The following is a 144,179-nucleotide window of genomic DNA, read 5'->3' on the forward strand; positions in this document are numbered from 1 at the left end:
ATGTAATGTCTCTTGCAGCGGTCTCTCCACGATATTTTCAGAAATTTTATAAATTATATAACTCAGTACATATCTCGAAATACCTCTTCTTATCTTACCGATTATCAATGCAAAGTAGTTTCAAGCCCAATTATTTCTTGGAGCGTCCATTTACTCCATGGAATAGCTTCTCTGCTAACTATGTTTTCTCTTAGGAAAAAGAATAGGGGACTTCTTGCCGATTAGTCGTGAAAGAAGGATGTATATGTATGTATTGTTGAGCTAGTCGCCATCTTGATGCGATTCTGTATGAGAAGAAATTTAATACATGAACTAAACTAAAGTAAGTGTGTTCGCGTATTATTTAACGGATTATTATTATTGACAGTGTCTGCTTACTACGCTGTGTTGCACGGGATCAGTGGGGAACGTCTGATTTAACTGGACGAACCTGCCGTTTTGTATGCTCAAGATATCCAGTTACTTCAAATAAATAGGCTAACACGGTCTTACCAGCAGATCTCCGGTCTTCCCCATTTGATCACCAAAAGTTAATAATTATTACAAATGTTTCCAGGAGATCGACTGACAATTTTCGTCGCACCGAGACTTCGAAATTGCTTCACTGCCTTATGGAATTTAAGTTAAGCTCAATTTAATCAGGATAGAACAGTATTGAACTGTGTGAATGTGATAAGCCTGCTTTGTCAATGAAAATTCCCTTAATATACGTATGTTTTTTACTATCCTGATCAGTGAAGCTAAATCAGGCCGGTGTGAGAGAGGTTCTTTAAATTTTAGAAACATTAAACTATGATTAAGTTGTGCTCTGTGCAAAATCCTACCAGGCGGCTTCCTCTTTCGTTCCTTACCCCCAATCCATATTCACCTACTATGTTTCCTTCTCTCCGTTTTCCTACTGACGAATTCCAGTCACCCATGACTATTAAATTTTCGTCTCCCTCCACTATCTGAATAATTACTTTTATTTCATCATACATTTCTTCAATTTATTCGTCTATTGCAGAGCTAGTTGGCATATAAACTTGTACTACTGTGGTAGGCGTGGGCTTCGTATCTATCTTGGCCACAATAATGCGTTCACTATGCTCTTTGTAGTAGCTTACCTGCATTCCTACTTTCCTTTCATTATTAAACCTACTCCCGCATTACCCCTATTATTTTTAGTTTTTATAACCCTGTATTCACCTGACCAGAAGTCTTGTTCCTCCTGCCACCGAACTTCACTAATTCCCACTATATCCAACTTTAACCTGTCCATTTCCGTTTTTAAATTTTCTAACCGACCTGCCCGATTAAGGGATCTGACATTCCACGCTCCGATCCGTAGCACGCCGGTTTTCTTTCTCCTGATAATGACATCCTCTTGAGTAGTCCCCGCCCGGAGATCCGAATGGAGGACTATTTTACCTCCAGAATATTTTACCCAAGAGGACGCCATCATCATTTAACCATATAGTAAAGCTATATGCCCTTGGGAAAAATTACGGCTGTAGTTTCCCCTTGCTTTCAGCTGTTTGCAGTACCAGCACAGCAAGGCCGTTTTGGTTAGTGTTACAAGGGCAGATCAGTCAATCATCCAGACTGTTGCCCCTGCAACTACTGAAAAGGCTGGTGCCCCTCTTCAGGAACCACAAATTTGTCTGGCCCCTCAACAGATACCCCTCTGTTGTGGTTTCACCTATGGTACGGCTATCTGTATCGCTGAGGCGCGCAAGCCTCCCCACCAACGGCTAGGTCCATGGTTCATAGGGGGGATCCCATACATAAAAGCCGGAATTTTCGTATAAATAAGTTATGGAACACTGAAAGTAGCGGCTGTGCTACTGAATAGAAACAATTAGGTAAATGAATGTGTGTAGTTCTGATTTTTTATGTTTATTAGTAAAATAACAAACCAAACTAGTGTTTACTTGGACAAAAATCATTATTTGTTAAGAAAATACGAATATTTACGTTAGAGGAAGAACAAGAGTTACACCAGAAAGCTGAGGAAAATTGCATACAGATTTGTGAACAAACGATGTACTTAACATTAAATTTTTAAGTGTGGTAACGACATGATTATTAGAGTAGATGCACTAAATAGCTGCTTATAATAAGTAATCTTTCTTTACAAAAGACTGTTTTGGCTTTATCGCCATTTTCATGCACTTACGATTACAATTTTGGTGAGAACAGGTATGGATGTCAATGTCATTTACGTTAAACGCTCATAATATGTCATTAGAGGACTGTCTTATGATTGTTGCAGTTTTAATAAGATGGTAAATGATGTCAAGATGTTGAAAATAAAATGTTAATTACGATGTGACAGCAATTTGAAAATCCACTTTTATGACGCTATATGTTTACAAAGATTGTGCAGATGAGTAGCGATATTATTTTATTAACTAAAATTTGTTATGATTTCTGCGGTTGTAGCATATGTTACTTCTGTGTTTCCATTTTCGAATTCTAAAAGTTCAATAAAGTTTTTGAGGTACTACTTGTATCTAAATTCTGTGCATTTCTTTAATATCTCTTGTTGGTCTTTTCTCATGTACACATAGATTTCTAGTTGTTCAACCTTTTGGTATTCTGTAGAGAATCTGTAGCACATTTCGATTGTATCAACATCGTGATTTTGCTTTTTCAAATGTCGAAAGAAGCTCGACACATTATATTCCCTATCTGTAATGTGTTCTTTATATCTCACATTATAATTTGTTCCTGTTTGACTAATGTGAAAGCCATTACAGCTGCCAAATGTTTTCTTATGTATTCCAGGGTTATCATATTTCAGTGTTCTAGTGGTGGCAAAACATAATATTGTCGAATGGATTTTATTGGTTCGAAAGCTAGTCATATTTGTGACTTTAAGAAGTGCATTAATTCTTTTGGAGAGTCCACCAAGGTAGGCCACTGGTACATAACTTATTTTCTGTGTCAGTGATGTTTCTTGAGTTATGTGTATCTCACTAGGTACTGTTTTCTGCTTTGATATTTTTTTTTTTTCATTTCTAGTATAATTTTTTCATTATGTTGGGGTCGAAATCATTTGTATATGCTGTATAACGAAGTGTGTTCAGTTCTTTTTAAATTGTTGGTTTTTCTAATGGTAGGTTGTTGAACCTACAAATCATTGAACGAAAAACTTCTAGTCTATGAGGTACTGGATGACAGGAATCGGCATTTATAATATTGTCAGAAGTGGTATTCTTTCTGTAGATATGAAATGTGTGGTGATTATTATTTTTGCCAATTGTGGGGTCTAGATAGTTAATAGTACTGTATTTCTCAATTTCCATAGTGAATTTAACATTAGGGTGCAGTTGGCTGAGTTTTTGGTGAATATTTTCGATATCTGCATGGCTGCCATCTACCAACATGAGAGTATCATCTACATACATAAAACGGTATACAATTTGGTTGAGAGGAGGGCAATCTGAGTTAAAGGCTTTCTCTTCCAGAGAATTTAGGAAAACATTGGCTAATGTGCCTGCTGCACTATTACCCATGCCTACTCTACCTCCTAGAGTAAAAATTTGGTTCTTAAATTCAAAATAATTTTCTGATAGTGCTATTTAAAAAATTTTATAATTTCCAGTGTTCCAACCATGGATATTTTCCTATATTGTAACAGGTTATATTTTATTATTTGGACAATTTCCTGTACTACCCCACTGGTATATAGAGAAGTGAAATCAAATGAAATAAATTTACCATTAGGAGATATTTGTATGTCTTTTATATCTCACGCCAGATTACACAAATTATTGATTGTGTACTTTTTGCTGAAAGTATTAAGTTTTGTTTTTGGTGTATATAGTTTTTTGCTCATAAAATATGGAGGGCTATTTATGCAAATAATTACAGACTGAACTGGAACTGTCAGCTAATTGTCTGTGGTTGGATTCATAATTTTGGTGTAGTTGAACTTGGTTCGGTGTATGTTCTTTATTCATGTTAAGTGAGAATGGTATTACAGTTTTTAATGGCTTTCTTCATTTTAGTTGCAAACTGATGGTAGGGTTGTGTGAGAATTCTGTGATGTTGTTAGATTCAAAGAATGACATGACCTTATCTATGTAGTCATTTTTGTTTAGTATGACCCACTATTCCCTAAATCAGCTTTTAATGCTATAGCATCAATCAATCAGATTTTTCTGTTCTGTCTTGGGCCGGTATTTGTATGGATTCTGTTTGTTTAATTCCTTGTCTATAATGTTTGTTACATTAACTGCAGTTTCATTCTGTTTACTGTTTGAGAGATTCGCTACATCTAGAGAAACTTTAGCAGTGGCTATTAAATGGTTTAGATAATTTTTCTGCAGTTTTAGAGCTATATCATATTTCAGAGCTTGTGTAAGGATATTTGTTTCATTATCTGTAAATTATACATTTGTGAAATTTTCTAAACGTGGATAAATTTGAAAATAAGATTCATATTCATGTGTAGATTGTCATATGTGATGCTGGAAGTGTAAAACTTCTGTTAGTTTCTTGTTATAGGTATGTCGAATATATCTACTTGTGTTCCATATATATCTATGTACAATATGTGCAGTATAATCAAAAGTTAAATGTGTAACAGTGTTACTTAACTTTAGATGCGCTACATAGAGTTCTTCATTCACTATTTCATTTCGAAGTAATTTGTTCTGTATTTCTTGTCTTATCCAAAATCTTGGTGCATAGTTCTTGATTTGAGGTGCAAGATGTAAGTCTTACTGTCACTTTTATTTAGGTATATGTAGGAATGACACTATATCAGATACAAGGATTATTATATTTGATGCATTGTGCTATCTTCACCAATTTGACATTTAAGCAAATAAAACCCAGAATGGTAACGACATGATTATTTGAGCGGATGCACCAAATAGCTGCTTATAGTAAGCAGTCTTCATTTACGATAGACTGTTACAGATTAATCGCCATTTTGAAGTAACTGCGATTACAGCTTTGGTGAGAATGGGTATGGATGTCAGAATCATTTACATTAAAGTAGCTGTACTGAACTCATGTCTAGTTTGATGTGATGCACATATTACGTCGTTAATGGACTGCCTTATAAGTGACACTGTTTTATAAGATGGTAAATGATGTCAAGACGTTGAAAATAAAATGTTAATTACGATATGGCAGTAGTTTGGCAGTTCCACTTTTACAAAGCTATATGTTTACAAAGACTGTGCAGATGAGCAGCTATACTATTTTATTAAGTAAAATTTTGTACGATTTTCTTTTGTTGCTGCACATGTTATTTATGATTTATCTATTTTCGGGTTCTAAAAGTTCAATAAAGTTTTGAGGCAGTACTACTGTCTAATGTCCGTATGTTCGTTTTATATTTCTTGCAGGTATTCTCTCATGTACATACAGATTTATAATTGTTCAAGAATGTTCATTATAATAGCTTTTGGTATTCTGTACAGAATATGTAGCGAATTTTCGATTGTATCAATAGTGTGGTTTTGATTTGTCAAGTGTAGAAAGAAGCTTGATTGATTTTGATGTGCAATATAAAGAACAAATTAGAGAGAATACAGAACCAGCCAGCAATTGCAGCTCCGTTCATCACCACATTATACACCACAGTCCATAGCTCGCCAGCACACCTCACTGCAAAGGAGCAGTATAATTGCAGCAGAGTAGTAGGCATAGATAATGTTATGTGTTTGCAGCAGTCTCATTGAGTGTTTGTAATACACTTATCTTGTTAGATGCAGAGATGGAGCAGGAAAGCTAAACATCACCTAGTGATTTTAAATCCATGACTAGTGTGGATTTGCCGGTTAAAGAACAGTTACAGGAAGAAATAGGTGGAGCTGATACAGCAATGTTGATTGAAATCTTTAGAGTAATTGAAAGCCTCAACAATAAAGTGGAAAATTGGTAAGAGAATTAAACAAGGGGAATTGAATTAGACAAAATGGAATCTGCTTCAGTGGAAATCAGTGATGTGCAGAAACAGAATATGAGTTTTGTGTACTTGTGGCTGGAGATGTACAAGAAGTTGCATTCTCCAGTAATACGTTCGAGATTAATCACCAACAGGCAGTGATTCATGTATAAGATGTTTCAGTGCTTACCTGGTGGTTCCTGTATCTGATATTTTTGAAGTGAACAGATGTTGAATGGGGATGAAATGTTTTTGGCGGTCAGGTAGTGGTTCCTGTATGACATGTCTTTTGGTGGTCAGGTGGTGTTTCACACATCAGTTGTTTTTGAGTGTAAACAGGCAGTGGATCATCTATTAGGAGATTTTGTTGATTGTAATTGCTTTGCCCAGAATATAGTTAAAAATAATGCAGTTTTTGTGGGAGAAACTGAATAGTAGGCTGGACATTAATACTTTATTGCAATTAATAGGTAATATAGCCAGATGAATAATAAAATAAGTAATTGACAATTGTGTTGTGTGTCTACAAATGTGGAGTGGCCTGTGATGCAAGCAGCCACAGGTAAAACTTTCACACATGTAATCAAATGACATGGAGTAAATTTCTGTGAGACATGCATGAAGATAGCACAAAAGTAGTGACCATTTGTTCGTGCTACAACAATGTATATAAAAACTGTGTGTTTTGGTGTGATGTTAGGAGCAGGCATGGCTGAAGTGGAATGAGTTTTGACAGCCAGGAGGGTCCGCCAACTGAAAAAATTGGGGCTCAGTAGCTGCACAAACGTTTTGATGTTATCGGTAAATGGGGGTACCCTTTGAGGTGCACTAATGCACAGAGGCTCTGAGTATGAGAATTTTAGAGAACAAGTCACGTAAATGCAAGCTCTGATGGAATGATTGGGAAAATATGGCCACTGACCTGAAATGTGGAGGGATAATCACTATGGCTGAACTGACAAACCAGAACAAATATCAAATAAGAATGAGCCATAAAAGCTGAATCAAAATAGTTATTGAGGCGCCAGTAACATGACGACAAAGACGAGTGCTTGGATGGAGACGCTCCCTCAATATGAGGTGTAGCTATTAAGAGCATCTGGAATGACCTATCCAGAAAATGTTGAATTTAGTGATTTGGTTTCCCTGTAATTCAGGAACCACTGTAGACAGTGACATGAAACTTTTACACGACATTAGACTGTATGTTCTGTGTCTACTGAACTACAATAATTGCATTTCAGCCACTGCTTCCGGAAATATAATTTCTGATCACACAGTTAAAATTTTGTATACTTTTTTGTACGTTATTCTAAATAGTTCTGATTATACATGACATTATGTTCTTCTTTTAGTTCAGTAGACTCACGATATGTATGTTATTACTCCATGAAAATTTGAACACTGTACTCGAAGTGGATTCTGAGATTTAGGGAAGAATGCAACAGAAAATGTAAATTTTCAGGAAAGGCTTCTAAAGTTTCTAAAGACTTTAACTTACTTAATGTATGCTTAATATTTTTATTTTTAATCACTCACAAGCACCTTGCATCATACCGTAAATCGTTTCCATATCTTTTTCCAAGTTTTTTTCTTCTTTTCTTGTTTCATAGCTCCTTAGTGGCCAACTGAGCTGCATACTCTGCTTTATCAATGTGAACCTTGTGCATCTGTTCAAGTTCTCTGATGCATTTTGCTCCAGGATTAATTTCCATATTCTATAGCACTTTCAGTCTACCAATGTTGTCATCATTAAAAGCAATAACAGCATCACTGACCCCCCCCCCCCCCAACTTTAGCGTGTCCATTCCAACAATAACATTTTTTGGTAAGCGAGTCCATACGAGATTATTGAACGACTCATAGGGTATTGAGTCTGACCATTCAGACACTTCTTCAGTAATTCAGGATACAGGATTTGCCAAGTCTCTGTAAATAGGTTTTATGATATCCATGACTGCTGGTGGTATGGAATGTTTATGGCTGTATGAACTGTTTGAGTACTCGACAATTCAGTAATTGCACCATAAATCAGGTTCAGGACGGAAGAGGTGGTGTACTGGTTTTTTCATCAGTTCGCAGTCTGTGGAAGAAGGTTGCTCATACTGCCTGCTTCATTTTCAACAAATCCTCGGTGTTATTTATAATGGCCATTCCATAATACTGCTGTAGTTCATCAATTATTTTATCTGTCAGCCTGTCTCTTATGGTTTTACTATCAGAAAGTTTCTTGTCTCTCAAACTTTGTTTCAACTTCCTCAACCTGGTGTCCATCCTCTTATGGACATGATCAAGACATTACAGTTTCGTTATAATCTTCTCACCATAAGGCTGAGCCGCTAATACACTGTTATATGCTTTTGAGTCTCCATCACCTTAGTGTAACACATTCCCCTTTCATTCACAAATCGACTGCAGGGGGCTCCATATCACAACTTTTTTGTCTCACATATGCCCTTCTTCATTCCCTCATTTACATTTATAACAATGTTTGGTTAAAATCTGGAAATCTATTACCTATCCAGTATCCACACTGGTCACTGTAGCAACAGAATTCTTAGAACTGTAGCTGTGCTTCTGGCAAGCGCCATCAAAAGCTCCTCGTATGCCAGTCATACCACCATTTATTTCAACAGCATCGTTTGCAGCACCCTTCATTTATTCACATGCAACAGATTCCACAGCAGCTCCAATAAATTCTGCATGCCTGTCGATTTTACAAGGTGGGTGTGGCATATTCATTGAGGCACACATTATTTCTGCTGCAGTGTGTCCTTCGCCAATAGCTCGCAATCTGTAAAACTACCTAACATTTGCTTCAAGAAAGTCATCTTTACATTTATGAGAAATACAAAATGAGTAAGTATATTTACAACTATTTACATGATAAGTTTCCTGGCTAGTCCATTTGATACCTCACTGTCTTCATGTAAACTAACTGGCCTTCCAAATATTTTACAGGACACACATTTACCTAACACCCTTGTTTGTATCTGCAAATCTATCAGAGTATACTATACCATTTACATCACTTTCGTTTTGAGGAAACTGTGTATCACAAGGTTTTATTTTAATCTTCAAAGCGCTAATGGGTGTTACTCTACATACTGAGGAGTTTGCCTGTATTTCATTGTCTGTAACTCACACGCCACATGTTGGATACAATGTTTCTCTTTATTCGAAAATGTATTACCATAAAACCCACGTTTCCTAAAAACACTTTGTTTTGGCGTCATATTTTACGTTTGGAGAGATTTACCAATCTATTCGTCACTTTTACTCAGAAAAACGTTTGCACCTCGAAATACAACGCTTGTTTATACTATGAAACGATACTATACTGTTTTTGACAGTGCTACCAGTCCAAACACATAGTATAACCTATATAACACAGCAATCCACAGCCTTCTATACAAAAAATTTCCGGGTTAATTAGATCTTGAAGTAATGCACGTAAAAATTTTAACAATTTCAGCTGGTGTAGATTATATTTAAAAAAATAAAATAAAATATTTCTCATGTGAGTTTATAAATGATATGTATATCAATTTAATTAAATTGCAAATTTTATAATAAAAAAAATACGAAAATGTGAAAAAGTTATTCCATTCTAACTCCCCTAAAGTTATTTCATGTCAAATATTTTGTTTACACAATAAACTTCAAAAATTAGTATGTCGCCAACGCTTTAAGCGACTTTTACAACCAAATGGTCTATGGACAGTCCTCATTGAGCAAAACTGGTCTATCATAGCAGACTTTTTCAAAAACATTACCTACATTGGATTACAGGCCAGAAAATAGATTCTCTGAATTCACATAAATAAGACATGAAACATTGAAAGTAGCCAGAAAATTACTGAGTAGATCTAATTAGGAATGTATGAATGTAGATACAGCCTATTTTTTTTGTTCATTAGTAACATATCAGTGGGAAGTAGGGTTTACTTGGAGAAAACCATTATTTGTTAAAATATTTGCGATAGTTTGTGTGGTAGTTGGATTTGAGATCTGGAACAGACAGTGCATATGTGCTGCATTAGATCACATTTCGAGTATAGTGAGATTTTTCTAATGTGGACTTAATGACTTGTAACATTGGTATGTGTCAGTAGCGGAAACTGAAATATTTTCAGCTTGGCGTCTTAGAATATTTTTGTGGCATGCAAACGGTTAAGTTGTGGATTTCTGATATTAATGTGTGTTACTGACAAATGCTCTAAAACATGTGCAACTTGCAGACTCCGAGTAATTTGCATAGGCAAATCTGAACTCCAAGAACTTTACTGGAATTATATTTACGAGTGAACTTAACTTGGAAGGTAATTAGTTCGCTACTGAGGAACTTGATAACTCAACTTGCACTCAGTGAAGATGGTGATTTTTTGGAACTTGACGACGAAGCGAGATACTGTTCTTTTTCGTTTAGTTCCTCACTCACATGATTATTATGTTAGTGATGAAGATTGATCAATTGTGATCAGTGTTACTTTATTTAATATAAACTCAGTTGTGTCAAAATTTAAAATCCTGTGAATAGTGAGCTTTAGCTTCACTGCAAATTCCTTCTTGTGCTTATTCGAGCTTGTGACTAATTTTTTTGTGGGTTAGTGCGACAAATGCGTTGGTTGTCCTATAGACTATTGTGTAGCCCAAACTTAAAATTCCAATCACAATTTGTCTGATGTCCTATAAATAGTCACTTTTTGATATACAATTTGTTATCCACAAAGCTGCTTATGGCACCTCAGTAGCTATTGGTAGAACAATTATTTTGTTGACACAATAAGTTTTAGCTCATCATTTCATCATTTATTATCTACATTACATGGTTGGTTTGATTTGAGAATAGTCTTATGCAATTAATTTATCCGTGATGACACAACATGTTGATGGTAATGATGAATAAAATACCTGTGCATCCACAAGATTATGACTAAAAAGCTAATCAAATTTAGCACCCAGACACCTTAAAAGGTAATTAAAATATCACTGAAGACACTGTTTTAAAATATAATTAAAATAATCAAACAACCAGACATTCTGTAGCTCTAGTATTGTTATGATGTAAAAGTTAGTAACCAAGAAGTTTACAACAAGTTAACAACAATAAACGTACTGACGATAGTGCACAAAAACATTAACATTTTGATAATGATATTAAAAATGCTTCTAACATACCTAAAATACTTACAGCAAACTACAGTGCCCCTGTGATTGTCTATTTATTTTATGATGCTCAATGTGTCTTTTGTTGTCAGGAGTTAATAAAAACTTTTAACCATTTTTCATAGTTCCAAACCTCTCAGTTTCACCTAAGGACACCCCAAAATGACTTTATCTCTCTCACACACTTTTCCCATCACCAATCCTTTGTGAAATTTCTTCTTTTTCATTCGAAATCGAAGCCCAGGTCCACTATGTTGACCTAATATACAAGGCATCTGATGTTAGCTGTTGTTGATGATTTTATCATCACATTTAAATGAGGAGTCAGTGCTGCAACAGTAGCACCATGATGAGTGATGTACCATGTACCTCCGTTCTGAGGCGTACCCCACAATCCAGTACTGAGGCACCACCAGGAGTGACTGAAAATGCTTGCAGTGTGCTTATACACAGACCAGCCAGAGGATTATAACCGCCAATCTACTGTTGATAGAAATCCATCCAGGAGATAGCTGCATCACTAGCAGCGAATGACTGCTAGTAAGACACAAACGCGGTGCATGTTGTATCCGTAAGCATACTGTCCCTGTGTAGAATAGGTAAGGCGAGATCTATCTGAGTTTGACTGAGGGCAGATTTTGGTGGCCCAGAGGCTCTACACGAGCTTTTCGGAGACTGGACGACTTGTCTGGTGTTGGAGTGCTGTGTTGAGTGTCTTCAACACGTGGCGAAACCAAGGTGAAACCATGTCCAGACGTCTTGAGGTTAGGCGGCAACCCCTTGTTACGGATGTCACACACCATCAGTTGGGTAGATTGGTAAAGCAGGACAAGGGGCGAACTGTGGCGGAACTAACAGCAGAGTGCAAGTGCGTCTGAACACACAGTGCACCAAACACTCCTAATGGTGGGAGTCCACAGACGACCCACGCTTATGCCACTGTTAACATAACTACATCAGCAACTAAGACTGAAATTGACATTTGACCATCGGCATTGGACGTTGGTGCAGTGGCAGACCGTTGCATGATCTGATGATTACCATTACCTTCTTCGTCACACCGATGGCAGGGCAAGAATCCGTTGTCTTCCAGGGGGACAGCTCCTTGACATCCGTATTTTGTGACAGAGACACGCTGCGGCGGCTCCATTATGCTTTGTGGAACATTTATGTGGGCATCCATGGGTCCAGTGGAGCTCATGAAAGGCAACATGACAGCCAAGGAGTATCGTACACTGGCTACAGACCACGTGCACCTCTTCATGACGATCATGTTTCATGGTAGTTTTCAACAAGGTAATCCGCCATGTCGAGAGGCCAGGAGTGTGATGGAGTGGTTTGAGGAACACAGTGGCGAGTTCCAACTGATGTGCTGGCAGCCCAACTCGTCAGATCTGAACCTGATGAAACACAACTGGGATGTGACTGAACGTGATGTCAGAGCTCATCGCCCTCTCCCCAGAATTTACAGGAATTAGGTGATGTGGGTGCTCCCTCCAACGATCTACCAAGGCCTCATTGCTTCCATGCCACGACGCATCGTCGCTGTTATCTGTGTCAAAGGTGGCCATACCAGTTATTAGGTAGGTGGCCATAATTTTCTGGCTGATCCTAAACAAAATATACACATGTTTGAGGTCAAATAACTCCACACAAAATATTTTACTTTCAACCATTAGCTCTAATTACGTTAAACCTTCAACGCTTCTCCATTTACTCGAATGTAGTGTTAACTGCTTCTCTTTTTTGTGAAACAAATTCGTATTTCGTAGCTTCTTAGGTAGATGTTACAGTAAATTCCCGTTTATGGGTTCACAGCTACATGGGTCACTCAGTTTGTATTTCATAGATTCTCAGCTAGACAGCAATGTACTACTTCAACCCCTAACACTAATTCAGCAATTAGTTGCTGTAGTAATGTACCAGACTGCCTTACTATTTCAGAAGCACAGTATTATTTATGCATTCTTCCTCATTAAGTAAACTGTTATAAATGAAATGATGGATGTTAAGAACGCTATCCTGACTGATATACACGATTTATCTGAATATAAAGCACATGAATTTAGTCAGATTGTGCGAAGTGGTGTAGGGATGGCAATCAATTTTATTACTACTGTACTTGAAATGCAGCCTGTATAACAAACCAGAAAGTAAAACGGAAGTGCACAACACACAATAAAATATCAATTTGTGACAACGACTTTTAGAAATCAAATATTGTAACCTAATACAAAACAAAATGAATTTGTTGATTACATGGAATCTTAGCGCAAGGCTTCTGCAGAGTCTGTTACTTCTGGTGAGTTAACACAAGATAATGTGGATAGGTAATACAAAATAAACTAACCCTTTACTAACAGTGTTTTCTCTTCTTAATTTGTTAAATCGTGCAATGAGTGTATCAATCATTTCTTGTATTTTCCATTTTATTGTTTATATATAATTAAAAATTCTCACTGAGTACTCTACACTGTGCACCACACACGAATTTTTTTCCTTCCATACATAGGTACATAGGAAAGTGTATTAGTTTTATGTTAGCTTTCAATGTAACACATAACTTCATTATTGTTTCTCACGTAGTCACTGTCTTTTTTCTACACTTTGCGTTTGTAACATATACAGCATAGTTTGTTGTGAAGATATGTGGACTGATGTTGACATCATCTTTTAGTTGTGTAACTTTTTCTCTCTGTCATGCCAAGAATCGTAAGCTGTGAGACAGTTAACTGGTGGCTCCACATTCATCTCCTGTGGAAATACTTCATTTCAGCCATTCTTCTCGTAGAGGTTACATGAAGATCGTACAATGATGAATCAGTCATGTCGTCATTCTTACAGTTTGTCTGAAATACGACAAATATAAAAATTGGCATATCAGACTCATTTGATTTATAGTACTAAACCACCTAAGACGAAGATGTCCTAGATTCCCACTCCAAATAAAACATGCAGTACCATCACACTCCCACATTACTTCCTAAAAATCTAAGTATCCCACAGGCATTCCCAGTAAGTGAAGTACATCAGCTTTGTTACTTCCTATTTTACCACTATTAATGATATGACCTTATGAAGATATTTGTGTGTCCCGTCATGTCCATCCTTTGGTTACGATTACAAAGTTAAGTAGCTTTGCAATGTAATTATTAATACATTGTGGATTCTCCATCACTAGTACGTCTATCAAAATTTCTGTACAACACATCATGTTTAGTATGGGTCCATTGATTTTCATTATGATGTCTTTGACCTTGCTAGGGATACTCAGGTAGTTTTTAGCCTCCTCATTCACAGGGAAAGGCTGAGATAGACAGCTTTCTGTCTTGTTCAGTTATAAAGAATAGAATCAACATTTTATCATAGTAATAATTGTTACAATGGTCTCATTAAGATCAGTTAAGTTACCATTTTTGTTAGTTACAGTTACAAAAAGCTTTTGAATTTAATCAAGCACATGAACAAACAGTGGGTGGAATGCTCCATAATGTACAGGTATACCAAACTGAGCACAGGCTGTCAATAAAGCAAAGATAGTTTTCTCACTGTGAAAGCGATCGTGGTCTTTACAAGCATACTCTCAGCTAAATTATAGCTTAAGTTAACGAGTTGAAATGTCATAACATTAGGAACGTCATTAGAAGCAGTCTCGTCCTTAGCTGCAACAGTTTGACTACTGAACCATAACAGGCTTCCAATGCCAGCCTTTATATCCATATACACTTTACGTCATATCAACATTTAATTTATGGTAAGTAACTTCGTTTAACATGTATCTTACCTATATCTGTTTGATGAAATGTTTTTAAGGTTTACACAGTATATTTACGAACAGTACTTACTAAACTAAACTAAACTCCACGCAAACAGGCCTTGAACGCGCAAGGGTACCAGTCGGCCACCATGTCATCCTCAGCCTACAAGCGTCTCTGGCTGTGGACACGGAGGGGCAAGTGGTGAGCATACCGCTCTCCAGGTCGTATGCCACTTTGCAAGACCGGAGCCGCCACTTCTCAGTCAAGTAGCTCCTCAGTTTGCCTCACAAGGTGTGAATGCAACCTGCTTGCCAACAGCGTTCGGCAGACTGGATGGTCACCCATCCAAGTGATAGCTCAGGCAGATAGCCTGATCTGACGGGAACAGGTGTAACAAGTGCACCAAGGCCGTTGACAACAGTAATCACTACTGTTTCTCAATCACAACACAGTTTGTTACCTAAATGTGACATTTGAAATGAAACACTTCGTATAAAAACCAATCAATGCTGCACTATTACAGCTATGAATACTCACTTAACTAATGAATTCTCATTTAACTGAAGTGACCTACTCATTTATTAGTAATTAAATGGAGGTAAATTGGGAACCGACTTTCAGAAAAGCAGCCAAAAAATGAGAATGGTAAATTTTCAACTAACCCAATTCGATGTTCAACAATAGGGTCAAGTGGATGTGGAAGAACTACATTAGTAATTCATAACTATCTTCTAACTCCTGATTCACTGAACTACAGTAAAATAAATCATACATATATTTTCCAAAAGTTATACAAATCGAAACACCAAAAGTTTATAAAGCAACATAAAAAGACTGAAGAACCACCAGGTGTGTCATTAGTATCGTTTATTAGTACCCATGTAGACATTACGTCTGTGGATGAAGTCTAGATAACTGACTTGTCATGTTCTCTGATTTATATTTCAGATTCAAGATATTGTAAGAAAGTATTTTAATGGGTGTACTAAACTCTTTTTAACTAGCCCAAACGTACTCAAAAACAGCTAAGCAATTGTTCAGTAGCAACCACTGCTTTTTAAATATCTTTCAGAAAAATGAATCAGATGTATATCGCATTTACTGTGAATTTGTGGTTGGTAATATGACGTTTGATACATTCAAAGAACTATGCACAGCTGGCGTAATGACGACTCCGCTGTACATACTGTCGATGTGACACGTCATGAACGTAATGGAAAGTATGGAAATAGAATAGTCAATTATAAAACACAGATACACACACACACACACACACACACACACACACACACACACAGACACACACACACACACCAAGCCAAAGGTAGTTGGCACTTACGGTCAAGTATCTGCTACTTCAGTAGTGTAATTTATGCTCTATCCATTAATCAAAATGAGCCGTTTTCAACAAAACTTTAGGCCATTTTTCGAGCTTTGTCATCGAAATTTGTCGAGATCTGTTTTTGTCAATAAAAATCGCTTGACAATAACAAACTTACATTGTCTCCACAACCCGTTATCTGGTCACTAGTGTAGTTCCTCAGGTATCTGACATGCATGGCCGGCGGTCACGGAATATGAAAACACATGCATAGAATAAAGTGGAAAACAAGATCCCACCTCTCAAATGTAGTTTAGGTGAAGCGATAAACGAAACAGATAACTTTTAGATTCCCTGCAAACATTAATTCCATTAGTGTGAACAGTCACGTAATCCCAGTAATCAGTCAGTTGCCACGTTTACTGATACCACATCATGTGCTAGAAATCTTAGCAGTACTGAAAGCTATAATATCATAACAGAAAATAGCTAGATTTTAAGGTCATATAATCAGTTCAGAACATGTTGTTTCACGTAAGTGTGACTGATCGTTGTTACGTCATTAATAAGTGGAGCATGGAGGAAGGTGCTTAGAAGTAGAGTGTAACTTTATAAATTCTTCTACTGCTCGAAACATTGGTACTGATTTGTCCTGCAGAACTACTGACGTGACTGCAGTTTCGCGAGGCGTGAGAGGAACCGGCTACAAGCGTATCGAAGTATGATATCAGGAAGACTGTACCCATCAGCAGAAGCGTCAAGTTGTGGAAACAGTCACCCCTGTCAGCCGTAAGGTTTGGTATGATCATAATTCAAAACAGGAAGCCCAAAGTTTAGGATCTAACAAACAATTTAACGTTAAAAACAAATCTCCTTTGAGGATCCACTAAAACTAAAATGAATTTGAAGAGGTAACTTTCAAGTTAATAAGGTATATTGTATGTATTAAAAAACTAGAAACCCCCCTCGATTGCGAAAAAAGCATCTAGTGTTAACCTAGGTTTCGGCGTAGTTTATGGCATACACCATTAAGTTAAGTAGTGGTTTTGACTTTGTACATATGTACTGTTTATGTTTTCCTTTTTTCGTTTATAAATGTATAGCTATGGTGTTATTTTAATCATTGACAAAGGTCTTCTTAGGCAGTTGTGGGTTTTATTGTTCTGAAGAAGGTGTAGTTATCTACGCCGAAACCTTGGTTAACACTAGGTGCTTTTTTCGCAATCGAGGCGGGTTTCTAGTTTTTTAATATATTAACCAACGATTGCTGACGTGCTGCGAAGTTGAAGGTTCTTTATAGTACGTAACTAGGACGACACTTTTACCGGGAGGCAGATGAGAACAGTTTCTCCACACAGTGAACTAAAAGACTCCAACTAAGCTATTTGGTAATCCGTAACACGTTTTAGCAATAACATCTACCTCCCCGTATTATCGATAAGCTTCTTCCTCTCAGCATTCGGTAACGCAGAGCTCCATCCAGCACGTGGCGCACCTGGTCTGCATTATGAAGTCACAGCTTTGGCGAGACTCCGCTTACGTCCAGTTAAGCCAGCCGCGGGTCCGTACCTCGTTTCCCCGTTCCCGCTTCGCACTACTTCGACATTAGCGTAAATCAAAAGAGAGAGGGTATTATTTAAAATCCATAACGGCCTCCGCAAGGTAACACCGGAGGCTGTATTTGGTAAGCAGTGCAGGCGGCTACCTGCCGCCGGCCGGCGGGGATTAGTCCTGTGTAGCGAGTCGCCGCCCGCGGTAACGAGACATTGTGTTATGACCAGATTACGGCCCGGCCGAGCCCTACTTGTTACTGTGCGAACCGCTGACCGGCAGATTAAAAGCTGTCGCTAATTTATGGCCCCGGCGGCCACGGCGTTTAGCCGGCCAGCCGCCGGCTGATAAATCCGTTTAATTGCGCAGCTGTGTCCCGCGATCGATGCGCCGCCGCGTCTGGAGCGGAGCCTGACGGAAACGTTGCATCGCGAGGATCGTGATAGGTGGTAGGGGTAGGGGGGGGGGGGCGGGGGAGGGAGAAGGGGCGCTGACCGGGGGTTCCCCGGAATCTGCCTTCTCGTGGCAGACCGGCCAGGCATGCACCACTTAGTTCGCAGCCCTTGACTCGTTTGCCGAGCAATCCGGCTTTTGGCTGGCTATGCTAACGACATGCAACCTTTGGACTGACCCAACAGACAGTTAACAGTTTGTAATTGTTTTTCTTTCTTTTCTACAAAAATTATCAGCCTCACGGTTACGACATAATTAAAAAACGGAGAACAAGCTCAATAGTGACGCGTCTAGCCGGCCGATGTGGCCGAGCGGTTCTAGGCGCTTCAGTCTGGAACCGCGCGACCGCTACGGTCGCAGGTTCGAATCCTGCCTCGGACATGGATGTGTATGATGTCCTTAGGTTAGTTAGGTTTAAGTAGTTCCAGGTCCTAGGGGACTGATGACCTTAGCTGTTAAGTCCCATAGTGCTCAGAGCCATTTGAACCATTTGACGCGTCTATTTGACAGAATCATTCACTCCTATGGGTAAGTTTTAGGGACAAGACTACTGCGATATACCAATTTCTCCGGTCGAACCTTACTCTGATTCGAATAAAAGCATTTTGAGCCATCAGCTGTACAAGATCTGTTCAAAAAATACTAGAACTTTGTGCACAAAATTTTTCTGCGCTTACCTCTTATTACCGTGTACGGTCTCCTCCGAAAACCTCTCCTCCACAGTTGATACACCGCTCCCAAAGCCGTTTGCACATCCAGAATCAGTCTTGCTACGCCTCTTGATTGATCGCTCGTAGTGCTGACAGACTTTTCCTTTATATCGTCTGTTGTTGCAAATTTTCGTCCTTTGAACGGGGTTTTCAACTTTGGAAATAAGAAAAATGTCCGCAGGTACCTGATCGGACGATGAGACAGCTGAGTAATTTCGTTTTTTGTGCGAAAGTAACAAACCAACAGGGTTGATTTTGCAGGAGCGCTATAGTGATGCAAGAGCCATGAGTTGTCTCGCCACGTTTCAGGCCGTTTCTCTCTCACATTTTCTCACAGGCTCCACAACACGTCCCGAAAGTAACATCGATTAACAGTTTGTCCCTGTGGCATGAATTCGTGATGAACTAATCCTCCAAAGTCTGAGAAAACTATCAGCATGGCTTTTACATTTGACCTGGCCTGACAACCTTTTTTGTCTTAGACAACCTTTCTCAACCAATTGTGAAGATTGAACCTTGGTCTCAACATCACAACAGTACTCCCACGTCTCATCACAAGCTATGATTCTCTTAAGGAACATCTTGTTCTCATTTTCGCGATCCAACACCTCTTAACAGACTGTGATGCGAAGGTCTTTCTTGTCTTGACTCATGCACGAACTTGGCGGCAACACGATGAATTACAAGTAGCTGTGTCAGGGTTTCAGGACGTGACCCAACTGAAATGTTACGTTGTTCTGCAATCTCTCGGACAGTCAGTCTTCGATTGGCATACACATTTTCTTGACGTTCCTGCCATGGGTATCGTCGGTAGACGTCGAAGGACGTCCTGAAAGAGGGACATCTCTAATTTCCGTTCAAATGGTTCAAATGGCTCTGAGCACTATGGGACGTCATCAGTCCCCAGAACTTAGAACTGTTTAAACTTAACTGACCTAAGGACATAACACACATCCATGCCCGAGGTAGGATTCGAACTTGCGACCGTAGCGGTGCGTGATTCCAGACTGAAGCGCCTAGAACCACTCGACCACTGCGGCCGGCCTAACTTCCGTCCGGCCATTTTTAATCCGTGTGAACCACTCGTAACACCGATTACGGCTTATGAACTCATCACCGCATGCTTCCTGCATGATTTGGTGCGTCTCTGTAGATTTAATGCAGACGCGTTGCTCCTCTAACTCTGCCATTTCGAAATTCACAAAGTATGCGAACAAAGTTCTACTCAATACAGCAATGAACAATAACTATCAGACGTATAACAATGAAACTTCCGGCAGTTGCACGTTAAACGCAGGCGTGTGAAGGTAGGTCAACTGCAATCTGCTCCTACACACTGTTGGTGTGAAATTACGAATGGCCCGGAATTTTTTGAACAGACTTCGCATGAAAACTATGCTGGTTTGTACTCAACCGTTTCCAGTTTTAGCAAGTGTCATCAAGGAGGAAACTTTGTACATCGATGGATCAAAAGTACATTAAATTCAAACAGGATATAGCTGCATTTCCAGTACAAACGTGTGCCATAATTGCATGCATAAACTCAGTAACCTTCAATACACTAAGGGCCATGAAAGTACAATAGCGTATACTAGCGGCCTCTTAGTTGTTGACACTTTGTGTCAGGACTTGGTGGAAAATGAGTGGTAGTCTGACTTTCTTCGCCTCCAGAATCTGAACGTTGATATTAGCTACATTTATGGACATATACTGGTAATGCTGCCTAATAATCCCCTGTTGTTTTCATACTGATTGCCATCCTTGAAATTTCTGAAAAGAAGTAGTTTCTTGTTCGTCACGAGTACACACACACACACACACACACACACACACACACACACATATATATATATATATATATATATATATATATATATATATATATATATATATATATATATATATATATACACTCTCTTTCAAAGTCTGAAGGTGGCAGGGGTAAAATACTGGGAGCGAAAGTCAAGGGGCATGAAAGGGAAGCAGTGGTTGGGAAGGAAGTGAGACAGGGTTGTAGCTTATCCCCGATGTTAATCTATATATTGAGCAAGCAGTAAAGGAAACAGAAGAAAAATTCGGAGTAGGAATTAAAATCCACGGAGAAGAAATAAAAACTTTGAGGTTCGCTGATGACATTGTAGTTCTGTCAGAGACAGCAAAGGACCTGGAAGAGCAGCTGAACGAAATGGACAGTGTCTTGAAAGAAGGATATAAGATGAACATCAACAAAACAAAACGAGGATAATGGAATGTAGTCGAATTAAATCGGGTGATGCTGCGGTAATTAGATTAGAAAATGAGATGCTTAAAGTAGTAAATGAGTTTTGCTATTTGGGGAGCAAAATAACTGATGATGGTCGATGTAGAGAGGATATAAAAAGTAGACTGGCAATGGGAAGGAAAGCGTTTCTGAAGAAGAGAAATTTGTTAATATCGAGTATAGATTTAAGTGTGAGGAAGTCGTTTCTGAAAGTATTTGTATTGAGTGTAGCCATGAATGGAAGTGAAACGTAAACGATGAATAGTTTAGACAAGAAGAGAATATAAGCTTTCGAAATGCGGTGCTACAGAAGAATGCTGAAGATTAGGTGGGTATATCACATAACTGATGAGGAGGTATTGAATAGAATTCGGGAGAAGAGGAATTTGTGGCACAACTTGACTAGAACAAGGGATCGGTTGGTAGGACATATTCTGAGGCATCAAGGGATCACCAATTTAGTATTGAACGATAGAGTGGAGGGTAAAAATCGTAGAGGGAGACCAATAGATGAATCCACTAAACAGGTTCAGAAGGATGTAGGTTGCAGTAGGTACTGGGAGATGGAGAAGCTTGCACAGGATCGAGTAGCATGGAGAGCTGCATCAAACCAGTCTCTGGACTGAAGACCACAACAACAGCATGGTTCCGTCACCAGCGAACATTATCAGAAACGCAACTACCGTTGCCGCCTTGGAATCTGGCAAGCAGTTCTCCCCACAAAGCGATACTGATCTCCTTTCTCGTATCTGTTAAAGAAGAATCGAACAGTATTTTGGACATGACCGCCGAAGCGGTGTGAAATAACACCCACATTTCCTCTAATATCAATCTGTGGTTTTGCAGCCGATTTTCTGTGCTGTAGCAATCTCTCCTTCCGTCACTGCAGCCAGCGGACGCTCACATCTGTTCCTCACCTGCCAATGTAGTTGCGCCTCTTTAAAATTCGGATAGCCATCGAAGCACTGTCAGATGACAAGAGAAAGCACAGTGCATTCATCCAAGAATATAACACTAGCTTAATCCCCATGTCTTTCTTCAGGTTGCCAAAGATGTGAAAACCACACGGAGAAAGATCCGAACTATACGTAAGATGCTGCTGTCTTTCCCAACCAAACTGCTGAAGCGCAGTCTTCGCCCGATTGGCAGTGTGGGGCCATGCGTTACGGCGCTACAGGGATATCCATACGCAGGGACCAGACAGTGTGGGTGTCACATGCTTGCGAGTATTCATTCCTACCCTTACGAAAGCACTGGGCATTATACGTGCAAGCGAGACAACGCTCTACCAAGTGTATCTTCTGCAAAATTGCTACCTCTGCTTCTGACAACAACACCGTCGTCGATTATCTTTGATTGTGCTAGCAGATAATAATAACAGATGGGACATAATAACAGATGGGACACGCAGCTGCACATCTTTGTCAGTAATCGTTAACCAGTCTTACAACCAGAATCATCTCCTCGTTACATTCGACGTTACCTGTTGCACAAGGAACACCTCGCAAGGAAGTTTTACTAACGGTATACAGCAACCGAGAGGCCAAGATGATTTCAGAAGCAGCAGCTACCTACACGGTGTCGGCGATGCGTTTCGAAGGATCGTTGATCACAAACGACAAATGGTCATTGTAAAGTCGCTGTGGGGTATTTGCCTCGGAGGCGATGCCCCTGAAGCAGACAACCCAGGAGAACATGAACGAATGCAGCGGCGGGGAGGGGGGAAACAGCGCTTCGCGTCACTCCATTCCACACCGCGGCTGTGAACAGTCTGTGAAGTTGGCCGTGCGAAAAATATTACGTTGCCAGCAGACTTCATTGCCATCTTTGCGACTCTTTGTTCAGAGCTAATGCTCCGAAGTTTCCTTTCTTTCTTGCGTACAACACCAGCACCAAACGAGAAAATTCTCGTGAAACGTGCCTGTATTCACCACAGCCATATAAAAGCAAGATATCACAGACAAAGTTTTAACTGAATAAAGCGAAACGTATACCCCGACGAAGGACCACATTTCTAATGTAGTGTTCACAGTACCAGTATTAAGAAATAACTCATGCAACAGGTACAGATGCCATGTACTCGCAAAAGGAAAATCTGTCCGATATGACAGTGCCTGAAGCACCCAGGCGTAGAGGAGGAAAAATACGGAACTTCACAGGTCGAGAGTGTGTGTGATGTTTTGTCAGTGATAACAAAATCGAATCAATATGGCTATGAAGTTTTTCACTGCGGAGTCCTTGCGTAAAAATTTGTCGGTTCACATGACGCGCCAAATTCGTATAAAATTCCAAGCTTTCACGACTGTCCATCATCATCTGCGCCAGAGACTGAACTTGATTGTCCTGAACTTGCAAGATTCCTTCTTTATACCCACAACGGCATCCGATTGGCTGGATGACGTCATGGTGGCACGGACAGAGGTGGCGCGGTCTTCGTCCATAGATTGTACTTGCGCTATCTAGCGTTGCTTGCTGCGCCATCCGTAGCATCAGGGGGTAAACTGTGAGAAGTATTCTTCTCGTGCTTTTTTTTTTTTTTGCTTGCCTAGCGCCTGCTTCCATGCATAGCTAAGTACAGTTACCTGTGTCTCTGTTGAAGTTGTTTTCGCAAAGTCCGATTTCAACAGCTTTGATCACAGAGTCCCAATAGTTCGCAGTGTGAGCAGTTACTCTTGTTCGTTCAAACAAAATCTGCTGTTTGAACAAACGAGAATAAGTGCTCACATTTCGCATTCTTTGGACACTGTGATCAAATCAGCTCTTGAAATCAGAAGCTCGGTATTTCATCCGAATATGACACGGCAAGTGACCCAAGAAATTTGTATGCAAAATCGATTCAAATTTACAAATAATTTGACAATATTAGTCCACTTATCGGTTATACGTTGCACCCTCTCTGGCCTGTGTGCGTGCACTGATTCGGTTGGAGAAGGTGTCATAAAGTCGTAGCATACTCTCCTCTAGAGAGCTAACCAACAGCTGTTGTAACTGGTCCTTGACATCCTGGATACTAGCATTGGGACAGTTTACGTCCGGGCTGACATGCAATATTGGGGGCAGATCTAGGGCTACTGATAGTCACATTAGTAACTCAACATCATGCAGACATTTTATAGAGACACGTGTCATGTGTGTACGTGCATTGTCCTGTTGAAAAATTGATTGTGTCACATGAAGATGCAGGATGTCCGTGACGCACTGTTCTGTCGTCAGAGGCTTGAAGACATCTCCGATAGCTCCCCACATCATGACGCCATGAATAACACAGCTGCGACTCTCCATACCATTGCAAAAACCGGACCTCAAAAAACGTCGCTGCCCTATCCGCCGACGGTGATTACTGGGATACTGCAGAAACGCGAGTCATCACTAAATACAATGCGATACCATTCATCAGCTTTCATGGTTCCTTCTCGCGCCACCATCCAAACGCAGATGTGTGCGTAGTGGTGTTCACGGCAGCCTACGCATGGGACGGTAATTCCACAGTCCGGCTGCTCCTAGTCTCCTACCAATGGGGCAAGATGACACAGGATGTTGCAGGACAGTCCATGGCGGGCGCAGATGTCGAGGGGTTACAATGTTCTTGAGTCACAGACGGTCGAATGGAACTATGACGACGAGTATACCTGCCTTCACTTTCCTATGCAGTCCATCTCCGGGCACCGGAGCAGTGTCTCATATTAACGCCCCTCAAAAATGGATACTCCATGACTCGACCACCCTACCAGTAAGAGATCCATGATGAGACTGCTTTCAAACTCCGCCGGATACTGATAATGCTGTTTCACACAAGTGCGCGGCATCTCCGTGTACTTCACAGTGATCTTTCAACATCTGACGTTCTTCACGCTCCTTCTATACCCTACCAGTCCCCTTAAGTAATAACACTGAAGGAAAACAACACTAACGCCCTCTGGTGGCTAATCTCTTACAATAAATTGCAACTGTAATCCTTTACATACCCACCGATGTCGTGCACATTTAGGAAGTTACAACAATATAGGATATAATGTGTGCTCCAAAACTAGCTGCAATAAAGTAACATATTTATATATATACTCGGTCATAACCGGTACCAAGCCAGCAAGGAGGAGTCATACCTCGTAAAGAAACCTTGGTTCACCTGGCCCAGGTGGTAGTACCTCTGAGGGCCCCTTGCCAGCGTAGGTCAAGACCTCAACGGCAGTGAAGACGGAGACGAAGATCATCAGTACGGCGCACCTGGTGGTCGTTCAAAAATGGTTCAAATGGCTCTGAGCACTATGGGACTTAACTTCTGACGCCATCAGTGCCCTATAACTTAGAACTACTTAAACATGACTAACCTAAGGACAACACACACATCCATGTCCAAGGCAGGATTCGAACCTGCGACCGTAGCAGTCGCGAGGTTCCAGACTGTAGCGCCTAGAACCGCTAGGTCACACCGGCCGACCTGGCGTTCGTGCTTTTAGGGTTAATATAAGACATAACGATAGCAAATCCAGACTCGTCTGAGCCCACAATGGGCGGCTTTCTGACCAGTGTCTGTTCCCCATGTTAGGGGCGACTGCAATAATTGCTCCAGGAACTGTTTCTAATAACCCTGTGGAAACATGGGACAAACAGTTATAAGCTATCATGATTCGTGGCAGTAATAACAACATCATCTCAGGTGGTACTCAGTCGACCCGCCAACAAGCGGCAACCGGGTCTTCGGAGTCTATGGGAGATGGACAGTCACGAACAAAGCGAAAGTCTGAGTTCTCTGGCAGACTTCCATACAAAGCTATCACTTATATAGGCGCGTTTAATATCAACACTCTAATTCAACCGGGAAAATTACACAGATTAATACAGGAGTTACATTGACAAAAAAATACAGATTTTAGCCCTTCAAGAAACACGATTCACAGATGAAGCCACAGTAGATCATGGAAATTACCGTATCTTTAAGTATAAAACAGAAAAACGTGTTACTAAAGGTGTTCCGCTTCTGGGAATGGCTGCTGTCATAATAAAAAATAACAGACCTCATAAGAGATGTGTGCCCCATAAGCAACCGCTAACAAGAAATATACCTTCATTAATGTTCTTGCCCCCACCAACATAGCTAACAAAAAGGATCCACGGACTGTGGAGAAATTCTGGACCGATCTTGAGAAGGTGATGGCTAAAATTCCAAAGCAGAACATTAAAATCTTATTGGGTGATTTCAGTGCTCAGATAGGCAAAAAAAAAAAAAAAAACAATACTGGAAAACTGTAGGAAAATATCCCGCCCATAAATTGACCAACAAAAATGGAAAAAGGTTTATCGAACGATGGCAATAAAATAATTTTAAAATCATGTCAACATCAATGAGGAGGAATCCCCGAAGACTAAAGACCTCGAGATCCCCAATAAAAGAGCTCGGTGAATATCGGATTTATCATGTTGCCATTTCGTATACTCTACAGAAGGAAATTCCTGACATAAAAGTCCGTAGAGATGCAACCGTAGATTTAGATCACTATCTAACACGGATAAAAATGAAATTCACCCCAAAGAGAGTTCACGGCAAGAAAGTGCACCAGCAGAAATTTGACACCAGAGGAATAAAAGAAACTAAGCTTGGAGAAGAACGGAAAAGTCCAAGCAGATACTTGGGAAAAATTTCCCAGTAAAATAATACAGAAGACTAAACATTTAGCCACCCAGGAGAAAAACACAAAACATCCACGATGAGATACAGAGAGTGATGAAGCTTTGGAAAAAAGGAAAAGGTTTTTCTTAACTGTAACAGAAAGAAATCACCGGAAAACCTTCAATACTTTTATGAAACTAGAAAACAAATGGCGAAAACCATTAGGCACACCAAAAGAAAACACCTGAAAAACCAACTGAACTTAATCGAAGAAAACTTCCGCAACTACAATACACAAGATTTTTATAGGACTCTTGCAGAAAAAATTAGCGGATACAGCCCACAAAATTTATTTTTCAAGATATCTGATGGAAAACTTGCACTCACTAACTACGAAACACTCCATAATTGTCTGGAACCACGTTCGAGGTTCCCTAAAGAAAGACCTACTTACACGCACGCTGAATGATCCCCACCAACACAAGAAGAAATTCACAAACACATTAAATTAAAAAAAAAAAACAATAGAACATCTGGTGAAGATGGGATTATTACTGAGCTACTGAAAACTCTAGAGCCAAGTTCTCTGAGAGTTAACACAAATAATTGCAGATATTCGAGAGACAGGCAAATTATCCCAGGGATGGAAATGTGCGCTTATTCATCCACTACACAAAAAAAGGAGACAAATCAGATGTAAATAATTATCGAGGCATATCCGTACTTAAGATCGCATACAAAGTTCTATCAGCCTGTCTTCTTCAAAGAGCAGAAGAGCAATTGGAAAACAAAGTTGGTGAATACCAAGGTGGCTTTCGATCCAGTACATAGTGCACAGAAAAAAATTTTCAATCTAAAGTCAGAAACAGCCCAATAATTTGCACGTTTGTTGACGTGGAAAAGGTATACGACTCAGTTGATCAACAAGCACTTTTTGATATCCTTGAAGAAGAAGGGTTAGGTCCAAAAACCAGCAACCTCATCAAAGAAACATTGACCGATATTACCCAAGGTGAAATTTATGGGTGAAATTTCCGAGCTCTTCCTGATCAAAACTGGCGTCCAACAACGTGATGGTCTGTCTCCTCTCCTATTCAAACTTGTGCTGGACAAGGTCATCGGCGAATGGGAAAAGGAATTGAAGGATAAAAACTGCTGAAAACCTTTACAGATGGAACGTGTCAAGGATCACATAAGAATTTCATGTTTAGCTTTCGCTGACGACTTACCCTTACTGGTGGATGATGAGATAGCAGCAATCGAACAGTTTGATGCCCTTAAAGAGTGTGCGGAGAAACCTGGTCTGCAAATATCTTTCATAAAATCTGAGTTCACCATCATATAAACTGACACCCAAAAGTTGACTACAAAATACGGTCGTATCAATAGAGTCTCATATTTCAAATACTTAGGTGAAGTCGTTGAGCCTACGGGGCGAGAGAAAGCAGCACATACGCCTACAAAAACTAAAGAGAGCCTATGGAAGAACCTACAAGGCGTACAATAAAAAGTTCTTGTCGAAAAACGTTAAAATTGGCACTAAAATAGGCTATGTGATCAAATGGCTGAAAATTACTTACAAGTTCGTGGAACCGTCCATTGGTAATGCTGAAATTCAATATGATGATGGTCACTCTTAGCCTTGATGACAGCTTCCACTCCCGCAGGCAACCGTTCAATCAGGTGGTGCAAAGTTTCTTCGGGAACGGCAGCCCATTCTTCACGGAGTGCTGCACTGAGGAGAGGTATCGATGTCGGTCGGTGAGGCCTGGAACGAATTCAGCGTTCCAAACCATCCCAAACGTGTACTATAGGATTCAAGTCAGAATTCTGTGCAGACCAGTTCATTACAGGGATGTTATCGTCGTGTAACCACTCCGCCACATGCCGGGCATTATGAACAGTAATGAACGGGTGCTCGATCGTGTTGAAAGATGCAATCGCCATCCCCGCATTGCTCTTTAGCAGTGGGAAGTAAGAAGGTGCTTAAATCATCATTGTACGCCTGTGATGTGATAGTTCCAAGCTAAACAACAAGGGGTCAAACCCCCTCCATGAAAAACGCGACCGCACCGTAACACCACCGTCTTCGAATTTTACTGTTGGCAATACACACGCTGGCAGATGACGTTCACCGGGCATTCGCCATGCCCACGCCATGCCATCGGATCGCTACATTGGGTACCGTGATTTGTTACTCCACACAACGTTTTTCCACTGTTCAATCCTCCTATGTTTACGCTCCTTACACCAAGCTTTGTTTGGCATTTACCGGCATGATGTGTGGCTTATGAGCAGCCGCTCGACCATGAAATCCAAGTTTTCTCACCTCCCACCTATCTGTCATAGTACTTGCAGTGCATCCTGATGCACTTTGGAATTCGTGTGAGATGGTCTGGATAGATGTCTTCCTATTACACAGTACGACCCTTTTCAATTGTTGTCGGTCTCTATCAGTCAACAGACGAGGTCGGCCTGTACGCTTTTATGCTGTACGTGTCCCTTCACGTTTCCACTTCACTATCACATCGGAAATAGTGGACCTAGGGATGTTTAGGAGTGTGGAAATGTCGCGTACAGACGTACGACACAAGTGACTCCCAATCACCTCACCACGTTCGAAGTCCGTGAGTTCCTCTGAGCTCCCAATTCTGCTCTCTTACGATGTGTAATGAGTACTGAGGTCGCTGATACGGAGTACCTGGCAGTCGGTGGTAGCACAATGCACCTAATATGAAAAACGTATGTTTCTGGGGGTTGTCCGGATACTTTTGATAACATAGTGTACAGTAGTAAAACCTGAAGTACTGTATGCCAGTGAAACCCTGGCAGTTCACATGAAAGATGACATAGAAAACTTATTAAAGGAAGAAGTAAAATCACCAGAAAGATACTAGGGCCAAAGAAAACAGAAGAGGGCTATAAACTACAATCTCGTCAAACACCTAAGAAATTGTCCAACCTTGCAGCAGACATTAGAAAAAGACTATTAAAATTTTATGGGCACGTCTCTAGGCTTCGCAAACTTTCCCTGTTCGCTGACGCAATTTGCAACCCTCTGCCGGGAGAGGGCTCCGAATTGTAGCTGGCAAAGTGGCGGTGTGCAACGTAGCTATGTCGGTGCTTGCGAAACAGCATGCTGTAATAGAGTTTCTTACAGCAAAGAACGTGCCTCCATACGAAACCCATAAAGGAGTGAAAGCTGAGTACGGTGACGATTTTATCGATACCAGTAATGTGCGTCGTTGGGTTGTTAGTGGTCTTAATCAAGGAAACGGTGATGCTAACCTCAAGTGTGTGTGACAGAGATCGGACTGGACGACCACGTACAACAACCGAAAAGACTGATTGGAATCGGATTGATGAGCGTATAAGAAAAATTCGTTGGATAACACAGAGACAGCTCTAAGGTAAGTGTGGCATATGGCGAAAGCGTGTACAGGCCATCACTGGAGAACTGCGGTACAGAAAAGTGTGCACGAAGGGTGCCTCGAATGATCGCTCCTGACACACCAATCATCAGGAAAGGCTGTGGGAGCTATCCACTAAATTACGAGCCGATGTCATTAACGTCAATATACAGCAGGATTTTGCAACATTTATTATGTACGAACATTATGAATTACTTCGAAGAGAACGATCTATTGACACAAAGTCAACACGGATTTAGAAAACATCGTTCTTGTGAAATACAACTAACTATTTAGTGACACGAAGTGTTGAGTGGTACTGACAAAGGATTTCAAATTGATTCCACATGACTAGATTTCCAGAACGGTTTTAGCAGTACCTCACAAACGGTTTGTTATCAAATTGTGTTATTATGGAATATCCTCTCAGCAATGCGACTGGATTCGTGATTCCCTGTCAGAGAGATTACAGTTCGTAGTAAGTGATAGAAAGGTACCGAGTAAAACAGAAGTGATTTCTGGCGTTCCCCAAGGTCGTGTTAAAGGCCCTCTGTTGTTCCTTATCTATACAAACGATTTAGGAGACAATTAGAGCAGCCATGGTAGGTTGTTTGCAGATGATGCTGTCATTCATCATCTAGTAAAGTCATCAGAAGATCAAAACCAACTGCTAAACGATTTAGATAAGATATCTGTGAAGTGCGAAATTTTACCCCAAATAATGAAAAGTCACCTACATGAGTCCTAAAAGGAATCCGTTAAACTTCGGTTACACGATAAATGAATCAAATACAAAGGCCGTAAATTCAACTAAGTACCTAGGAATTACAGTTACAAACAACATGAACTAAAAAGAGCACACAGAAAATGTTGTGGGGAAGGTGAACCAAAGACGGCGATTTATTGGCAGAACACTTAGAAGATGCAACAGTTCTACTAAATATACTGCCTATACTACCGTTGTGCGTCCTCTTTTGGAGTACTGCTGCGCTGTGCGGCATCACTACCAGATAGGACTAACGGAGTACATACGGAAATTTCAAGCAAGACTAACACGTTTTGTACTACCGAGAATAGGGGAGAGAGTGTCACGGACGTGATACACGATTTGGGGTGGACATAATTAACACAAAGGCGTTTCTCGTTGCGAGGTGATCTTCTCACGAAATTTCAATCACCAGCTTTCTCTTTCGAATGCGAAGATGTTTTGTTGACATCGACATACACAGAGGGAAAGGATCATCTTAATAAAATAAGAGAAATCAGAGCTCGCATGTAAAGAAGTAAGTGGTCGTTTTTTCCGCGCTCTCTTCGAGACTGGAATAAAAGAGATTTATTGTGAGGGTGGTTCAATGAATCCTCTGCCAGGCACTTAAGCATGATTTGCAGAATGTGCAATTAGATGTAGATGTACAGGAAACAGGCCAGACTGGACATCTGCCGACAATTTATTTTGGATTTTATGCATGAAGGTGATGAGTTTCTTAACAATATTATAACAGGAACGCGATGTGACGGGAACGCCGTTGAGAGAAGCGTGACTTTCCCAGTGATAGTAACACTTGCCATTCCAAAAATACTTCCATGAAGGGCGTGCTATAAAGTAATGCCTCCGATGTTTATGTGAAAACTCATAAGGCTTTTTAAACGAAACAAATTTTATTAGCTTCCTGCATCTTTATTCTCCATGTTTACATATTTATTTCTAAACGTATTAAACCTGGCGATGAACACATTTCTCCCAACGAGAGACCTGTTTGTTGATAATGTCACTGTAGAATGTTTGATTTCGTTGGCGCGGTCACAACTTCGCCTCTGGTCACAACGTATCGTCACTATCATTGATAAGTCCTCGAAGGCGTTCTTTAAGTTTTGCAAACACCTGAAAATCGGATGAGGCCAAGTTGGGATTGTATGGAGGCTGATCGATGTCATGCAGTTTTTTTACGCTGCAGAGGGGGACAAGAAAGGAGCTACCAAGAGAGCATTCTCGAAGTGGTAAAACAGAAAACTGATCAGAGAATGCCGGTGGCCCCTGCAAACGCTGTCTAAACGTCGAGGGAATTACAAAGAACAAGCAAGACATTTTATCGACACTCAACGCATGAATGGGACGTATTAAGCTCTCAAGAAACTCACAGAGGCCAGGAAGGAAAAACCACCCAAAATACAAAGATAAAAATTAGCTGTGGCAACACCAAACCCCAAACGCGGCCGCGCCATATTCACTGTCCAGACACGATCGTGACCTATGTCGATAAAACTGCAAATAATTGCATTGAAATATGTGGAAACTTCACAGTCATATCCGTGTAGAAACGTACTCAAGAAATATTCACTTTCTCACAATTAAAAAATTTTAACAACCAAAATACCAAATTCATAGTAGTTGATTTCAATTGCCACAACATCAGCTGGAACTACAACGAAACAGATGAGAACGGATGCATGTCACTCTATGCAAATTTGGCTAGAACACTGATAACTGTATCACCAGCTCTAAAGTACAAGACTGCTGTATTTAAATGGTATATCAACCCATTCCCCAGCATAGACCAGTTGGGATACGGATGTATGATGCGCTTAAGACCAGTACTGTGCCCGATAAAGCCATTTTGGGCCTTACCCCTACATCGTAAAATTGCTATGAATTTGTAAAAATATTGCAAAGAATTTCGAAACAACACATACCATAGGGCTGCAGACACATTCATTAGATCTCTCGTACAGATCTAAGCAACTCCCTGCGAAATATGATAAACTACACAAAAAGACCATTTTATTGAAGCAACCATAGTATGCAGCATAGTACTGAAGGAAAGGCTAAGTGAAGCGAGGCAAATTTGATGGATCGAGATTTTGCAGACGATGGACATGTCACATAGCAGCAAAATAGCGTGGAATTATATCGAAAACCTCAGCAGTGATTCAACAGGCACCCAGACAGTCTGCTGAGGCAGCACCCAACCAAATGGCCCACCAACTGCTCTTGACTGGATTAGTCCAATGCAAAACACCAAAAAGTAAATATCATTGGGTCTTCCAATAGGAGACTCATAACACAGGCCAAAGATGGAAAAACTTCTTTGCTGAAAATACATTATTCTCATGTTTTTTAGGGTGGGAAATCCAAACATGATACTTAAAAAACTGTATCAGCCACCATTTCTTCACATTTTACAATTTAATTTATTAAATTAAGCGCTTTTTAAAGAATGTAAAAGCTTATATATAGTTAAAATAATTTGAAAATGAGGTGTAATGAATATAGATGACGTTGTTAGCACTGCTGTAAAACATTTAATGGCAAAAAGAGTTCGATCCTATTTTTGCATTACCAGATGCTGTTTTGTTTACTGTCAACCTAACCTCACTTCCTCGTTTCCTGTTCAGGTTCTCAGTACAAGATAATCGTGGTTGTAAAAACTCTGCTGACAGTTTTTGCTATATTTGTGGTGAATTTGTGATTAAAAAACACCAAAGAAACTTTAAAGACTTTGTGAAAATGGTTTATCTATCATACTTTCTATCTAACTTTGCTGATCAAGATAAATCTTGGGCGCCGCATAAGGTACGTTATGTGTGTGGTGAAGACCAGAGAAAATGGTCCAAAAAGAAGAAAAAGGCCTTTAGATTTATTGTTCCTGTGATATGGAGGGAGCTAAGAAATCATTCCAATGATTGGTACTTTTGCATTGTTGATATTACTGGTCATGATTAGAAAAACAAGAAGGTAATAAACTACCCTAACCTTCCGTCCGCCACCCGACTAGTAGCGCATGATGTAGATTTTCCGGTTCCTGAACCACCAGATGATTTAAATTCTACTCCAACAGAAGTATTTTCTGATGTACAATCTGATTTAGATGAACCAGATGATGATGAATTCCATTGTAATACAGAAAGTCTGTAGCCCGAACTGTTTGCTCAGATCAAGCTTAAGGATTTGATTATGGATCTGGGCTTAACGAAAGAAAAAGCTGAAATGCTTCGCTCTAGATTAAAAGAAAAGAACTCATTGGCAGGACATTCTGTACATGTGAAAAAAAGCTATGAAAACCTAGGAACAATGTTAAATAAAATAAGCTATTCTGCTTATGGGTGAATGACATGTGTCAATCAAAAAGTAACATGCATGCTCCTTGGTCAGCAAGGTGGCTTTACCAACTTTCCATGTTTCTTGTGTGAATGGGACAGTAGGGCTAGGGATCAACACTGGTGCAGAAAGAACTGGCCTATAAGGGCGTCTTTAAAAGCTGGTGAGAATAACATTCAACACATAACATTGTAGATCCAAAAAACGTACTCCTACTACCTCTACATATAAAGTTAGGCTTAATGAAACAGTTTGTAAAGGCTTTTCCTGAAGATGCGCCGTGTTTTAAGTATTTATGCCAAAAGTTTACACACCTTTCAGAAAGCAAACTAAAAGAAGGCGTCTTTGTCGGACCTGACATTAGAAAATTGATGTTAACTTTGAATCCACAATGACCTTAAATGAGAAAGTAGCATGGTTATCATTTAAGCACGTCGTTCCAAATTTCTTAGGACATGAAAAAAAGCTACAATGTCAAAGAAGTTTAAAACTTTAGGATCTTTAATGAGCCTGAAAGTTCACTTTTTGAACAGTCACCTTGATTACTTCCCGGACAATATGGGAGTTTTCACGAGAACATTAAAGTGATGGAAAAACGCTACCAAGGCCGCTGGAACACCAACATGATGGGGGACTGTTGTTTGTCACTTCACCGAGAAGTTCAGCAAGCGACTCATCTTAGAAAAAGCTACACAAGAAGCTTCCAAGAAACCAATTCCAGTTGACAAGTGAAACCTCTATTAACACATTTCATTGTTTTAAGTAGCTTACTGTTAATACAAACCATGCTTATGTTGCAACATAGCGTTTCATTAATTTCCCCATTTACCGTATAGCATAGGATTTTTATACTATATTAGCGTATTGCTCGAAAAATTTGGGTAATACAAAAAAAAACTAAGACTATATTTGGATTCAGCTCATAAAAATCTATAAAGATCAGCTTTCAGATTAATAAAAGTTTTTCAAAAAATTTTTTTCGTTGGCCTATGTAATTTCTCAGTGACTTAAAATTCAGCCAGGGACAGAATGACATGAAAAACGGTAAGGTGGCTGCGGGGGGATGATACGTGCACGGAGCAGATCAAACATTTTATCCTGAACGCCAAAATGTGGATCCCGCCGCTCTTCAACCATTGCCGTGAAAGATCCCGAAGATGTGAAGAAAGGCGAGAATCGCAGCGCTGCTGAAGACTAGGAAAGAACCAGACTCACCAAAGAACTATCGACCTGTATCACCTCTTGGTCAACCGTGCAAATCATGTGATTTATTTTGAACCTAATGACAGTTTCTATCGTTCTGAAACTTACAACTCAACAAGCTGATTTTAGACCTGGCAAAATATGCACCAGTCAAATTCTGGCCCTGTCAGAACACATAGAAACAACTTACGAGGGTAAAAATATTGTACTGGTCGATCTCAGCTCTGCATAAGATACAATCAACCATTGGTTGCTCTTACAGAAATTCTATAAGTAAGTGAAAGTTTATCATTTTCTTACGATTAAGGAGTCTCTCATATAAACTAGACGTTTTACGTCGTTCTCGATGGAAAGAAGGGCTGACGGAGAAACGATGAAAATGGACTGGCCGAGGGAGCCTTTCCAGTCCACTTTGTTTTCAATCTAAACGATAACGACCAGCCAACAACAAATCATTATAAGTACACTACTGGCCATTAAAATTGCTGCACCAAGAACAAATGCAGATAAACGGGTATTCATTGGACAAATACATTATACTAGAACTGACATGTGATTACATATTCACGCAATTTGGGTGCATAGATCCTGAGAAATCAGTACACAGGACAACCACCTCTGGAGGTAATAACGGCCTTGGTACGCCTGGGCATTGAGTCAAACAGAGCTTGGATGGCGTGTACAGGTACAGCTGCCCATGCAGCTTCAACACCATACCACAGTTCATCAAGAGTGGCGTACTGTGACGAGCCAGTTGCTCGGCCACCATTGACCAGACGTTTTCAGTTGGTGAGAGATCTGGAGGATGTGCTGGCCAGGGCAGCATTCGAACATTTTCTGTATCCAGAAAGGCCCGTACAGGACCTGCATCATGCGGTCGTGCATTATCCTGCTGAAATGTAGGGTTTCGCAGAGGCACGGGTCGTAACACATTTGAAATGTAACGTCCGCTGTTTAAAGTGCCGTCAATGTGAACAAGAGGTGACCGAGACGTGTAACCGATGGCACATCATACCATCACGCCGGGTGATACGCCAGTATGGCGATGACGAATACACACTTCCAATGTGCGTTCACCGCGATGTCGCCAAACACGTATGCGACCATCATGATGCTGTAAACAGAACCTGGATTCATCCGAAAAAATGACGATTTACATTCGTGCACCCAGATTCATCGTTGAGTACACCATCGCAGGCACTGCTGTCGGTGATGCAGCGTCAAGGGTAACCGCAGCCATGGTCTCCGAGCTGATAGTCCATGCTGCTGTTCGTGCAGATTGTTGTTGTCTTGCAAACGTCCCCATATGTTGACTCAGGGATCGAGATGTGGCTGCAAGATCCGCTACAGCCATGCGGATACGATGCCTGTCACCTCGACTGCTAGTGATACGAGGCCGTTGGAATCTAGCACGGCGTTCCGTATTACCCTCCCGAACCCACCGATTCCTTATTCTGCTAACAGTCATTGGATCTCGACCAACGCGAGCAGCAGTTTCGTGATTCGATAAACCGCAATCGCGATAGGCTGTAATCCGAACGTAATCAAAGTAGGAATCGTGATGGTACCCATTTCTCCTCCTTACACGAGGCATCGCAACAACGTTTCACCAGGCAATACCGGTCAAGTGCTTTTTGTGTATGAGAAATCGGTTGGAAACTTTCCTCATGTCAGCACGTTATAGGTGTCGCCACCGGCGCCAACTTTGTGTGAATGCTCTGTAAAGCTAATCATGTGCATATCACAGCATCTTCTTCCTGTCGGTTAAATCTCGCGTCTGTAGCACGTCATCTTCGTGGTGTAGCAATTTTAATGGCCAATAGTGTATTTCCTATATGCAGATGGCTCTCCAGTCAAATCCTAGGGGGAGACTTTCGAGGAAGTAGAGCAGAAGCTGGAGAGAGCACTCAGAGTCTTGCCAGAACGCTATCAAAGTAACTTCCTTAAACCAAATCCTTTGAAGTCTCAAAAAAGGGAGAAAAAAGCTCTTTCCACCGATCTCGGTAAGGAAAGCCATAGCTCGCTGTTTACTGGAGTAATACCACACTGGAGCACACAGATAAACTAACCGGTCGGATGTGACGTTGAATAGATCTTTGACACAGTCACCACTATGAAAAGACCCGTCAGAAGGTGGCTTCCAGAAATAATATTTTGCGGAAACATGTACGCAGTAAATGGGGAGCAAAACCTACGGTCCTGAGAACCACCATCCAAGCACTATGCTTCTCCACCGTTAGATACTCCTGCCTGACCGGTGTGGACATGATCGATCCACGCGAAGAATCTTGAACTACAACAGAGTATATGAAACTCACGTCCTACCAAAGCTGATCTTGCGAATCCCGGCTGCCGAAAACTATCTCACGAATTCACAGAGACGCTCAGACAAACCATCGATGGTCGACATCGTCTTTTTGACACTGAGTGCGCGCCTGGTCCACAGAGGTCCCATAGAGGATTCTTAATCACAGACATTGAATAACCACCGCCTGGCTATCCACCAGCGCAGGTAGTACCTGGCTGCTCCACAGCAAACTGGAAAACATGGATATCCCTCAAACGCGTCAGAACAGGGGTGGCCTCAGTGAAAAGAAACATGATCCAGCTGCAGTCATGGTAAAGTGGATGACAAGTGCGATTGTGGCGCTGCGCGAGACATGGAACACGTCACGTCCTGTCCAAACTGCCCCCACAGATGCAACCTCAACGGCTTGTGACCGGAAAAGAATGCCAACCCAGACATGAGCCAATACGGATCTGAAAGACTAGGATTTTCGGCCACGAAAAAATTAAGTAGGCTTCAGACGGTATTGAAGCTCAGAACGAGGTGCACTTTACACCCATCCAAGAAATGGCGTTATGGAAGGAATAAAGATGATTCAGTAACATTGTTTATTTTAAATGCAAATCCCATTGCACAGGGAAAATATGCTTGGAGGGATTCCTTTATGTTACTGTATAACTTAGCAATTGTTAGAGTGTCTCGCAATTCATTTAACAAAATAAAAGAATAAGTACAGTGATCGTTAAGAGCGACACATAGACAAGAAAGAGGAAAGCGTTTGGAATTTTCTGCTTGTTATCATCGTTGATTACAAGGCACTTCAAAATGATGCGCCGGATGGTTGGACCTGAGTTGGCTGGCTCTGGGCACTATGGGACTGAGGTCATCAGTCCCCTAGAACTTAGAACTACTTAAACCTAACTAACCTAAGGACGTCACACACATCCATGCCCGAGGCAGGATTCGAACCTGCGACCGTAGCGGTCGCGCGGTTCCAGACTGAAGCGCCTAGAACCGCTCGGCCACATCGGCCGACGGACCTGTGTTTGCTGATAGTATAATTTCATAGAATGATTGATTTTTAGTATAAAGTGTTCACATTATGTTTACTATTTGACAAACTGTAAATAATTCGCAACGGAAACTATCCACGGAACAAATTTTAGTTTTGGTGCCTTTCATTTCATAAAGAAGTATGGAAATCGAAAATATCATATTTTTTATGGTAGCACGGATCCACTGTCATCTCCGCGTGTTCATTCTATTTTGTGATTCTAGATTCAAATGCCTGGCTTAATTTGTGTGACAGGACAGCTAACTACGAGATAACCTATTGAAGCCGCCAGACTAATCCCAGTCTCCGGTAGCTGTCGAGAGCCATTACTGTCACTACACGGATCTCTGGCCACATCACAGTTAAACCTGCTTGTATCACGGCAATTAATGTGTAAGAGATTAGCTTCAATACAGTATTGTCACCGTTATATACTGGAAGCACGGAACAAGGTTGCCTGCAATGATGTATCGTATTACACGTTGGAGCATCCGGAAGGCAGAGTACGGCAATCTGGAGAACAAACAAGGCAATATATTACCCTTGCCAACAGAGCTTCGTTTATTCAGAAGGTGGAAGTAGACGCATGTTGGGGACGTTTAGTTATAAGGTCGTAACACCTCTACATGGCAACTGCTGAGTATGAAAACCTCTCATTTGAAGTGAATTGTCTTTGAAATGACAGCATAAAACACTCCTTCTACGACAGGTACATCGGTATAATACGCATTTTATCCCTCGTTGAATTTTTGAACATCGTGACGACTATGTACATAGCAACATGATATACATATTTTTTAACAAATGAATGTTTATTTTGTTGCTGCTGAAAACAACCACACTACAAACTTGTTATTTACTAATATCTTGGAAGGTAGCGTCTGAGGACGGGATGCCAAAGGAAGGTTGATAGCTCGCAACGAAAGCAAAGGAAAGTATTGTCGCTACGTGCCGCATTGACGAATGAGAAACGCTGGCGTAGCCACGCCTCCTGGAGCTTCAGTACAGCATTGTCAACGTTATATACTGGAAGCTTCGCTACCCCACCGCACCGCATGGTCTAGTTTTACGGCTTAGAAGTTCAACTCTCGACACAGTTCGCACTCAACGATCGAGACGACAGTATCGTCTTAAGTGGGCCACCACTGTGTCAAGCGTTTCATGCAGAACGTCCTGTGAACAAGATGTCGGTTGCTTTTCAAATGAAGAATCTTGTAGTAAACCTGTCTGATGCAAGTGGTACTTTAATGTTCAGAGACGGTTGTAAATACTCAGAACACACCAGTGGAAACGAATTGAACAAAATTAAGTAAATATTCATATCTGCATCGTAATGAAGTGAACTAATATTCTATATAATTGCGCAGCAAACTAAAGAACCCACAGCTATGTCGGCGAGTGTACTTTAGTACGCCACGACAACGTCAAAGGCCATGAAATACATAAATGACGTTTGCTAAGACAAGAACATCTGTAAGTAGGTTGTTTATGTGTTAGTATGCTGGCAGCTCTACATAGCGCTCTGCATTTTTAATTCTGACAGCGCCGTGCGCACTGTGTAAGAGACCCTGTGGGTGGTCGGCCTATCAGTTGGTGGTGAACAGCTAGGAGTGATGGAAGTTGGAAGTGAGTGGCCAACGGTGATGGAGGTTAGAGGATTGAAATGTTAGCGGGAGAGGACTATCTGGACGTGTGTCCTTTATGGAAGTGTAACTTGTTCATGAACCATGGACCTTGCCGTTGGTGGGGAGGCTTGAGTGCCTCAACGATACAGATAGCCGTACCATAGGTGAAACCACAACAGAGGGGTATCTGTTCAGAGGCCAGACAAACGTGTCGTTCCTGAAGAGGGGCAGCAGCCTTTTCAGTAGTTGGAGGGGCAACAGTCTGGATGACTGACTGATCTGGCCTTGTAACACTAACCAAAATGGCCTTGCTGTTCTGGTACTGCGAACGGCTGAAAGCAAGGGGAAACTACAGCCATAATTTTTCCCGAGGGCATGCAGCTTTACTGTATGATAAAATGATGATGGCGTCCTCCTGGGTAAATTATTCCGGAGGTAAAATAGTCCTCCATTCGGATCTCCGGGCGGGGACTACTCTAGAGGACGTTGTTACCAGAAGAAAGAAGCTAGCGATCTACGGATCGGACCGTGGAATGTCAGATCCATTAATCGAGCAGGTAGGTTAGAAAATTTAAAAAGGGGAATGGATAGGTTAAAATTAGATATAGTGGGAATTAGTGAAGTTCGGTGGCAGGAGGAACGAGACTTTTGGTCAGGTGACTACAGGGTTATAAACACAAAATCAAATAGGGGTAATGCAGGAGTAGGTTTAATAATGAAAGGAAAATAGGAAAGCAGGTAAGCTACTACAAACAGCATAGTGAACGCATTATTGTGGCCAAGATATATACGAAGCCCACACCTACCACAGTAGTACAAGTTTATATGCCAACTAGCTCTGCAATTGACGAAAAAATTGAAGAAATGTATGATGAGATAAAAGAAATTATTCGGGTAGTGAAGGGAGACGAAAATTTAATAGTCATGGGTGACTGGAATTCGAGAGTAGGAAAAGGGAGAGAAGGAAACATAGTAGGTGAATATGGATTAGGGCTAAGAAATGAAAGCGGAAGCCGCCTGGTAGAATTTTGCGCAGAGCATAACTTAATCATAGCTAATACTTGGTTAAAGAACCATGTATATGGAAGAAACCCGGAGATACTAAAAGGTTCATAGCTAATACTTGGTTAAAGAACCATGTATATGGAAGAAACCCGGAGATACTAAAAGGTATCAGATAGATTATGTAATGGTAAGACAGAGATTTAGGAACCAGGTTTTAAATTGTAAGACATTTCCAGGGGCAGATGTGGACTCTGACCACAATCTATTGGTTATGAACCGTAGATTAAAACTGAAGAAACTGCAAAACGGTGGGAATTTAAGGAGATGGGACCTGGATAAACTGACTAAACCAGCGGTTGTACAGGGTTTCAGGGAGAACATAAGAGAACAATTGACAGGAATGGGGGAAGGAAATACAGTAGAAGAAGAATGGGTAGCTTTGAGGGATGAAATAGTGAAGGCAGCAGAGGATCAAGTAGGTAAAAAAACGAGGGCTAGTAGAAACCCTTAGGTAACAGAAGAAACATTGAATTTAAATGATGAAAGGAGAAAATATAAAAATGCAGTAAATGAAGCATGCAAAAAGGAATACAAACGTCTCAAAATTGAGATCGTCAGGAAGTGCAAAATGGCTAAGCATGGATGGCTAGAGGACAAATGTAACGATATACAGGCTTATCTCACTAGGGGTAAGATAGATACTGCCTACATGAAAATTAAAGAGACCTTTGGAGAAAGGACAACCACTTGAATGAATATCAAGAGCTTTGATAGGAACCCAGTTCTAAGCAAAGAAGGGAAAGCAGAAAGGTGGAAAGACTATATCGAGGGTCTATACAAGGGCGATGTACTTGAGGACAATATTATGGAAATGGAAGAGGATGTAGATGAAGATGAAATGGGAGATATGATACTGCGTGAAGAGTTTGACAGATCACTGAAAGACCTGAGTCGAAACAAGGCCCCGGGAGTAGACAACATTCCATTAGAACTACTGACAGCCTTGGGAGAGTCAGTCCTGACAACACTCTAGCCATCTGGTGAGCAAGATGTATGAGACAGGCGAAATACCCTCAGACTGCAAGAAGAATACAATAATTCCAATCCCAAAGAAAGCTGGTGTTGACAGATGTGAAAATTACCGTACTATCAGTTTAGTAAGTCACAGCTGCAAAGTACTATCGAGAATTACAGAGGAATGGAAAAACTGATAGAAGCCTACCTCAGGGAAGATCAGTTTGGATTCCGTAGAAATGTTGAAACACGTGAGGCAATACTGACCCTACGAGTTATCTTAGAAAAAATGTTAAGGAAAGGCAAACCTACGTTTCTAGCATTTGTAGACTTAGAGAAAGCTTTTGACAATGTTGATTGGAATATTCTCTTACAAATTCTGAAGGTGGCAGGGGTAAAATACAGGGAGCGAAAGGCTATTTACAATTTGCACAGAAAGCAGATGGCAGTTATAAGAGTCGAGGGGGTATGAAAGTGAAGCAGTAGTTGGGACAGGAGACATGGTTGTAGCCCATACCCGATGTTATTCAATCTGTATATTGAGCAAGCAGTAAAGGAAACAAAAGAAAAATTCGGAGTAGGAATTAAAATCCATGGAGAAGAAATAAAAACTTTGAGGTTCGCCGATGACATTGTAATTCTGTCAGAGACAGCAAAGGACCTGGTAGAGCAGTTGAACGGAATGGACAATGTCTTGAAAGGAGGGTATAAGATGAACATCAACAAAATCAAAACGAGGATAATGGAATGTAGTCGAATTAAGTCGGGTGATGCTGAAGGAATTAGATTAGGAAATGGGACACTTAAAGTAGTAAAGGAGTTTTACTATTTGGGGAGCAAAATAACTGATGATGGTCGAAGTACAGAGGATATAAGATGTAGAATGGCAATGACAAGGAAAGCGTTTCTGAAGAAGAAAAATTTATTAACATCGAGTATAGATTTAAATGTCAGGAAGTCGTTTCTGAACCTATTTGTATCGAGTGTAGCCATGTATGGAAGTGAAACGTGGACGATAAATGGTTTAGACAAGAAGAGAATAGAAACTTTCGAAATGTGGTGCTACAGAAGAATGCTGAAGATTAGATGGGTAGATCACATAACTAATGAGGAGGTATTGAATAGAATTGGGGAGAAAAGGAGCTTGTGGCACAGCTTGACTAGAAGAAGGGATCGGTTGGTACGACATGTTCTGAGACATCGAGGGATCACCAATTTAGTATTGGAGGGCAGCGTGGAAGGTAAAAATCGTAGAGGGAGACCAGGAGAAGAATACACTAAGCAGATTCAGAAAGGTGTAGGCTGCAGGAGGTACTGGGAGATGAAGAAGCTTGCACAGGATAGATAGCACTCGTAAATCAAACCAGTCTCAGGACTGAAGACCACAACAACAACAACAATTTGTCGAGGAGTATAAAATATTTGGAACTGGATGTCATGGACGATTATATAATTTTATAATATTTGATTGTTTCACTGTCTACAGCGTTGTTTACTGTCTGGTCCATTTCCGTATGCACAATAGCCAAATTATTGTTTTGAATATTTGACACTTCATTACAAGGTGGTGTTAACAAGATACGCTCATCGTCACTGTCATTTCACGATTTGCTTTGCAGCCTGGTTTTACGATTTTTACACGCCATGTTTATTACACTATTTCATATGGAACACAGAATAACCACAATTTAAGAAGTGAAAATAAGAAGACACACCAAAAATAACACTAAAAATAATAAATGTCTAATCAGTTGCAAACGCTACTGCAAAATATTTAGTGCAAATCCACATGCATGCCACAGCTGCTTTGTTCATTACAATACTGAACAAAAATAAAAAACTACAACTATAAAAGAAATTCTCTATACAATTACGCGCTAGCAGTAAACAACAACTAATTCCTAATCACGCAATAATTACTCAAACTACAAGAAAATCAGAAGATTCCAGTGAGGTATCCTTGGCTAAGGGTCGACAGGTGAAACTTCTTTATTGAATTCTGAAACTGGTGGGTAAAATTGAACGTACTGTCACACTTTGCTAGTCTTTATCATCTCAACACTGACCCAAAATATCCTAGCCCAGCACAATCTGACTGCTCGAAAATGATAACCTGACATCAAATAATTAATAAAAAAGAATTGCCCTGAATTAGTAGAAATCCTGACAATAACGTATAGATTTCATAAGTCACTTACCTCACAAAAATCTTCATTACACGAAGTACTGAAATACAGCAAGCGCCAATACAAAAAATGGTCTCTGAGCACTTCTGAGGTCATCAGTCCCCTAGAACGTAGAACTAATTAAACCTAACTAACCTAACGACATCACACACTGTGAGTGTGTGGGCTGCTATTCTGTCATTCTGCGCAACTGATTAATCTGAGATGTACCCTTTACCCTGTGGCTCCTGCAAGATGCAATTTCCACCCCTGCTCTACTACAGAAGTCAGACAGACGCTCCTAACGTTCTAAAGAGAAATGTCTGAAAAACTTTCAGCAATAAATATCTTCTTGACTCGTCTGCTGTAAGGAAATGACACGAAAATTCACAAAATTTCTTACGTAACTAGTGGGATACTTGGCTACTGGAGTAGTCTTAGTTAGAGTAAGAAAAACATGAAACTAAGGAAATTATTATTTATTTTGCAAAAAGTCTGAGAAATCGCAATGGCACTTTTAGTTATGAATTGAACAAGTTATATCCTGGTTCATTCCGGAATGTGAAGTTACCTCACAAGGATAGGATTCACTAATGAAATTTCTATACAAAGTTTAAGATTGTTATTGACTTGGCCCAATGGCTGAGAGCTGAGCCTACTCAACATGAATAATTATCCGTTAGAATGTTACTAGGTACGGTCGAGGCTGTCACGTGTGAAATGAAGTGAAGTGTACTGTTGTGGAGGAAATATGGGGCTTGCAAGAGCTGTAGCGCACAATACCATAAGCTGTGATGACTGCTATCTGCGCTGCTCGCTGCTGACAAATAAGGTAACTCTCGTTGTATCTGGATTGACCTTCGCCAATCGAACTCTCCCTATGCCTTGATGAAGGCAAGGACTCCTATTCGCCCATAGTCTAACTATTGCCGTGGTACACCGGTCTGATAACCAGTCCACCGCAATGCCACTCAAAATTTGCACACAGGCGTTTAACTATAACTCTGTCCATTCACACCGCACAATAAGTGTGACAGCCAACACAGTGAACAATGCTTAACTGCAAGGACTCAATATAGAGTCGCACTTCGATTCGCTCTCGACAGCGGTGCTCTCCCAGTGAAGTACTGAGGAGAGACTTGTTCCTCGCTCTTTGAGTACACGTACGAGTGCGCACGCTCTCGTTACGTGTTCTCGCTCCAAGAGCGACAATGCGACGGCCCCTCTCCACGCCAGACGTGAAGGGGTATACCTTTCGGTCTCTTCCACTACTCCTTCAGCTCAAGGCGTCAGAAATATCGTCTGCCAATCAGCATTGCTCTCCTAAAGTGGGAGAATGACATTTCGTTTAAGTTGACCAATCTGGAAATCTGTAGTATCGACGTTTGACGTTTGCTGTCTCGTTGTGCAAATCTCTGAAACTCTGAAAGTGAGTGCTACGTGTAAAGAATGCGTAGGCTGGCCGCGCACACACAATGTAGCGGAATTTACTTTTAAGCCGAACACGGGGTCGTCCTTTCACTTGGGCAAACGCTGTCTGCTCTACGGGCGGTCACCGGCTGACGTTGATGGGTTGGGACTGGCCTCCTGGCTTGCGGCTGCCTCTCTCAAACTAAAAGCTCCTGAGACTGTCATGTCTGGAATGTATGTCTGTACGCCAGCCTCGAGTATTCCAACGACGGTGCGCACTTGCGATTTATTAGTTATTTGCATATCGTTTACATGAATTCATTCAACATTGACTTCATCTTATCGAGTTTGGGTTCGAATGAAGCGTCTTGATGTGCGGAATATGATTGTGAGGGCGGAATATGTAAACAATGAAGGTCAGGAGACCACGACATCTTACAACACATCCATGCCCAAGACAGAATTCGAACCTGCGACCGTAGCGGTCGCCGGTTCCAGACTGTAGCGCCACCCCAGCCACCCCGGCCAGCAAGCGCCAATACAGCCAGCTAAATAAAAGATTCTTACTCTAAAGGATCTAACTACACTGCTGGCCATTAAAATTGCTACACCAAGAAGAAATGCAGATGAGAAACGTGTATTCATTGGACAAATATATTATACTATAACTGACATGTGATTACATTTTCACGCCATTTGGGTTCACAGATCCTGAGAAATCAGTACCCAGAACAACCATCTCTGGCCGTAATAACGGCCTTGATACGCCTGGGTATTGAGTCAAACAGAGCTTGGATGGCGTGTAAAGGTACAGCTGCCGATGCAGCTTCAACATGGTACCACACCTCATCAAGAGTGGTGACTGGCATATTGTGACGAGCCAGTTGCTTGGCCACCGTTCACCAGACGTTTTCAATTGGTGAGAGATCTGGAGAATGTGCTTGCCACGGCAGCAGTCGAACATTTTCTGTATCCAGAAAGGCCCGTACAGGAACTGCAACATGCGGTCGTGCATTATCCTGCTGAAATGTAGGGTTTCGCAGGGATCGAAAGAAGGATAGAGCCACGGGTCGTAACACATCTGAAATGTAACATTCACTGTTCAAAGTGCCGTCAATTCGAACAAGAGGTGATCGAGACGTGTAACCAATGGCACCCCATACCATCACGCCGGATGATATGCCAGTATGGCGGTGACGAATACAAGCTTCCGATATGCGTTCACCGCGATGTCGGCAAACACGGATGCAATCATCATGACGCTGTTAGCAGACCCCAGATTCATCCGAAAAAATGACGATTCGCCATTCGTTCATCCAGGTTCGTCGCTGAGTACACCATCGCAGGCGCTCCTGTCTGTAATGCAGCTTGAATGGTAACCGCAGCCATGGTCTCCGAGCTGATAGTCCATGCTGCTTCAAACGTCGTCGAACTGTTCGCACATATGGTAGTTGTCTTGCAAACGTCCCCAACTGTTGACTCATGGATCAAGACGTGGCTACACGATCCGTTACAGCCATGCGGATAAGATGCCTGTCATCTCGACTGCTAGTGATACGAGGCCGTTGAGATCCAGCACGGCGTTTCGTATTACCCTCCTGAACCCACCGATTCCATATTCTGCTAACAGGCATTGGATTCTGACAAACACGAGCAGCAATGTCGCGATACGATAAACCGCCATCGCGTTAGTCTACAATGCGACCTATCAAAGTCGGAAACGTGATGGTACCCATTTCTCCTCCTTACACGAGGCATCGCAACAACGTTTCACCAGGCAACGCCGGTCAACTGCTGTTTGTGTACGAGAAATCGGTTGGAAACTTTCCTCATGTCAGCACGTTGTAAGTGTCGCCACCGGCGCCAACCTTGTGTGAATGCTCCGTAAAGCTAATCGTTTGCATATCACAGCATCTTCTTCCTGTCGGTCAAATTTCGCGTCTGTAGCACGTCATCTTCGTGGTGTAGCAATTTTAATGTCCAGTAGTGTACTAATGGGCAAGTGGTTAGCAAAGGAAATATTTTGCTGCAGAGCATACAATATATTTATTTTAATAATGTGACCACCAGTTCAAAAATTATAAAACTGTTCGGTCGGTAACAGTTCGCTCTGATTACGTATGTTGCCTCTGCGTCTCTAATTTTCACAAGACGATAGTACTGAGGAAGATGAGTACACTTATGTGATCTCTCAGGTCTTACAACTAGACCGCCACTAAAGATTTAATACCTATTTCTAATGGATTATAATAATTTCTAGACAAGTGAATGTCGCCTGCCGTGTATATTTCTCTCGTCTACCATCACTTTCGAAATCCATTACGTGTATTGTGAAATTCTTACTTGCATACGTAATAACCATACATCTGACTCATTCTAGTGTAAATTCCGCTAGATGCAGCAGTTAATGAAATGATCAGTAGCCGCCTAATGGGACATTATGTTGCTTATCACCTAGACGCACACGCACCGAGCTGGACCTAATAGGCAATACCAGTATCAGTTCATTTACATGATGACTAAAGCATTAGCTTCCCTGATCGTTTAACGCAAAGTATTCATCTTTATAAGCCATTATTTCTCGTTTGGCGAATAACATTGTATTAAGTCTTACGTTTTTCTCTGAAACACCGATGGGCAAAAGGTGACGTAATGAAATATTATGGTCGGGGAACAAAGATTTTTCTTTAATCTGTTTAACTTTCCCCATCTAATTTACTTTTATATGTGGTTGCAGATGACTGAAGAGGATTATGCGGCTCTTTACCATCGTTTATTAACATCTACATCGACTTCAAAAGCTTCTCTGATTACAAAGAATAGAATACATACATTAAAATTGCTGTTTCTTTCTACTATTCTCTATTATCTTAATAAGAAATTAGCCGAAAAATAAAATTTTATGCTTGACAAAACCAAAAACGAAAATCAAATCGTTACACTCAAAGAAATCCAAGTTATTGAAAGTCCAGTGCCAATAGTTGCTGTTTATTTAGAAAGATATAGCATAATAGATTGAGGCTGATTCTAATGGACCGAGTAAGACGGTGCAGTGCTGAGCACGTCAGAATCACTTTCCAGGTTACTGCAGCTCAAGTCGCTGCCCGGCTAACGTATATAGGGCTTCCGTAATTTCCCTAAATTCGTTCCCCGTCCCCGTCCATTCGTGCTCTGTCTCTAATGGCCTCGCTGTGGACGGGATTTTAAACTCTAATCATCTTTTCTTCCTTCTTTCTAGTGCATATGTCCGACGCTTCATTTCATTATAACCCGATTATTAACTTCGGTGAGTTGTTTCCATGTGATCTTATATTTTTGCTTGCTATTTAACTACATACTGTTAGCGCAATTTTCGAAGTGACCGTACTGTGCCCTCCGTATGGTCCAGAGTGTAGAGATCCATCAGTGCAGGTAACCTAGTTCCATACCTCCAGTATACAACGGTGACGATGCTGTAGTAAAGCTAAATTCTTATTCATTAACTTCAGTGATACAAGCAAGTTTTAGTTACGTTACGGCCAGTAGTAGTAGTTGTTTCTGATTACACGTCCACGATCCCAGTAGCGTGAATAATGAATCTCAACGGCTACTCGAGAACTGGGTTTGGCGTGGCGTCTTCAACAGATAATGCCGTAGACCGTCGCACATATTAAGACAGGCAACTTAGTTTCTAAATCCTGCGCAGTTTAATGAAACACTGAATCTATTTTTAAGTCATTTTAGTAATTCCACGTCCATGTAATCATCTTCTTTGAATACACCAAGCACCCTAAAAGCAATTAATACGTTGGTTTGTTGTTAACCTGCACTGCTTTCTTTTTACGTAAGCTGGTAACAATTATTTAGGTCTTATTGAAGCTGATTGTTAATTTTACTTTAAACCTTGATTTATTAGGGTCTCTCGATCATTGGTGAGCTTTGTCGGCATTAGAGACCACATAGGGTAAAAGTGTAAGAAAAACTATTCCCTCAGGTCTCTCGGAGCTATTACCAGCCGCCATTTCCGGGAGTCGTAGGTAACCGTCATTATTGAACACTTCCTTATCCTTCTAAACGTTTTTAAAGTATTTACTGAAATTTTCCTCTGATGTTGGTGCTTCTTCGAGGATTGTTTTGGAGAGAAACATTACCTGATAAGAAAACATTATCGATAAGTGGTTATTTGGATTAACCATGTTTTTCGTGTTTTCGTGCTTCAATGTTTGTTTGGTCCACATAAAGTGGAGCAAATTTTGCTCAGTTTCGACTGTCAGGCAAAACTGTGTGCACCAGGCAAGGCAAAATTGGATCAACCAGGTTTGGCCCCGTTCTTTAATGAATACATAATGAGATCAAGGCAAAAGAAACGCAAGAACATACGTCAGAAGATGAGAAATTTCATGATGAGGCTTCACAAGCCAGTGTGCTCCAAAACGAAGCTTCCCAACCTTCTATAACCGAAAACTTTCCCCAACCAAACATGGGATTGGTAGGTGTTCCTGGGACTTTGGAAATGATATCGGCTGGATTGGTTGCAGTTGCTGGAACTACTTGTATGCCGTCGTCATTCTCGTCACCAATCTTTCTAATGCCTCCTCGAAAAGGCTGACTTGGCGGAAAGTGCAAAGAAAAGCACCAGTAGGAAAAAGGGCAAAATTGTAATGTTGACTTTCTCTCCATACAAAAATTATTTGAGTGTCGAAGAAAAAAAGGGAAAGAGAGGGAAGAAAAGAAATTTCATAGAAAAAAAATAAAAACAACTGGAAGGTTAAACCATAAAAGGCGAAGCAGGAGGAACAGCAGTTTGGAACACTAGACCAGCTGAAAAAAATTGAAAATACTAGATTCTTCGACTTCGTCAGGCGCAGAAGACCAAGACGATGTATGCATATTTTGCAATGAATTACATTGAGACTCATTATAGAAGAAGGTGGCTGGTCTCATGAACAGTGTTCTATGGTGAGAATGAAGACAACTACTTTGTCAGCAATTTCCGTTCTTAATAATGTGCTTTTTTCATTGGGATCAATTATTGAAACTTTACTCACATTAACGTAATGTTTTGAAAAGTTGAGGTCCTTTGATGTGTGATCTGAGGTTTTCCTGGCGTACAGAAATCTTGAAAATTTCTCGGGTATTCAGCCGGGCTGAATTTTCAAGATTGAGGTCCTTTGTTAAAAACCAGTTTTCATAATTTCATTGATTTATGATATCTGTTGGGAATAAATTTTAAGGATTTCTATTTATTTTCATACCCTTGAAACAATAGAACAAAACCTGCCAGCCGCGGTGGCCGAGTGGTTCTAGGTGCTTCAGTCCGGAACCGCGTGACTGCTACAGTAGCAGGTTCGAGTCCTGTCTCGGGCATGGATGTGTGTGATGTCCTTAGGTGAGTTAGGTTTAAGTAGTTCTAAGTTCAAGGACTGGTGACCTCAGATGTTAAGTCCCATAAAGCTCAGAGCCTATTTGAACCATTTTGAACAAAACCTGTTTCTTTCGTTTTCTAGTTTACGCCATTTACTTGTCTATGGGCCTCTGGGATGTGGCAGATAGTTGTTTCTGTAAACATAAAAACAGAGTAACAGGAGGAACATGATGGAACAAAAGATGTATGCGAGGAGTCGATTATTTAAGAGAGTTTGGTGAAAACCACATGGTGATCAGAGTTATGGATCAGGAAGCGATCTAATTTCAATTAAGAACTGAAATCAGAATTTTTGGCATTAGATGGAATCCAAACCAAAAATTGTCGCGAGTTGGGTTGACAGAGGGTCCAAGGATGCCACGTCATCATGGTGGGAAGTACAGCATGGCGCCGGAAAGCTTGAGCGGGAAAAATGTGCGAGGCCTCCCACTTGCAGAACGAGGGTTGACCAGAGAGTAATGCATCGCATTTCTCTTCTTCAACAGTTCTTTATTGATAATAATGAGAATTAAACCCTCTAAAGAATGGTGTTTTACCTACACACTCTATTTTTCCGTGTCATTTCCATCCCGTTCAGTGGCCTACCTCTAGTGCGAAACAAGGGCGTGTATGCCATGTCGGTACCAATCCTTGTCCTGGTGGCGAGGCCAGTGCTTCACTGTGTAAATAACCTCCTCATCGTGCTCAAAATGTCTTCTGTAAATGGCATCCTTTAATGGCCCAAACAAGTGGAAGTCCGACGGGTCTAAATTCTATGTACTGATTTGGCAGAAAATCCTAAGAAATTTTGGTCTTATGTCAAAGCGGTAGGTGGATCAAAACAAAAAGTCCAGACACTCTGTGACCAAAATGTACTGAAACAGAGGATGACTGACTTAAGGCCGAAATACTAAATGTCTTTTTCCAAAGCTGTTTCATAGAGGAAGACTGCACTGTAGTTCCTTCTCTAGATTGTCGCACAGATGATAAAATGGTAGATATCGAAATAGGCGACAGAGGGATAGAGAAACAATGAAAATCGCTCAAAAGAGGAAAGGCCGCTGGACCTGATGGAATACCAGTTCGATTTTACACAGAGTACGCGAAGGAACTTGCCCCCCTTCTTGCAGCGGTGTACCGTAGGTCTCTAGAAGAGCATAGCGTTCCAAAGGATTGGAAAAGGGCACAGGTCATCCCCGTTTTCAAGAAGAGACGTCGAACAGATGTGCAGAATTACAGACCTATATCTCTAACCTCGATCAGTTGTAGAATTTTGGAACACGTATTATGTTGGAGTATAATGACTTTTCTGGAGACTAGAAATATACTTTGCAGGAATCAGCATGGGTTTCGAAAAAGACGCTCGTGTGAAACCCAGCACGCGCTATTCGTTCACGAGACTCAGAGGGCCATAGACACGGGTTCCCAGATAGATGCCGTGTTTTTTGACTTACGCAAGGCGTTCGATACAGTTCCCCACAGTCGTTTAATGAACAAAGTAAGAGCATATGGACTATCAGACCAATTGTGTAATTGGATTGAAGAGTTCCTAGATAACAGAACGCAGCATGTCATTCTCAATGGAGAGAAGTCTTCCGAAGTAAGAGTGATTTCAGGTGTGCCGCAGGGGAGTGTCGTAGGACCGTTGCTATTCACAATATACATAAATGACCTTGTGGATGACATCGGAAGTTCACTGAGGCTTTTTGTGGATGATGCTGTGGTATATCGAGAGGTTGTTACAATGGAAAATTGTACTGAAATGCAGGAGGATCTGCAGCGAATTGACACATGGTTCAGAGAATGGCAATTGAATCTCAATGAAGACGAGTGTAATGTGCTGCGAATACGTAGAAAGACAGATCCCTTATCATTTAGCTACAAAATAGCGGGTCAGCAACTGGAAGCAGTTAATTCTATAAATTATCTGGGAGTACGCATTAGGAGTGATTTGAAATGGAATGATCATATGAAGTTAATCGTTGGTAAAGCAGATGCCAGATTGAGATTCATTGGAAGAATCCTGAGGAAATGCAATTCGAAAACAAAGGATGTAGGTTACAGTACGCTTGTTCACCCACTGCTTGAATACTGCTCAGCAGTGTGGGATCCGTACCAGATAGGGTTGATAGAAGAGATAGAGAAAATCCAACGGAGAGCAGCGCGCTTCGTTACAGGATCATTTAGTAATCGCGAAAGCGTTACAGAGATGATAGATAAACTCCAGTGGAAGACTCTGCAGGAGAGACGCTCAGTAGCTCGGTACGGGCTTTTGTTGAAGTTTCGAGAACATACCTTCACCGAAGAGTCAAGCAGTATATTGCTCCCACCTACGTATATCTCGCGAAGAGACCATGAGGATAAAATCAGAGAGATTAGAGCCCACAGAGAAGCATACCGACAATCCTTCTTTCCACGAACAATACGAGACTGGAATAGAAGGGAGAACCGATAGAGGTACTCAAGGTACCCTCCGCCACACACCGTCAGGTGACTTGCGGAGTATGGATGTAGATGCAGATGTAGATGTAAGTCAGGTGTGTTAGGTGGATGGTCTCCCCAACCGCTGCAAATCGTGGAGCTCCGCCGAACCGCCTTCTGATGACCTCGCCCTCCGTCCCCAGCGACTAACTATACCTACGTCCACAATAGATGCCCCCTAGATTTTGCACAACGGTATGTGAATATTCCCCACAGTCTCTTTCTCTGCAGTGAGAAATTCAATGACGGCACGTTCCTTGTAACGTACGACACCTACAGACGCCATTTGGAATCTGTCCTGCAGCTACGCTATCTGTCGGGAATGACGGAAACTTGGCGGGCTCACTCGGGAGACTTCAAATAATACATACGTAACGTTTCACGTTCGTACTCTTGTTTTTGGCTTAGAAAAAATAATGCCAGGCATTATCTCGCAAATCTCCAGTACTGTCTCAGTTTAGCAAATGAGTGATGTCAGAGATGTACAATATAACTAGCCATGCTTTTCGCTCCGAATTTTACGGAGATTAAAACAATCCGCCTTTCGACAATCTTACTGTGTCGTCATATAGGATACCTTCTGCCTGTTTTTCTGAAAAGCTCTCGAAGTTTGTGTCCTTCGCTGAAGCAGTATCAGCTCCTTCCAGTTCTCTGTAAAGTACATTTCTACGTCGTGTGATTGTAAGAGATCAAATGGGAAGCTATATTATTCGGAATAACGTTCAAAACGGATGCCATTATGCTGTATTTCTTTCCTAACCACCGTAAACCGATACTACCAACACAATTAATAGTAATTAACTGAAAACTAACGATTTCCTGAGAGCATCATCTTAGGACAAGTAGATCGCAAGGTGTCGTGTTGACTACTGACCACTATGGCGCGCAGTCTGTACCTCGTACTTACACTCGTGATACTTCGTAGCTGTTCTTCCACTTTCGTTAGCTTAAACATTATTCGTTAATTTATTACGATGCTCGAGTTCTGGCGATGCAATACGGTTATAAGAAAGTACTTATGACCTGTAGGCTTCCTTTAATATCTCTATTGGTAAAAGAGACTTTTATTAGGAAACATTTATGAAGAGAGATTACTTGCTTCGTGGCAGAATAACTTTGCTTTCTCTACGTACTTCGCTGGTGACGTAACAGGCGATCTCATGTCTGGCCACAGCGCTTCACCCCGCCGTCCACTGGCGACGCCATATAGTCCAACTTTTTTCTTTACCCAGCTTGGGAACTGAAATCTTACTCCCGGTTGTGTGCTTTCTGCAGTACCGCTTTACCCACTGTATGCTATATGATATCTGCGGACGCGATACAAATTTTTGAAGCTGGAAAAGAAGGAAACAAAATGTTGCATGAACCTAAGGGGTACCAAACACATTGTAATAATAAATTAAAGCTTACACCCATTTTTCGGGGGCAGACAACCATTTCCAGCAAACAGGTCAACGATTCTAAGGAATGGACGACCAAGGGAATGAAAATAGTCCATCCAAAAAAAACCGGGTTGGGAATCGAGGGAGCATTATTTCAGGAACTGTTCCAGAACAGTTTCTGATTAAGAAACTGGTGTACAAGACTAGAATTTTGATAGGAGAAACTATTGGTAGAGTGGTACATCTGACATCACACTAGCACAAAACGTTGTAAGTAGGAGTAAAGGCCAACTGTATAGGCCGTAGGGTATAATGCGTCGGGGATTGACTGATGTCAGACCACGTCAGATGAATGTGCACATTAGTTACACCACATGTTCTGTAGTCTTTCTTTTGACGTCGGTTAAGTCTGAATACGTACAGTCGTGTTGCCCGTGTTTTAATTCGTGCTTTAAAGTATGTTTGCCGGCCGCGGTGGTCTTGCGGTTCTAGGCGCTGCAGTCCGGAACCGTGGGACTGCTACGGTCGCAGGTTCGAATCCTGCCTCGGGCATGGATGTGTGTGATGTCCTTGGGTTAGTTAGGTTTAAGTAGTTCTAAGTTCTAGGGGACTGATGACCTAAGATGTTAAGTCCCATAGTGCTCAGAGCCATTTGAACCATTTTTTGAAAGTATGTTTCCGATGGGTACAACGTCTGCAGACTTACACGGTCACCACTCAACCGAATGGACTCATTTTGGACGATACAGATTATCTAGTTGTGTACTGGCTCAGAGCTGCGACCTACTGTCGCTGATCAGCGTCTGGTCCCTACTGTGAGGTTAGAGTAATTTGTGGCTTGCAGAAACAGTGCGACTCATTGTTGGCAGCTCCCAAAACTATCCTGGCAGTTCTTGTCTAAAGTGGCAGAACCAGAGGGTGTTAGTAATGGTGTGTGCAAATAGTTAATTCAGTAATGTGAAACTGTCTTGCCACTCAGAATTAGTTCAGTTTCGCAAGCTCAATGAGTTCTGACGAATGCCATTGGCAACTGTGCACAAGTATTGTAACACATGTACACTAGTTTAGTTGGAGGACAAAGGGCTTGAATAATACATTTGACTTTATCAGTTTAGTCTATGTTCAGGTAAAGTAAATCCGGTCCACGCGTAGGAGTGCATTGTAAGAACAACTACATCACAGCTAATGGCAGGTAGATGAACAGGTGGTGGCTAATCACCGGCACTTGAAGTACGCAGCATCAAAAGCTAGATTTGTGTTGAAAGTCAACCCCAGCACGTCAGTCGGGTACAATAGAGCAGAGAGCGCTGTGAACAAGACGTCAGCCAATTGCACGCTGACCGACCTCTCTCCAGGACGACAACGCGTCAGCTGCGGCGCCTATGCGAAGAGGACATAAGCGCCGCTCCCGACTGTTGGCGGCCCAGTTCTACAGCAGCTTCGAGACTAGCAACTTGGATTTAGCGTCTACCCTAGTCACTAGCTGGTACAATCTACGTTACACGGACTTGGGAATAGTTACATTTAAGAGATTTCTTATTTTGTCTGTCACCCATTTCTTGCGACACATCTGTGTTAGACAAAGTTACAATTTGTTTGAATGTCGTCTAGAGATCCGAGAAAAAGCAGGTTTCCTAGACACCCCATATCTGGCGACTAGGCTGGATTTAACAGAAAGTATATCACGCACCCCCATTAGTCCGCCACGTACCGCCCCAGACAAGTTGTTCGATACTATACTGCAGAAGTGAGCTTTTGGCCAGTTTTTTTCTCTTGGTACAAACTAATGTTTTTATAGTGCCGGGAAAATTAATCTGTGAAGTTTCAGTAGCAAGTTTTTATTCTCATGAGCGTCAAACAGTGAAAACACAACGATAAACCATGTTCCGTCTTACTTTATGTCACAGGATGTGGCAAAACCACGGATCTTGTATTTAACGAGGTTACTCTTTCTTTTGCTGAGATGATTTATTTTAAGCTTAAACCGGACTAGTGTCCTGTTAATTGAGCTTTTCGAAGGTGAGTGACTGGAAATGTTAAATAATTAGGAAAGAAACACTCCTGTGCCATTAGCTCTACAATATCATGTTTATTGTCTACCGGTTCTACTTGTTACTATATTCTTCTCCTTGAAGATGATTTTAACAAAGAAAACTGTAGTGTAGACACGAAATTGTATAGCTGATGGCACAAACATGCCTTTTCTGGTGTCGTGTTGTTGGATATATCAGAGAATAACCTTAATTAGCAAACTTGTTTATCACTGAAAATAATTTATATCAATTAAAAATTAATTCTGTAGAGCGAAATTGTCTGGCAGATCAGAATTAGTTTCAGTCACGCAAGCTCACTGCATTCTGATGAGTACTGTTATTATCTTCGCATAAATGTTGTATGTACACTAGCTTAATTGGTCACAAAGGACCTGTATGTTGTTGTTGTAATCTTCAGTCCTGAGACTGGTTTGATGCAGCTCTCCATGCTACTCTATCCTGTGCAAGCTTCTTCATCTCCCAGTACCTACTGCAACCTACATCCTTCTGAATCTGCTTAGTGTATTCATCTCTTGGTCTCCCTCTACGATTTTTACCCTCCACGCTGCCCTCCAATGCTAAATTTGTGATCCCTTGATGCCTCAAAACATGTCCTACCAACCGATCCCTTCTTCTAGTCAAGTTGTGCCACAAACTTCTCTTCTCCCCAATCCTATTCAATACCTCCTCATTAGTTATGTGATCTACCCACCTTATCTTCAGCGTTCTTCTGTAGCACCACATTTCGAAAGCTTCTATTCTCTTCTTGTCCAAACTGGTTATCGTCCATGTTTCACTTCCATACATGGCTACACTCCATACAAATCATTTCAGACACTTAAATCTATACTCGATGTTAACAAATTTCTCTTCTTCAGAAACGATTTTCTTGCCATTGCCAGTCTGCATTTTATATCCTCTCTACTTCGACCATCATCAGTTATTTTACTCCCTAAATAGCAAAACTCCTTTACTACTTTAAGTGTCTCATTTCCTAATCTAATCCCCTCAGCATCACCCGATTTAGTTTGACTACATTCCATTATCCTCGTTTTGCTTTTGTTGATGTTCATCTTATATCCTCCTTTCAAGACACTGTCCATTCCGTTCAACTGCTCTTCCAAGTACTTTGCTGTCTCTGACAGAATTACAATGTCATCGGCGAACCTCAAAGTTTTTATTTCTTCTCCATGCATTTTCATACCTACTCCGAATTTTTCTTTTGTTTCCTTTATTGCTTGCTCAATATACAGATTGAATAACATCGGGGAGAGGCTACAACCCTGTCTCACTCCTTTCCCAACTACTGCTTCCCTTTCATACCCCTCGACTCTTATAACTGCCATCTGGTTTCTGTACAAATTGTAAATAGCCTTTCGCTCCCTGCATTTTACCCCTGCCACCTTCAGAATTTGAAAGAGAGTATTCCAGTTAGCATTGTCAAAAGCTTTCTCTAAGTCTACAAATGCTAGAAACGTAGGTTTGCCTTTTCTTAATCTTTCTTCTAAGATAAGTCGTAAGGTTAGTATTGCCTCACGTGTTCCAACATTTCCACGGAATCCAAACTGATCTTCCCCGAGGTCCGCTTCTACCAGTTTTTCCATTCGTCTGTAAAGAATTTGCGTTAGTATTTTGCAGCTGTGACTTATTGAACTGATACTTCGGTAATTTTCACATCTGTCAACACCTGCTTTCTTTGGGATTGGAATTATTATATTCTTCTTGAAGTCTGAGGGTATTTCGCCTGTCTCATACATCTTGCTCACCAGATGGTAGAGTTTTGTCATGACTGGCTCTCCCAAGGCCATCAGTAGCTCTAATGGAATGTTGTCTACTCCCGGGGCCTTGTTTCGACTCAGGTCTTTCAGTGCTCTGTCAAACTCTTCACGCAGTATCTTATCTCCCGTTTCATCTTCATCTACATCCTCTTCCATTTCCATAATATTGTCCTCAAGTACATCGCCCTTGTATATATATACTCCTTCCACCTTTCTGCCTTCCCTTCTTTGCTTTGCACTGGGTTTCCATCTGAGCTCTTGATATTCATACAAGTGGTTCTCTTCTCTCCAAAGGTCTCTTTAATTTTCCTGTAGGCAGTATCTATCTTACCCCTAGTGAGACAAGCCTCTACATCCTTACATTTATCCTCTAGCCATCCCTGCTTAGCCATTTTGCACTTCCTGTCGATCTCATTTTTGAGACGTTTGTATTTCTTTTTGCCTGCTTCATTTACTGCATTTTTATATTTTCTCCTTTCATCAATTAAATTCAATATTTCTTCTGTTACCCAAGGATTTCTATTAGCCCTCGCCTTTTTACCTACTTGATCCTCTGCTGCCTTCACTACTTCATCCCTCAGAGCTACCCATTCTTCTTCTACTGTATTTCTTTCCCCCTTTCTTGTCAATTGTTCCCTTATGCTCTCCCTGAAACTCTGTACAACCTCTGGTTCTTTCAGTTTATCCGTCCCATCTCCTTAAGTTCCCGCCTTTTTGCAGTTTCTTCAGTTTCAATCTGCAGTTCATAACCAATAGATTGTGGTCAGAATCCACATCTGCCCCTGGAAATGTCTTACAATTTAAAACCTGGTTCCTAAATCTCTGTCTTACCATTATGTAATCTATCTGATACCTTTTAGTATCTCCAGGATTCTTCCAGGTACACAACCTTCTTTCATGATTCTTGAACCAAGTGTTAGCTATGATTAAGTTATGCTCTGTGCAAAATTCTACAAGGCGGCTTCCTCTTTCATTTCTTCCCCCCAATCCATATTCACCTACTATGTTTCCTTCTCCCCCTTTTCCTAAATGTATAACATAGTTTAATTTTGTCAGATTAGTTTGTAATCAGAAAAATTTTAGTCAGGTTCACATGCAGGAGTGCAGACTAACAACAACTGCATCTCGGGTAACGGCAAGTAGGTTAACAGCATAATGAAGTACGCAGCATCAGAGGATAGGTCTGTGTCGCAACTAAGTCACGCACCCCTGACAGACTACCACTTACCGTCTCAGGCTGTCAGAAGCTACATTACTGAAGTGAGTTTTCGGCTACTTTTTCCTCTTGTTGTTAACCGACGTATTTATATTGCAGGAGTAAAAGATCTTTAAATTTACAGGTGGTAGGATTTTATTCTCACGAGCATCGAACAGTGAGAACACAACCGTAAATCACGTTCCGTTCTATTTCATTCCACGGGTGAGGCAAAACCGGGTGTTTTATTTAACGAGGTCATTAATTCTTATACTGAATGATTTACTTTAAGCTGAGACCGGACCAGTATCACGTTGTTCAGTATATCAGAGAATAATATCCTATTTTATTGATCACCGAAACTGAATTGTATGAATTAAAAGTTGAGGTCCCCAGTTTTACACCAATATGTCATTAGCAAAATGAAGGTGATTTAAAGATATTCAATAACATGCCTTTCTTCTTCGTTTTCTCAGCACAAAGATTTCAAAATGTCGTCTACGACCACTGTGAATAAGTTAAGTGGTATGTAACTGTCTAGGTTACACAATTCCCATCCAATAATGCGGCAGCAGGACATTCTAGAGCGCGAAAAGAAAAAAAATATGAAACATGAATATAATGTCTAACGTATGTTAATTAGCACATTGTGTACTTTCTTTCGGAAGAAAGACCTTCCCACTGTTCACAAAGCTTTGTAAGCTTGGTACTTAGGATACTTGATGGACAGTTAGAAAACCCACTCTAATTTTATGCGTAGCTCTCAGTTGTGGAGGTGATTCTGTGCAATGTATGGAAGTATAATGTCAAAACGCTGCCTTCAGACACAAATATTAGCATCTCTTCATACACCCTAGGAAAGACTGAGTATTGGGGAAAATAAAGAAATTACTTAAATAGAAACAATTTGTTCTTGTTTATAATTTTTATTAATAACACAAAATCTATACTTCGTCGGGTACGTTATTAGAGCAGAAATTAATGTTGGTAGAAGGCAAACTAGCTTTTTACAATCTTCGGCACTTATGGCGTTCCACTCAAGGCGCAAGGGTCTTTTAATTTTTCTTTTGACGTAATTGTGTGCCGCCTGATTACGCGCTTCAATAAACCTCATAATGCTCTATGGGGTTCAGGTCGATAATTCGGCAGGACAGTCCAGACGTTCGATGTTACTTTCCCTGACGCCAAGTCACTGTGCAGACAGGTTTACGGCAGGTTGCGTTATCGTGCTGGAATTTAATGCCGTCCATCTTTGTATCGCCAAAAAGGGCTGTAAAAGAGCGTAGTGAAGCAGATTGTAGGACGTCTTTGTGAAAGCCATTCGGCCTTCACATACGACACGTGGAGCGCTCATCCAGCCCCCATCATGACGCTCCCTCCGCCGTTTTTTATGGTAGGTATCACAGACTCTGGGATATATTCCTCACCCATCCGGTGATGGACTTAGGCCACATCCGGTGCCACAAAAATCTGGAATATGAATAAATACTGTAGAGAATTTTTTCATGAATTTAAAATTCATGAGTTTTGTTTTCTACATCTACATCTACATCTACATCTATACTCCGCGAGCCACCTTACGGTGTGTGGCGGAGGGTACTTATTGTACCACTATCTGATCCCCCCTTCCCTGTTCCATTCACGAATTGTGCGTGGGAAGAACGACTGCTTGCAAGTCTCCGTATTTGCTCTAATTTCTCGGATCTTTTCGTTGTGATCATTACGCGAGATATATGTGGGCGGTAGTAATATGTTGCCCATCTCTTCCCGGAATGTGCTCTCTCGTAATTTCGATAATAAACCTCTCCGTATTGCGTAACGCCTTTCTTGAAGTGTCCGCCACTGGAGCTTGTTCAGCATCTCCGTAACGCTCTCGCGCTGACTATATGTCCCCATGACGAATCGCGCTGCTTTTCGCTGGATCATGTCTATCTCTTCTATTAATCCAACCTGGTAAGGGTCCCATACTGATGAGCAATACTCAAGAATCGGACGAACAAGCGTTTTGTAAGCTACTTCTTTCGTCGATGAGTCACATTTTCTTAGAATTCTTCCTATGAATCTCAACCTGGCGCCTGCTTTTCCCACTATTTCTTTTATGTGATCATTCCACTTCAGATCGCTCCGGATAGTAACTCCTAAGTATTTTACGGTCGTTACCGCTTCCAATGATTTACCACCTATGGCATAATCGTACTGGAATGGATTTCTGCCCCTATGTATGCGCATTATATTACATTTTCTACCCAAATCGGCATGTTCCAGCGTCAAAAATGTTCGAATGTGTGTGAAATCTTATGTGACTTAACAGCTAAGGTCATCAGTCCCTAAGCTTACATACTACTTAACCTAAATTATCCTAAGGACAAACACACACACCCATGCCCGAGGGAGGACTCGAACCCCCGCCGGGACCAGCCGCACAGTCCATGACTGCAGCGCATCAGACCGCTCGGCTAATCCCGCGCGACGTTCGAGCATCAATCTGACAAACCTACCTGAATGTTTGCTTCGTCAGACCACACGATGTTTGACCATTCTTTTTCTGCGAACGTTTGCTGTTTCAGAGCCCACTCATACAACTTATCAGCGAGCAGTGAAGTTTAAAGAGGTTTGCTTTCTGTTTTTTTTTTTTTTTTTTTTTTTTTTTTTTTTTTTTTGACGACTCTCTTACTATCATTCGGTTCTCATGGTGTGTTGTGATCCTCTTGCGCTCGGTTCTGGGTCTGTTAACATGCAACTCGGTCATGGGGAAACAGTCAATAGCATATTGTGCACTTCGGCGTGAACATTTCACAGTTTCCGGAATCTCCAGCGACGATTTCCCTTGCTCATGCAAAAGCCTTATTTGCACTTCTTTTTCTAAACTAAGTTCGTTTCTCTTAGCCATTATGCAGCATTATCATAGAAGATACAGATCTAAACAGGATAAAAGTGCTAAATTATTGATATGTGTCCACAGCGAGCTAATGTAGCGAACTGATTAGTTCAGAAAAACATTCAAATGACATACTTTATAAACAGATGTTTTATTGATGGCTTTGAGGTGGACCATTCTTTTTGGCATTTTTCGATGCCGACCAGCTGCCTTCCATACCAAAGGGTTTATTTACTGTTGTATATATCGCACACGTGCGAAATTTCTATGGTACCCAATACTTTTGGCCGTTTACGATCTTCAGAGGGGTGTAAATGCATTGTGTGATATAAAAAAAAGGGCTTGAATATTTGTACCAGAATGAGGCCTTCATTATTATGTTTCTAGTAGAGACCGATTAATTCAAAAATCTTTAAGGCTGGGACGTACTACACATGACATACTTGAAGCTACATTCTCCTTTTATGCTCGGGTGTTTTCGACGCAACATTGGGGGCAATGGACGACGCTACAGGGGGCGAGGTGGCTCGCACAGAAAATAATATCGTGTACTTGAACGAGGAGCACGCGGGCAGACTCCATTTTTCAGTCGGCTCTTTCATCTGTGCGGGCGCGTGCGGACTGCGAGGCTTCCAATTGCTACCACGCCGCCGTCGGACGAGTGCGTTTGCCGGGTGCTCGCGGCCTCTGACAGAACCCGGTGAATGAAAAATCTCTTTTGATCTGCGGAGATGCACGAAAGGAAGCGTAAAATTGCGAACGCTTGGCGGTTCAAGACCACGCAGCGCTCGCCACAAAGAGCGTTTATTTAAATCAGACTACAAGAAACGTCTCCAAAGAAAACTCGTTTGATAGGGCAGATTACACAGATATGAAATGCTTGCTGCAAAAAGAAAGAAACCGCAAATTAACTGGTCTTCTACTTTTTTTTGTAATTAAATAACAAGAGTAATATGAAATGCCATTCAAGATTACAGTGAATAAAATTACGTTTTAAGCTGATATCTTCTGCTATACATACGAGTGCGTTGTAATGATTTACGTTAAAAGAAAATGCGTTCACGTATCTCAACTCTTATTTTGTGTCTATTAGTTAACTGATATTGACCTCGAAGAGGCATTTGTAGTGACTGTTTAGGAGAAGAAGAATTTCTTGTGCTAGCTTGAGATATTCGGTTGAACACCGCTGCATTTTGGTTTTCGTAACTTACTAAAAATTTGTTTAGTGTACAATCCAACTTTAAAAAAAATGTTTTTCTTTTGTAACTATGTTTGTTGATTACTTAGCGATATTGTCAAAACAAGGTTTTTGCAGTTTTGGAACGATATAACGCAAGTTTAGTAAATATGGTGTACAGTATTTATTAGCAGTATTCCCTCACGAAGAAGTCATCCAAAATATTTTATAAACATTTGAGAATTTTATTATATATGTATACATATAATCATGGTAGTTTTTAAATCATGTATCTGACTTTTACTGAATCTGTGTACTCCAGCGACACCTATGGCGCTTGTGGTCAGATGGTCTCATGCACTGGCAATTTTGTGCCGCCCTGGGAGGCACGACGATGTTTTAGTGAATTGCAACGTACTTAGTAATTTCAATACTGATGTGCCAACACATCCCTCATTTCTTGTTTTATCTTCCTGGGAATTTAATGTAAAAATTTTATGTGTAGCTGGCACAGGATGTTTGTAATAACCTTTATGAATGTAAATTGTCATTTCGTCCTTCTATGGCTTAATATTGAATTATTTGTTTAACAGTTTGTAGCACTTATTGCAACTTTATTACAGCTGAAGATGGTAACTTCTTTTACCGGAACCGGTTGTCTACAATAAAGTTTCACATGGCGACCTCGGCTAAGAAGTCCATCTCCTGTGTAGGCATATTTTCTGTTCGAAATATTTTTTCTTCTTTCTTTGATAATGGGATGAGTTACTGTTCGACAAAGAGAATCGTGGCCCGGGTGTAGCCGGAAACAACATTAACTATTACACAGTCGGCCAAAAAAGCTCTCTGACAATTGCTTCGAGCAACTCTGTATCGCATAAGCTAAGTGTTGCCAAAGCTGTTTAGGCTACCATTGTTTCGCCTACGGCTCCTTGAGCTTAGTAGTTGAAAATGGCAACAGCGGATACCTGTCAGCTGCTTTACATTTCCCACTCTGTTATATGTACGAGGGTAAGTCAAATGAAAACCTTAATTTTTTAAAAAAATATTATTTATTGTGCAGAAGTGGTACAAACCTCACTTTTCAACATAATCTCCCCCTTGCTGAATGCAAGTCCTCCAGCGCTTACAAAATGGATAAATTCCTCTAGAAAAAAATTCTTTTGGCAGTCCGTGCAAACACTCATGCACCGCGCGGCGTACCTCTTCATAAGAACGTAACTTCTTTCCTCCCATTGCGTCTTTGAGTGGTCCAAACATAGAAATCACTTGGGGCAAGGTCTGGTGAGTATGGTGGATGTGGAAAACACTCCTAATACAAGTCTGTGATTGTTGCAACTGTTGTACTGGCAGTGTGGGGCCTTGCATTGTCGTGTTGCAAAAGACACCTGCTGATAGCAATCCACGTCGCTTTGATTTGATTGCAGGTCACAGATGATTTTCTAGATCTGTGTATGATGCACTGGTGACAGTGGTTCCATTAGGCACGTAACGCTCCAAGATGACGCCTTTTTCGTCCCAAAATAGAGTCAGCGTAACCTTTCCTGCTGATGGTTCTGTTCGAAACTTATTTGGTTTTGGTGATGAGGAATGGCACCATTCCTTGCTCGCTCTCTTCGCTTCCGGTTGGTGGAAGCGAACCCAGGTTTCGTCCCCAGTAACGATTCTTGCAAGGAAGCCATCACCTTCTCGTTCAAAGCGCCGAAGAAGTTCTTCACAAGCATCAACACGTCGTTCTCTCATTTCAGGAGTCAACTGCCATGGCACCCATCTTGCAGACACTTTGTGAAACTGGAGCACATTTGGCACAATGTGGTGTGCTGACCCATGACTAATCTGTAAACATGCTGCTATGTCATTCAGTGTCACTCGACGGTTTTCCTTCACTATGGCTTCAAATGCTGCAATGTTCTGTGGAGTCACAACTCGTTGTGCCTGACCTGGACGAAGAGGATCTTGCACTGAAGTCACACCATTTGCTAACTTCCTACTCCATCCGTTGGCTTGCTGCTGTGACAAACATGCCTCACCGTACTGAACCTTCATTCGTCGATGAATTTCAATAGGTTTCACACCTTCACTACGCAAAAACCGAATAACAGAACGCTGTTCTTCCCTGGTGCAAGTCGCAAGTGGGGCGGCCATCTTTAAACTGATGCTGCGACGGTATGTGTGCATCTGCACTATGCTGCCACCTACAGGCCATTCTGCACGCTGTTTGTAGCACGCTTACCAACTTACAGGATAACGGCGCGAAATTTCGATTTCTTATTACAAATTTAAGGCTTTCATTTGACTCATCCTTGTACATCCACGTTCGAAGTCACTGTAGTGCGCGTTGTTACCTTCCAGTGAAAGCATGGAAAACGAACGCGGAATATGACTCCGCTGGCAGCTGCGGTAGCCTACTGTTAACAAAATTAAATTTGCTGATTTTTGGAAATAGAACAGATGACTGAAGGTGCAAAGCAGAATATTAGCAGAAGTAGACGGTGCGCAAATTACGGCAGAAAAAACACGACGCCGAGCAGAGAATGTTTCCAGTACCTAATCAAAGAAGATGAAGAAGAAGAAGCAGCGTAGCACCCACGACAAATATCCAGTTGAAAATGTGGATAAATGTGTTATTAGGCAGCCATGTTTACGGTGCCGTGAGTGATACAAGTAAATGCCAACATTGCGAAAGATTCGTAGCTTTAATCTCTCAGTGACTGGATTTAAAGATTAGTTAAGGTGGTCTGGAAAAAACTGTGTTTAATTTAAATATCCAGAATAAACGAGTCACTATGTGCAATCGAGAGTACAGAAACCGCATAGGACATTTAGGACGCCAGTGGTTTGTTTTGACATTGTGAACATAGATAGTGTGCGTATTGTCACCGAAGGTGGCGGATAATGTTTAATTGTTGTGCTATGCAAGTACATATTGGGACAAAAAGGAGCAGCGTGTAAGTGCTGGACTGGTGAGAATTTTGGAATGTAAGCTGTTGCCATCTGTCCTCCGTGTTTAGCGAGTGTACCTTGTTGAGGTCTTCTCTTAGCTTTGGCAGGAGATATTTATCACATCGACCAATGAAGGCAAAATTTTGTCATGTCAAGTAAATACTTTTTCTAGACTATCAAGTTCGCACCTCGTGGTCTAGTGGCTAGCGGTGATGCCTCTGGCTTACGGCGTTCCAGGTTCGATTCCCGGCCGGTTCGGGGATTTTCTCCGCCCGGGGACGGGGTGTTTGTGTTGCCCTCATCATCATTCGGGAAGTGCCGAGACGGGAAATGGAAAGATTTGGACCTTCTACGGACGCTGATGACCACGATGTTGAGCGCCCCACAAACCAACATCATCATCATCAAGCTGTCAGTTGTTTAAAGCATCTGCGTGTACTATATCATTCTGTGAAATAACATTCACGTACAGTTATATTATCTCTCTTTCTCTCGTTTTGTCTCCCCAGTAACCAATACGCACTTCAATTTTAACTATTTGTTTATTGATAATTATTTTACATTACACACTTTAAGTATCATCTTCTTTCCAATTATTTCAAATGCATTAAATCCCATTAACGATGTCATGGCTTGCATTTACATAACAAAATTCGAAGACAGCACCACATAATAATCTTGTTTATACTTCCGATTTTGTTTGTGAAGGAACTGAAATGGTCCAGTCACATTTATGTGACCACCTGCAAATAACCTGAATAACCACATGTAGCTGTAAGGACAGCTGCGAGACGTGCATGAAGACAGGCAGCGTAGTTCTGAGCGGTGCCGACCGGAATGTGGAGTCATACCGACTCCAGTGTAGTGCCCAGCAGCGTTAGGCTTTTCGGTTGGGGATCCATGGCGTGTACAGTCCGATCAAGGTGGTCCCGCAGTTTTCGATTGGTTTCAAATCCGGGGAGTTTAGTGGCCAAAGGTGTACGGTAAATTCAGCCTACTGTTCTTCGAACCACGTATGTACACTGCGAGCTGAGTGACACATTACATGGCTTTGCTGGTACATGCCTTCATGAGGAGGAAAGACAAACTGCATGCAGGGGTGGACATAGTCCTCAAGCATAGACGCGTACTTGTGTTGATCCATTATGCCTTCCAGAATGACGAGATCACCCGGGGAATACATGGAAACATTCCCCAGGCGATAGCGCATGCAGCGTGTTTGCTTTCAGACGTTTCACGCTGTGCGGCAGCCGTCATCGGTCGATGGAGCAAAAAACGTGATAATTCTGAAAAGGCCTTCTGTCGCTTTTCAGAGGACCTCCAGTTGCGGTATTGGCGTCCAAATTCCAGCCTTCCTCGGCAAGGAACAGCAGTCATCATGGGTGCATGAACCAAAAGCCTGATGCGGAGACTCACACGCAGCAACATTCGCTGAATGGTCGTTGAGGAGACATTGTTGGTAACCCCTTGGTTTATCTGGGCAGTCAGTTGCTCAGCAGTTGGATGTCTATTCCCCCGCACACCTTTTCGCAGCCACCTTTCATCTCTGTCTTTTACGGCCCGCTGGTTTTGGATAGCGGCATTTTGCCATGCACGGTATATTTTAACCACGGATTCCTGCAAACAGTTTAACTTAGCCTTACCGGGAATGCTTCCGCCCTTGGCCAGAAAGTGAATGATGATGCGATCGGTTTCCGCATTGCGACAACTACTACAGGGTTTTCGCGTCCTCTTTATACGACGGTTGTACAGAAAGTAAGTTCCGATCGGTCGCGAAATGGAAACCACTGGGAAAATCCGGTAAAGCTTTGCACAGATGTGTTGGGCAGTGTCTCTAGTATGTCCGTCGAACGTGTCGCGTCGCTCTTATCAGTTTTTAGTGAACAGTGACCACGTAAAGATGCGTAGGACATAGCGTCTTCCACCAAGTATGAGGGCCTGGTTAGAGATTTCGCCTCTGTCATGCATCCCACATAAAACAACTGTCGAGCAGTTCCTTCTTCATGCCAATTCTCGGCCGCACTGCAGGGGCAATGAAGACGCTCCTGCAGCGTTTCCGATGAAAAATGTTTTATCACCAACAATACAGTCCGTAATTGGCTCCCCCTGAGTCTCAACTCTGCTCACATGAAAACAAATTTTTTCCACAGACAACGAGCTGGAGACCAGCGCAGATAACTGGCCGAAAGCACAGGCGGCTGCTTTCTATGACGAGGATATTGGGAAGTTGATACAACACTATGACAAAACTCGAAGTTGTAGCGGCGACTATGTAGAGAAGCAGGTGGAAGGTGTACTAAACTGTTGCCAATAAAACGTTTCTCGTTTTCACAGTGGTTTCCGTTTCGCGACCGATCGTAACTTACTTTCAGGACAACCCTCGTGTAATATCCATTGTTGGTGTTGCCACCTGTCGTCCATTTAGCGATTGCTGCATGTTGACGTCGAATGTACACGGTCTATCCTTACCGTCTCTGAAGTTTCCGACCCTTTGTAGATGCTGCAGATAGCGTCCTGCTTCCGACACCGTTTTGCAGTGTGGTTTTTCCGACCAGAGTCTCCCCTATTCCGAATTTCAGTCAGTCTTTTACCGTCAGCGGCTGTGATGTCGCAGGCAATGCTCTGACCAACAGCCTTCGTTTACATGTGGTTTCGTACGCCTAAGCTACTTGAGTTCTATAACTGTCAGTAGTGAAAGTAATTGCAACAATGAAAGGGAAGTTGTGTAGTGCTTCTGAAGGTTGGTCATCCCTACCAATGGCACAGAAAATATGATGAGTATACAAACTGATTGTTCGTGAATTCCGAACAGAGCAAATGTCGAGACAATTTAAAAATTGTAAATACTGGATTCATGTCTGAAAATCTACGTTTTTGCCCATCTGATAAAGCAGATGTGTAGATCAAGAAACAAGAAGTGTCCACGAAGAAAAGACAGTGCCTGTTCTTCAAGTTTCTAAAGATGAATTTCAAGATTTGAAAGGTAAAGAGCTAGGATTCATTGACATTATGCCACTGTATGAGAACTTCAAGACTGCAATGTGTAAAGCAAGTATTGAAGCTAATGGGATGACACACAGCCTTTGCACTACTTCACTAGTTCGTTGATTCAACAGAGCGACGATATTTTGAAATTAGCTGAAGGTAGTAGTTTACTGAAAAGTGACGTTGGGTCTGTTCCTTACATAATAATATTGGTGTTCTGTTGCGAAGAAGTGGGGAAAATCCAGTGTTAAAATGGATTCGTTCTTATGGTCAGAACTTTTGACTGTTGTTCGAAACAATTCAAACAACTGTACGCCATACACGACGACGGGAGCATTTACTGCTTTATTTTCGTTGTTCCCAGACAAAAGACAAATTACTTGAGAAAGAATTTTTCTGGAATGAAAAATAAGATACTTTTTGAGAATATCTCTCGTCGAGAAACAACCGTCTGCTGAAAAATACTTTGAGAATGGACTGCAAACAGTCTCTACTGCAAAAACATTCATTTCGTTGGTAACCGGTTTCGGTCAATATTTGACAATACTTAGGCTCTCATACTGAAATATGAACACACAACGGTTGTAGAGTGCCCTCTGATAATAGTAGTTACGCATAAAATAAATCAAATATATGGACATTAAAAGAGGAAATTATACCTATGATGGTAGGCAGTAGCGGTGGATGGAGCGAATCAACTGCTGAGGACAGCAACGCAGCTGTTGCTTAAATACGATGCTCCGCCGACTGCATACCGAATTACATTAGCGATAGCCAGTTAGGCAAACTGTATTTAAATCAGCTGTTACAGTAAGGTATGAGCAATATAATTACACGAAAACCAACAACAAATGGAGATATTAGTACGTTACCTTATATAAAGCAACGGCTACAAACAGCATTTCGCATGTATGTCTAAAAATACGTGTAAGAGAGATAACCAGCCGTAATGGGCTGTGAGAACACCGTTACCCTTCTAGGATCAATCTGCAATACCTGACATGCATTGTTCTTTGGTGTGACGTCATAAGCGCGTGACTGCGTGTGAGATCGCTCTCTAAGTTTTCATCTATTTTTAGTTTTCAGATATATATCAAATGTCTAAAAATACGTGTAAGAGAGATAACCAGCCGTAATGGGCTGTGAGAACACCGTTACCCTTCTAGGATCAATCTGCAATACCTGACATGCATTGTTCTTTGGTGTGACGTCATAAGCGCGTGACTGCGTGTGAGATCGCTCTCTAAGTTTTCATCTATTTTTAGTTTTCAGATATATATTTTAACTGTTTTTGTGATAATATTTACTATATAAGTGACTTATTAGTGGTTTCTTCATTCACCTCTGCATTTCGTGTGTTGTGGCCTGATATTTGTGAGTGTTTCGTATCGAGCAACTTAACCTCTTACCCGTGTTTACATTCCGCGCTGACCAGTTGCAGCTGTAGCGGCGCATCGAAAGCTAAGTACTAATTAATTGTTTGTGTATAGTATTTTATTTAGGAACTTTAGTGGTCTTCAACCGGTGTTCTTGGTGTTTTCCGGTGAAATAACTTCAGAAGACATTTTTGCGAACTGCTTTCAGTTTCGTTACTGTCATTAGACGTTTGATTTTCTTTCTGTGTTAGTATTTTGTTATATTCTCATTTGTTGTTGATTAATACTTTCAATAATAGTAGTTACTTCCCTTGTAGAGCAAGTTTGTGATAATTGTAGTCAGTTTTTAACATCCTCTTATTGTAGTAGCGGAACTTAGATAAAGTTGTTTTCTTGTTTCAATAATTGTAAAATTTTACCATGAGTGAGAAGTGTGGGCTTTGCCGTAGGTTCGTGAGTAGTGGATTGCGGTGTGAGACTTGTTCGAAGTATTTTCACTGGGGGGAATGCAGTGGGGAAGCCAGTGGGCATTCTGGTGAGATCCTCTCCTGGAACTGCAGGTTATGTAGCAAGAGTAAGTTGATAGAGGAGCAGGAGCGTAAGATCTGTGCCCTTCAGGTGCAGTTGAAAAACGCACAGGAGGAGCTAGATAGGATGAGGAGGGAGAAGGGGGTTGGGGAATGGGAGCTGGCTGTTGGCAAGAGATCTGCTAGGAGAAGGAGATTTTCAGATAGTTTTACTATTGGTGTTTGTAATAGATATGACCAACTGTCAGAGTCTAGTGGAGAGGAATCTCTAGTAGCTGTAGATGTAGGAAGTATGCAGCAGACCTCAGCAGTTACGGTGGCTAGGACAGTTGCAAAGTCTAAGAGAAAGAAGAAGGTTCTGCTGTTAGGCAGTTCTCATGGTAGAGGTGTAGGCCAGCAGTTGCAGGAAGTTTTGGGGAGTGAGTACCAGGTCACCAGCATTGTGAAGCCTAATGCAGGATTGGCTCAGGTGACTTTTAACATAGGGGGGTTATGTAGGGATTTTACTAAAGAGGATCAGGTAGTGATTGTGGGTGGGGCTGGTAATAGTATTGATAGGGATGGGAAGTATGACATAGATGGTGACCTGGAAAAGATAGCCACTCAGACTGGCAACACGAATGTGCATTTCGTGGAACTGTTTCAGCGTCACGATCGGCCTCATCTTAATATAGCCGTCAGGCGTAATAACATGAGACTTGGGGGTGCGCTGATGACAGAAGGCATGAGTCACATTTCAGTGGTGTCGGTGGAGTCTATCAGTAGGACGGGTTTCACTAGACATGGCCTGCACCTCAACAGGTATGGGAAGGGGAGGTTGGCAAAACTTATAGGTGACAGCATAGGTGGGGGTGGTGGGATCACTCATGGGAAAATTCCGGTAGTTGTGGGTGTTAGAGCTGTACCTTTTTTAGATTGAAGTCAGCTGATAGGTATTCCTGCTTAAGGGAAGTCTCTCTAACAAAGAAACCACTTTCTACAAAGCTTGGGTATCCGATTAATGAGGGAATTAGTATATTTCATCAAAATATACAAGGTATTCGAGATAAAGTTAGTGAACTGCTTATAGATGTTGACTCTGAAATTATTGGTATATCTGAACACTTCTTAAATAAGGAGATAATTCAGAGGCTTCCTTTACCAGGATACAGGTTGGCTGGCAGCTTTTCTAGGAGCTCTTTGCGGTGTGGGGGAGTAGCCATGTATGTGAAAAACGGTATCCCATTTGAGTCAATTGATGTTTCAAAGTACTGCACTGAAAAGGTGTTTGAATGTTGTGCAGGTGTGGTTAAATTTAGTGGAGCTAAACTTCTTACTGTTGTTATTTATAGATCCCCAGACTCCGATTTCACAACATTTTTGCTAAAGCTAGAGGAGGTTCTTGGTTCACTTTATAGGAAATACAAAAAGTTAGTTATATGTGGTGACTTCAATATTAATTGTATAAGTGATTGTTCAAGGAAAAGGATGCTGGTAGACCTCCTTAATTCATATAATCTTATGCAAACCGTATTCTTTCCAACGAGAGTGCAAGGGAACAGTAGAACAACCATAGACAATATTTTTGTTCATTCGTCATTATTAGAAGGGCATTCTGTTAGCAAAAAGGTGAATGGCCTTTCAGATCATGATGCACAAATTTTAAGTCTAAAAGATTTTTGTGCTTCAACACATGTTAAATATAGTTACCAACTTTTTAGGAAAGCTGATCCAGTTGCTGTACAGACTTTTGTAAACCTTATCAAGGAACAAGATTGGCAAGATGTTTATAGTGCTGATACAGTAGACGATAAATATAATGCTTTCCTCAAGACTTTTCTCGTGCTCTTTGAAAGTTGCTTTCCGTTAGAACGTTTAAAACAGGGTACTAGCACAAACAGGCAGCCTGGGTGGCTGACTAAAGGGATAAGAATATCTTGTAGAACAAAGTGGCAATTATATCAAAACGTTAGAAACAGTCAAAATCTAAATGCAGCAGCCCATTACAAACAGTATTGTAAGGTGCTTAAAAAAGTTATTAGGAAGGCAAAAAGTATGTGGTATGCAGATAGAATAGCTAAGTCTCAGGATAAAATTAAAACCATATGGTCAGTCGTAAAGGAAGTGGCTGGTCTGCAGAGACAGGTCGAGGATATAGAATCAGTGCGTAGTGGGGATGTCCGTGTTGCTGATAAGTCGCATATATGTACAGTACTTAATAATCACTTTCTGAATATAGCAGGTGAACTAAATAGAAACCTAGTCCCAACAGGGAATCATATAGCGCTCTTAGAAAAAAGTGTTCCGAGACTGTTACCTGAAATGCTCCTCCATGATACTGACAAGAGGGAGATTGAGTTAATAATTAAATCACTAAAGACCAAGAACTCTCATGGATATGACGGGGTATCTAGCAGAATACTGAAGTATTGTTCCACGTATATTAGCTCAGTACTTAGCCATATCTGTAACTTTTCCTTTAGCAGTGGTCGGTTTCCTGACCGATTAAAGTACTCGGTAGTGAAGCCACTTTATAAAAAGGGAGACAGGGATAATGTTGACAATTATAGACCTATTTCTATGCCATCGGTGTTTGCTAAAGTTATCGAGAGGCTTGTATATACAAGGTTACTGCAGCATTTAAATTCACATAATTTGCTGTCAAATGTACAGTTTGGTTTTAGAAATGGCTTAACAACTGAAAATGCTATATTCTCTTTTCTCTGTGAGGTTTTGGACGGATTAAATAAAAGGTTGAGAACGTTAGGTGTTTTCTTTGATTTAACGAAGGCTTTTGACTGTGTTGACCACAAAATATTACTGCAGAAGTTGGAACATTATGGAGTAAGGGGAGTAGCTTACAATTGGTTCGCCTCCTACTTTAAGAACAGAAAGCAGAAGGTAATCCTCCGCAATATTGAGAGTGGTAATGATGTTCAGTCCCAATGGGGCACTGTTAAATGGGGCGTTCCCCAAGGGTCGGTGCTGGGGCCACTGCTGTTCCTTATTTATGTAAATGATATGCCTTCTAGTATTACAGGTGATTCAAAAATATTTCTGTTTGCTGATGACACCACCTTGGTAGTGAAGGATCTTGTGTGTAATATTGAAACATTATCAAATAATGTAGTTCATGAAGTAAGTTCGTGGCTTGTGGAAAATAATTTGATGCTAAATCACAGTAAGACTCAGTTTTTACAGTTTCTAACCCACAATTCAACAAGAACTGACATTTTAATCAGACAGAATGGGCATGTTATAAGCGAGACGGAACAGTTCAAGTTCCTAGGCGTACGGATAGATAGTAAGCTGTTGTGGAAAGCCCATGTTCAGGATCTTGTTCAGAAACTAAATGCCGCTTTATTTACCATTAGAACAGTATCTGAAATAAGTGACATTTCAACACGAAAAGTAGTATACTTCGCATATTTTCATACGCTTATGTCATATGGTATTATTTTTTGGGGTAATTCTTCTGATTCAAAAAGGGTATTTTTGGCTCAAAAACGGGCTGTTCGAGCTATGTATGGTGTAAGTTCGAAAACCTCTTGTCGACCCCTATTCAATAGTCTGGGAATTTTGACATTGCCCTCACAGTATGTATTTTCTTTAATGTCGTTTGTTGTTAGCAATATTAGCTTATTCCCAAGAGTTAGCAGCTTTCACTCAGTTAATACTAGGCAGAAATCAAATCTGCATGTGGAATGCACTTCCTTGACTCTTGTGCAGAAAGGAGTGCAGTATTCTGCTGCATCCATTTTCAATAAGCTACCACAAGAACTCAAAAATCTTAGCAGTAGCCCAAACACTTTTAAGTCTAAACTGAAGAGTTTCCTCATGGCTCACTCCTTCTATTCTGTCGAGGAGCTCCTGGAAGAGATAAAAAATTAAGCAAATTCCAGTGTTACATTCTTGATTTTCTTTATTTAAACTAACGACTTGTTTCATTTTATGTGTTTCTACAATCGTGTTATAATTTCATGTATTGACTCGTTCCATGACCATGGAGACTTCTCCTAAATGTGGTCCCACGGAACAATAAATAAATAAATAAATAAATAAATAAATAAATTTCTACATGTCGACCAGCATGCGAGCGCGTGTTTGAAATCCAGTCGCTGTCGCATCTCTGAAATCGCCTACTACTGGATCGCGCTTATCGTTTGCATGGGAATCATTGGCGTCACTTAACCGCATGCGATTATGACTGGTTATCTCTTTTATATATATTTTTAACACATTTTGACGAAATGTTATTTGTAGCAGTTACTTTGTTTAATGTAATGTACTTACTGCTTAAGTTGTTATTAGCTTTCGCGTAACTGTACTTCTCATACCTTACCGTAACAACTGTTTTAAGTCCTATTGCCTGACCCAATCGCTTATTCCGGGAGGATTTACTTCACAACCGCAACTCTTGATATCTCGATATATAAACCACTTAAAATGTATATGAGAGAGGAATGGAACAGTTGGATGATGAATGAAACTCAACATGAATTCATGTCGTAGAGAGCTTTAAAATGACCTACAATCAAACACGTACGAGGCGTGTTTTTTAAGTAAGTACCGTTTTGAAATTTAAAAAAGACGTGCTAAGGTATCTCAATAATTTTACTTTTACGTGAAAGCATGGACCTTAATCTACTTTTCTACATAATTTCCGTCAATATTGAGGCACTTGTCATAACGTTGTACCAGTTTTTGAATACCCTCCCCATAGAAGTCTGCCGCCTGACTTGTTAACCACTGCGTCACCACTGTTTTGACTCCGTCATCGTCTTGAAGACGCTGACCGCCCAGGTGTTTCTTCAAGTGCAGGAACAGATGGTAGTGACTGGGCGCAAGATCGGGGCTGCAGATATCAATGCTGGGCCATCAAAAAGTGTCAGCGCGCGAACCATTCAACGAAACATAATCGATATGGACTTTCGGAGCCGAGACCCTGTCGTATGCCCGTGATGATTGCACGACACAAAGCATTACGCCTCACCTGAGCCCATCAACGCCGACAGTGGGCTGTTGATGACTGGAAACATGTTGCCTGGTCGGACGAGTCTCGTTCCAAATCGTATCAAGCGGATAGACGTGTACGGGTACAGAGACAACTTCATGAATCCACGGACTCTGCATGTCAGCAGGGGACTGTTCAAGCTGGTGGAGGCTCTATAATGGTCTGGACGAGTGCGGTTGCAGTGATATGGGACCCCTGATACGTCTAGACATGATTTTGACAGGGGACACGTGCTAAGCATCGTGTCTGATCACCTGCATCCATTCGTGTCTATTGTGCATTCCGACGGATTTGGGCAATTCCAGCAGGACAACGCGACACCACACACGTCCAGAATTACTACAGCGTGGCTCCAGGAACACTCTTCCGAGCTTAAACACTTCCGCTGGCCACCAAACTCCTCAGACATTAACATTATTGAGCGTATCAAGGATGCCTTGCAACTTCAGAACAGATCTCCAAACCCCCGTCCTTTTACTGATTTATGGACAGCGCTGCAGGATTAATGGTGTCAGTTCTCTCCAGCACTACTTCAGACATTAGTCGAGTCCGTGCCACGGCACTTCTGCGTGCTCGCTGTGGCCCCACACAATATTAGGCATACGTACCTTTTCTTTGGCTCTTCAGTGTATATTTCTACGTGGTACACAAGCGCATAACTTTGATCCCTTGATCATCTCTAGTTAAAATGAAAAATTAAAGAATACCTATATGTTCCATTGTATGTGTCATGTACGGTCGTAATCAATTTTCCTGCATGTGAAATCACGTATCCGCATACAAACTATGACGTAACAGCACCAACGTGTTGCTTTTGGCGGACTCCAACTTTACTGAACACACGAAGGCTCAGCGGTCATCAAATTTTGATTTGCAATGATTTTCTTAAATCATGTAGGTGAAATGCTATTACAGTTCTTTTCAAATGGACACATTCCATTTGTTGCCCTGATTCGAGCTTATAGCTCTTATCATCGACGGTATGCTAATCACTAATTATTTTGCTTTGTTTCGTGCTACAGCATTATGTCGTGTAAATGCCTATGGAAAGTCCAACAGTAAATGAACCCCCAACTTATTGAACTTTTCAAGTAAGCACCACAGACAATATATTTGTCACTCCCTGATGACGTCACGTTAACACTGTGCAACAGCACATCTTGCCTGGATATTAGCCCCAATTTTGCGAGAAAGAGAGCCCATAAGTATCTTCAGTTTCGCCATATCCAGCTGAAGGCTGATTAGAAACCGTAAAGTTAGCACACTGCAGAATTGTTGATCTCTGCGCTTGATTGGCTATTCCAAACGACCTCGACGTTTCTCTTGAGACCAAGATGGGATGGTATGGCGGACCAGTGGAGGTAGGATATAGTGTTCCGCTGCTCTCTCTTTGTTTTTGTTACTGTTCCCGTAACAACTAACATATGAAATAAAATATGTTGCTACGAAAAGAACCCTGAAATACTTTTTAGGGATGCTGTGCTGTGACTTTCTTTGGATCATTAATTTTCAACAAAACAAAATATATTATGTTCTTATTATTCTGCATGTGGCTTTCTATAAAAAGAACATTGTTTCGTTGCTGTAACTCGCTATGAAGTTCATCATGTCTTCCTTACTTCATGGTTATTGAAAAGGTTACTGAAAATTATTTCGTTATCAATGCTGTGGTTACAGTATGCAATGTTTGTTCAACATCAAACTTTTGCAGTGGATTTTTGCTTACAGTAAAACACCAAGCCGGCCGAAGTGGCCGCGCGGTTCTGGCGCTGCAGTCTGGAACCGCGAGACCGCTACGGTCGCAGGTTCGAATCCTGCCTCGGGCATGGATGTGTGTGATGTCCTTAGGTTAGTTAGGTTTAACTAGTTCTAAGTTCTAGGGGACTAATGACCTCAGCAGTTGAGTCCCATAGTGCTCAGAGCCATTTTTAGAACACCAATAAGTACCACGACTAACACGAGAACATGAGACTATTATCAGAGAAAAAGATGTTTTTACTATAATGTTTGCCAGACCAGAACTACTCACAGCAAGATTTCTTTTTTGCTATGAAGGTAAATTATCTTTTTGCGCTATTAATAATATATCATCCGCAGCCCGCGCCCACCTGTAAAACTCATCATAAAATCTGCTGCTCTGCTCTGCAATTCTGAAAGCTGAAAGAAATAATTTTAGTTCACTATTACCTGACCGCTTCCTTGCGGTATGATTGGTTTCATTTAATGCAGTTTGAATGCGCCGCGGCAGCGGTTCGTTCGTTCGTAGCGCAGCTCTGCACCACGAATAATATTTAAATAACTGAACACGTCTTAAAAGGATGGGATAAAATACCAGGCAAGTTCATTACAATTCATAATGCAAGTTTTCACTAAGTAACTCTATTCAAAACATTTAGACAGATTAAACTATTACACACCTTTACAAATCAGTACCTAATGGCGTACGTCTCTCAATCTTGACAAAAGAATGCTACACAAGCATACAATATAACGTCACAGGCTCTTCCTGCTCACATAACTCCAAGAAGATGACAGAGAAATCAATGTTCGTTCACTACTGCTTATACTCATTGTGACATATTCTCATCTTTGATATTTAATAAGTATCGTCTGTGGCGGTTTCAGTACTCGCCGACATAGATATTATCTTTAAAAAAATTGATACATAATTCCATACAAGCACAAAATATGATACATAATGCTTTCTCTTTATTACATAACTTTCACACAATCGTTGTCCACGCAATTACAATCATCCAGTTCAATTATTCTTTTCTCCTTTTTTACCACATATAATATGTGTTTTGCTAAGAGACGTTATTAGTGCCACAGTATTCGCCAAAATAAGAACCAATACCTAGAGGCCATATCGGTGGCAGCAGTCACCTAGGAAGACGAGAACATCAACACCATAGTCATTATAAGAAGGCAGAATAAGGGGCAACAGTTGGTGGCAGAGAGCGTTGAAATGAACATCTTGGGTCATGTTGCGGATAAACAGAATGAGTATGCCGAAATCATGGTATGCAAACACACCGAAAACATCACTGAACCACCACCAGCCTGAAAAACACTTTACACACAGTCCAGGTGAAACGCTTTTATTTGAGTCATTGGTGTTCTTGATGTGGTGTCGCCGCCAGACACCACACTTGCTAGGTGGTAGCTTTAAATCGGCCGCGGTCCATTAGTACATGTCGGACCCGCGTGTCGCCACTGTCAGTGATCGCAGACCGAGCGCCACCACACGGCAGGTCTCGAGAGACTTACTAGCACTCGCCCCAGTTGTACGGACGACTTTGCTAGCGACTACACTGACGAAGCCTCGCTCCTTGGCCGAGCAGATAGTTAGAATACCCTTCAGCTTAGTCAATGGCTACGACCTAGCAAGGCGCCATTAGCATTACATTGCATGTATCTACAGAGTCTCACTTGTATCGTCAAGAGCGATGTACAACAAGGATGGATTAAAGTTAAGTATTCCAGCAGCTACGTACTTTTCTTTATAGCATTCATTACGTATCCTGTTTCAGACCTCACGCCAGCCTGCGTGAGTTGACGCGTGCATATCGGCATCCTCAACCAAATAGTGTGCGTAGTGTTGGCTAACTGCTAACACTACACTTGACCCCTTGAATCGTCCGAAAAATGGCAGAATTGCAACTCGTAGGAGTACCAGTCAGGTACTGTCCATTTTCTGCATTATTTAGCCCAATGAAGGTGTGCCGCTTTATGGGATGCTGCGAGCAATGGCATTTTACGTGGTACATCACTCAAAATGCGTTTTAGATGCAGTTACCTTTGCAGTTTTCACCCTGAAACTGGTTGAGATGGGACTGCTTTCGCTGAAGCAGCAGCAGTTTCTGTCGGTTTGAAACAGAATGTCTTTGACATGGCATGACGTTAGTCTCTGGTCTGCGACAGTTAGGCTCTTTTTACGGCCACTTTTCTTGTGTGGTGTTACAAACCTCCGAGTAGCACACCACTGGACAGTCCACATTGATACACCAACAAATCAGTTAATCTCGTACACGGTGTGGGCATGACATTTGATGAGAGCTCGTCGAAAAGCGATAGTTTCTTTCTAACTATTCCACTGAGCTGAATGCATACAACTGACTCGTACATACATAGCCCCATCACTTGCATATCATACGTCACCAATCATTGGCATGTCATACGTCACGAGTGGGAGGATACACGTTAGAGGTCCAATGTGGGCTATAATTATCGTATGGCTGCGAAACGTGGTAGATATTCTAACGCGTTAATGCGGAACCGATTTACGGTGTAAAAAATTAGTTACAGTTTTGGCCACCAGATGGATCTAAGAAAGACGTATACAAATGTTTTCATATCTGATGGGTTAGGGGCGGGATATGGGGGGAAAACGTCAAAAAAGTGAGAAAGCCATGACGTTGATTCAGTTACACAGTTTGTTCAATACGAGCATCGGAGACCTCAACTAGATGCTGTACAGCGCCATATTTGCTCCTGGTGGCCAAAACCGAAACTAATTTTTTTCCACCGTTAATCTGTTCCACTTCAACACGTTAGCATATCCATTCAGTTTCACTGCCACACGATAATTACAATCCACAACGGACCTTCGTGAGTTGGTTCTACAATATATACGAGTACAGTGCTGCAAACGAGCTGCGTGGCCTTTACAGGGGGTGAACAGACTTCTGACCAGGGTGCTTACTTCCTGTTGTTTAAGACCACATTCTTGTGGAATCTGTTGGCACTGTAGCAACAGTAAGAGTGTCATCACCAACATGAGAGCAGTCCTGCAGTATGACGGCAGAAATCATTCCGAAACGGAATATCAGAGGCGAGCAGATGGAGCGCCACCGTGCGGCCTGGAAACGGATTTGCTGGCGCCAGTCGGTGTTCAGCGCAGCCGGTGATTCGCAGCGTTTCATAGAGGGCGCGATTAATTAAAGCCGTGTTTGTCGCCGCTCTCGACACAGACAGCCGCCCGGCACGCACGCGCGCGCCCGTGTTGTTGCGGATTATCAAGCGCCACGCCCGAGGATATTCTGCACCGCTGGGTATAAAATGCGACAGTGCGCGCCAAAGGGGAGCTGCAGCGTCACTGTCGATTGCTTTTCATTAAATTTCAGAGATGAGGATGTAAAGAGGAGCACAGAGTCGTAATATCGGCACATATTTATGGCACATGTATCCGATACTCAGTCTGGTCCGTTCTTATAATACTTGCATCTACAGCTACTGATATACTCCACGAGCCCCTGTACAGTACATGGTGGAGAGTTAATTGTACCAATATTCTCGTTTGTCTTTCTGTTCCACTGGCGTACTGAACGAGGCACATAACTGATAACTCGATACATTACGACCGCCTTCATAATACTGTACTGATCCATTTCGGGAAACAATACAGCAGTGATTCGGCGTCGCTTCGAATCGACAAGTCGTCGGTAGACTTCCGGATACATTTGGCACCGTGTATCAAACACACGTCGCGCAGTTACAATAAATTACGGTCCGATGGTTTGAGGGCGCACGGCTGTCACTTGATAGCGACACAGGTGTTTTACATCGAATTCAGCTAAGGCGAATTTCGTAGCAATGTTAACGTGAGTTCACTGTCACGCTCTTCAAACCGCTGTCACCAATACTGTTATCCTGTTGGAAAATGTCAGAGCTTTGGGGAAGGTATCAAGCATGTAGTGCTGCAGTTGATCTGCAATAATGCTCAAGTAGTCCACAGGTGGCATGATGCCTTCGATTACCACCACAGGTCCCAAGAAAGTCTGTGTGTTTGCCCTCTTAGCATAACACTGCCCCCCCCCCCCCCCCCAGACTGCATCCATGGCGCGATGCGTTTCGAGCAGCAGTTTGCCTGAAGATCGGTGTATACGGACACTACTAAAGACCTAGTGTGACAAGAAACGTTATTCATCTGACCATGCGATATGTTTCCATTAATACAGAGGCAAAATCTCAATGGTGACATGCTAAATGCAATACTAATTGACAGTGGCGTTAGGTCAACATGGGAATGGTTTCTCTTCTGTGGAGTCCCATTCTCAACAATGTGCGTTGTAGTGTGCTCTGCAATCTTTGTACCTCCACCAGAATTGCGACTGATGACCTCAGAAGTTAAGTCGCATTACAAGATGGGGAAGCCTCGGACCTCAACCTTCTGTGATGAGGCGTGGTGATACAACATTTTGTCATCAACTTGTGAATTCATCGTCCTCCAAGCACTTCCTACCGGCACTCGTCGGTGCCGGGCCACAACCATATGCCCTTTGACAAAGCCGCTTATGTCAGTGGATTTGTCCATTTGCTCCCATTATACAGCATGATTAAAAAAAGGCCACATATTCCTACAGGTTGTGGTATTGGTCACAACTAGTAGTGATGCCAATCTGTATGTTATGCAGAAGCAGAAGCAGATAGGTGCCACTTATTCTCACCTATCCTACAGCCCTTCTTCGCAATGAGCCTTCCACTTTTTCGAACTCACACGCTCCTTTACCAACTGCGTTCTGTCGATGAGTTGGGCATACACCAGTGCCTTTAAGTGACCCCATAGCAAGAAATCCAACGAATTCATGTCAAGTAAACAGCAGGGAGGCAACGCTTCTGGTTCTCCTGGACCAATCCATCGCCCATGAGACTTTGCAGTGGTGGAGGGGTTCCACTTCGTGCATAAAGCATAATTAGTCTTTATGCTAGGGTAAAGTTCTGTAATGACGATGGTTACTTCTTTGTGCAAAAATCAGTAATACATGGCACCCATCAATCCGTCTGGTTAAATATTTGACCATATGAGTCTGTCACCGACAATTCCTACCCATAGATTGATACTGGGGTAGTCCTGATGACTAACATTCGCGATTCCTTGAGGTGATGCATCTGCCCACACGTACTTATTGTGGTACTTGACAATGCTATCTCTCGTGATGGCTTACAGTACCGTATAGTACACAGTACTCGTCACACGTAAAATGCCCCATACTTCCACAGTTATAGCTATCCGGACTTATGCACTGTCTAGGAAGCTAGAGGCAATACTTCCTCCCGTAGAAATATGTGGCAATTTATCTTATCGAAATGGATTCGTACACTTCACTTATGATTATACTCCAGCAATAAAAATGATTAGTGACAGATGAAAACTTGTATCGGACTGGAACTAGAACCCCGGTTTCCCGCTTAACGTGAGTGGTCACCCTAACCACTTTGGCTATCAGTGCACACCTCCCGGACGGACGCAGGGTATCACATATTGAGATGATTACAGTCATGGGATTCCTACTAATATCGTGTCAGATCAGCTTTCCCCCGGCGAGGTCTCAATAAGTCAATGAAAGTCCACTACAGAGACAACGAGTTATGTTGCTTTATAGCCTTTCTCGATTGCGAAAGTGTTGCCATTGCAAGATTTTGTGCATGAACTGATCCCTCGATTATGTCTTATGAATGTTCGATGGGCCGGCCAGTGTGGTGGAGAGGTTCTAGGCGCTTCAGTCTGGAACCGCGCGACCGTTACGGACGCAGGTTCAAATCCTGCCTCGGGCATGGATGTTTGTGATGTCCTAAGGTTAGTTAGGTTTAAGTAGTTCTAAGTTCTATGGGACTGATGACCTCAGATGTTAAGTCCCATAGTGCTCAGAGCCATTTTTTGAATGTTCGAAGGGATTCATGTCGAACGATCTGGGAGGCCAAATCACTCGTTAGAACTGTCCAGAAATTTCTTCAATCGAACCGCGAACAACAGTCGCCCAGTAACATGGCCCACTGTTACCCATAAAAGTTCCATCGTTGTCTGGGAACATTAAGACTATAAATCGCTGCAAATGGTCTCCAAGTAGCCGAACGTAACAGAGAATCCAGTCCAGTCCATGTAAACACAGTCGTCACCAATACGGAGCCAACAACTGATCGTATAGTGCCTTGTTGACAACTTGGATCCTTGGCTTAATGGGGTCTGCACCACACTCAGACCCCACAGTCAGCTCTTACCAACCGATGTCGGGAGTCATCTGACCACGTCACGGTTTTCGAGTCGTCTAGGGTCCAACCACTCTGGTCAGGAGTCCAGAAGAAGAGCAGCAGACGACGTCGCATTGTTAACAAAGACACTCGGGTCAGTCGTTTATTGCCGTGGCTCATTAAAGTCAAATCTCGGCCCACTGTCCTAACGGATACTTTCTTTGTAAATTTTCCTTGTCTGTTACCACTGACAACACTACGCAAACGCTGCTGCTCTCCGTTTTTAAGTAAGGCCGTCGACCACTGCATCGTCCGTGGTGAGAGGTAAATCCTGAAATTTCGTATTCTCGGCACACTCATCGTTCTCGGAATATTGAATTCCCTAACGATATTGGAAACTGTATATCACATGGGTGTATCGCCAACTAACACTCCGCGTCCAAAGTTCGTTACCGAGCGAGGTGGCGCAGTAGTTAGCACACTGGACTCGGTTTCTGGAGGACGACCGTCAATCCCGCGTCCGACCTTCCTGATTTAGGTTTCCGTGATTTCCCTAAATCGCTTCAGGCAAATGCCGCGATGGTTCCTTTGAAAGGGCATGGCCGACTTCCTTCCCCATCCTTCCCTAATCCAGTGAGACCGATGACCTCGCTGTTTGGTCCCTTCCACCAAATCAACCCAAAACCAAAGTCCGTCAACTGCCGACATGCGGCCATTATCACACCGGAATCCTTTTCATATGAATCAGCTGAGTACAAATGACAGCTCAGCCAACGCTCTGACGTTATATACCTTACACACACGATACTACCGCTGCCTTTCATTTGCTTATGTCTCATGATCTGTCACCTCAGTGTATGTCACAGAGTGTACGTCTCATGCTGTCACATATTCCTGTAATTCCCGCACTGGGTGAGACGTCATTATTCGCTTCATTTTGTCTTGCTGTTGCATGAAAGACGGAGTGCCAAAGTCTGTATTGTTCACAGTCTCTGTAGTCTTGAGCATGGACGTTCAGGATGTGGTGTCGATAGCTACGATGCCACGGTGTAGGTGCAAGCTCTTAGGTTGGCACTACGACAGACACCGACTACAGCGCCCTCTAGCCGGCGCTGTGCAGCTCTACGAGCTCGGCTCCACATTCAGCCATTTCATCAAGAGCAGATGGCCGGTAAACATTGCTTCAACCTCAGAGGGTGTTAGCTAGCTATTGAAACTATGTATTACTTACGACGGGTCTAAGGCTTTGCTCATCATTGCAAGGTTATGTAACCATATATTAACTTGTTTTTGCCCATAGTAAACATCTATAATTCACACTGCAGTACCGAGAGATTTTCACCTTTTCCTGCTCGCTTTCATCATTCTGCCAACCTTTCAGTTTTCTGGAGCAGACGCACGCGCCGCCTTCCAGGCGGGATACAAGACAGACATGTATGCTTGTTTCAATGAACAGACACTCCCGACGATCTACAGTCGTATTAAATTAACGAAATGTAACCGCGAAGTGCGAATATGATTATACACTAGCTGTATAAATGATTACTGACAGATAAAAATTTGCGTCAGACTGGAACTCGAAACGTACACTGTCTACGTCCCATGCTCGTACATATTCCTGCATGCATGTCTAAAGGACACTATATTGGACTACACAGGCACTGAACAATACAGACGTTGCCAGCCCGTATTTCATGCTACAGAAAGACAAAACGACGAGATTAACAATGTCACTCCCTTGTAGGTGGAAGACGAGGTACTGGTGGAAGCTGTGAGGTCGGGTCATTAGTCGTGCTTAGGTATCTCAGTCGGTATTGTACTTGTCTGCGAAAGGCAAAGATCCCTATTTCGAGTCTCCGTCCGGCGCACAGTTTCAGTCTGCCAAGAAATTTCAGCATTGGACTACACCGTTCACATGAGGGACACGTTATAAGTATTGCAAACTTTGAGGCTACCACTGTCCAGTTTGAAAACGTAAGGTTATTCGGTATGGACAATGACAGATCCGGCAAATGTGGGCGCATCGAGTCTGCATCATGCATTGAAAATAACAGTGCGTCACTTACCGTGGGATGCGTCTGTGCGGATATCTGGGGTATTCTGAACCAGTCCAGTGCAGTAATTGCATGTAGTTCTCGGAACAGCACCAACTGGAATCAGTGTTAGGTGCAATTGGGCTGCATACTGGTCATGAAAGAAAAATCTTGAAAATACACAGAAGATAACTGGTGGCAGGAACACCAAGATAGTCGATTTACTAAAAGTGGATGGTAAGTACCTAGAATAACGAATAAGTCAATATTCTTAAGTGGCAATAGGTTTACTGTAGCCTAGTGAACATCTGAGAAATGTTCAAGAAGCACCATCTCAAACTCTTCACGTCAACACATTTAAGAAAACATCTAGTTTGCATCTGAACTACGTATTCTGACCGAAACATCCAAAACTGTCGTGCCATTAACGATCTAGCCAACAAAATCTCCAATAATCCCCTGGAAGAATGTGAGAGAGGAATATGATTGGATGTCGAAATCAGCTAAAAAACTGACAAGAAGTATACAGGTAACTACTTAAAGACAAACAGTGTTGTTCCAACTTCTGGTAAAATATTAATACTTAGGCTTAGACAAGCAATAAGATTAGTGTTGATACTTAGGCTTAGACAAGCACTAAAATTAGTGTTGTATTAGCAAAAGCTGTAGGACGTCTTGAATGAAGAATATCTTGTGACTTTACCAATTGACAGTACCTTTCCCAGTCCAACTAACTATGGATTTGAAAGGGAAGCGTGGACTGTTCTAGATCTACAGAGAGGTGCATAACAGTAGAAAAGTTTTTCATGAGGATCTCGATAATCTTTATTTTTCCTCATCTTTTGTTAAATGCCAAATCTTGCGGGGCATATTCTACACATGAAAGATGGAAGAATCACCAAATCAGTTTTGTTTTAAAACCAATGGATGGATACACGAATAGAGGGAGGCCTCGTAACACCCGGAAACGAACTCTTACAAATGGTCTTCAAGGCATGGACATGAACTGAGAGGAACGTGGTAGCGTTTGCTGGAGGCAACATGTTGCCCAATATGCTACCTAGCATTCTAGGAACTCACTCTAGGTTAGTAAGTACGTCATGTGATACGATATCCCCATAAAAATCTTTATTTTTAATTTTTAACTAAATGTAATTTCTTATAGTGACATAAAAGTTTATATGCAATATGTACGTAAGTTCCAGGTCATTTTATCTCCGTTTGTGACGTTCAGTTGTTGCCTGATGATGGCCTAAAAAGCCGAAAGCCGATTCGTGACCAAATTAATATAATTTTGCAAGACATTAGGAAAGTGTTTGTTATTTAATATTAATATTCTGATTAATGTTTGAAATTTGCGTAAAACTGATACAAACTATTATTTTTATGACAAGAGTATAGGAAACGTGTGCTTCAAGACCCCATGATAATACATTCGACTTTTAGAAAAATACAAGCTAATGCACAGATCGGGTGCACGGTTTTTAAAACCAGAAAAACATTACATGCGACTGTAATATCCAACAGCCCCATATTGATTAAATATATGTGTCTGTGCAAATTTGTGTTATACACTCGCGGAAAGGTGCAATCGATTTCACGCCTTTTGGATGCAACAATTTGACCGAACACAGATGTTTACTTGTGAGCTACGATGTGATTGCTATTACTCCCTGTAGTTCTTACTGCATTTCATGGTTTTCTTATGATATGTTATTTGAGAAGATACGAAGAATATAATCACACTGTAGCTGTAAAATCTATCCTGCAGCAGGTGGATAATTAGCCTGGGACCATAGACACTGCAGATTTTCCCAACTGGTTTGAAATACAGGGATGTTTATAGGGTTGGCCTGTACGGATTTATAGCACCTTTAAGGACCAAATTTGAATTGTGTCTTGATTCTTTTTTGAACGCCACTGTGTAGGCCACTCAGTAGCCTAGGGGGGATATTTGCTCGTCTAATCCCTTTCGTTCTGTGTATTCACTTAGATGATATTCGCACACTAACGCAACTGGTGTTTGACCACGGTATATATAGTGGATGGTCCTCATATTTTTACAACAGAATGTTTGCCAAAGAAATCTTTCAATGTCTTAGCACAATAAGACTACAGATTATATGTTTATATGAAAAAGGCACAAGAACAAAGGATTACAAAATGTATCATAGACTCAACATAAAGCCTAATAACGAGAAAAATATTTCAACAATGAGCTGTACATACTCAGCTTTATTGTTTACCGGTTTCTGTTTGTACGGCCACCATTGCTGGACGAAGATCATTATTGTGCTAAACGCATTCTCTGAAAATTATTTCGAGCAGTTAGTTCATGAGCCAACGCTAATAGTAAACGGTTGTGAAAACACACTTGACCTCTTAGCAACAAATTATGCTGAGTTAATAACGAGCATCAAAACCGATTCAGTGATTAGTGAACACAGGGTTGTCGTAGCGAGACTGAATACTGTAATCTCAAAGTCCTCGAAAAATAAGCGAAAAATATACCTATTCAAAAAAGGAGATAAAAATTCACTTGACGCCTTCCTGAGAGACAATCTCCACTCATTCCAAATTAATAATACAAGTGTAGACCAGATGTGGCTTAAAATCAAAGAAATAGTATCTACAGCAATTGAGAGATTTATACCAAATAAATTAACGAACGATGGAGGTGATCATCCTTGGTACACAAAACGGGTTCGAATACTGTTGCAGAAACAACGAAACAAACATGCCAAATTTAAACAGACGCAAAATCTCCAAGATTGACCATCTTTTACACAAGCTCGAAATTTACCGCGGACTTCAAAGCAAGATGCTTGTAACAGTTTCCTCAACGAAACTTTGTCTCAAAACCTGGCAGAAAGTCCAAAGAGATTCTGGTCGTAAGTGAAGTATGTTAGCGGCAAGAAATAATCAATGCCTTCTCTGCGCGATAGAAATGGACATACTACCGAAGACAGTGCTGCCAAAGCAGTGTTACTAAACACAGCCTTCCGAAATGTCTTCACAAAAGAAGACGAAGTAAATATTCCAGAATTCGAATCGAGAACAGCTGCCATCATGAGTAACGTAGAAGCAAATATCCTCTGAGTAGTGAAACAACTTTAATCACTTAATAAAAGCAAGTCTTCTGGTCCAGACTGTATACCAATTAGCTTCCTTTCGGAGTTTGCCGATGCATTAGCTCCATAATTAACAATCATATACAACCGTTCGCTATACGAAAGATCCGTACCCAAAGACTGGAAAGTTGCAGAGGTCACACCAATATTCAAGAAAGGTAGTAGGAGTAATCCACTACACTACAGGCCCATAACGTTAACATCGATATGCAGCAGTATTTTGGAACATACATTGTGTTCAAGCATTATGAATTACCTCGAAGAAAACGGTCTATTAACACACAGTCAAGATGGGTTTAGAAAACATCGTTCCTGTGAAACACAAGTAGTTCTTTATTCACATGAAGTGTTGAGTGCTATTGACAAGGGATTCCAGATCGATTCCGTATTTCTGGAAAGCTTTTGACACTGTACTGCACAAGCGGCTTGTAGTGAAATTGCGTGCTTATGGAATAACGTCTCATTTATGTGACTAGATTTGTGATTTCCTGTCAGAGAGGTCACAGTTCGAAGTAACTGAAGAACAGTCATCGAGTAAAACAGAAGTGACTTCTGGCGTTCGCCAAGGTAGTGTTATAGGCCCTTTGCTGTTCCTTATCTATATAAACGATTTGGGAGACAATCTGAGCAGCCGTCTTCGGTTGTTTGCAGATGACGCTGTCGCTTATTGACTAATAAAGTCACCACAAGATCAAAACAAATTGCAAAACGATTTAGAAAAGATATCGGAATAGTTCGAAAAGTGACAGTTCACTCCAAATAACGAAAAGTGTGAGGTCATCCACAAGAGTGCTAAAAGGAATTCGTTAAACTTCGGTTACACGATAAATCAGTCTATTCTAAAAGCCGTAAATTTAACTAAACACCTAGGTATTACAATTACGAACAACTTAAATTGGAAGGAATACACAGAAAATGTGGGGAAGGCTAACCAAAGATTGCATTTTATTGGCAGGACACTTAGAAAATATAACAGACCTACTAACGCGACTGCCTACACTACTCTTGTCCGTCATCTTTTAGAATATTGCTGCGCGGTGTGGGATTCTTACCAGATAGAACTGACGAAGTACATCGAAAAAGTTCAAAAAAAGGCAGCACGTTTTTTATCATCGAGAAATATGGGGGAGAGTGTCACAGAAATGATACAAGATTTGGGCTGGACATCATCAAAAGAAAGGCGTTTTTCTTTGTGACGGAATATTCTCACGAAATTCCAATCACCAACTTTCTCCTCCGAATGCGAAAATATTTTGTTGACACCGACCTACATAAGGCGGAACGATCACCACGATAAAATAAGGAAAATCAGAGCTCGTAAGGAAAGATATAGGTGTTCATCCTTTCCAGCGCTATACGAGATTGGAAAAATAGAGAACTGTGAAGGTGTTTCGATTAACCCTCTGCCAGGCACTTAAATGTGATTTGCAGAGTATCGATGTAGATGTAGATATCAGATGGGTCAAATACGCATAATACATATGGAAGATTCATTAGCGTACGAAACTGAAGGTTTCTTACAATTGTATGTATAACACACATAATTTTTCCATTGTCAGAAATCACACAGAGAAGTAAGGTTTACAAACCACTGTAAGACGTCGTTGTACTTTATATGTTAATGAGTCTGCTATGCGTAGTATGCATTTTTGATCCACGTGATGTACTGCCTTTCTTCCACTGATGATAGTTGTAAAAACAAAAACCGCTAAAGAATAAATGTGTCCAGCTGATGGCTATAAAACTGCTTTTCTTCAAGTATTTAAACAGCTGTAACAAATAACTATGAGTGACTTGGTTATGGACAAGTAAAATAGAAGGCAGGAAAGGAATTATTGACGGCTTATTGCCATAAATATTAATGCTAAATCTGTGCATCTATATTAAAATTATAATTGAAAAAGGAAGTATCATATTTAGCAGTTTTGAAGCCAAGGTAATGATCTCTATTTTTCATCTCTGTTAAATGTAACAACCATTATATATCCTGTTGTTGTTGTGGTCGTCAGTCCAGAGACTGGTTTGATGCAGCTCTCCGTGCTAATCTATCCTGTGCAAGCTTCTTCATCTACCAGTACCTACTGCAACCTACATCATTCTGAATCTGTTTAGTGTATTCATCTCTTGGTCTCCCTCTACAATTTTTACTCTCCGAGCTGCCCTACAATACTAAATTGGTGATCCCTTGATTCCTCAGAATAGGTCCTACCAACCGATCCCTTCTTCTAGTCAAGTTGTGCCACAAATTTCTCTTCTCCCCAATTCTATTCAGTACCTCCTCATTAGTTATGTGATCTGCCCATCTAATCTTCAGCATTCTTCTGTAGCACCACATTTCGAGAGCTTCTATTCTCTTTTTCTCTAAAGTATTTATCGTCCACGTTTCACTTCCATACATGGCTACACTCCATACAAATACTTTCAGAAAAGACTTCCTGACACTTAAATCTATACTCGATGTTTACAAATTTCTTTTCTAATGTATCCTATTCGACGGAGATGTCGATAACTGATTGTGCTTGGGATTTGTCATTGTCTTCCTCTCGATATTATGGACGAGATCTGATTTGTTCATGGACTATACTAGGATTGTGTGCATGTCCGTTGTCAAAGTCTATGCAAAATATTCTGTTTTCTCGTTAAACTGCCTTGTTTTCTGACTGTACTTACAATCGTAACAGTTTTCGTACGCGAACATAAGAAAAGGCTCTGTTTGTTTTCGTGTTTTTCCTTTCATGACTAAACTCGTTCCCAGGTATTTTTCGGTTTTATGAAGCCAGTTAGAAGGTTTATTACCTTAACATCTGGATGAAGAGTGAAGAAATCTTTATTTGTTCTCCGACACGACGGTTTGCATAGGCCCGGAAGCCGTTTCGGGCCGACGGGCGACGACCCCTGGAGCGCCGTTTCTGGCCTGCGGTCTGGCCGGCTGCAGAGTGTAGGCGGCCGCTGGCTGCGGACGCGCGTCCCCACAAACAAACGGTGGCCGTGGCATTGTCCGTCGTCGGCAGTCGCACGCCGGTCGCGCTCGGAGCGGCGTATTTATAGCTTTTAGAGCGGCGGGCAAACGCAGCCGGCGCACGCGCTGCCGCAGAAACAAACCAGCCAGCACGGCGGAAGAGCTCGCCGACGGCCAGCCCACACCTTGTGCGCTGCTCTGACACCAGCCACGGAGGCCCACATCCAAAGCTCGCCCTCCAACGACAGTAACTTTCTTGCGTTAGCGTCATATGGCTTTCCATTCTTTTACACACACACATGAACGAAAGCTTTTCACCGTCCCTAAACAATGAGGTGACAAAACTCACAGGACACCTCCAAATACCCTAGCGTAATGTAGCAACTCGCCGTGGCGTGGACTCAACAACTCGTTGGACATCCCCTACAGAAATATTGTCCCATGATCCCTCTATACCCAATTGCAAAAGAGTTGTCGGTGCCGGATTTTGTGCACGAATTGACCTCTCGATTACGTCCCGTAACTGTTCGATGGGTGTACAAATCATTCGGTCGAATTGTCCACAAAGTTCTTCAAACAAATAGCGAGCAATTGTGTCCCGGTGATATGGCGCATTTTCATCCATAAAAATTCCACTCAATTGGGAATATGAAGTCTTTGCATGGCTGCAAATGGTCTCCAAGTAGCCGAACATTACTATTTCTAGCCGATGATCGGTTCAGCTAGATCAAAGGACCCACTCAATTCCGTGCAAGCTCAGCTCTTATCATTATGGCACATTTTCATCAATAAAAATTCTATCGTTGTCTGGGTATATGAAGTCACAGTAGTGGCGAGGTCACAGTTCATAGTAACAGACGGTAAATCATCGAATAGAAGAGAAGTGATATCTGCGAGGTAGTGTCACAAGCCCTCTGCTGTTCCTGATTTATATAAACGATCTAGGTGATAATCTGAGCAGCCCCGATAGATTGTTTGCCGATGACGCTGTAATTTACCGTCTAGTAAAATCATCAGACGATCAATTCCAGTTGCAAAATGATATAGAGAGAATTTATGTATGGTGCGAAAAGTGGCAATTGGCACTGAACAAAGAGAAGTGCGAGGTCATCCACATGGGTACTAAAAGAAATCCGACAAATTTTGGACATACGATAAATCACACAAATCTAAGGGTTCTCAGTTCGACTAAATACCTAGGAATTATAATTACGAGCAACTTACATTGGGAAGACCACATAGATAATATTGTGAGGAAGGCGAATCAAAGACTGCGCTTTTTTGGCAGAACACTTAGAATATGCGACAAACTCACTAAAGAGAGAGCCTATATTACACTTGTGGATCCTCTGCTGGAATATTGCTGCCCGGTATGGGATCCTTAACAGGTAGGATTGACGGAACACATCGAAAAAGTGCAAAGAAGGGCAGCTCGTTTCGTGTTATCGCGAAATAGGGGGGAGAGTGTCACTGATATTATACGCGAGTTGGGATGGCAGTCACTGAAACAAAGGCGGTTTTCTTTGGAGCGAGATCTATTTACGAAATTTCAATTATCAACATTCTCTTCTGAATGCGAAAACATTTTGTTGGCACCCAACTACGTAGGGAGAAATGATCATCATAATAAAATAATAGAAATCAGAGGAACGGAAAGAATTAGGTGTTCTTTTTTCCCACGCGCCATTCGAGAGTGGAACGGTAGAGACGTAGTATGAAAATGGTTCGATGAACCCTCTGCCAGGCACTTAAGTGTGAATTGCAGAGTAACAATGTAGATGTAGATGTAGAGGTCTATGAAGGGCTGCAAAATGGTCTCCAAGTAGCCGAACATAATCATTTCCAGTCAATGATCGGTTCAGTTGGACCTGAGGACCCAGTCCTCGCCAAGTAAACACAGTCCCTATCATTATCGAGCCACTGCCAGGTTGTGTAGTGTATTATTGAGAACTTGAGTCCATGGCTTCGTGGTGTTGGGCCGCAATCCAACTCTGACATGAGCTCTTACCAACTGAAATCGGGACACGTCTGATCAGGCCACAGTTTTCCAGTCGTCTAGGGTCCAACCGATATGGCCACAAGCTCAGGAGATGCACTGTGGGCGGTGTCCTGCTGTTAGAAAAAAAAAAAGAAAAAAAAAAGGCACTCCGCCTTCAGGCCACGAGTGGCCTACCGGGACCATCCGACCGCCGTGTCATCCTCAGGGAGGGTGCGGATAGGAGGGCCATGGGGTCAGCACACCGCTCACCCGGTCGTTATGATCGTATTCTTGACCGAAGCCGCTACAATTTGGTCGAGTAGCTCCACAATTGGCATCACGAGGCTGAGTGCACCCCGAAAAATGGCAAAAGTGCATGACAGCTGGATGGTCACCTATTCAAGCGCCGGCCACGCCCAACAGCGCTTAACTTCGGTGATCTCCCGGGAACCAGTGGATCCACTGCGGCAAGGCCATTGCCGCTGTTAGCAAATGCACTCGCCAAATTAATTTCTGCGGTTATTTCAAGCAGTGTTGCTTGTCTGTTAGCACTGACAACTGAACGCCAGTGCCGCTGCTCTTAATTGTTAACTGATGGCCGTTTGCCACTCTGTTGCCACTAATGACGGTTCCGCCAGTGCATTGTGCATTTATATATTGTGTACGCGATACTACGGTAATCAGTACATGTGCATAACGCCATCCCATGCCTTTCGTTACCTCAGTATATGTCGTGCGTGAGAGTTGCTATTGTGACTGTTCGTGCACCGATCGGAAAATCATCTTGACATTGTTTGTAAACACACACACAATCAAAGCAGTAAAGGGTGTAGCAAACAGTTGCAATTAATATTGATTTTATGTCCCCATTTTGGTCACTGTGTGGTCTTCTAACGTGCTAAAGGCATATAAAGTACGACCTACAATGAGGGAAAATGTACCCCTTGTTATATGTGCAGTTGTATAAGCTTTAAATGAGATTCACCTAGCGAGATGGCGCTGTATTTAGCACACTGCAGTCGCATGCTGGACGAAAACGGTTCATACCCGCATCCGGACACCCAGATTTAGGTTTTCCGTGATTTCGCTAAATCACTCGCGGCGAATACTGGAATGGTTCATTTGAAAGAGAATAGTCATTTCCTACCCTATCTTTGACACTATCCGAGCTTGTGTTCCTTCTCTAATGTCCTCGACGTCGACTGGACATGAAATCCAACCATTTCTTCCTTTTAAATGAGACTCAACGATAAAATACTTGACAGCAATTGTAAGTTAAAACGTTAAAGTTACATTTACGCTGAGGTTACAAGTGTCACGGTAGTATGGCCTACACAAGGTATAAAAGGGCAGTGCATTGGCGGACTGTCGACTGAACTCGGGTGATTCATATAAAAAGGTTTCCGACGTGATTATGGCCATGCGACGGGAATTAACACACTTCGCAAGCAGAATGGTGGTCAAACAATGGTAAACCCCGACACACCTATAGGACAGAAAAAGACTAACAAGATTTGGGGATCATGAAAAAGTCGAATGAATGAGGGGTGTATTGTGATCTACAAGAAACAGAGTTGCCGAATACAAACTGAGATGAGAGATATCTGTTTGAAAAGGGAAAAGGTAAGTGATGTAATGAGGAAATAAGTACTACTGTTTTATGGACATACGTACCAAATGAATACTAACAGAATAACCAGACAGGTCTTCAGCTTCTCAAATGTATAGGCGAAGGTCACGGGTTCGAGTCTTGTTCTAGCAGATTTCAGATCTTCAATATAATAAACAACTACAAATCCAGCCCACATGGTTCACTGAAACTCACAATGACCATTATAATTAGGATGAACATTATAGCAACGCGAAATGAAAGATTTGAGAATAGGAAGAGAGTAATGATGGATAGGAACACTAAAATCAATCGCTGTTCCACTAGTTTTCATTTATTCTTGCATATCCCACAGCCAGCTTCATTGTTTTGCGTGCAGTGGAGTCTATTTACAGCTGAAAGCTGGATGTGCAGAAATAATAAAGAAAACCAATGGGGTTGCGACTGATTGCTGTGTTACTATACTTCCATACAATAATAAACATCCGCTGTACACAATGATCCTGTATGGAATCAAAATTGATGAAAGAAGAGAATGGAAGGAAATGTACTCCGGAAGAAAGGAGCGACACTCTCGAAGTCTGAAAGAAGTTTAGGAGCTAAGTAAATTAAATTCAAAGAGGCACTGTCAGAGGTGATTTGCCATGCTCACCAAAAGTGTTATTCAAATGCGTCCCCCCACCTATGATAAATGCAACTTATATGGATGTGTATCTTACATATGGATTGCTCATCTAAATTACTGGTTGTATCTAAGGAAGACATAACGATAAGATTCTGCTGCATGAAACTGCGTCATTGGGGATGACTGGCGGCCAGCGACGAGAAGGACAGCAATGGGTGTGTAGTGGTTCTACATGAATTATGTAAACAAACCAGTCAGTTTCACTATCCTAATTTAATGATTTTATACAAACTGTTCCCTTGAGTGCATATTTTGCTTATTTAGGATGTAATTAATCGGTAGTAACTGTCATGTTGATTGCTATAACTGGTAGGCAGGATGTGGCCTAGTCTACTTTTATCGTAAAGTGAAAATCTGGTAGTCATGGTGGGGGGGTACTTATGTTGGACTGACTGATATGTTTTGACATCTATCTTACCTCTCTGACCTTGTCTGAGCGTCATTACGTGTCTGAGTGTTAGAACAGCATAGTTGAGTATACGTTTGCAGATTATGTAAGGTGTCAGGCAGATCCAACACCTTCCATGAAAACCCTGACATGATAGCTAATCCGGCAGTATGTCACATAGCTCCGAATAAATCCTGACATTAAATTAACCAAAGTAATACGATCAACGAGTGAGCAAATGGAATACCACAGACTAACACAAGAACGCCGAAATGCATGTCATACCTTCCCACCGTGAAACAGACGCAGTTCCGAGGGGAGAAACGAGAACAGAAGCCGAGAGCAGAGTTGTGTAAGCTAGAGGGCCCTACGATAAGGGACACCCACATCGCCCGCCGACCGCGAAGACCACCCCCCAGCCCATGTTAAAAGATAGAGCCCTCCAGACGAACAGTATAGATCTTACGATAACCCTAAAGGGGCCACACCAGCTGGAAGTTTTAGCGTGAGACTATACGCGTCTCTGTTACGTTCCAAACATTAAAAACATTGCCCCCCCCCCCCCCCCCCCGAAAAGTATAACGTTTCTCATTGGATGGACAGAATTTTTGTAGGCGGAGCTTAAGGTTAACATTGAGACCCTAATTGGTCAGTTGAAAACACAGCCAGATATCTTTTTCTTAAACCCACTTCAGTAAATTGTAGTAAGGAGAAGTTAGGAGAGAGTTGCTTCCGAGACGGCGAGGTGTGTGGAGCTGCGCTGCCCACCACCCCCTGAGGCTGCCTAACCACCGACAAGGTAATGAACGCATGCGATGCTGCATAAGAGTGCATAAGACTACACTCAGAACTGCAAAAGTATCATCTGTTACATCCCCTTTTTACGTAATAGTAGTGTCGATCTTCAATTAAACTTCGTGGTATTCACATTTGCTACTAGAAGTTAAAATCTGAAAGGCGATGATTTTTCTGTGATATAATTATTGAGAAGCCACATCAGCCACTGTAATTTACGACAACTTAAATAAGTAATGAAAGATAATTGAGGGTCACTGTAGACCATTTTAACAGTTTTCTCTTTAATGAAACTTAACTTAAACCTAGATTATAGATGTGATATGGCACAGGTCATCGTTCGATCCATTAAAGAACTTGAAAACCCATTCAGGGAATATTCGTTCACATTTTTGTTGAACGCAGTTGGTTTTTATCATCCTGTATTAAAATATTTCCTTTTATCAACAGTGCAATTTATAAACAATGTTTTGTGAGTAGAATAAAAGTTCCAATGGTAAACTTAATTGATTTTTCGACGTTATTTTACCAGCTAACTAAAAATAGGAAAGCCTTGAATCCCTTCCAGTAAATTTAGTTAGTATTAATATCCTTTTACAGGGAGTGCAGTGGAGCTGACGCTGAAATCATGAAGTATTTGATTATATCATCGCTAGTCTCACTGAACTCTTCTGAACTCTACATGTCATGTGTGGTCTGGCGTCTCCTTACCAGCAACATGTCCCAGGTTCAAACTAGTCAATTCCCTAAAAAACACGCTCAGAGCGTCGTTGCGCGAAAGTGGTAGGGAGACACGACTTAGAACAAACAGACACCACGCAGAATGTTAGAATTACACTGACATGATCCTTCTGTGTGGCTCACAGTAATGGTTGGTTGGTTTGGGGAAGGAGACCAGACAGCGTGGTCATCGGTCTCATCGGATTAGGGAAGGAAGTCGGCCGTTCCCTTTCAGAGGAACCATCCCGGCATTTGCCTGGAGTGATTTAGCGAAATCACGGAAAACCAAAATCAGGATGGCCGGGCGCGGGATTAAACTGTCGTCCTCCCGAATGCGAGTCCAGTGTCTAACCACTGCGCCACCTCGCTCGGTGTTTACAGTAATGGAAGAGGTGCTCGTCGCCTTTAATCAAGATCGTTCTGCACAATGTCCAACTCCTTCACATGCCTTTATCACCACAATTACGCAACGACCTCACTCTAGCAGGCATGATTGTGGTGCCACAACGACACACTGCACACCAAAACTGGAAAAGGCCATATCGTATCATGTTGAAGAGAACCCATCAACGACTACACAAGCAGTTGCTTATGCAATGGATGCTGCACATAGCATCGTGTGGTATGTTGTGAATGACCAACAACTACGTCCATACCAGCTCCAACATTCCATACTACCTCTAACACTCACGGACTCATGAATGAGGCTCAAACCAGGTGAGGGAGATAGAATGGATGCCAAATCACATCATCCAATGTGATGTAAGCACCCTCCCCCCGCCCCCCCCCCCCCCCACCAATCTGTTGTAAACATGGAAATGTGTTCCTATTACAAGTATTATGTACTCACTCCACTCTACAAGTCCTAGAACTTTGTAATGGGAGTTTTGGAGCATGTGCTATAACGTTCCTGCAGCTAACATCTAAATGCATATCCTGCGATACATACAAGTAACGTCACGCTGTACAAAACAAGTAGTGGCTATTGATTAATATTACAGGAAGTGATTCTAGCATAGGTTAGCTGTGCACTCTTGTTTCTTCATGCACTGACACTGTACTCGAGAGAGGTGCTCCACACAGGGTTGATCATTGTGGGTGCTAGCAGTCGGTGGTGTGTGGGCAAACGAGGGGGGAATGCAGGCAAGGCCTCATCCCTTCCCTTCACACTCGGTCTTCACTGTGGGATCGACATCGTATTCAAAGAGTGTACAGACATGTAGCTGGCAGTCAGGAATGTGTCTGCATATAATGAAAAGGGAAGTGGCTCCCATCACTACCATCAGTGTACTGAAAGGTGCTTTCTTTCTGAGAAATTGCAGTACATACTCATCGCCTCCATGTAAATTAACCATTAAAATCACCAATCTCTTCTTATTGCATTTATTATCTCATATCATGACCTTATTCATGTGGTGCTCGCTGCATGGTTGAATTCATGTACTAAAACCAAAGATTACATATATAAAGTTTTTAATTTCTTAATGTTTCGTACACTGCTGTGAGTGTTCAGTAAATGAAGGGCAGTTTAAAATAGCGTTGCATCAGTCGAGTAAGCACTCTTAAAGGGAGAAGCTGTCGAACAGTGGAGCTCAGCTCACCTCTTCGATGCAGGTGACAAGTATTAATGATGGTGGAATTAGTAAAAAAAACAAAGAATGTGACCATACATGTATAAATCTAACACAAATTTCTTCGTCCTCCTGCAGGTGAGGTGAAACCATTGTATATTAGAATTATATTATATATCGTCGCCTACAGTTTAAACAACAGTGACGGTATATATGTTCGTGTAGAAAAGATTTCAGATCATATTTTACACACTGCTGGTTTTTGAATACCCTCGATACACTGTTATCAAAGTCATAATATCCCTATAAGAGTGGATTCCCCTAAATGAGATTTAGATAAGGTTTCAGTGGCATTAGTGAAGTTCCCGAAGAGATGCTAGGTATTCCTGTGGTCTTCTCAGGAGAATTCCCAGGAACAATTAAAAATTTTATAACGAGAAAGAGCGCATTGATATACAGTAACAGATATTTAAAAACATAGTGCATGCCAGTAATACAATTCAGCATGCTCTAAACAAAAGGTTAATCTTACAACCATAGTTGTACAGATTACACAAGAAAATATGGACCAATCTGACTAAGTATGCGCACCAAACTCCCAAACTGTCTTACAATGTATTTATACTTGCGGAGTGCCCCCTCCAATTGGCTATGAGTGGCTGTACACCGTCCAGCCTGCAAGCATGCCGACAGGACAATCGCATCTACTGAGATGACGGATACCATTACGTGTGTCATGGAATCTGGCTTTAGCCAGAATACAATGAGAGAGCCATCGCCACCATCAAACTCGTAAAACGCGCCCGTAATGGCCCACTGCTCCACCACTTCAGCCTCAACCCCTCCTCACCTGCCAGTCTGACAATAGAGTCTATGCAGCATATGGTAGCCAATGCACAGTGACTAAAGTTAGTCCAAAGCGCTGGCCGAGTCAGTTCGTTTGTTCAGAAGGGGAGGCCAACAATGCCTTCTTTTGGCTGGCCAGAAAAGCGCTACGATGATAGAATCGAGGTGCACGCCTTGCGGTCTCTGTCAAAGATTTTGTAGAAACTATTCGGTAAAATCTCATTTTTGTTTTGCTTATAGCTTTATAGTTCAGCTTCATGATGATGTGCCCATCATTTCGTTAATGATGTAGTTATTGTGATGTTTGCATTTAAGTAAGACACTCAGAAATTTGAAAAAGTTTGCAATGAGAAATAGGGGTCGCTATAATTTTGCGTTTGGTGCATATTACTCAATATGGTTCTGAATATGGAATTTAAATATCATACTGATGTTTTTTTTAGACATGAGTGGAAGTCTTTACTGTCACCAACTTCGAGAAAACAGATCTGATGTAGCACACTCACTAGCGATCGCGTGTGTTAGCGATAGAGCTAAAATGAAATATCTACAACATTCCTCATATTTCATTAATGATATACAGTGTCAAAATGAGATGTTATTAAATAATATCATGTGAAATAAGAGTATTTTTCCATACGGTTATTATTCAAAACTTCATTATCTACCGTGTTATTCCACTAACTACAGATTTTTTCGATGAGAGAATGTAATTTTTAAGGGTCATAGATAGCTGATGAAACAAGAAATGCTGTGGGTTTTTGAACAACGCAAGTTAAGGCTTTACACATTTCTTTTTTAAAGAGGATGTGATTTTTTAGAAGCTATTGATGTCAATTTTCCTATGTTCCATAATTCTCCAGCAATTGTATCCACACATTTTAATGAGGTGACAAAGTGTAAACTCCGCTGTGTTGTGGCAAAATAAGGAAATTTTATTATGTCAACAAGAGAAATGTAGGCTTTACTCGAAATGCGTCTCTCATGATGCTTTTCAAGAAGTTGAAAATAAACTGCTGCTTTTATTATATTTTCGGTGGATATATTTTTAGTTAGTAATAAAAGCAGAGGTGACAGTAGACTTTTTTGAATGACAACGATGCAAGTGTGGGTGTGGAGGGTCTCCACAAAATAGGCTTCAGCTTAGAACAGCACTTCGCTTCCAGCATTCAGCATTTCCCCAACAGCACCTGTCTGCAACCTCACCACGACCGCCTTCTCCTCATGTGTCCAGCCGATTGCGCATCTATGGGCCACGTTATTCTGTGCACACTCTATCTGGTTGCCTGTAGTCAATAGAAGGGGAACATATAGATATTACAGCATCTGCATATTTCAATACTTCGCCAGAAAATGAATATGACAATCATTGAAACGTCATGGTATTTTAACACTGTCACCTGGCTGGAAACCTGAGTGCTTTTACCCAGCCATATCCTCGTCATAAATGCAAAAACCTAGCTGGTATCATGAAGTCTAGACCTCAGAAATAAATAAAAAGGGAAGCAGGTAGGAAATTAGTATGATTTTTTTCTGTACAATAAGATTTCACCAAGTTAGCACGTAAAACAGAAATTACTTTCTTTATATATCTTCTGACATAATGCTAAAACGATTCATGAAGTACAGCCGACAGGTACCTGATGATAAGGCAATGTTGCCTTGAAATCGATAGTAATTACATGAAATAAAATTAACGATACAACTGCAACGGAGGTAACCTACGTTGGTTTGGTTTGTTTATTCAGTGCAAAGTATGCTTCCTTAGGTCAGACCAGATGGGCACTTTCGTCTGCGAATATTACTATTACGATACAGAAGCATTTTCAAAGGTACTCTTCTTCCTCACTCTGCACGGCGTAGATGAGTTCTTCGTTCTTGGTGACTTGTTGAATGGGGGGTCACAGGTTGGCAGTTTTGGTGAGGAGTTAGATTGTTGGGATTATCTTTGGGCATTGCCTGTTAACAAATTGATTTCGCTAGGTGCGGTAGGTATTTCTATTAAGTGGTCAGAGTGGCGACGTTGTAATTTTTGTCGTGATCGAAAGCAGATTAGGTACGTTGTAAGTATTTCATTGTCTTAATAGGTCTGTAGTTGTGACAGAATTTACTAAATATTTAGGGTTGCCCGTGGACTTTGGTGCATTTGCTGTTGTATATCTGTTTTACAGATCCATGTCACATGTTAATAAACAGATATTTATTATCCTGTCAACTTGATTTTGATTTAATTGCGTAATATGCAGATTACATTCTTTCCTTCATTCAAAGTTTCTTATCCATTAAATTTGATATTTACTGATGTGTATATGATTGTATGATCATTAAATTATGACATGTTGCAAAGTGCATCCACGTCTCCGATAACTGATGCATTTGGTAACTTCCATGTAACATATTTTTCTATTAAAATGCCACCATTTATGTCGGCGCATGATTGGTGCGTGCCACAGCACTGTATTTGCCATCGTTAGTACTGTGCAGTTTGTTACAGTGTTTCTGTTGTACATAACGTCTGCTACAAACCATTTTTTATTTCACCTTCATATCTTATAATGGGACTACCAGTGTATATTATCGGATAGGTGTTGTAATATTCTGATAACGACGTGTCATTCATACATGTCTGAGATTTACGCAAGTAATATGTAAGTAATGCTTCTTAAAAATATATGTTGAACTTACTGGTATGATAGGAGATATGAAGAAGTGGTAAGATTCAGGGCTAACATTAATTCAGACATCTTTTATAACAATTTATTAACAAACAGTTCTTACTCAACAGTTATGAAAAACATAATGCCCTACCCCTTTTATTTTTTCTTCTTTAAAGGTTAGCCATCGTAAGGCTTACTCTTAACTGATAATATTTGCACTGATCCAAAATCAAGGGTAAAATACTGGTGATACAGTAGTGTCAAATTTGAGCCCAAAGTAATTATGACAGCAGTTAAAAGTTTCAACTCAAGCTCGATAACTACTTGTGATAAAAAATACTATCTTAAAACGCATGTAGTAGCCCTAAGACAAATTTATAATATTAACTGACAGTAATTCAAACCTAAAAACAGTATTCAGATAAACCAGTTTAGCAAAAGCACTTGAAATACACAACAGCAAATTACAGCGGGACGTCCTTATCACAACTTTTATACACGCCAGTTTTTCAAGTGCCACGGTTTAAAATTTGCTCAGTTACTCTACAGGAGCATCGAAAATTTTATAAACATGTTTAGATGCAAAATTTCTTCAGATAAACGCCAAATTAAGAGATGTTAACTGTTCTTAAAAAAAACGTAAATACTTAACTCAAGAACAAATCTGCAGCATTAGAACTCATCCGCTGCTACCTCAAGGGGTTCACGGAGCCGTGATGTTGCAATCTTATTTCATTTCACACATAAGTCTTGTGCACACTTCCTGGAAGTACATTACACATATCACTAAATTGGCTTGATAAGACTCGAAACATAAATTAGTGACCACTGATCGCACACATGCAACCGGAATAATAGCCTCCACCAGGCAAACTCAATGACAACCTTGTAACATGAACAGTTAAAAGAAATGAGCAGTCACGAAATAATGGAACTGATTGCGCCCCACGAGGGCGGATTCAATTACATGTTTGCAAGACGAACAACTAAAACACACAAATGGATAATTACTCAATATTAAAGTTACTCAGCTTCACGTGGAGTTATCCAGTACTCGTATGTAAGTGCAACCAGGTCGCACCGACTGTATACTGGAGGCTGTACAGCCCACAAACAGTTGCTTTAACCGCCGATCTTCGGGCAACACCAGTATTGTGCATCTGAAGCGTTCTTGTATGCAAAAGGGGAGCTCCTTTCCAAATTACAGCTTCTCAAACAGCGGCCCTCAACAACAACCAGACCGCGCTGTCACTCCGGGTGCGCCCAAGTCGTTTTCTGGCACACACACACACACACACACACACACACACACACACGCGCACAGGCTACTCCCAGCACAGTGCACCTCGTGCCGCGGCTAAATCGAGACTCCCGTTGCTGCCCGTCACACGCCGTCTTACGGACGACAATCGCTCCGCAAGCCTCTCTGGCAGAGTCTACACAACCAGCGATTCCACCAGAGAAGCACAAAGTCGAAAAATTCCAAAACTTTGCGGAAGTTTTCGATGCACGGCCGAATTACAATTTGCATTGTACCACATGATCCATACTTTTTATTCCCTACAGGGTGTTACAAAAAGGTACGGCCCAACTTTCAGGAAACATTCCTCACACACAAATAAAGAAAATATGTTATGTGGGCATGTGTGCGGAAACGCTTAATTTCCGTCTTAGAGCTCATTTTAGTTTTGTCAGTATGTACTGTACTTCCTCGATTCACCGCCATGATTTCATACGGGATACCTGTGCTGCTAGAACATGTGCCTTTACAAGTACGACACAACATGTGGTTCATGCACGATGGAGCTCCTGCACATTTCTGTCGAAGTGTTCGTACGCTTCTCAACAACGGATTCGGTGACCGATAGATTGGTAGAGGCGGACCAATTCCATGGCCTCCATGCTCTCCTGACCTCAACCCTCTTGACTTTCATTTATGGGGGCATTTGAAAGCTCTTGTCTACGCAACCCCGGTACCAAATGTAGAGACTCTTCGTGCTCGTATTGTGGACGGCTGTGATACAATACGCCATTCTCCAGGGCTGCATCAGCGCATCAGGGATTCCATGCGATGGAGGGTGGATGCATGTATCCTCGCTAACGGAGGACATTTTGAACATTTCCTGTAACAAAGTGTTTGAAGTCACGCTGGTACGTTCTGTTGCTGTGTGTTTCCATTCCATGATTAATGTGATTTGAAGAGTAGTAATAAAATGAGCTCTAACATGGAAAGTAAGCGTTTCCGGACACATGTCCACAAAACATATTTTCTTTCTTTGTGTGTGAGGAATGTTTCCTGAAAGTTTGGCCGTTCCTTTTTGTAACACCCTGTATATTTCACCTTTGTACTTGATAAATACTATAGCGCCCAAATTCCAATAGCGTGAAAAAAGTGAATAGTAACTAATTTTCTACTAAATGGTGGCAATTTCATCCAAGAAATACGTTATGACTGCGGTTCTCAACGTGGGAAATATCTTCGACAAGGACAGAAGCTACAGTAATTAATTTAAATTTGTACCATGGCCGTGACTTGAACTTGGGCTCCTAGCAGATCGAGTAGTGGTTAGCACATCTGCCTAGTAAGTGGAACACCTGGGATCAAGTCCCAACGGTTCTACAAAGTGTAATTCATTACCTCAGCTTCTGTCCATACTGAAGATGAAGCTGAGGGTAATATGCCTCATGGAAAATGTCATTTCGGGTAATACTTATCATCATAGATTTCAGCCTATGTTCTAGCTACTACATATTCCGATCTTTACAGGAATATTACACCCAATGAGATACGTGTTTTCAAAATGATGGAGCACAACAATCAGTCATCCTTTCCTTTCAGGCTTTATTAAAGCAAACATACATTTCGGCTAGTGCGTAGCCATTATCAATGTACTATTTCATAGTTCCAGTACATATCATAGTTCTTCAGCCCCCTGTTGTTCGGGCTTTCTGTCACGGTTCATTCAAGACTTGAGTGAACTGTGAATTGAAGCCTGAACAACAGGGGACTGACGCACTAGGACATATTTTGAAACTATGAAATAGTGTGCACTGAGAAATGCTAGGCACTAGCCGAAATCTGGATTCGCTTTACTAAATCCTGAAAGGAAAGGACGACTGACTGCTGTGCTCCATCACTTTGAAAGCCATATCACGGTCGCTGAGGGCATTCCACATTCCTAATGCAAGGTAACTTGATGCAGATTCGTTCTGAGGCAGTTGCTACCCGGGAACGCTCCTCGTGTTTCCACCAAACTATGTCTATTCATAGTTTCACAACTGATCACAAATAAAGTGATATTTCGCATTGTTTTGTACCGCATCTTTACAAATCAAGGATATTCAATCTTGCTAGAATCTTCTCAATAATTTTTCAGATTCAATCCGGTTCTAATATTGACACTACGCTTGCTATATATACACTGCACGACTTTTTGCCAGTTTGTTCAGCTCAGTTGACAATAAATTAATAATTTTTTTCATAATGTGGGGCCACAGTCATAATATTTTTCTTTAAAGTCAGTACCGCCATTGGACTGTTTTTTTTTATTTTTATTTATTTGTATTTTTTTTTTTTTTTCTTGCAGTGTTGCAGTTTACACGATCATGATTTCGGCTTTGAAGTGCCATTAGCAAGTGTTTTCTAAAAGGATATTAGACAATAACAGTCGTATTTAAAATACGACACTATGTCATCTTAGGCATTGTATAACACTGTAAGTAAGCTTTATAAACATGGATTCTTATGATTGTATCACTTGTTATGTATTTCAATGTTATTGTCTAATATGCTTTCAGAAAACACTTGATAATGGCACTTTAAAGCCGAAATCATGATCGTGTAAATGTAACATTGCAAATAAAAAACATTCTAAAGGCGGTACTGACTTCAAAACAATAATAAATTACTTCGTTGCAGTCAGACTGCGTTTTATGAAGCGCAAATTATTCATGACAGGCGAGTTTGGTTTACTTTGTAGGAGTAAAGAGATTTCTAAATAATGCAGTCACTTATCAACCTCCCATTTTCATTATTGCTACTTAGGTTATGTGAATGTTGTGGACTATATGTTTGACTCTGCAGGCCAACCCGAAACAGCAGAATTAATTGATGACAACTATGTAGACAGGTCCGGCACTTTACAACAGACTGGCAATAACTGGAGGAATTCCGTTATAGCTATAGTTAGGTCTAGTTGTGTGGCGGCATTTGGCGCATTTGCCGCGAAATGACAGACCAGATCGAGTGGCGAGGAGTGAGTCGGCTGGGTCGCTGGTTTCGCGGAACTGCGTTAGTTGCAGTGACTTTAATTATTTGATGATGCCGTGACCGACATGAAGTGGGACGGCAGTGACAGACAGGCAGCGCTCCGGCTAATTGCTGCCGTCAGCCCCCAGTCGTAGCCGCCAGCTGTCGCTCCCACAGATGATTAAATCTGTACCGGCGCCACTTCCGGGCCGTACAGTGCAGTCGCCGAGGCAGAACAGGCGCTTGTTTGGCCCGAACGCGGGAGATTACAGCAGCTCGTTCCAGCGTGTCGTTTGGGCTACTTGTCTGTCGTTCTGTTGGAGACACTGCCTCGATGTATAATGACCCAGCTTTGACTGCCCGTGCTGGAGAGGGGATGGCTGATTTATGAGTAGGAGCCGTGACCGGTCGCGTCACCTGGGTGTGCCACTCAGGGCGCGTGCCCTAAGCACCGTTTCCGTAACAGTGTAGTTTCATGGTAGGTAAAGAAGATTTTTTTTTTCAAAAATAGCAAAGAGGTAGGGCGAAGTACGAGGGGAAAGAAGGAGAAGACACAGAAGGTCAATGGAACGGATTGGAGTCCACTAAAATCGAATGCGGAAATGCAGACCGCTGGCAGTCATTGGCCAAAACGTTATGGATGGCAGACGCAATGTCCGTTGGCCGTCGGGGCTCAATTCCGAAGCGGGACTGATTACTGAAGACAATTCCACGAGAAGATTTCATCCTACGCTTGCTGCTCCAACCATGTACAAAACTGAGGTTTTTCCCTGCCTAGGTGTCAAAGACAGTTCCTACGTACATGGACATTTCGTTGAAAATTCTCAAACCAGGCAGTCAAATTTGCTTCTGAGAAGATATTTTTACAAACGTTAAAAACATGGTAAAGGGGTTTTAATAAACTTCCCATTTTTAAACTGATCGTATGTATATTATATTTGCAAGAAAAGAGATCCAGTCCAGTTGATGAGATTCCAGGCCGAAGACGTTTCTGTCTGGAGACGCCTCGGACAGCGTTGTGATACAAACCTGAATTTCGCTCGTCATACGGCCCGACGACCAAGAATGATGATCTGGAGTGATATTTGTTCCACCCACTCCCCGGCATCCTTACAACGCAGTAGCAGGTCAAAGATATTCTTCGTCCTTCACGGCAAACCGTTCAAGAATTTCTACTGCTTGTCTTCCCTACCCTACCTTGGCTAAGAGAGTTGGAGGATCTCTCCCCAGTTGAGAACTTTTGGAGCATTATGGGCACGCTCCTACAATGGGCTTGGGATTTTGACGGTCTAAGGCGCCAATTGGACAGACTTTGAAGGGGTATCTCTCACGAGAACTTCCAACAACTCAGTCACTCTGTATCAAGATGAATAACTGCTTGCACAAGGTCCAGGAATGGACCAACACATTACTGACCTGCTCAGTTTGTGAAACTTTTCTTAAATAAATTATCAAGTTTTTCTGAAATTGCACTCCTTTGTCTATACGTGTACATATGCATTGTCGTCCACTGTAACAATACACTGTGTGATAGAGCATGAAGAAAGCCTTCATACAGACACCGCTGGGAGTGGCTATGTAATGTAATTAAAATGTGTGAAAGCTTAGCTTTGCCTTGGAGAACATTTGTACCCAGTCTATTATTGGGAACACTTATAGACGACCAGCCCTACATTTCATTTGAGAAATAACATGTAGTTTTGCTGTGAATACTGCGATAACATGGTATGAAGAAATATCGAAGCAGGCATAGTGCGCTGTTTTGTGAATATTATGGCACCCGAATGATAATGATCTGACTCTGCGAGCGTTACCGTGGTTAATGAGTTCATATAAGAAGACGTATTTTCCTCACTTTGGTTTCAATTGGTGACGGAGGTGGTGTCCCATGGCGTCCCTTGTTGTAGCTTGTAGTAGCGCCTGTGAATGTCACTCCAAAATTGACTCTCTTCAAATTTCATGTTAGGCGCCGCGGACTACGGATAGGAAATTCAGCGTACATATCGTAACTGCTTTAGACAAAGACGTAGTAAGCAAGCCTGCGATAGAGTATCTAGGGAAAGCTCAAATTTATTAGAAATTACCCTTGCAACTCAATATTCCCCTCCAAACGCAACTTCCCGAAAACTAGAACTTGGGCGGTTAGTGTGGCTGATGTAGGAATGCGTCACAGTAGGAATTTCTTTACAGTTTAAGTGGAGGGACACTAAATTTAGCATCCTGGTTGGGGACACTACAATTAAATAGTGATTAATTGACTTCGTGGGAAAGGGAAAACTGCCTTAATTAGTGTTTTGTGTCTACAGTAAAAGACGTTTTAAACAGTGATTAGCTTCATCAAAGAACAATATACACCGTCTAGTCACATTAATATGACCGCAGGTCAAATGCCTGTACAACCAATTTTTGCAGCGCGAACTGATGCGAAATGTGCAGGAAGAGGTTCTGGAAGGTAATGACAAGGATATGGAGCCATGCCGAAAACAGTACTGTGGTCACATTCGCTAGATTTCTCAGCTGACTATCCATTGCGAGACCAGCGCAATCGAGTCGATTCCCACAGATTCTCGATTGGATTCAAATCCAGTGAGTCTGACAGCCAGTGGAGTACGGTAAACTCATTCTGCTTCTATTCGACACACACACGTTCATTGCGAGCTGTGTGACACGTTGCATTGTCTTGTTGGTAGATACCATCGTCCAGAGGAAAAATCAACTGCGTGTAGGGTTGGAGATGGTCCCCAAGGATAGATGCATACTTATGTTGATCCATTGTGCCTTGCAGAATAGTGAGATCACCAACGGAATGCCACCCTTCGTGGACATTTTCCAGTATTGTTTCAGGCTGTTTGCTGTCAGACGTTACACGCCGTATACGCCAATATGCCAACGGCCATTTGTCCGATGGAGGTAAAACGTGGTTCATCTAAAATACCCGTCTGCCGCCACTCCGCGGACATCCGGCCGTGGTATTGGCTTCAGACAGAGGAGAACGCATATGCGTTTCTTTATTAATTTTGCCCACTTTATGGCGTAGCTCGTTTCCGTTCCTTACCTTATTGGTCAGTCTACGTGTAACTGTGAAGTCTGCTCACTGGTACGAAGATAGCAGCGTTAGCTGCATGATTGTAGTACTAACTTTACTTAGAGGGCGTTGGAATAGGTGAGATACATGCTTTTGTAACGGCATACAGTGGCTCCACTCGAGAGCACAGGTAGACAGACGTGGGAAAGTGCCGATTTGCTCTCCTTCCTTTCCACGGCCCGTCTGGGGTTGCGGACGCGCTAGCGCGCTGAAAGCACATTGGCTTTAGCCCCTCGGCAGTATCCCTGCTTCTTGCTTGTACCGTCTTCAATGTTAGGACAATGCATTTCACGAATTTGTGCGATTTTAGTTAAAACCACCCTCAGGAAGTGCGTGAAAGGAGTAAATGTATCACAATAATATTGTGGTGTAGTTTTAGTTACGATTTTTTTAAGTTGTCGGCGAATTGCGGGGGTGCAACAGGTCCATCTTCGTTCACACATTACGACCGGTTCCAACAAGGGTTGAAGTTGATGCAATTGTATGAGAAACGGAAATATATAGAGGAGTAATATTCTCCGTGTTCCATTGAGCGCTATTTATCTGTTCTGTCAGCGAAATTAGTGGGGGGGTTTTCATTGTTCAGATTTAGGAGAGGTCCGCAACGGTGAGATCGACTTTTTGAAACCATGTATATGGTGATGTAGGTTAAGAACCCAAGTATCACGCACTGCAGCTATTCATCCTGGTGGGCTCTTGTTTGCCAGTAACCGACGAAAAACAATTCGTAATTTTGTGTGACACTCACTAACATTGAAAATGTTGTATTCTTCAGTTTGATTGTGTGTTGTAACGGATAGGATAACGGCTTTTCATGGAGCGAGATGTGGCTGTGGATCTCATCACGTGCAGTAAGCTTTCCTTTTTATTTTTAAAACTTTACCGAAATGACTTTGATCATAACTTTTCTTCAGTTAACTCGTTTCAATATAATTTTGTAACTCCATTCCTTTGCCACATAATTTTAATCATAATATCAGTTCATTCATTCACTTTCATTTTTCTTCCTAACATTCTTTCTCTATTAGAAATTTTTCTTCATTTGTTTATAATTGATTTCACGTAATATCTTCGATTTAATTCCTTTTCTTTTATCATATCATTCTTTAATAAGTATTATTGCATTCATTATATCTGTTGGTTACTTTACTTAATTTTCGTTATACTTATAAACCCGTCTGAAACACCTGGGCTAGCAGGACAAAGAGAATTACGTTGTGGAAAGGAGCCAAAATAAGTTGCTGTCATTTGCACTTAACATATTAATTTTATTTATCGACATACAGTATTAGGAAAAGGATTAATTTTATATCGGCTGAAGGCCACACTCAAAATCCAAGACACAAGGCCTAAGCAAGAAATTGAAATACAAGGTTCGTCTGGAGGTTTCACACAAAAATATTTTCTAAATCTTCAATCTAAACAGGATGAAGTGTTTGGCAATTTAATTTCAATGGAACTTGGCTGGGGGCCGCATATTAAGCAATAAGAAGAGTTTCAGTCAAAAGGCAGAAGGTCTTATCTTGAAACATTTCATGCAAAATTCGGCTGAAGGCCCCATACAACAGCATAACAATCTTATGCCTTAAGGCCAAGACAAGAACATTAATTTAAGAGATATTAAAACTCGGCTGACGGCCGCACATGAGCAAATAATTTAACGACTTAAGCCCTAGAAAGAAGACTTCTACTTCTAAAAGTCAGAAGGCCGTATCATAAAACATTTCATATTAAATTTGTCTGAAGGCCCCCATAAGGAATAACAATCTCATGCCTTAATGGCAAGACAAGAACATTAATTTAAGAAATATTAATACTTGGATGAAGGCTACATATCAACAAAGTATGTTTAACGGGTTGAGGCCTAGAAAAAGAGTTTCAATTTAAAAGGCAAGTAAAATTCGGCTGAAGGCCCCCATAAGGAATAACAATCTCATGACTTAAGAGCAAGACAAGAACATTAATTTTAGAGTTATTGATACTCGTCTGAGGGCCACACATCAACCAAATAACTATAACCCAGATATGGAAATTACTATGTAACACACAAGGAACGGGGATCAGAAGTACCAAATGGTCGGCCTGGGATTGTAGCACTAACGCCCATTTAGGTGAGAAAGACAACCTGTCCACGACTGAAGGCTACCCAACTGACAGACAGCCGACCGACCAATCAATCAACTAAATCAGTTCCGCTCCACGTAACCAGCAAAACGACCACAAGATCTCAATACAACGACACACACAATACTGGCGCCCACAACGACCAACAACACCCCAGCTGTCGAACTAGACGCCGCGCTGGACAGCAACAATACGACGAGGAAAACACACTGCCGAAAATTACGTCAACGACCAGGGCAGGTAACCGAAACGTCAACGTCCACAAGGCAGAAGATAACGCTGGTCAACTTCAGTAACAGGGAATAAATTATGTTAAATTAAACTCCACAGGAAGATGGTTGGAATCTTAGCCGACTTGAATGCACACACGTTGTTGCTCGCGATAATGTCCCAAAACCGACAAAAAGGGTCAAATGAAGAAATGTAAACAGTTGAGGCTCGATAGTAGGTTAATTGAGGACTCAAATTTCATGTCCAATGATCGATGGGCGACGAACTTCGTACCACTTACAGGCAGCACCTCACGCTGTAATTGCGGCTGCACACCGCCAGCAGCCCCGGCCAGAGCACGCGCGACGGAGAGTTCCTTGCTGCTCCACGCCAACCAACGGACTGGTCACACACCGCCCAGCCAGAAACTATATCCGCCTCATCAAAGATAGTACAGCAGTACTAGTATCGATACACGCTGCTGCTGCTGCCACCCATAGGGGTGACAGCAACATTAGCGCGATAACAGCAGAAGTTTAAAACCACAGGACTGCAACCAAGGTTTAAACCAAGACAAGGATAACTCGAGCCGACCACGGCTCACCATCTTTCATTTAAAATTATGATCTGCATTATTTCGTCTATAGTACAACAGGTCTGTGGGTTATGTTTCAAATGTTTGTAAGATTACTGTGCAAAAAAATTTTATATCTGGTAACGAAATTACGGTTTTCACAGCACTGCACAAATATAAATAGACTACTTCCCCTTTTGTTTTTTAAAGGATGGATCCTAATTATTAAATAATTGAATTTTATAATAGATACATATAATTAAATTCACAGTCACAAAAATTCCTACTGGGAAAAGAATGACATAAAGAAAAAAATGAAACGAATGGAAAAGTTCATACGGTGAAGAAAATGCTGTGACAAAGGAATGGAATTAAATTACATTTAAATCAGTTAATTGGATAAAAATGATGATCAAAGTCATTTCAATGAGGGTTTAAAAATTAAAAAAAATTACTGCACTTGACAAAAATGGAACACACAAACCACAGCATGTGAAGTTGTTATCCAATCCATAACATTACACAATCAGACCATAGGAAACGAATTATTTTATACTAATGAGTAGCACAGAAAATTCCGATATTTTTCGTCAGTTACTCGCAAACGAGGCCCCACCAGGGTGAACGGCTGCAGTGCGTGATATGCGTGATACCTGGGATCTTAACCTACATCACCGTACAGATAGTTTCAAAAAGTCGATCGCACCGCGGGGAACCTCTCCTTGTTATACCAAATTTGATCTTCAGTCACCACACGTTCTGTAAGTGCGTGAAATCTATTCAATTTGAGTAGCTTTCATTGTGCATTTATTTCTGAAAGAAGTAGTAGTCGGCATTTACATTTATTTCAGGTAATATTTTGAATTGTACAATAATGTGTAGCGAATCATGTGCCACCACGTGCCAACATAACGTATGCTTTTTCAGTTAATTCATGCTCATTCTATTTGGTTTCTTGTCGTAAATTAATCGGTGTGTAATAGGCCTTCAGGTACAGACCGATTACGTATAGTGTACTATACAAAATTAAACTTAATCCCGGGTTCTCGGGCCACCACTTTAGAACGATGAACTTGCATACCGGCATCTTAAACTGTGCCAGCCTTTCCTCTGCAATTTTAGCAGTGTAATGCGCACGTGCCTTTAGATTCATCCCAAAGTACCTGGAGGTGGCATCCGCCTATTAAGTTAATAATATACAATATACTGATGTACATTACATGTTGTGTAGGAATTCTTAACGCCATTCAGGTGACAATATTGTCTGATGTATGGCCTGACCTGATACAAAAGTTTGTCTCCCCGCCCTCTCTCCCTTTGGATAATCCAAGTAGAAAATTACTCCGTGAACAATTCCTTCCATGTTTCGGCTGTGTAAGATTGATAACCGAACGTTAAATGCACCTCCCCCCTGTCCTATAACACCAGGCTACACTGTGTAAACGCTGTTCATTTTATTACGAAGCCTTAGACTTCATTTTAGTGATGAAGGAAATAATTCCTATAGACGTCCATGCTCTAATGACTTTATATGTTCAATGCAGAATGCCGTAGGAACTATTTGTTATCTTCATCTGAGTAAAAAAAAAAAAAACAAGGTAAGTGCTAACTCAGGTTAGAATTCATAGAAAACCGGAATATTTTCCTATCATCCTTCAAATCATTGTTGATGAAATTTAAATTCAGTTGACGCGCTAATCAATGCTACTTTCAAAGCCCAGTCAGTGTGTTGTACGGCACATAACAGTGTCTGCCTCTCAGCTATGTATGTCCATTGTCTTGATAATTTATCCACGTCGTCTCCGTTGCGTATGAAGTCAGATTTTTATTAAAATTATCTATTCTCGGACCATTAGACATTCAGGATACTTGAAACTAAATCAATGGACATATTACGGGACAGACTGAAGACACTGCGTGCGGGCACGGCTGAGACGCGGGAGACGTAATTAATGAGGACAGATACTTGCAGCTCCGCGGCATATTGCATACCGTAGTAAAGAAGCAAGAGGCTTTCAGTGAGACTTATAGGATTCTCTCAGAAAATGGATTTTGCTGGTAATTTTGCAGTTTTAGGATATACGATTTACACCTTTTATAAACAAGGTAAGATGAGTTCTAGTGTCGAGAAAGTGGTTCATGAGATCGTGACAACGATTTTGTCCACTGCTAATTACTACAACGTACTTTAGTGATAGACACAGATATAACGTTATTTATAATTTGAAATGTTACAAGCCGTCCGTTCAGTTACACTAAATTTATCTGCTTTTCACGACTCGCAATAGGCAGGACACTTTAGTTGCATTTACTTATAGTCTCATTATGTTAGTTTATTTTGGGGACACGTATTTTATAAAATTCCTGTGGTCTTCGGTAACGGGGCTAACAGTTCCAGTCTGTGAATATATGAGAAATTCACTGCCCGCACACTGCTCCGAATACGGCAGGTGTGCCGTGGGCACTTTAAGTGATCTTCTTCATGAAGTCTGGGTTAGAGGCCTGTGGCACGAGTCAAGTCTTGAGATGGCCCAGGGCAACAGTTCCACGAGCTTGCTCGGTCACCACAATTTATGGCGGAAAAGTTCAAGTTTTAGAGCAAGGTTTGGCCTCGGGATATTCAGAACTGTTAAACTACGCTCTGATCCTCCCATCGTCGGCTAACGTCAGACGGGAATTTCTAGCTCCACTAAATCCGATTCATGCCTCAGTACCGTTTGATGTGATATTCAACTCACCATTGGAATTTTGAAATTAATCGTTCGGTTGTAATGGATTAATGATTTAATATTCTTCTAGGATACGGCAGCCATTCCTCTGCTTGCCTATTTTGTTAGATGTCATCAGCAATTCATTTTGTTTCTGCGTAGTTGGTTGATGCTAATATTTTGTAACTGGTTAATACAATAAATAATCGGTTTATGTTTAATTTGCATTTTTATTTCATGGAGGACGTAGTTCCCTTCAATATAGTGATTTATTCTATTGACTGAATGGGTGGTTACACAGTAGGAGTATTGCAATATCCCACCTTATGATTCTATGTTAAGGAATATCAAGTTAGGGATTCCGTTGCGTAGTTTACAGTTAGCACGAAGTTTTCAGGAGAGTGTGATGGGTGTGGGTAGGTGCGTTACTCTGATAGCTTTCACAGTCTCATACCTGCCTAACATCGTGTAGAGCCCCCGTGAGCACGCAAAAGTGCCACAAGACGACTTGGCTTGGACTCGACTAATATCTTAGGTAGTGCTGGAGGGAATTGACACCATGAGTCCTGCTGGGCTGTCCATAAATCTGTAAGAGTGCGACGATGTAGAGATCTGTTCTGAATAGCACGTTGCAAGGCATCATATATATGCTCAATAATGTTAATGTCTAGAATTGCCCAGGTCCGTCGGAAAGCACAATGGACATGAAAGGATGCAGCTGATTAGACATGATGCTTAAGTACGTGTCACCTGTCAGAGTCGTATCCACACGTATCAGGCGTGCCGTATAATTCCAACTGCTTGCGCCCCACATACACTCCTGGAAATGGAAAAAAGAACACATTGACACCGGTGTGTCAGACCCACCATACTTGCTCCGGACACTGCGAGAGGGCTGTACAAGCAATGATCACACGCACGGCACAGCGGACACACCAGGAACCGCGGTGTTGGCCGTCGAATGGCGCTAGCTGCGCAGCATTTGTGCACCGCCGCCGTCAGTGTCAGCCAGTTTGCCGTGGCATACAGAGCTCCATCGCAGTCTTTAACACTGGTAGCATGCCGCGACAGCGTGGACGTGAACCGTATGCGCAGTTGACGGACTTTGAGCGAGGGCGTATAGTGGGCATGCGGGAGGCCGGGTGGACGTACCGCCGAATTGCTCAACACGTGGGGCGTGAGGTCTCCACAGTACATCGATGTTGTCGCCAGTGGTCGGCGGAAGGTGCACGTGCCCGTCGACCTGGGACCGGACCGCAGCGACGCACGGATGCACGCCAAGACCGTAGGATCATACGCAGTGCCGTAGGGGACCGCACCGCCACTTCCCAGCAAATTAGGGACACTGTTGCTCCTGGGGTATCGGCGAGGACCATTCGCAACCGTCTCCATGAAGCTGGGCTACGGTCCCGCACACCGTTAGGCCGTCTTCCGCTCACGCCCCAACATCGTGCAGCCCGCCTCCAGTGGTGTCGCGACAGGCGTGAATGGAGGGACGAATGGAGACGTGTCGTCTTCAGCGATGAGAGTCGCTTCTGCCTTGGTGCCAATGATGGTCGTATGCTTGTTTGGCGCCGTGCAGGTGAGCGCCACAATCAGGACTGCATACGACCGAGGCACACAGGGCCAACACCCGGCATCATGGTGTGGGGAGCGATCTCCTACACTGGTCGTACACCACTGGTGATCGTCGAGGGGACACTGAATAGTGCACGGTACATCCAAACCGTCATCGAACCCATCGTTCTACCATTCCTAGACCGGCAAGGGAACTTGCTGTTCCAACAGGACAATGCACGTCTGCATGTATCCCGTGCCACCCAACGTGCTCTAGAAGGTGTAAGTCAACTACCCTGGCCAGCAAGATCTCCGGATCTGTCCCCCATTGAGCATCTTTGGGACTGGATGAAGCGTCGTCTCACGCGGTCTGCACGTCCAACACGAACGCTGGTCCAACTGAGACGCCAGGTGGAAATGGCATGGCAAGCCGTTCCACAGGACTACATCCAGCATCTCTACGATCGTCTCCATGGGAGAATAGCAGCCTGCATTGCTGCGAAATGTGGATATACACTGTACTAGTGCCGACATTGTGCATGCTCTGTTGCCTGTGTCTATGTGCCTGTGGTTCTGTCAGTGTGATCATGTGATGTATCTGACCCCAGGAATGTGTCAATAAAGTTTCCCCTTCCTGGGACAATGAATTCACGGTGTTCTTATTTCAATTTCCAGGAGTGTAATTACACAGCCTCCACCAGCTAGAACAGTCCCCTGCTAACATCCCGGTTCCACGGATTCATGACGTTGTCTCCATACCCGTACATGTCCATCCGCTCTATACAACTTGATACGAGACTCGTCCGACCAGGCAACATCTTTCCAATCATCAATAGTTCATTGTCGGTGTTGACAAGGCCAGACGACGCGCGCTGTCATCAAGGGTACAGGACTGGGCCTTCGGCTCTGAAAGTCCATATCGATCATGTTTCGTTGAATGGATCGCACGTTGAAACTTGTTGACGGCTCAGCATTGAAATCCGCAGCAATTTGCGGAAGGCGGCACTTCTGTCATGTTGTCTTCAATAGTCGCTTGTCCCGTTCTTGCAGGATCTGTTTCCGATGCCAACGATGTCGCACATCTGATGTTTCAGCGGATTCCTGGTATTCACGGTGCACTCGTGAAATGGTTTTACAGAAAAATCCCCACTTCATCCCTACCTCTGAGATGCTGTGTCCTATCGCTCGTGCGCCGACTATAACACTACGTTCAAACTCACTTAAATGTTGATAACCCGCCATTGGTGCAGCAGTAACCGGTCTAACAACTGCGCCAGACAAGTGTCTTGAATTGGCGTTGCCGACTGCACCGCCGTATTCTGCCTATTGACATGTCTCTGTATTTGAATACACATGCCTATACCAGTTTCTTTGGACCTTCAATGTGAGACAAATGGTAATGAATCATTGAAACAGAGATAGTTATTCAGAATAACAAAAAAATTATTTTACCTTCAAAAACAGACTACCTCTCGCAGTCGAATACTTGGCATTATTATTTAACATAGGTAGTAATTTTATTGTGTAGATTGTTGGGTACAAAGTCATTCCAGTTTGATGTAAATTATTTGACTACGTAATTTTATATCATTGAGGTTTTTGTATATTGTGCCACTCTTGCCAATAAATAAGAACGAAATTATAGTTGACATACATGCACGCAATATCGTCGTAATCAACCCATTTTAATGTGTATCATTCAATTAGGTAATTTTATATTATGAAGGTTATTATGTATAGTGTCAATGGTTCAAATGGCTCTAAGCACTATGGGACTTAACAGCTGAGGTCTTCAGTCCCCTACACTTAGAACTACTTAAACCTAACTAACCTAAGGAAATCACACACATCCATGCCCGATTCGAACCTGCGACCGTAGCAGCCGCGTGGTTCCGGACTGAAGCGAATAGAACCGCTCGGCCACATGTATAGTGTCACTCATGTTAATATATAAGTACGAAAATATACTTGACAAACATGAAACATTGTCGTAATTTTGGATTTGTAGCTGTTTTCTGGAAGTGTGACTGTGTGTGTGTGTGTGTGTGTGTGTGTGTGTGTGTGTGTGTGTGGGTGTGTGGAAATGGGTCGTCTGTTATTGGCAAGAGCAGCAGTGAGAGAAAGCTATTTATTAATCCAACATAGGCGTTTGTTCAGATATATTTGAGGCAAATGAGGAACAAAATGTGAATGATAATTTGTGTCTCACTGAATCATCTGACTTATCATCTACTGATGATGAGATTCGGTTGAGATTCACAAAGTGACTGATCATCGGAAATTATTACGTGTCTGCATGAACTCTGAATTCATGAACATGATAACTGATGTTCTAAAGAGAGTAAATACTGAAAATTACCAAGTGAATGAGGTGACTGAAAGTACTGAAAGATAGGTCTTAGGAAAGATTTTGTGTAATAAATATAAAGTACATCAATATGATGATAGAATGATGTAGAGTGAGGTTCGGAGTTATGAATTAAAATGCTTTCACAATCAAATATTTTCACAAAATATTTCATGCGATATTTCAATCCCTTTTGGCTGAATTTCCTGAAACAATGAAGTACATATTTTTTAAAATTTGTAACAGAACAGCCAAATACAATTTGTCATTTACTTGGCTTCAGAAATGCTTGCATAATGCAAAACTTCCGTAAAAACTATCATCCTCTTTTTCGCACCCATAGGGGTTACATTTTCAAAAACGCTGGATCACGAATTTATTTCTGACGCAGAAACCAAAGACGAATTTTCGTAGGTCTAGCTTCAAAGTGGCGTTTATAACGCCATATCAGAGAAAAAGTCTTTCATCCCCTATTTCAGCCCTTTAGGGGTGGAACTTCAACTAATTCTTTGTTAAAGACGCCTGCAGTATAAAATCGACACTCTCTCTAAATTTCAAGTTAGCGGTTTGGCCCGGGCAATAATGAGTGAGTTAGTCAGGACGCTGTCTGTTATATAGATAGGGGCAGAGCTGCTGCCACTATTGAAGGCGATATGTTTGGTAGTTAACAGTTCCGTATGAAAGGCAGTTTCGGATAAGGCATTATAATCTAAAGCAAATGGAAGGTCAAATAGTCAAAACTGATAATAGCGGTGGTCATATTATCTCTAAATGTTGTACTCCAACAGTCGATTTCTCATAGTAAATCATTTTCAAAATAAGTTCAATTAAAACTCCGTGCAATTGCCATGTGAGCAAAGCCTCAGTAGAGCTGGAGATTGCTTCGTTTTCCAAATTTTTACTTTTGTAACAAAGACGGAAAAATCTTAAAAACAGTTACTTTAATGGATGTGTGGCCTATATGTCACATTCTGGACAGTGATTTATTATATCCGAAGGAAGTGCGTTCACATGCTTAGGTACACTTGCCAGTAGGAAAGATACGTTACCCACTTCACACAGGATCATGTAATATGGGCTGGGACTATACGAAAGTAATGAGAATGGGCTGAGTTGTTCTTGAGCAACGACAGACAGCATTTAGTCCTATGTCAGACTGCACAACTTCAAATATTAATGATTACTGTTTAGATGTTGAGGGAACCGGTACGGCAGTACTGAAGACCTTACCCAGATTGACTTCTATGTAACAATAATTTCAGTTAATAAAAACTGACCGCCAATGATTAATAAAACAAGTAATGTAATGTTGTGAATGATTGGTTGATGTAGCCAGGCAAACGCCATAATGAGCTCTGCAGGGGTAGGCGGGAAATAGTAAGACACAGTTTAAGATTGTCTAAGACTAACCTTTATACAGGTAACATACGTGTTCTACGAGTGGTTATTTCGTTAAATTAAAAGTATTCAATTTTGAACTTTGCCTCGTCAAACGTTTGTATCCAGTCTGGTACTGACATCCAGATTATGAAATCGAATAAATAAAAAGTTCTACAATTCATTCAAGAGATAAACGAGAGTTTTGTTCTGAATAGTACTTGGGTTTGGTATGAAGAAATATGGAAACAGATATAGTGCACTGTCTTGTAAACATTATTGTACTCGAAGGATTATAGATTATATCCTGAGATCACTAATGTGATAAATGAGTTCCGTCTGACTCAAATATATGAGTCATTCTTCCTTTTGGTTTCAAATGATAAACGTATCCAGATTGTATTCTTCCAATGTAATAGTACTGTACCCAAAAAGCCAATGTCTTTCACTGTCTTTAAATAGAACGTTAAGAGCAGCAGCGCACGGGGAATAAATTCAATGTGAACATAGGCAGAACTCCACAAGGGACGAAGTACGGAAGCCTCCACCTCATTATTTGAGGAACAATCAAATCAAATTTTCTGTGATTTACACTCAACGTAGTACACCAGATGCTATCTTCCGCAGACTACAACTTGCGTGTTTAGAGTGTCCGAAGCAGTTACGGTAATTTGAGGAGTTTTTTGAAATTTTAAGACGGGAAACGCTACAGCTTCAAGTGAGATTGTTGGCCAAGACCGCAATATCAGTTCAATACCTCGCTCTTCAAACAACTGCAGCACAATTGTTCAATTACGTTTCGGGTGTGCAGCAGCAAGAAATCTTCTTCTTCTTCTAATATTTCGGCTGTAAAACGTTCAGCCATCTTCAGAGTGAGCCGCAAGGAGAGCTTCTGTAAAGTTTGGAAGGTAGGAGACGAGGTACTGGCAGAAGTAAAGCTGTGAGTACCGGGCGTGAGTCGTGCTTCGGTAGCTCAGTTGGTAGAGCACTTGCCCGCGAAAGGCAAAGGTCCCGAGTTCGAGTCTCGGTCGGGCACACAGTTTTAATCTGCCAGGAAGTTTCATATCAGCGCACACTCCGCTGCAGAGTGAAAATCTCATTCTGTTAATGGAACAGTCTTTGCGCCACCAAAACCTGAAAATTCACAACTGCAGCACAATTCTCGCTACGTCACATGGACAGTTATCTACAACTGGGAAGACGTCTTAAATAACTCACGTAGTCAACAGTTACCGTGGTGCCAGCAAATACTGCCAGAGGTGTCATGGAGGCCAAGGAAAATGCTCGAATAGCGTAATGTGGCCCCTACTAACCTGTGAGTTGTACGTTTAGAGCAACTGTGCGCCTGCAGAGCCACACATCCGGACATGAGAGTCGATCTGGCATAAAAAGAGTGATTCATCCGACACGTTTGCATTGACTCACGACATAGTCTCAAACCCCCCCCCAGCACTGCAATTGTTAAACACAATGTCACAGGGTAAAATGGGAATGCGTATGGGTCGTCTGCTACAGAGCTCCATGTTCGAGAATTTACGCTAATACACACATCAAAAAAGTTTTACATCACACCGGTTCCCAGAACTCTAAGATAGATCTTGATTGTGGATATTGTATCACAGACTCCCTTAGACTGTTCAGAGATGTCACTGAACATGCCCAAAGATGTAAACAGCCATGCATGAGCAGCGCCTATCAGACAGAGGGGGTCCGACAGCCGATCAGTTCCAGTCATTCCACCAGGAACGAGGTACATGGCTCGTGTTGTTTGTAGTTCAACCATGCTAAAACGGTCAATACCGAAGTCTGATCGCGTTCGCATTGTTACTTTGTCCCAGGAAGGGTTCTCAACAAGGGAAGTGTCCATGCGTCTCTGAGTGAAGTTGTTCAGACATGGAGGAGATACAGAGAGACAGTAACTGTCTATGACATTCCTCGCTCATGCCGGCCCAGAATACTACTGCAGTGGATGACCGCTACCTACGGATTATGGCTCGCAGGGAACCTGACAGCAACGCCACCATGTTGAATAATGCCTTTCGTGCAGCCACAGGACGTAGCGTTACGAATCAAATAGTGCGCAATATGCTGCATTAATGTACAACTTCACTCCCGACGTCCATGGCTAGGTCCATCTTTGCAACCACATCATGCAGCCTGGTTCAGATGGGCCGAACAACCTGCCTCATGAACCGCTGAGGATTGGCATCACGTTCTCTTCACCGATGACTGCCGCTTATGCATTCAACTAGACAATCGTCGGAGACGTGTCTGGATACAACCCGGTCAGGCTGAACGCCTTAGACACACTGTCAACTAGTGCAGCAAGGTGGAGGTTCCCTGATGTTTAGAGGTGGCACTATGTGGGGCCGATGTATGCCGCTGGTGGTCATGGAAGGCGCCGTAACGGCTGTACTATACGTGAAGGACATCATGGCGCACCGATAGCGCAACCATGTAGGCAGCATATTGGCGAGCCATTCGTCTTCATGGACGACAATTTGCGCCCCCATCGTGCACATCTTGTGAATGACTTCCTTCAGGATAACGACATCGCTCGACCAAAGTGGCCAGCACGTTCTCCAGACATGAGCCATATTGAACATGCCTGGGATAGACTGAAATGGACTGTTTATGGACGACGTGACCCACCAACCACTCTGAGGGATCTACTCCGAATCGCCGTTGAGGAGTGGGACAATCTGGACAGACAGTGCCTTGATGAACATGTGGATAGTATGCCACGACGAATACAGGCATGCATCAATGCAAGAGGACGTGTCGCTGGGTATTAGAGGTACCAGTGTGTACAGAAATCTGGACTACCACTTCTAAAGGTCTCGCTGAATGGTTGTGCAACAGGCATAGTGTCGTTTTCATGAGCGATAAAAAGGACGGAAATGATGTTTATGTTTATCTCTGTTCCAATTTTCTGTACATGTTCCGGAACTCTCAGAACCTACGTGATGCAAAACTTTTTTTGATGTGTGTACTTACCTTAAACTGTCACGTGTCCGCAGCACAATTATGGGACATCAGCCTCTCTGTAGACAGTGGTCATTAAGTGAGCCGCTGAGAACCAAAGTGGCCTAAGCCAAAAAATTATAGTTTTTTACTTATACCACTCAGTTTACTCACAACTCACGGAAATTTGTTGTGGTGGAACAGTATAATGATAACTTCCGTCGGAGCCATTTGAGAGATCCAAATGCATTCTTCATCTCATATCAGAATGAAGTGCGTTCGCGAGAATAGTGGTATAAGTCAAGAGGCAAGGCAACGCTCAAAAACCAAAAGGGCATTGTAACAATGCTAGTTAGGGAATTGTTTTCTTTCCTTGTAGGATCCAGATGATAAAGTAGAAATTGTCTTTACAGGGGAAGTTTGCACTCCATGTTGAAGTCTGAGTTAAAGCCTACACGAATCAAGCAGTGATGTCTAACATTAAATACGCTACTGGCCATTAAAATTGCTACACCAAGACGAACTGCAGATGATAAGCGGGTATTCATTGGACAAATATATGATACTAGAACTGACATGTGATTACATTTTCACGCAATTTGGGTGCATAGATCCTGAGAAATCAGTACCCATAACCACCACCTCTGGCCGTAATAACGGCCTTGATACGCCTGGGTATTGAGTCAAACAGAGCTTCGATGGCGTGTACAGGAACAGCTGCCCATGCAGCTTCAACACGATACCGCAGTTCATCAAGAGTAGTGACTGGCGTATTGTGACGAGCCAGTTGCTCGGCCACCATTGACCAGACGTTTTCAATTGGTGAGAGATCTGGAGTATGTGCTGGCCAGGGCAGCAGTCGAACAATTTCTGTATCCAGAAAGGCCCGTACAGGACCTGCAACATGCGGTCGTGCATTATCCTGCTGAAATGTAGGGTTTCGCAGGGATCGAATGAAGGGTAGAGCCACGGGTCGTAACACACCTGAAATGTAACGTCCACTGTTCAAAGTGTCGTCAATGCGAACAAGAGGTGACCGAGACGTGTAACCAATGGCACCCCATACCATCACGCAAGGTAATACGCCAGTATGGCGATGACGAATACTTGCTTGCAATGTGCGTTCACCGCGATGTCGCTAAACACGGATGCGACCATCATGATGCTGTAAACAGAACCGGGATTCATCCGAAACTACTTAATCCTAACTAACCTAAGGACATCACACGCATCCGTGCCTGAGGCAGGATTTGAACCCGTGACCGTAGCAGCCGCATGGTTCCGGACTGAAGCGCCTAGAACCGCTCTACCACAGCGGCCGGCTACTGATGAGCCGAAACATTATGACCACATGCTTAATAACTTTTTTTTCCTTCTTTGGAACGAAATTCACCAGTGATTGGACGTATCAGATATCCGACAGTTAGTTGGTAGATTTGTGGAGGTGTGTGGCATTAGATGTCTACCCACAGGTCATGTAATTCGCTTAAATAACGGGCCGCAGATTTACGTACGCGGTGAAGACTTCCGATAGCGACCCAGATGGATTTCACAGGATTTACGTCAGGCAAATTTGGTCGCCGAGACGCCATCTTGCATTCACAATAATGCTCCGCAAAACCACTGTAGCATGGTTCTGGCTCCGAGACACGAACAGCTATGCTACTGAAATATCGCCGTCGTGTAAGACATGAAGCATGAAGGGATTCAAGCAGTTCGCAGTTGTCAGCATGTCCTCGATCACTACCACAGGTCCCATGCAAGCACAGGAGAATATCTCCCGTAACATAATACTGGTCCCACCAGCCCGTGTCCTTGGTGCGATGCACATTTCGATCTGCCGTTCACCTCGATGACGGTCCGCAGCTCGTGGTCGTGCGGTAGCGTTCTCGCTTCCCGCGCCCGGGTTCCCGGGTTCGATTCCCGGCGGGGTCAGGGATTTTCTCTGACTCGTGATGACTGGGTGTTGTGTGATGTCCTTAGGTTTCAGTAGTTCTAAGTTCTAGGGGACTGATGGCCATAGATGTTAAGTCCCATAGTGCTCAGAGCCATTTGAACCGTTTTGAACCTCGATGACGGAGTTTGTGGAGACGACCATCGACCTAGTGTTGCAAAAATGTGATTCACCCGTAGAGCCGACGGTCTAATGCCAATGGTCCCGTGACCACTGCTGTCATGTCGTTGAGTAAACATGTGAACATGTAGTGATGGCCCGCTGTGGAGCTCAATGTTCAAAAGTGTACGATGAACGTTGTTCTCCGAAACACCAGCATTGTGCTCCTCTGGGAGAGATGCCGGTGATCACCTTCTACCTTGCTTTACAGAGCAGAATAACCTGCGAACTCTACGAATGTGAAGAGTTGTAGACACCCAATCATTTAGCGTCAAGAGGTAGTTTCACTGTAATTCTGTTACTCGTTTACAGGTTGGGCGTAATAATAATCTGCCTTTTGTGCAAATCGCTTATCCCCAATTTGCATCCCATATCTCCGCTAGAGTGACCTCCCGTCCGTGTCTGCTCCGCTTGCATACTTTTGTTATTGCGTCACGTGCCACAGCGTCACCAGGCGTCATCCAACGTGGCGCTAGGCAGTGGTCATAACGTTTTGTCTTATCAGTGTATACCCGCTGCAGGTTAAATGATACGTGTCTGCTTTGCTTATTTTACCTTAGTCTCTAAGTCATTCTACGACTACGAGTAAAAGTTATACACTATAAGTTTTCTGCAGACAATCTGTGGCCGGTGATGCTATTTTCTTCATTGTGAGGCCCAGTCGATAGCGCCAGAAACAATATCGGCAAGACGTGTGCAGAATGCTTTTCTGAGGATTCAGTGAAAGTATAAACTGAAATTACTTCATAGTGGTTTCTTTTTTGTTGACGTGATTTATGAATTAATTCGTAACAAAAATGACTCTGAGCACTATGGGACTTAACATCTGAGGTCATCAGTCCCCTACAACTTAGGGCTACTTAAACCTAACTAGCCTATGGACATCACACACATCCGTGCCTCAGGCAGGATTCGAACCTGCGACCGTAGCGGTCGCACAGTTCCAGACTGCAGCGCCCGGAACCGTTCGGTCACTCCGTCCGGCTAATTCGTAACCCTCATCCAGTAGTTTGCTATTCCCAGCAGAAAAGCTTCAACAAAAATGGACGGTATTAATCGAGTTCCATCACTGTATATCATAAGATAGAACATTATTTCATGCTACACCCGACCGGGTAGCCGTGCGCGTTAAAGGGCCGTGGATTAACAACGCGGGTTGGTGTGCCGGCAATCCAGGATGAAGTTTTTAAGCGATTTTCCACACACCACTAGATGAATACCGCACTGGTACGCAAGTTCGCCTCCCTTAGAAGCTTCGTCAACATATAGAACACTTTTGGCTCACTTTCACACGGATAACACAACACGCAGACAGTTGGGGCACATATATTCCGTTCTGCAGTAACTTTTGTAATTTCGGAAACTCGCACATGAAAGGAATGCTATGATTTCAATATGGAATAAGAAAATATTTTAAAGTTCTGTTACAGGGCCAGCTACCGAGTGAAAAGTCTTCCAGGGTACAACTGTCTCCCCTACATTATACGCACAACAGGTAAAATTTAACTATTCGGTATCAGTCCTGGTGTTTCACTTTAAATGATCGGTGGTATGTGTAAGATCGAGATAAGACTGACTGATTTATGACAGTGTAAAGCTGAAATTCTGAAAAAATAAAGCAATAGTGTTAAAATTAAGCATCAAAGAATAACGACTGCATTGTTCTTTGCTTTCTCTTCTTGACGGAGTGCTATCATAACGGCACGCGCGTTTATCCCACGGAGTTATTAATGGACATAGATATTTTCTTACGTTTTGGGATTCAGCTAGGTGGTGAAGGCAAATTAGAAAGTCGTCTTGATGACTGAGCAGCAAGGACAGAACTTAAGTCAACTACTCTATTTTTTTTAGTGACAGTTGTAATACGTGTTATTATTTAGGTAATATACTGTATATATCTTTTGTTCGTCGGGTACTATGTAAGTTAAGTTATTTGACTGCACAACAGACGGTTTCCACAGACAATTTTACCCTGCTTTTCCATTCACATTTACCTCTTGATATAGCGACCATCTTCATATGAAACAGTTTCCAGCCTCAGGAAAGGTCTGTTTGGAACATAAGCCTCGCTACCTAGTCTCGTTTCCACACCATCTTTCTGTGTTCACTCTGGTCCAGTCCTAGCCTCTTTATTCAGCACACTCCTCCACACCTCTCAGTCACCTACCTCGTTCTCTTTCTCTTGGTCGTTTCCTTCGCATTTCCGTTTCGTGTATCTTCTTGGCTATCCTCTTGTTTTCTATTCTCTTTAGCTGCGCATACCATCTTAGTCTTGATATTCCAGTCCTGCTCTTCGAGGGTTCCTCTTTCACTGTCTAAATTACCCTTCCATTCCTAATCGAATCTTTCCTTGTTACTCCTATACTACGTCTGCGGAACTTCATTTTACATATCTGTAATTTGCTTACACCCTTTTTATTCGTTAGCCATGTTTCAGAGATGCATTGGTCAGTATTGCGCATCAGTACTGCAACTTCAATATATCACTTATTTGTTTTTGGTGGCACGTGTTTATTCCAAACCAGGCTCCTAGCACTTGGCAGGAATGCTCCTGCAAGTCTGCAACGTTCACTGATGTCTTACTCATGTCTCCCATTTTCCTCCATCACACTTCAAATTGCGCTGAGCACTGTGGGACTTAACAAATGGTTCAAATGGCTCTGAGCACTATGGGACTCAACTGCGGTGGTCATCAGTCCCCTAGAACTAAGAACTACTTAAACCTAACTAACCTAAGGACATCACACACATCTATGCCCGAGGCAGGATTCGAACCTGCGACCGTAGCGGTCGCGCGGTTCCAGACGCAAGCGCCTAGAACCGCTCGACCACACCGGCTGGCACTTCATCACACTTCCCAAGTACTAGAGACTTCCCACGTTCTTTAGTTGTTCATCTTCGATCCTTATTCTGCTAGTAGGTCTGTCTTTTCTTATAGTTGTAACCAGTATGAAGAGTAGGCTGAAGTTCAAGACATTAGTCAGGAAGAATCAATACGCAAAGAAGTGGGATACGGAAGTACTAAGGAATGACGAGATACGTTTGAATTTCTCTAACGCTATAGATGCAGCGATAAGGAATAGCGCAGTAGGCAGTACAGTTGAAGAGGAATGGACATCTCTAAAAAGGGCCATCACAGAAGTTCGGAAGGAAAACATAGGTACAAAGAAGGTAGCTGCGAAGAAACCATGGGTAACAGAAGAAATACTTCAGTTGACTGATGAAAGGAGGAAGTACAAACATACACTCCTGGAAAATGAAATAAGAACACCGTGAATTCATTGTCCCAGGAAGGGGAAACTTTATTGACACATTCCTAGGGTCAGATACATCACATGATCACACTGACAGAACCACAGGCACATAGACACAGGCAACAGAGCATGCACAATGTCGGCACTAGTACAGTGTATATCCACCTTTCGCAGCAATGCAGGCTGCTATTCTCCCATGGAGACGATCGTAGAGATGCTGGATGTAGTCCTGTGGAACGGCTTGCCATGCCATTTCCACCTGGCGCCTCAGTTGGACCAGCGTTCGTGCTGGACGTGCAGACCGCGTGAGACGACGCTTCATCCAGTCCCAAACATGCTCAATGGGGGACAGATCCGGAGATCTTGCTGGCCAGGGTAGTTGACTTACACCTTCTAGAGCACGTTGGGTGGCACGGGATACATGCGGACGTGCTTTGTCCTGTTGGAACAGCAAGTTCCCTTGCCGGTCTAGGAATGGTAGAACGATGGGTTCGATGACGGTTTGGATGTACCGTGCACTATTCAGTGTCCCCTCGACGATCACCAGTGGTGTACGGCCAGTGTAGGAGATCGCTCCCCACACCATGATGCCGGGTGTTGGCCCTGTGTGCCTCGGTCGTATGCAGTCCTGATTGTGGCGCTCACCTGCACGGCGCCAAACACGCATACGACCATCATTGGCACCAAGGCAGAAGCGACTCTCATCGCTGAAGACGACACGTCTCCATTCGTCCCTCCATTCACGCCTGTCGCGACACCACTGGAGGCGGGCTGCACGATGTTGGGGCGTGAGCGGAAGACGGCCTAACGGTGTGCGGGACCGTAGCCCAGCTTCATGGAGACGGTTGCGAATGGTCCTCGCCGATACCCCAGGAGCAACAGTGTCCCTAATTTGCTGGGAAGTGGCGGTGCGGTCCCCTACGGCACTGCGTAGGATCCTACGGTCTTGGCGTGCATCCGTGCGTCGCTGCGGTCCGGTCCCAGGTCGACGGGCACGTGCACCTTCCGCCGACCACTGGCGACAACATCGATGTACTGTGGAGACCTCACGCCCCACGTGTTGAGCAATTCGGCGGTACGTCCACCCGGCCTCCCGCATGCCCACTATACGCCCTCGCTCAAAGTCCGTCAACTGCACATACGGTTCACGTCCACGCTGTCGCGGCATGCTACCAGTGTTAAAGACTGCGATGGAGCTCCGTATCCCACGGCAAACTGGCTGACACTGACGGCGGCGGTGCACAAATGCTGCGCAGCTAGCGCCATTCGACGGCCAACACCGCGGTTCCTGGTGTGTCCGCTGTGCCGTGCGTGTGATCATTGCTTGTACAGCCCTCTCGCAGTGTCCGGAGCAAGTATGGTGGGTCTGACACACCGGTGTCAATGTGTTCTTTTTTCCATTTCCAGGAGTGTATTCCGGGAAAATCAGGAATACAGAAATACAAGTCGCTGAGGAATGAAATAAATAGGAAGTGCAGGGAAGCTAAGACGAAATGGCTGCAGGAAAAATGTGAAGACATCGAAAAAGATATGATTGTCGGAAGGACAGACTCAGCATACAGGAAAGTCAAAACAACCTTTGGTGACATTAAAAGCAACGGTGGTAACATTAAGAGTGCAACGGGAATTCAACTGTTAAATGCAGAGGAGAGAGCAGATAGGTGGAAAGAATACATTGAAAGCCTCTACGAGGGTGAAGATTTGTCTGATGTGATAGAAGAAGAAACAGGAGTCGATTTACAAGAGATAGGGGATCCAGTATTAGAATCGGAATTTAAAAGAGCTTTGGAGGCTTACGGTCAAATAAGGCAGAAGGGATAGATAACATTCCATCAGAATTTCTAAAATCATTTGGGGAAGTGGCAACAAAACGACTATTCACGTTGGGGTGTAGAATATATGAGTCTGGCGACATACCATCTGACATTCGGAAAAGCATCACCCACACAATTCCGAAGACGGAAAGAGCTGACAAGTGCGAGAGTTATCGCACAATCAGCTTAACAGCTCATGCATCGAAGCTGCTTACAAGAATAATATACAGAAGAATGGAAAAGAAAATTGAGAATGCGCTAGGTGAAGATCAGTTTGGCTTAAGGAAAACTAAACGGACGAGAGAGGCAATTCTGACGTTACGGCTAATAATGGAGGCAAGGCTAAAGAAAAATCAGGACACTTTCATAGGATTTGACGACCTGGAAAAAGCGTTCGACAATATAAAATGGTGCAAGCTGTTCGAGATTCTGAAAAAAGTAGGGGTAAGCTATAGGGAGAGACGGGTCATATATAATATGTACAACAACCAAGAGGGAACAATAAGAGTGGACGATCAAGAACGAAGTGCTCGTATTAAGAAGGGTGTAAGACAAGGCTGTAACCTTTCGCCCCTACTCTTCAATCTGTACATCGAGGAAGCAATGATGGAAGTAAATGAAAGGTTCAGGAGTGGAATTAAAATACAAGGTGAAAGGATATCAATGATACGATTCGCTGATGACATTGCTATCCTGAGTGAAAGTGAAGAAGATTTAAATGATCTGCTGAACGGAATGAACAGTCTAATGTGTACATAGTATGTTTTGAGAGTAAATCGGAGAAAGACGAAGGTAATGAGAACAGCGAGAAACTTAACATCAGGATTGATGGTCACGAAGTCAGTGAAGTTAAGGAATTCTGCTAGCTAGGCAGTAAAATAACCAATGACGGACGGAGCAAGGAGGACATCAAAAGCAGACTCGCTATGGCAAAAAAGGCATTTCTGGCCAAGAGAAGTCTACTAATATCAAATACCGGCCTTTAATTGAGGAAGAAATTTCTGAGGATGTACGTCTGGAGTACAGCATTGTATGGTAGTGAAACATGGGCTGTGGGAAAACCGGAACAGAAGAGAATCGAAGCATTTGAGATGTGGTGCTATAGACGAATGTTGAAAATTAGGTGGACTGATAAGGTAAGGAATGCGGAGGTTCTATGCAGAATCGGGGAGGAAAGGAATATGTGGAAAACACTGATGAGGTGAAGGGACAGGATGATAGGACATCTACTAAGACATGAGGGAATGACTTCCATGGTACTAGAGGGCGTTGTAGAGGGCAAAAACTGTAGAGGAAGACAGAGATTGGAATACGTCAAGCAAATAATTGAGGACGTAGGTTGCAAGTGCTACTCTGAGATGAAGAGGTTAGCACAGGAAAGGAATTCGTGGCGGGCCGCATCTAACCAGTCAGTAGACTGATGACCAACAAAAAAAAAAAATAAAAATAAAAAAAATAAAAAAAAAATAAAAAAAAAATAAAATAAAAACCAGTATCTTATATTTGTTTACATTAAATATCATTCCACAGCTTCTTTCCAAGCTTCCAGCTGTTCCTGAATCTCCTCCTCCCTATTTACCCAGATCATCAAGTAATCAGCAAACACCACTGCTTTCATCTTGCCTTCTTCAGTTTATTCTGCCACCTCAGTCACTATCTCATCCAAGACCACAATGAAGACGAGAAGTGACAATGAATACGCTCTTTCCCACCACTTCTTTGCTGGGACCAATACGTCCTTTCATTCTCACTTTCACACAACTCAGACTTCCAAATTACATCTCCTCCACTCTGCATGTTGTGTCCCTTCTTTTCTGCTCCTTCGCAGATCTTTCTTCTAAAGGTACTATCAAATTCCCCTTTCACATCAAGAACCACAATCACGAGATCCTCCCCAAATTCGTAGTGGTGCTCCTGGAGCTGCCTCACTGCAAATATGAAGTCAATATTTGACTTCTCACGTCTGAAGCCATGCTGTTCCTTTGTCAGGTTTTTTCTCGACCATTGTTCGGAAAATGCTCTCGAGGATCTTTTAATATACCTTGGCGCATTGTGGTATCACTGTGATTCCCTGCAACATCTACAAACCTTCCTACTTCCTTTCTACGACACAGGAGAATTAGTACCCTCTCCCAACCTTGTGAAGACTCCTTCTCATTCCACATCACCCTCATCACACGATACAGCCACCTTTATCCAACCTCCCTTGCTGCCTTCACCATTTCGGTATTTCGTCCATACCTGTTGGCTTTCCTCCTTTCATCTTGTCCACTGACATTTCCTTTTCTTTTTGTATCGGGTCCTCCCCGTTCCCTCCCCAAGAGTTTTCTTGTACCTAATCTGCAAGTCCTTTCGGACTTCGAAAACCATTTCGCAATATAGTAGTCAGCTGCCAACAGGTAACGCGGAAGTAGTACGACATTACATTCTACATATCCTATCCGTAGCTCTCACCTGCCGATATTTCCGAAATGTTGCTTCAATTTGAAATTTGTCTTTCATAGTCACAACATCCAGTACTCACTTTTCTTTTAAGTATACACGATGCAAAAATGTTTTCTGTGCTGATCAATCGATATCTGAAAGCACAAATGTCTTTGACGCATTCACATCAGTAGGAATCTGTGATAAAATTGTTTGGCAAGGCGGCTACGACGGCTAATACTGGGTGAACGCGATGTGTGGTCCACTGGGAACGATTTAATTTGAATGAACAAATCGAGTCCTCTTCGCAGCTGTCGGTCCACCGGATTGGTCTTCGCTCTCAAATCTCATGTCGTAGATGGGTTGGCTTCGAAGAGATTGTGAAAGCTTTGCCTATTACCGCCTTCCCCGTCAACTGATTTAAACGATCTCACATGAAAGTCTCCTGCTCCTCTGACTGTTATGTCATTCAGCTGTCCATTTGAAATTAATTGATTACTGAACTAACTAGGTGGAAACAGGCATGCAGGTGTAGGAAGACTAGATGTGTTCTTGAGAGCACGCACAAATGGGGGCAGTCTCGTTACAGCATAGTGTGAGAAGTTGCTGGTCCACAAATCTGGAAGACACAGGCGATCCGCAGTCTTGCACGGGGCCAAACCAAAAGAGCATCAAAGCACCGGAATCACAAGATGACTTGTCCAGCCCCAGACAGAGTATTGGTACAGTAAATTAGAGTCGAATCTCCTGGATTTGAATCACAAACTCAGGTAATGAACCGTGAGTAGATACATTTTGCGAGTATGCAGACAGCTGCAGCACGACGGAGATTACTGCGAAAGTAATTCCTCTCGGTGTACATCGCTTATTTGCAGCTTAATCACGGACGGATGTGTGCGAACATTCTACCGGCCACGTATTGGCTAAAACTGTACGTAACAGCAAGTAGTTGCTTCCAAAGTAACAGAAATAAACACGTGAATTACGAATACGGCGCCCACAAGCGCCCTACTACTGGTCTTGAAATAAAGCCTGCCAAGAACTAATGCCGAGAGGGCGTCTCTCAGCAGCTTTGTAAACTCGGATGCTCGCACACTGCGTGCCGCCTCCGAGAGAGACAGGTCCCCTGCAGCCAATTTAACGGGAGGCAGAAATGCTGATGGTTGCGTAAACTTCGGCCCTCCCACGCACAGTACGGCGTTCCTAGGGTCGGCGACAATTCTGTGTCCATGGGCCGTCTGCGCAACCGTTACCTCGGCTTGAAGTTGCACTAACGACCACTGGAACCTCTGCGGATCTACGCCATGTTGTGTGGCTTCACAAATAAATGACAGGTGATCATGAAAATAACTCTGCCCTCACCATTCGATAGTGCTCTGCTCAGGCAAGCTATCGGTGGCCTCAGCTGGCTTACAAAAATTGTCTTTGATGCATAAATACGGAGATAAAAAGCGTCATGTTTTTAATTAGAGGGTGTATGGCTTCGTGCATCCTATTGTGGAGCTCACATCAGCGTAAAGAGACAGAAACTGTGACTGAAAACGCGGTTTCAATTTCGTTTTATTCTCTTTTTGTAATCGGATTGGGCTGGAGATACACCTGCTATAAACACCTCTGGAAACCTCTTTGTTACAATATTATAGATCTATACCTACATTATGTGATCAAATGTAACCGGACACCTGGCTGAAAATGACTTACATGTTCGTGGCGTCCTCCATCGGTAATGCTGGAATGCAGTATGGTGTTGGCCCACCCTTAGCCTTGATGACAAACTCCACTCTCGCAGGCATACGTTCTGTCGGGTGCTGGAATGTTTCTTGGGGACCGGCAGCCCATTCTTCACGGAGTGCTACACTGAGGAGAGGTATCGATGTCGCTCGGTGAGGCCTAGCACAAAGTCGGGGTTCCAAAACATGCCAAAGGTGTTCTATAGCATTCAGGTTAGGACTCCACGCAGGCCAGTCCATTCCAGGGATGCATTATGAACAGGTGCTCGAGCGTGTTGAAAGATGCAATCGTCATCCCCGATTTGCTCCTCAACAGTGGGCAGGAAGAAGGTGCTTAAAACATCAGTGTAGACCTGTGCTATGATACTGCCACGCAAAACAACAAGGGGTGCAAGCTCCCTCCATGAAAAACACGACCACACAATAACACCACCGCCTCCCAATTTTACTGTTGGCGCTACACATGCTGGCAGTTGACGTTCACCAGGCATTCGCTATTCCCACACCCTGCCATTCGATCGCCACATTGTGTACCGTGATTAGTCATTCCACATAACGTTTCTCCACTGTTCCTTACACCGAGCGAGGCGTCGTTTGGCACTCAGCGGCGTGATCCTTGGCTTATGAGAAGCCGCTCGACCATAAAATTCAAATTTTCTCACCATCTGCCTAACTGTAGTTGTACTTGCAGTGGATTTTGATGCGGTTTGGGATTCCTGTGTGATGGTCTGGGCAGGTGTCTGCTTATAACACATCACGACCCTCTTCAACCGTCGGCGGTCTCTGTCAGTCAACAGACGAGGTCGACCTGTACGCTTTTGTACTGTACGTGGCCCTTCACGTTTCCACTTCACTATCACATCGGAAACAGTGTACCTAGGAATGTTTAGGAGTGTGGAAATCTCGCGTACAGACATATGACACAAGTGACCCCTGTCACCTGACCACGTTCGTAGTCCTTGAGTTCTGCGGAGCGTCCATTCTGCTCTCTCACGATCTCTAATGACTCCTGGGGTCGCTGATATGGAGTACCTGTCAGTAGGTGGCAGCACAATGCACCTGTGGCTGGGTTTCCGGATGCTATTGATCGCATTGTGTATTTACTGCTCCGTATTGCAATGGTTGGTGTTGTATTTACAGAATTTTCAGATCTTCAACGAGTACGTGGTACATGGCTGTGTTAAATGGTGTTGTGACCAGACGAGGCTACTTTCATCCACCACCACTGGATTCTTTGAATGCTTGGTGAGATGGCACACAGTAACTGCAGCTCATATTTTATTAGTTGCATTGATTTATAAAAGATTTACTTAACATTAACACACTTCTTGGCCTCATAATTTACATGTGTCAGTGACTAGTAAAACATCACTTGATGCACTAATCAACAAACTGCTCTCTTGAAATACAATGGTCAACAGTTACTAAAGCACAAGTTCACCAGAAACTTTACATCTGTTTGGTCCTACATTATGATGATGAGTCCTTCAGGTGAGGTCACAAACTGGGCTGAGTTCTTGCGTGCTCGACACTGTATTGACATCCGCGTGAGGGTGGTGCCGTGCTGAGAAGGAGGCGTGGTCTTCTACAGTGCCTCCCATTGGTTGTTGTTGATTATAGCGTACGCTCGCTAACATCTGTGGTATCGATTCGCACTGCCGGTTTGGTGTGGTACCGTAATCTTTGGACGATACCAAAGAAGGATAATAAACATTTGTTTTGCAACTGGTTGGCTGAACTTTCAACCACTTCACAAAAGGATACAATCGTTGTTCAGTGAAATGGGCAGTTTTCGAACACGGATTAGACTAGTCCATTCGAATATCAGAGCATCTGAATTCATCATATCTTCGTCTAGAGAGCCTCTTTCGATCCATTCTTTTTTGTTTAGCTCTCACTTGTGAGTATTTGTTGTACTGCTTGATCCATTCGGGTATGTTGTGTTTGTCATGGTTATATTTATGCTTTAAATGCAGTTATATTTTCTGCTACAAATTCTCTAAGGATTATTTTTGAACCATTGCCATTTCTTAAAATTCTAATACAGGTATAACTGAGTATGCGCTTTGTAATCGCCGTCGAGTTATTTTATGTAATATCATAGGTTTCCTGCCTTCAGCAAAGATACCAGTCTTACAAAGCCAACATTACAGTCAACATGCACACTTCTCATTCCTGCAGTCAGTGGCACATTCCGAATATTTATGTTTATGATTTTTCCAGGCCGGAAGGTAAGTCAGCAGTACAGTTGCACAGCGAGAGGAGGACAGTTCATCATTTTATATACGGTGTGGTGGCTTTGTGTCTTTAAACATCAGATTTATAAGTAGGAAAAATCAAGTTAAGTCATTGAGCCAAGCATGTTCACTGCACATAAAATGGGTGATTTACACATAGTTGAAGCAAGGCCCAGGATTTGCTACAAGTTAGTACGCTCATAGAGTTAAGTCAAGTTTTCATTTCCTGTCCATTAACATTACGTTTCATAAAGTAAACTACTCATGTCTTACTTTTGGTCTTTTCCGTAACACAATTGTGGTCAGAAAGTGTTTAACATACAAAATTTTGGTTCCAAACGTTACATACAAGAGGCCATTCATTTAGGGCATAACTTCAGGTTACATTCATACATGTCATCCGAATTTCAAGAAAAGATAGATATTAAATTCCAATAACTGTAAAAGATATCGAGGGCAAAAGATAGTCACCATTGCCATTGGTTAGAGTTGAAACATCCTATTGTAAGTACTTGAAACTAATGTAGCAGAGTAACCCCTAACCGACAGCAATCGTTTAGTTACGCAAAATTTGCTAAGATAGAGCACAATTGGACAGCAGTCAATATTTCAGCATAGAATTGTAAACAGGTAAAGTTATTACTTTTGTAGATTGACCGCAATAAAGAATTTGTACCAGTGAAGATAGAAAACACCTGTAAGACAATTCAGGGTAATGGAAAATCAGCATTTAAAGTGAAGGCTTGTGCAAGGGAAGACGACAGCTTATCAAATGAGCTGTTCTACAGTGTACTGTAAAAGTAAAAATGGTGCTATCCAGAACCCAGGAATGAAATACGAAAGTAGAATTGTTCTAGGAAGAAAATGAAGTGGAACGAAGATAAACCGTCTATTTTCCCAGTGAGTCTTATATGTTTTCAGAGGCTTTATTACGGGCAGTCATGTAACTACAGACGTGTAAACAACAATCAATATAGGTGAACTCAGAATCTCGACAGAATATCTCTGAGAAATAAAATGATAAGATTAATTGGAATAGGTGAACAGATAGCAGAATACAAAGAGCACACGGGTTAACTTAACTATCTGTCATAGGGTACTGAAACTAACTCATTTCAAGCGAGGCGTTTTAACAGGATCTTTATACGTATGTGTATGTTTAACAATTGAATGTAAATACATCGACCGAACGCATTTGCAAGAAAAATTTCACGAAAAGTAGGCGGCATAGCGTAAACAACGGAGAGCTGGAAAATTAGAAGCAATGAATAGATGTGTTAGACAAACCAGAAAATACAAGAAGTAATGAAAGAAGGAGGGTTGGTGTTCCTTGGGCGATTTTACAGAAAGGGTAGAAACAAATAAACCGAACAAATTTTGATATACGAGAAACTAAATCAACGAAAGCTTGCACAAAACATTAGGTCTACAACTTTGCTTCCACCGTTTTGCAGTAGAAGGCAATAGCGAGAAGTGGTGGTGTAGGTGGCGGGTCATAAGTGTCATAAAATAAGCTTATGCATTTGTGAACACAAGGGCATCTAGGTATTAATCGTCTCGTGATTCCAGCATAAAGCTATTCTCGATTGAATATGTCAACCTACGAGCCCACTTCTCGACATTTCCGGAAGGTTTTAATTTTCTGCCTTCATATGAAGAATTTTGCGACTGGTCTCACAAAATGCTGGGTAAGAACCTATTAGGCACCTATTAGTGAAAAACGTATAGAGAATGGTTTCAAAACTTCAAAAATTATGATTTTGACCACTAAGATAGTCGTAGGGGTGCAACAGAGAAGGTACTGACACCGACTGAAACGATCACAGCAGGTCGTTATCGAAAGTAATTGATGCGTTTCAACCGAGCACTGAAAGACAAACAGCCACAGTACAGCGATAGACATGTAAAGGTGATTTTTCAGCATCAAAATACTCGGTGTCATATCTGTAAACCCGTCAAAACACTCTTGGAAGTGTTGCAATGGACGTCCTACCACAACCGCCGCATTATCCAGTCATTGCTCTCTCCATTTACGATAAATGGAACAAAGCCTTGCTGACCAGCACTTCCACTCACACGATCAAGTTAAAAATTGGATCGATTCATAGATCTTATCAGAAGACCCAAGTTGTACCGTCGCGGGATTCCTGTGCTGCCCGAATGATGGGACAAAGTAGTGGCCAAGATCGCCAGTACTTTGAATCGTAAAGGTTTTGTAAGTTGTCCATAATAAAACTTCGAACTTCGAATAAACACAGCGGAAGTAAAGTTGTAGACCTAATACGTCATGGAAGATCTACAAATAAGTAACATTGTAAAAACAGAAATAAAGAAAATAAATTTATTCAGAAAATATATCTTACACTTAGATAGCACCAAGACAGAGAAACTAAGAGAATGGAAGCAATATGATCATGAAAACGAAAGGGACAACTCATAGGGGAGATGAGAGCATACAGGAAGAAACCAGCAAAGAAAATGAGGGGCACTTATAATGGAGTAGTAGTCTATTTGGTCCATACAAAATTGAAAATACGCACAAAGATCATCAATTGATTGCTTCACTAAGTTCAGACTGTGTAAAGAAGGTGTAGTCCGCCGGATGTCCAGTCAGTACAGCTCACACTTAAATGTAGAAACGTGCATAAAACCTTTCAGTTTGTAAATTAACTGTAACCGTTGTTTAGCGCTGCCAGATGACACACAGCGTTCTTGCTACTTCGCTGTATGCTATATTTTACAAACATTACAGTCCACCGAGAGATGCTGGTTCAAAAATGGTTCAAATGGCTCTGAGCACTATGGGACTCAACTGCTGAGGTCATTAGTCCCCTAGAACTTAGAACTAATTAAACCTAACTAACCTAAGGACATCACAAACATCCATGCCCGAGGCAGGATTCGAACCTGCGACCATAGCGGTCTTGCGGTTCCAGACTGCAGCGCCTTTAACCGCACGGCCACTTCGGCCGGCGTGAGATGGCGGCATAACCATTTGAATGTATAGTGCTATTTAAAGTAGAAATCTTCTTGACTATTATAATCAGTCTAAGCACTTTATATATTGTCCATTACCGGTTAAGTATTTTTATACTGAAAATAATATTAAATGGTTCAAATGGCTCTGAGCACTATGGGACTTAACATGTGAGGTCATCAGCCCCTAGACTTAGAACTACTTAAACCTAACTAACCTAAGGACGTCACACACATCTATGCCCGAGGCAGGATTCGAACCTGTGACCGTAGCAGCAGCGGACTGAAGCGCCTAGAACCGCTCAGCCACAACGGCCGGCAATAATATTAAAAAATAATCTTTATTTTTGCATAAACTCTTTCATAATCGGGTACAGATAACGGATCCCTGCAAATATTTGTGAATTACTTAATGAAGCTGTAATCAATGTCGGCCTGAAAATACATGGATTTTAGCGAAAGCTAACTCAGTTGAGGGAACTTGTCCTTCATTTCACCGCGGGACTGCTACGGTCGCAGGTTCGAATCCTGCCTCGGGCATGGATGTGTGTGATGTCCTTAGGTTAGTTAGGTTTAAGTAGTTCTAAGTTCTAGGGGACTGATGACCACAGATGTTAAGTCGCATAGTGCTCAGAGCCATTTGAACCATTTCCCTTCATTTCGAATACTGAAGGAACAGGTTGACGTCGAAATGCGACGAAGTTTAGAATCTGTGCAAGCCAACAGCAGTGGGTCACATACTGGATGACATTTATTTCTACGAGCGAAGCGTGTGATGAATATTGGACGTCGTCGGTAGAAGCGAGGAAAAGAAGTCGCGTGTAATGTATTCCGGCAGAGCGGAACGGTAATGGGCGGTAACGGAATAATTCATGTCAGCCGACCATTGGGGCGACGTCCCTGTTGCTGAGATATCTGCTTCCGCCCTACGGGAAAGGGGCGGCCAAGTCGCAGAACGCAATAAACATGCCTCGCGAAACTCGGGCGCGCCGCATTCTCATGTAAGGAAGACGTATCCGCAGAGTTACGGCCAGTTAGCGGCGACTCGTTCGCCCGTCCGGAAGGGGTCGGGCGCTTTCGACCGTTCGTCACTGGGCAGGTAGGTACGCAGCGGGCAGAAAGCCGAGTGACACACCGCCTTCGCCGGCGCCACCGACGTTCGCTTGTTTGCGGAGGAGGGAAGGGAACAGCCGGACGTCGTCAATGCCGTCGATACGGGGGGCGTCGTTGGCGCCAGTGGCTCTCGTATAGACTCCGCGATTTCATTTTCTTTGACGACGACGAATGCGATCGGCGACGGCGGGAGGTTGTTTGTTTCAAGTCCGCTGTTCTTTACGATGTGGCTAGTCATAACGGGATCGCCTCATCGCTGATGGTCACAGTCGCTCTATATAACAGCACCTCCATGTCGAATAAGAGCTTAAAGCTAGGTACCTCTTCAAGGGACCTACGCCTTCCGTTAAGAGGCGCGCACAGTCTGGATGGAAGGATCTTAATTGTGGTCCCTCTCTTCTGAGCCCAACCCGACGGATACCTATGGTAGATCGGGGAAAACCACCGTTCAGGCTGTGTTGCTGGCGGGGCCGGAAGGTGCTAACTGCCACATCACGTATCATTATAAGTCTCACTGGCTCAGCATGAATTGTTTGTTCAACCAACCTACACAGCCTATACCTCAACCTCCACTACACTAATTACTTCTGATCTGAAGCTTAAAGTTAGGCATCTCTTCAAGGGGCCTATGCCTCCTGGTAAGAGGCGGCGCACGGCTTGGATGGAAGGATCTTAATTGTGGTTCCTGTCTTTTGAGCCCAACCCGACGGGTACCTATGGTAGATCGTGGAAAACCACCGTGTTGTCGGCGGGGCCGGGAGGTGCTTGCGCCTGATGTACTCTACTAGGAGCCTTGTAGGCTCAACACAAACCGTTAGCGCCATTACTGATGTGTTGGCCGAAGAGCCAACACCGTCTTGCTA

The sequence above is a fragment of the Schistocerca americana genome, chromosome 4 (assembly GCF_021461395.2).
Source record: "Schistocerca americana isolate TAMUIC-IGC-003095 chromosome 4, iqSchAmer2.1, whole genome shotgun sequence".
In the NCBI taxonomy this organism is placed as follows: Eukaryota; Metazoa; Arthropoda; class Insecta; order Orthoptera; family Acrididae; genus Schistocerca; species Schistocerca americana.